Genomic DNA, 143,527 nt, shown 5'->3' on the forward strand with positions numbered 1-143,527 from the left:
ACACTAGTTGTTAGTTATTTGAGAAAATTATTTTTAACAGACTATACAAACTCTGTAGTTCAAAGAGTTCCCTGAAAAGAGGGGTATTAGCATGTAGCTAGATCCACTACAGAAGTAGATTTTAGAGACTAATGAACTGCATCCTTCTGTATCATAACACTTATTTCATTTTTTCCTTCCTTTGAACAGAAGAATATATTTTGATTTGGTGTCTGGTAATCCAAGCCAGGTTATTTAAAACAATACTCACTTGGAATGTGCAGAGTGTAAAATGCTATTTTTAGAGTAGTTACTTTTATACAGTATTGCAAATAGAGATCTTTAGTTTCCCATGTGTAGTACAGTTGGTAAACAGTCTTTAGCCTTTGCACTTCTTTTCCCAGGTAAGTGGCAAATAACTAGTAGTCACTGACATATAGGGCAACAAATGGATAAAGGAAGCATGGATTCTGAGATCTATAATTTTTAATAATTTTTAAACTAGCTACAAAATGTCAATCACTTCACAAACTGACAGGAGACATAAGGAATTTCATAGTACATGCTGTAAATGATATTTATCTCACAGTTTATCTAGAGTTCATTCATTTAGGTTTTTTTATTATTTTTGAATAAATCAGCTACTAAACATCTCAGCGATTTGGTGTGCATAGCTCTAGGTAAGCAACAAAGAACTGTACCGAGAACAAACCACATGGGGATAGCGACTAGTAAGAGAGCCTTATAAAAATTACATTTCTTTGCACCATTTCATATGGTAGTTGTTTCCTCCAAAAGATAGTCTTCAAAAGCAGCAGACAAATCCAATATATTACACTTATTTCTTTTTGTCTTTGACATATTTTCAGCCAAGCTTTTATTTTGCTGGCAATGGCTAAATGGTGAGTGCCAAATCCCTCTTTTTTTCTTTAATAATTAAAAAAAAAAAAGATAATGATTAATAACTATATATATATCAACAAGAAAAAAGTGGCACAACTGCAAACTTGCTGGTATAACATAGTCCCAAAAGAGTCCGAATACTGAGCATGCTTTTGTTGTCATTGTTGGTGTGCTACTGCCATGGGAAAATTCTTGTTTAAGTAGGAGTCTAAAAGTCTATTTATTCCTCATGCATAAATGCATAAATCACATCACTTTTTAGTGCAATGCTTGTTATAGTAATATAATTCCACATTGTCTAATCATGAAATCATAACAACAGATAATGGCAATGACGAACTGAAGACAGCAGGTTTAAGTGCTTAAACATTATGATACCCAAAGACAGGAGCATGGCAGTAGCTCTGTGGAATGTCACAGTTTTACAAGAACAATACTGTATATTTAAAGGTTAACAGCACGTTTAGCATTCCAACAGTGTTGTCATTCAGCAAACATCATTAAAAAAATGAGAAGGAAAAAAGGAAAGGACTCCAGAACATAAACAAGGAAAGGAAAAATCCCAAAAAAGGTCATAGTGAGCTATAGCCATCAAATCAGCACTATGTACAACCTTTGGAAAGAAAGATATCTAGAAAAAAATAATTACAAGTATCATTTTTGGAAAGCTGACAAGGTACACAGGACAACATTTACAATGGGGCTGATATGTGCATGTGTGCAAACCTAGTAGGTAAATACCATGATAAAAGCATGAAGGTACTGCCCTGTTGGACAGCGTTAAAAGGAAATACACTTCACTGCATTTAACCACTGCCCAGCATCTTTGTTGCACGCTGGTTGGCTTCATCAATCCTGGTTTTGTTGGAATCAGCCTAGGGAAACACAAAGAGAAGAAACAGATGAGTACAAGGCAGAAAGAGAGCATCTACGGTGCTTTGTGGACACTTCTCTAGTTTTGAGTAGGTCAGGGAAAAAGAAGCTTCAAAATAAATACTGGAGAGCTGTTTTATATGGTGGTACTAGGGACCTAAAAAGAATTTACAAATTTGCTAGTTTTGTGACTCTTCAAGTAGCCTTCCAGGAGAGCTTTTATATTTGTATTCTGCTTCACTGAACTGTTGTAAATGCTGTGCCAGACCTGCAGCTGATGATACTGAGGCAAAGCTTCAGCGCTCTCTAAGACTGAGTAGATGTGGATTCTGTTCTAATTTAGATCACAAGGCATGCATTCAAAACTAAACTTTTGGTCAACGTAGAGAGTCACTGGAGCAGGGAAGCCAGATAATCTGATCTAAGGAGTGCTGATAAAGAGAAATTTGTTTGATGATACATCAGTCTGGATCTCTTTGCTCTACACATGAAAGGAAGGGAATGATGACATTATTCCTTTTTCTCAACAAAGTTTGCCAGTGTAGTTGCAAGGCAAAGTAACTGCTCTCACAGGGCAGCAGCATAAACAAATTAAGCAAAGACGGGGATTCAACTGTTATTTGAAGCAATCAAACTGGTATTTAGTCCAGTGTAGGCTAGGCTGAACCATTAACTTCACCGTCTTCCATGGGGTAACAGTTGTCATAACTATAAAATTCCATTAATAAAACAGTGGCACTTGAGAGGTTTAGTTCTCTTTGAGTTGCAAGACACTTTGACCATGATTTTCTGTAGCTCTGCAGAAGTTAGTTTTGGAGACTAAATACATTGTTTTAGCTGACAAAAGTTGTCAAAGCTCCATTCAAGCCCATGTTGCTATATCATCTTAATGCTAGCAGAGAAACTGGATATAAAATGTTTTAAATCAGACCTGTAGGAAAGATGTGTTACTGCTTTAAAAGTATGAACTTAAATAGCAAACTCTTTTCTGTGGTTTGATGGCTGCATTTCTTTAGCTTTGATGATTGTTCCCACATCTCTGGAGTGATCTAAAATGTGTAGATTTATTTTAAATCTCCAATTTGTAAAGACAGAATGGTGAAGAAACTTTTCTGCATACATTTAAAAATTCTTTTAAAATGCTTTTACTGATATGCAGTAAATCCTTTTGAATATCTTGGACTTTTCTCCATAATTGTTTTGGCAAACACTATGTAGATGTGTATTTTTAGTAGAGTAGCATGTGCCATATCCTCAACAAGTGTAAATCAGCATAGTCACACATTATAAGCCATACTTCTTTATTTTAGCCATAAGTCTGACCTTGTCTGCCACAGTAGAGTTTTGTGTGCTTTTGCCAAAAGACTACCTAAAATGTCAGTTAACATTTCTGGAAGCAGTTATGTTTGTCATGAAATACACAAATACTGAGTGAAACATAATGTTCCTAAATGGGAATACTCAGGTCTAACTGCGGTGGATGATGTTGCATCCAAGTCAGTGAGAGTCTTTGTGCAGACCTTCCAACCTCCATGAAGGCAAGAATGCTTAGAGCACTTAGAATCATAGAATCACAGAATGGTAGGGGTTGCAAGGGACCTTTAGAGATCATCTAGTCTAACTCCCCTGCAGAAGCAGGTTCACCTAGACCAGGTCACTTCCTGCTTCCCTCCCAGACTCCTATTTAAAGTTTATTTTAGGGCCAAGGTCTTCTGGTAATGATGTCTGGGCTATTTGACCTACTCACTGCATCATTGTTTTTGCCGTTGACTTTCTGATCTGAGGGATGGATAAAATATTATATTCGTTACTATTCTGATTAATGTGAATAGATTAATGTGAATAGACCAGATTACATCTCTATATAGTGAGATTGCTCTGATTTGGTTGTATGCATCCAGTTTAATATAGCTGCTTTAGGAGTATTTAGGTTAGCTTTGTAGTGCATCCTAGATTTTGCAAAGTGTATGAGCCACAGGTCTTTCTAATGATTCTTATTTATCAAAAAACACAGGGATCTATTTGGTCAGCAAAAGAGAACACCTCCAGTGATGCTGTATGCCCACTGCCAACTAGGGACAATGGCCTATTGGCAAAATGGATGTATATGCATTTGTGGTTTCAATATTATTCAGGTAACCATAATTTCTGTCTGTCTTATAGAGGGTTTTCCTAATAGATTCTGTTTCTTTTTCTAGTATCTCATTACTGTGTGTCCTCACTCTGAGAAATTTGATGGATTTTCACTAACACTGAAAACGGTCTTGTTTTTGTGCTACTTTTGTGACAACTCCTCTGTGCACAATGCAAGTCCATCTTTCAGAAATGTGTCACTATTCTTCAGCCAAGGGCTCTGCCTGATGAGGCCTGCCTGTGAGGCTGAATTTAATGAATCACTGTACTAGTTTCATCTTCCAGTGTTGTTTTCTATTGTTAGATGAAATGCCTAACTCCATAAGAAGACTGCAGGGATGTGGAAGGCCAGCCCCTCAGCCATCTGCTCTCAGCATGCACTTCCTAGAGATTTGGCCCACGTGCTCCATGTGCACAAAAGGCATGGTCAATATTTTCAAAGTCCAGACCTGAGCTGATAGAGCAGTGACCTGTTAGGCTTGCTGTAGTTTGCCATAGTATCCTGCAGGCACAGATAGGCTGCAGCCAATTTCCATCCCCTGGTCGTGTCTCTTGACACTATGTCATGAGCAGTGTAGCGGGTAACATGAAATTGTGCATAGCCTAACACCTGCTCTGAGAAAACAATGTCTTATTTAAAAGTAGTTATGAGATGGGCAGTATAATCTTCCAGTCCCTTCATGCAATGTAGATAGATGTGTTACTTTCTACTGCTTTTCATATGAATAAGAGCAGTAAATCCTTCTCCAGTGTGCTTCTAGTTTTCCCAGAATGGCATCACAGTAATACTATGCATTTTCCAATACAGACAAACTAACAGATGCAGCTTCATAAAACCAAACCTTAACCAACACAAAGTCACATGCTCTACTGTGTACAAAGTCACATGTTCTGCCTGTCTGTCAGCAATGAACTTCCCACCTTTAAGACAATGTGTACTTCACCCAGTTTTCTCTGAAACCAAAGTCAAATAAAGGAAGTTATTGGAGTGGATCCCTCACTTCAGTATGTTCTTTAGTTTTCTCACTAGGCTCTTATGTGGTTAATAAACATGAAAAATAGGCATGAGCATCCTGCTCATGTGAGAAGACTTGCACGTGTGAAAAGGCTCAAGTGTACAAGCTTAAGGTCAGCATTAGCTCTAAGCAGCACGTGTAAGTCTTTGGGTTAGATCCTCAGGTTGTGTAAATCTCAGCTTAAGTAAAGTGTTGTATTGATTTTACACCAGATGAAGATCTAGCCTCTTATGTCACTTCAGCCTGACTATGCCTGTGCCTGGAGTTCTGCCAGTATGAATGCAGATGGCTTGTAGATCTTGGGATCTGAGGATGGCAGTTCCCAACTGGGTTTGGAGCGTACTGCTATCTGCTTCATAAATCTGTGATGCAGGTCTGGCACTGAAACGGTGCTCTCTGTCTCTTTATAATAGTAATGCTGGGTCTCAGTTATTTTGATACATATATACACACATCTACCCTGAGAGAGCTTGCAGATCTCCATCCTAATGTGGATATTAGCAGGCAGTATGAGAAGACTGGCTGCACTGTTACCATACAGCAAAGGCTTGCTTAATAAATCCTCATCCTCTTTTTTGGGCCTGGTCCTCCAAACAGGTGATCTCATTCTCAATTGCTTATGGAATTTCCAAGGGAACAAAAGTCCAGGAAAGCTTAAAACTTGCCAGGTTGTGCCAAGGCCTTTATGCCCAAGCTCTACAGTTCTGCACATTTCAGGCACTTCTTTCCCAAAGCCGCTGCTGAAGGAGACTTGAATTGTGCTAAGGGGTCTCCTTGCCAATTGTCTGGTAAACCCAGTAGTGTGGGATCAGCCAGACCTGCACTGAAGGTAGCTGAAGATGACCACCAGTGAGCTCTTCTGTAGCCCAGTGATTTGGAGGGAGAAGAGAGGAATTCCAGCTGCCCCAAGCTGAAGAAGAACTGCAGTGTATACAGCCTGGTCTTGCAAAAGAGAAAACATAGCCTCTTTTGGGCTCCTTTTAGAAATACTATGTCTTACCTTCTCCATGATCCTGTCAATCTGGCGATTCTGTGTGTCGATCTCATTGCCCATGTCCAAGGCCATGTGACGTAAGTTGCCAATGATGCCACTGACCTGCTCAAGGTTCTCATCCATTTCATTTTCCCGGGCATCGTTTGTTACCCTGGAAGTAAGAAACCAGTTCTTTGAAGCAGAGACGAAGGATATTCCCTGTGAAAATGATTCACCCGAAACCTCCCCTGCATCCTCCTTCGCTTGTCACCCGAGGAGCATGCTGTTGTGTTCAGCTTTGAAGAAAAGGGGTTGCTAAGTAGCTAGCCTGGAAAACATTACATGCTTATGTCTCAGTTGTTGAGATTCTCTGGTTTTACCGCTGCTCCATTTATACAGTTTGTGTCCACTGCTCCTCGAAGTGCTGCTTTCTGAGCTTGTCTGTCTCACGTACTGCACCTCTCTGCTAGTGATGATCCTTCTCAAAGAGTGAAAGAGTTCTACATGTGGACCTGTGTGTGCTTAAAGTACTGAGGAAATGCTGGAGAGTGGTGGAATTGCAGCTGCACCAGCTCCCCTCCTTGAGCTGCACATAGCTAATGGATACTGTCGAGTCCTAATACACTTGAGGCTGACTGAAATATTAGAGAAGAGCTGCTTCAGCTGTGAAAATCCTGAACTAACATCCTATTTAATTAAAAGAAATTTTAGTACATGATAAAAGCAGCTTCTCTCAGATTTACTAGCTTTAGTAAATATCCTTTGTCTCTCATTCTTAGCACCGTCTTTTCAGCTGCTTGGTTTTCAGAAGAAAATAAATTGTGCTTGAGCCAAGAGCCAGTTCAACTTTGCAGTGACTGGAAAGGCATGTGGTGACTAACACTGGGAAAAGCAAGGTCCATGGATGCCACTCAGAAAATCACTCCTTTGAGCTTGTTGTGCAGTTTGTGTTCATGGAGGATGCTACAGGCTATTTGCTGAAGGATTATGGTATAGCATAACTTCCTTTGCAGCTATTCTGTTGTCATGCCCCAGCCTTCATTGTGGTGGGGCTGCCATCCAGAAATAAATAAAACCCAGAAAGTGAATGGCAGACCCAGCAAACTTAAATGGCAACTCCATCCCACGCTCCAGATTGCATGACAGCATTGTTTCTATTGCACTGATTTCCCTTTATCACAGCAGCCAAAAAAATAAGTGGATAATAGTTTTTGGAAAGATAATTACTTATTAATCCAGTGTTCCTAATCTTCAGAGATCAAAGCTTTGCCTACTGGTGTGTCTTTATCCATTCAGCTGATAGCACTGTCATATAAATACACACTCTTTAATCAGTATGTACTTATTGCTGGATCCCTGTGTATTGCTGAAAGTTCGCAGTTTGGTTGCCATTATATAGCTGTGTGTTTCAAACTGGTTTTCATCTGAGTGCAAAGGGATTGTCACTAAAGCATCAATGTTTCTTTATAGCTATGGCTTTTCAGTAGCTGAGGAATGGAACATCATTCTCTGTTCAGTACAGCTTTCTGGATAGTCACAAGCAAGTACCTGTACCTCTAGTTAAAAGTGTGCCTCAAGTTCTGCACTTGACTTGGTGCTTTGGCAGGGAGCCTGAGGCTCTTTTCTTTTTGAAAAGAAAGGAAGAGGTGCTGGATGCTTTGGTACATCTTCTGGCAAGGATGGATAATGAGCACTACATATCTCGAGACATAATAAACTAGCATTTATTTGACACTTCATTTCTGAGGCATTTGACAGCTGTAATTGATGAGACCCATAGTAAGGCCTCCAGGAAAAGCACATTGTTCTTGCCAGGGAGCTGGAGTGCAGAGGACAGTACTGACTGTTCGTGACACTCTGCAGCCTCACATTGCTGCTGTGAAGTAAATAAATAGATACACTTTTGATTTTATTATTGCCCAAATCTGGATAGTGTCAAGGAGGAAGTTTTAGGGCCAGGTTTTCAAGCATCTTCTGTTTCTCAGATCCTTTCTTCCAGGATTTCTCACAAATTAACCATTGTTTGCACTAGTTCAGGCAAACACACACAGGGATGCCAGGGGAAGTCAGTGAATGTGGTAAGCGTTTAGTATGTTTTCATCGCTGTGAACCTGAATCTGAGCACTCACCATTTAATAGAAAACATTGACTCCATTGCATTACCCAGCACCACTGAAGGAGTTAATGAGCATCACAGAACTCATAACCATATGGAAGAAATCTAAATATATCAGTGACAAGGAGAATAGAGAGAAAACAGATAAAAAGGCTCACCTGCGGATAAAGCCACCACTGATGGCCATCTGCTCCCGTTCATCTACGACACGTGCTGGCTGGCTGGCTACAACACCATCCTGATTATTGCCCCAGGCTTTTTTGTAAGCATCACTTGATTTAAGCCTATGCAAAAAAGATTATGAGTAACAAAGCATCAAGTGGACAAGAACAAATGCAAAACTCTTTACTTCTCCAAGCTAAAAGCTGAATCAAGCAAATGAGTTTTCAGATAGAGGGTCATTGATTTTATACCGATATATCATAACCCTGAATAAAAGGAGGGTTTGGGGTTTTGCTTTTCTTTTTCTTTACTGCCACAACTGTGATGGTCAGAGGTTTTATTTCCAACAGGGTGAATTGCAATTGTCAAGTCTACAACACTGCACACAAGTTTTTGGATGTTGACTTAGTTTCCAGAAAAAAAGAAAAAGAAAAAAAAAAAGGAAAAAAAAAGAAGAAAAAAAGAAGAGAAGAAATACAGATAAGTAGAAAACATTGTTTCATTTCAGTGACACGTATGTTTTGACATCAAACACAGAGAACGTACTGGCAGACAAACATAAAAACAGAACTACCAAGTATAGTGTGTACATCACATCACAGCAACACACCCTCTTAGAGAAAAACAGATTTGTCTGGATTTTAACATTTTACCATGCAGAAGAATGGACTTCTGTTGATATTTTTTACAATGTATGTGGCATAATAGGCATTTAAAGCCACTACTCGTTCCCAAGGTGATTTGGGGATGATTTTAGCATAAAATGTATAGGGTTCATTCGATTTTTCAAATAATATATCGGTACTTGAAAATAGTAATCATACATCGACAGTTGATGTACAAACCTTTGTCCACAGAGACAAAAAGTAAAATAGGCAGAAGTGAAATGAGTGCAGGAGAAAAGATACGAGCAATCTAGCATCAGAAAGGGAAATTTTTCTACATTTTTCTTCATGCACCAGCTACAGGCATGAATAAGAAGTGAAGCATTCTCACTAAGCACATTTGCTCCAATAGTTCATCATACTTGTGATGCATCAGCAGTAACAGCCTTCACAATAAGCCAGACACAGGCAAAAATGGATCATCACTTCCATCAGGAGCTTTAAACCACAGGACTTGGAAATAGCCTAGCAACTTGTAGTATTTGTTGTTTATGACAGTTATATTAGCTTTCAGAGAGCCATTTTTGACTGAGCTGCCATGGATAGAAAATTAAAATCCAGGCATACCTTCAGTGGCAGATTAGCATGTGCAGCATGTTTAGGGTTGCTGTCATTTGGATCATCAGATGTGACTGAATGCTTTAACTGGAGAGTGTGAGTATTTTGGGTCTCTAGATATAAGTTCTTGATGTTATTCCAGAAATGGAGCAGTTTCCAACAAGACTGTTGGGAACTCAAATCTCCGTAGCTTCCTTGTTCTTTGGTCAGCTCCAATCAGTCATATAAACAGCCCCGTGGCTTGGATTTTGGGGCAGAAACTGAATGTGCTTCTGGGGGATTTGGGAAAGGACACAACAAACCCATCTCTGGTGTCATGTTCTCTCCATGCCTCCTGAAGCAGCTCAGCTTCTGTTGATCTGAAGATGTGTTGCATGCTCCAGTATAGAATTAAAATGTGGAGAAAAAGAGGATCTTCCCTGTTCACCTCTTCTGTTGCATTTTTCCTATTGAAGTTTCTAAAGACTTAAAAGGATGATGATTGCCTTGTTTGTTCTTAGTTCTCTGAAACTATACATCAGCTTTTGTGTTACTAGAAATGAGTGAAAGTAGATCTCTTGCTGCACGTACATTTAGAGGTTTTTGCCAGTTCTTTAGACCTGTGTAAATTTGAGAGGGAGATGGTCTCTGTCTTTGAGATGAATGATTTTATATATCCACAACTTTATCTCTGTTTCTTTGTAGACCTGCCATTATGGTCAACAGGTGGAGTCTGGGTTGGCTCATGGTCAGTAGCAATTGTCCTTTTTCAATATGGTCTGATCAAAGTTTCATGCCATGTGCATTTTGAGTCTCCTAAGAATGTAGGAGAAAGCCTTACATTTTGGTAAGGCTCACAGAGCTGTGTTTAGTCTGTATATCAGAATATAGTTATGTGTGAAATTGTTAATATTTTAAAAATATCTGCCATTAATCTTCCATCAGCCAGAAGAGCACTGGGGACTCATGGTGATACTGATGCCCAGAACTGTATTCTCTCCCTCCTACATTCCACTTCTCAGAATATCATCCTGTTTGCACCAGTTGAGTACTGGCATAGCGATTCAAAGAACAGACTTGAAAAGCATTGTTGATCCACCCTGTTCCTGAACACACTGACTGGTGAACAATTCTAGTTTATGAAATCTGGTTGCAGACTGCAAAGGTCAGAATACTGCCTTAAAGCAGAGAAGAGACGCCTTTGTGAACATCCCTCACATCAAATACATACAGTATCTTTCTGCTCTGGAATCAATTGATTTCATGTTACTGTTTTGAAGTGGTAAATGTTTTAGACACGTGCCAAGTTCTACTCCCATCCATGCCACAGGTCTGGCTTTCAGTTCTGAGCAGCCTTTCCTGCAGTACAGAATATTAAAGCTGCTCTAAAAAAATATGATTCCTGAAAAATACACTGGAATTTTTAATACTTCAAGGGTGAACTTTTGGTGTAGGCATTATGCCAGATTTCTCCAGGAGGAGCATGCCAGGACAGTGTTCCTCTTTAGGTTCCAAGAGCTTTTAGAATGGGGGAGACATAAAATCTCTGCTGCATACTCTTGTACTTACAGCTCTTCTGCACTTGGTCCTCGGCAGAAGGGCTAAAGCCTTTATCAGCGCTGACAGCAAGTGTAGGCAGTCCTACTGAAAAGGCTCTATGTGTGTGTAGCTCTTTCCATTCCTCCTTACCTCTCTCCCATTGTGCACACCAAGGCAATAGTACTTATATTCTGGGCAAAATGTTTATTCCAGCAGAATATTCGTGACTTGGTACACGGGAGCACAATTGATCTGTTTAAAGCTGAGGCAATATCTGCATTGTGTCCCAAGGGAATTCACTTCAAAATAAATGCTGACTGATAAGGCAGAAACCTAGTCCTATCATTCTGATTTCTGGCAAAATACCCTCTGAACTCCATGACAGCTCTTTCTTTTGGTCTTAATAATCATGATAGGATCAGACCCAGTCTGTGAACAGGGTACCACACAGAAAAGGAGCATGATACTACAAAGCCACTGCATTCTGTTTGTTTCCTGCACAATCTCTGGCCGACCATTTGTGAATGTTTCCACTGTGACCTGGTTGTGTGCCTACTTACTGCATGCTGGTTTTGCCATTCCTTAAGGACTTCTGGTTGGTCCACTTTGTCCCAAAGTTCCTACACCCACATAACCGCACATCACATTTTCATTTGGCATTTAAAACAAGCTTTGCATTACTCGGAGGATGGTTTCGTTCAAGTGTGATGGCATGCAAGCAAATTCGACGCATTTCAACATTTCTGCTTAGTGTACATGCTACCCAGTGAGAGAAATTTGGCACGTTCAGGTTTTCTCAAATTTGTTGCCTGTGGCAGGATGAAAACCATTGCAAGTTAGGTTCCAATTGTGAAACATCACGTCTCTTTGAAAGGTTTCATCGTGGGCTATTTCTGTTGAACAATAAAAAAAGGTGTGATTTTCACCCATAATTTACAGTAATGTTAATTTTGACTGCTTCTGCATTTTCTTTCAGCTGTTTTGTTTGTTAGATTTCTTTATGATAATGTGTTTCAAAATTTAGGTTCTGTAGGAATAAGGTAGCCCCAGTGTTTTTGTTCTCTGGAAAATGGAACCAGTACACTCAGTACACTTTGTGTAAAATGTTGAAACTTTTGCCATTAAAAGGTGTCAACAGTGAAGCTTTCACTGCAGTATGCCTGATTTTAATGCATCTACAATAATTCCCAGTCAGTTGTCTAAGCTATGAGATGAATGCATTTGAACCAGAGTCGTTCTTTCTGCATGCCACATGCTCATCCTGTCCAAGTGCCTAGCAAGGATGAGCTTCACAAGGCCTTTGGGATCAGCCTTAAGTGCTCAAAGAGATGAGGCAGGCAGCACCTACTTGTTACATGGACAGACACAAAGACCACAGAATTTTCCTAGGTCCGTCAAATTCTTTTCTGCTTCTTTCATGTCCTTATTGATTTGGTCCATTCCCTCTTCGATGCGTTCCAGTTGTTCTGATTAAACACAAGTATTTTATCCCCACAGAATGAAGCAGATGGAAAAGGACAAAGAAAAAAAAGACAAAAACTTCAGACATTCACTGTGACAAAAAACTGGACACCACATAGCAGAGCCGGTACCCAGTACCTACTTGTTACAAGGACATATGAAAAGGCCACAGCATTTCCCTAAATCTTTTAAATTTTTCTCGGCCTCCTTCATGTCTTGGTTGATATGGTTCATGCCTTCTTCAACACGATCGAGTTGTTCTGGTCAGGACAAAGGGATGACAGTGTGGAATGAATTGTATTTTTTGTTGCCGTTTGCTTTTGTCTTCAACAGAACATGAAAAATGACCATGTAGAACTGAATTAATAATGACATTACAATGCATTAATCTGAGCTGATGCATTGTTGAAAGGACATATGCCTCACTGGATGCTGAAGATGTGTTTTACTTGTAGGGGAAGACTAAAACAAAGGAGGAATTTGTTTGAAATATATTAATTTAAACAAGATGTAATGATGTGGAAAGGAAGGGTTATAAAGTTTAAGGTCCAGAAACATAATACAATACATCCACTTACTAAGACACCAATGACATCCAAGAGGAAGAAAGACAGTGTTATTATTTTGCATTTATGTATGTTAATACAAGAGAATAGATGTTCTTCCATGGAAAATACTTCAGTTATGCTAACAAATACCTTGGTATTAGGTGATTTGGGGCAGCATAATTGTTTTGATTAATGAGTAGAAGAGCTGGCAGTAATGGCACCAGAGGTAGAACGAGATCTTAAAGAGCCATGTCCAAGTACTCCTTTTTCCAGAGTTTGAGGAAGCTGAGACCTGCCACTTGGGTTGGCATTGGATATTTATCTCTAAGATGAGTATGGCTTCAAGGGCTGGTTTTCTTTATGATATGGATGCTGCAAATCAGGAGTAACCCTGTTGGACACGGAGCAATTGCAACCACTCCAGGAACCTATGACATTCGTTGTCTCTGTTCCCAAAGGATCTTACAAAAACAGGTATTGGGTGGAGTCTTCCATTTTCAGTGGGATTGCTTCCACTTTGCTCAGGGGCAAGTTACAAAGCACCAAGGCCAGAAAGGAGCCAAAGATACATAGACACTGTGTCTCTGCTGGCATCAAATAGAATTTGGCTTATTTCTACCTAAGGCTGACAATGATATAAGGTTTTCTTAGTGAATTTGTAGCTCAGAATAATTTAATGTGTTAATTACTTCACTGTTAAAGCTGAGGAAAATGTCCTAGAATGCCATGCTGAAAAATTGTAGGAATGGATCCTCTGCTATGTACACAGATATGGATCCAGTGGGATCAGAAGTCTTATGTGGAGTCTGTGATAGCAACAGCATTTTATATGGCTGAAAAGCCTGGCCATTTGTTTCATGAAGGATAAAGCCAAACAAATGTTACATGGGATGAGAACATTACTTGGAGTTGCATTTCAGTCCATTAAAAATTGTAGCTGTACCTAAAGAGGCAAAGTAAAGCAATCCCAGTAAAATATAAATGCATCCCCATTCCCTGTATTCAATAGGGAAAAAAAACCAACACAGAATTAGACCTGAAAGGAATTGAGAGAGCACTGGTTATAAGAGGAACTTAATATCATCCCTGTTGTCAACTGAGTCCTACCCAGAAGACAAAAAACGAAAAAGGCAGGGGGATCATTTAAAAAAAAAGTCATGTGCATATTGACGTCAGTGCAAAACTCCTCTTGACTTCTTTGGGAACATGAATAAGCCTAATTTCTTACTTGCCTTTGTACTAACAGTTGAGCTTTAGATTTTCAAAGCTTTCTGGGGAAATTGGATACCCAATTCCTATTAAAATTCATTTTATTTAAGTAATTTTAATGGGAAATGGGCATCTCATCTCCAGAGTGCCCTGAAAATCCCATCTTAAATTATTCAAGCTCAACTAATTCAAATATTGAACTTGCACTCTTTGTTTAATTCTTTCATGAGGCTGGGCTTTGAGAAGGAGAGATGCCATGTCGGTATTGCCAGCTGCATCATCTTTTCAGCCGTCAGTTCTCATTCTCCTCACCTGGATGTGCCAAAGGAGTTATTGATCCCAAATCCAAGGATACATTTAGAGGATGAGATTTCCCTAGCACTGTCCTCTAAAAGGGACATGTATAACGTAAGCAAAGGATTGGGAAACTTAATAAGGAAACCTGAGAGATATACTGCAAAAATTCTGCCAGATAAACTGCTGAGCTAAGAACCAGAAATACAAGATTGGATTGTTGTAATGCACATTATAATCTTATATTTTGGTTAGGAGGCTTTAGCAGAAGCTTTGGTTCGTGTTTGTAGCCACAGATTGTCAGTCTCATCAGAAATGTGAGTATGTGGTAGAAGGTGGTATTCCTCTAAGCGCTCCTACTCCTCACGCAGAGTCCTTCCTGTTCCTGCACAGTTGGACAACTCTTGCTCTGGGAAGCAGCTGTGGTACTGTGAGCTAGCTTTTGTTCTTGTTCATGGAGCATTATGGGACTTGATAAATTTGTGTTACTGAGTCCTACCTCCTACTTGTGAGAGCTGTGTTTGCAAAGCCTGGCTGGTTTCCAGGGCTCTCAGTTAAAAGAAGTCTGTTTCCACATGTATTTTGGCACTGGGAGGGAAGAGGTGCTGACCTTTCTCCTACTGATTTCACTACCTTTATTTCTGTAACCTTGTCTGGCCAGTAGAAAATGACAGGCAAGACTGCAGAGATCAGTCCTAGATCTGGTACCACTAGTGCCTTCCAGTCTAAGCATATTTCCATGCTCGGGTACACATTTTCTGAAGCCAGATATGTAAGTAGGTCTTTTGATCTTTCTGTTTCCTACTCTGCCTGAACACTTGAGTGCTAATTCAAGAGTGTATTTGCCATGACTTAAAGACTTTAATTTAAATTATAGCTCTCTCCAGGAACCTGACTTAATTTGTCCTGCTTTAGGATTTGTGTATGATGCCTATGCTATTTCTGAATAGAAAAGGGACCCACAGTTAATTTATCTTCCTTTAAAGGAAACCTCATCAGTGTAAAAAGCCCATGTCATATTTGTAGCCCAGAAGTCTAGACAGCTGGCTGCTGGTCCTGAAACCATTTGCTAGTTGTTAATGTCGTGGGCTGGATTGTTAACCAATTTAAGTCATTGTAGTTATGCTGCCTTCATGGAGCAACACTAATTTATACCTGTCAAAGATCTCGTCCCACAGGCAAAGAAATAGATTCATGAGTCTAACCACAATTATTGAGGCATAAATATTATAGAGAAATTAACTTAATGGGGTCACTCTGGATTTGTTTTGTTATAATTGTATTAAAATCTAGCCCAGAACAAATCCCTGAGGTTAGGAAATCAGATGGCCATCAAAAGGTTAATTTAATGTCTGTTTTCATAGATTTTCTTTATTCCAGCCTTGGGTATTGTATTACAGGTCTTAGGGAAGATGATCTGCTAGTATAGACTACCATGAACCTATGCCAATTCACACCTATAAAAGATCATGTCCTTGGTTTCCCTTTAGAGAAGCATTTCAAGGTTAGGCTTTAAACATCCTTTGCTGGTTTGTTGCAGTGTTCTTGTAATACATCTAGATGTTTATATATATTATATTATATATAAGAGAATTGGAAGTAGAATACATGCCAGAGGTATGTTTCATTGAGATTTCCTTTTTTTTTAATCTGAGAATCTCTCCTAGTTTGGTTTTTTGTGTGTGTATTGATTGATATCTTTTTATTCCTGAGACTGTTACTTTTCTTCAGACATAATGGTCATATAACTTCTTCCAGATCTTATGCCAAACTAATGGCCTATCTTAGGATACCAACAAGGATATTTTTTCACTTGTATTATTGTACTTGTAAATTACTTCTGTATTAAAACCATAGGCAAATGAGGGACTATAAGCTGGTCTTGTTAGTTTTACTGTAGCATTGTGGCCTTTTGCCAATAGCTCTTTGCCAGGATCTTCCCTAACACCCTGGAAAATGCCCACTGTGTGACTCATCTGGGGAAGCATTTGGAAGAGGGGAGCTGCAACAAGGGCATCTCTGAGCTGCTCTTATGGCCTTTTGAGCAAAGAGAGCTGCAAAAGCATCTTAACACACTGTTGGATACAGGACCAGGAGAGGACAAGTGTGGTGTTGCTCCACCTTTGCACTCCCATCTGTAATTTATAAGAAATGTTCCTTGACTAGCAGCCAGGATCTGGGGCCTGTGGTCAAGTGTCAGTTAAATGCCTGTGGAGAAGGGAACTTGCTGCTTTGTCTGGAGTACTGTGCAATGAAGCACTTTCCAACACAGGCGATTTTAATTGGAGAATTAAAAAGAAAAAGGACATCTAAGAACACACTGTAATCACAGTTGTGTACAAAAGGACCGAGTTTGTAAAGGAGACAGCAGATTAATTATTTCCAGTGATACTCAGTGATCCCATTTTCCATAAAGGAGAATTGTACCAGAACACAGTACATTTCTGGGACAGCCTTTCAGAAATTCTCAGTCTTGACCTAGCTCCACTGTGAAAGGCAGTGCAGAGCACAGGTACGAATGGAAGAAAGCTAATGGGGAGTGCTTGTGAGCTCACGTGTAGCTGTGCTAAAAATAACAGTAGACAAGGCACAACCTGCTTTTCTGGGGGGTTCGTTTGTCTTTTATTCTGCACTACACTTCCAACATGGTTAACACAATTTTCCCTGTCAAACCTGAAATAGTTGATAGTTACCATTTTTTTACATAGGTGATGGAGCTCCTCTAGCAACTCTAATTTCGGCATCTCACTGCTTACAAATTTTCATGGTAGCTGATGAATAGGAGATAAGCTGGGGAAGGGGCCTGCACAAGGGTCCATAATTTTGCACTCTAATGGGAAGTAATTATAATTATCTTTTTATTATTATTATATTATTTCTTTATTATTACATTATTATTTCTTCAATGCTGTAGAAAAAGGTCAACTATAACTTACATAAAACAGTAAAAATTGCAGCTCCTGCTAAAACAGTACAAGTCAGCTCATGTGAGTACCAATCCAAAGATTCCTCTCCGTATTCCAGCTTGATCTGGAGTACAGATCTGCTGGGTAGATTGAACTGCTCCTTGTGTTCACTGGCATTTGCTGTTGCCGTGACGGTTTCTTTGTGGCTTATTAAAGTTGTGACTATCCCTGTAACTTATCTTGGATGAAAACTGGCTGTGCTGCTACCATTGTTACTGGAGAAGTTTCTCCTCTCCATTCCTTTTTGAATACAAGAACAAAATTCCTTTGTAATAGATTGCCTGAGAACAACATCACATCAAATAATGTTCTTGAAGGTTTAAATCCTTCTGCTTGCTGATACTCAACTGGGAGATTCCTTTGGAGGAGGAGAGCTGTCACTCTGGGACCCTTTCTATGTCAGGAATTTGGATTTATCTTCATATCCTTGGTTTGTGGTCAGTTTCATTTCTATAGTCTGCTTTTAACTGACATGCATCCAAATATTAACATTTTTTGACATTAGCATGTTTCAAACATATTTAATGAAGTAGAGCAATTGCCACTGCTCAATAATCATTTGCAGCATGGCATTTTTAGTGTAAAATGTAAATATTTTAGTTTAAATTGTTATGTACATGCTTATATTTATATAATTATTTAAGGGAGCTTGACTCAAGGCCAGTCTTAAAAAAATGTGAGCATTCTGGATGTACACAGGATTTGGGAGGGACTTCCTCACTGATTGAAAAAGTCTTAACAATGTGAATCATGTGGGCTTCTCAAGGGAAGGATTCTGTTGAACTCATTTATATGACAATACCTGGCTCAAAAAAACGATAACTCTTGGTATTGCAGAGAGACAACTCCTAAAGCCCACTCGGGTTCCCAGTGACTTCAAAGGGCATTGGAGAATATGGCAGTCCCATTCTCTGTGAAACAGGAGTAATGTAAGCTCTTTTGAAGCTCCACACTCCGTAGGGTCTAAGCATACTCTGTGGTCTACTGTGCAGCCAGCTGTGCTGGCTTTATTGTATATATACCTAGTACTGTAAAAGTACTTTGACTTATGATCCCAAAGACTTCTGCTTATTGATGTCAGAAAATGAGTTCTGCTTTGTGTTGTTTAGATAGAGATCAGCTCAAAGAAGTTTTCCTTGTAAGGTCTGTTTAACTTCAAAGCAAGCAATTTTGTAAGGAAACCTAGAAGCTGAGCTTCAAGCAACTGCAGAGATTAGATATTCCGCTTGCCGCCCACTGGAAAGATCCATGTCATGTATTTTGTATATTTAATACCTAATAATCTTAAGTGACTTGTGCAGTCAACTGAAAAAAAAGATCACGTGGCAGTGTTAGGAAATTATTCCCTTAATCTGATAATCTGCTGAGATAGTCTTGAGTTGCACATATTGCACTAATTACTGAGGGTTCAAAGTCATCATTAGTGCATTTTTTCCAATAATAAAGTTCTTTATCACTAAAATAAAACAAAAAATAAGTCAGGAATTATTACAGCTACATATGGCTAAAATGGACAAAACTTGATTAAACATTTAGCATAGAACTGTGGTTACAATATTCCCAGGGTTTGTAGATTGTTAGGCTGTTTTCCCTGAGAAACCTATACTGTATAGTCACAAGCTAAATTTACTGAACCACTTAAGGCACAACCAATTTAAAGAGGCTTTTAATTTGTCTGATTCTTTCCTGTAAGCATTGACAAACTGCATCTCTACATACAATATACATTTCAGGTTACACTCTCAGTAGCTGAGTTCCCTGAACTCCACAGATGTCAGTGGGTTCAGTCTCAGCTACTTCACTCACACAGACTGTCCTTCCTAGCATGACTAGGGAGTCAGTCAGAAAACTTTTGCGTGCAGGTGTTCAACAATAGTAGAACTCCAAATTAAAAAACAAAATTCAGGGTTAGCAATCTGTGGAAAAAATAACAGTTAAAGAACAGAAGCATACTTTACCAAGGCTGAACACAAGGGAAGTTCTGGCAACTACTAACAGTTCTGTTAATCTGCCTGTGAATCACATTGCAAGACACATCTGGGTATTTAAACACTTTCTTTGACAATATTTGTCGTTTATTTTAACTGTATAATTTCTTTCTGAAACAAAACACATTATTTAGACAGGTGCTGTATGTGTTTCACTAAAAGTAATTTCTGGGTTTTTTTATTCAGTGACAGTTCTTTTACTGCTGTTATTCAGGAATAAAAATATTGAAGAACAACAAAATATTCTCTGTAATATTTTTCTTGTCAAGATAAATTGATGCTCCAAAGTTTGGTTAGGTTAAATTATTCGTCCCTAAAAGGGGATGTGGGGGGGAAGCAATGAGACATATATAAAAAGCAAATAGGAGAAAACATTTTTTATTTAGATCCTGTTCTTACTTTTATTTTAGTGCCAGAGAGGCAAGGATGCTACCAATGAAAAGGGCCTATCAGGTTCTACAGTCCAGTTCCCAACAATATTGTACTGTTGCTCATAATCATTATCTGGGCTAGATGAGAAATACAGCATTACCTCTGTAGAAAACATATCCTAATAGAGTTTTGTATCATAGAATCATAGAATCATTACAGTTGGAAAAGACCTTCAGGATCATCTAATCCAACCAGTCACTTCCCACTGCCAAACCCGTCAGTAAACCATATCCCTTGGTACTTCATCTCTGCGTCTTTTGAATATCTCTAGTGATGGTGACTCCACCACCAAACTGGGCAGCCCATTCTGATGCTTCATAACCCTCTGAGTGAAAAAGTTCTTCCTAGTCTCTAATCTAAACCTCCCCTGGTGCAACTTGAACCCATTTCCTCATGTTCTGTTATTCGTTACTAGGGAGAAGAGATCAACCCCCACCTCACTACAGCTCCCATACAGATAGGGACTCTCTATCAACTCTCAGCCTCATCTTCTCTAGGCTAAACATCCCCAGCTCCAAGCCACATAGTAAATAACAAGCGTTTTTGGGGAGCTGGTTTGATACAGAGTAGCAGAAATTTATACTCTGCTAATTTAACTTCTCTTTGGAAACACCATTTTGCTGGTGCTATAGTTCTGCAGCAAATGATACTTAGTAGTTCTGCTGGGATGGGGAGAGGAGCTACATATTTCTCTGTAATATTAGTTATAAAGAGCAAAAATGTGATTTCCTGGAATGCATTAAATATATCTGTCACTGTCAGAGAGGGACTTGTCTAAGCTTGAAAGCACCTCTATGGTCAATTGTAATGAGCTGATCAAGTCATAGATGTTAAATGTTAAATTCTTGTTATTCTCACTGACATTTCCATACAAAAAGCAACTGAATTTTACACAAATCATACCTGTTGTAGCTTTTCTTGGGTCAAATTTATTGCATGCTTTTCACTTGTGGCTAAAACAAGTGAGAAAATTGCATAGCACCTGTGTAAATACTGTTGGATTTTATACTTATGGAGGCAAATCTTCTCATCATGTAGCTGGACCTTGACCCAAAGCTTTCTGGAAAAAAATGACGATTTGAATGAGTTCAGCCTGCAGCGATCTTTGACATGACTGGGAAACAGACTCAAAGAAGTACAGACTTTTATGCATTTGTTGTAGGTTCCTCTGTCAGACAGTGAAGCTAAAGGCAAAGAGGTTTTGGGGTTCTCATGCACAACCATATGTATTTTATGGCCCTTATTTTCAGGTTTGCACACAGTTAGTACAGTATTTTGCAAATGGTTATACTTCCTTACTTGAAGCAATCTGAACTTACCTCCTTGCTCATCCAACATAACCAAAGTCCTGATACCAGCATCTTTACTCTACATCCCAATAGTGGTAGCAAGGTAAGGAGAGAGAAGGAGAGAAGAGAAAGAGAGAGAGAGAGAGAAAGAGATCAGTGAGGGAATACTCATCTCTAGGTACAGGACATAGGAAGACAAAAGAAAATCAGTGAAAGGAATCACAAGGTCATAAGGAGCTGTTGACACAGTCCAAAGACCTTATCTATCTGGACACTCCATAAGGAAGCGAGTACTCTTGATTGTACCATCAGTTCTTCAGGATGCACTAGATACTACACTACTGCAGAAAACACTGTCCTGGATGTTGAGATTAAATAATCACTGTACACAAGAGCAATTAAAAAGAGAGGGTTTATCTCCCAAGTTTTCTGAAGCAGGAGAAGGGAAGAAGGGGGTGCTGACATTGCAGGTGTGTGTTCATCCCACAGTAGAAATTCTCAAGGAAAATAGATATGACACAAACATGTTTTGGAAGGAGGCAGAGTGGTTTTTACACAGACCTTGCAACACAGTGGTCAGAAAGCTTGCCTGCTTAGGAAATCCATTTTAAAGGAGGCTAATATTTAATAGGATTAAGCCGTATTTTTTGACTCAGAGATCTAACAGATATTGGTTTGAGACAGGTTTTAATTCAGCCAACAGAAACCTTTAGCATCAATGGACTTTAGATTGAACTTGAAGGTAGGATTTTCAAAACATCTACATGCTGAATGTGCCTCTGCTCCCACAGGTTAGTGGGAGTCTTACCATTGCCCTTGCTGGATCTGAGCAAACAGGGTTTGAGCAAAGCTGCGCAATTCAGAGCTCTCACCTGCCTACACCAGCAGCAGGACACCTTTCACAAGTACAATTTTTGCATGTGTTGTCATCACTCTGGGATGTGATCAGGTGTCTAGGGTATCTAGGTGCTGTGATACTAAGCTATATCACAGATCAGATTAGCTCCTTTTTAATTGCGAGGCAAAACTAGCTCTGTTCTGCTTGGAGCAGTGATAACATCTGTGAATAATTATTGGCCTGAACAGTCTCCTGTTACTTCATAACAGATGAAGTAAGTCCTTCGTGGCCTGACAGCTTGCTAGTGGAGTTACCTGGACATGTGCAGCAGTAATTTAGCTGTTTCTGTGAACACAAAGTCATCCATACCCCTGTGACACAGATAAAGTTGGTGCTGTCGATTCTGCAGAGGGCAACGGAGATGCCCATAGTTACACAGGAACGTGAGGAATAGAAACTTGGAATCCTGATGATCCCTTTTTCTCTTCAGGGCATCCTCAAGACAAATTAAGGACTTCCCATTATCCTTCTTTCCATGGCCTTTGTCACTGCCATCACTCATCACTTTTTCTGAGAGCAGTGAAGTCTCTCTGGCTGTCAGCAGTGCAGTCCATGCTTGCAAAGTGCTTGCAGACAGGCCAACAGCACACTGACAATGTTGGCTCAGCTACAAGCCTGACTCTTCTGCACTTGAGGGCTGGCTAGCTGGTGCAGCTGGTGCTCCTCTGCTTTGCCTCAAGAGGATCCTGCTTGGTTCAAAAGGGATGTGAGATGCCTCTCATCTGCCTCTCTCTGTGCTCCCATTCTCACCTTTAATGTCTACATCACTATTAGAAACTGGGGAAAAGATCAGATGTGTGCAGCCTGGTTCTTTCCCTCTTTTTTTAAAAATCCCAGTGTGAGTTGCTAGCTGAAGAGAAAAAACCTCCTGCCTCTCTCTGTGGTCTGCTGAGCCATACTGCCCTTAGGTCAGCATTTACTAGGTAACTGCTGCTGCTATCTTTCCTTTCAAGTTCATACTGAATTTACTTGAATCCCAGACAGCTTTTATTTTTGCAACCTTTAGAAACTTAGGGTCCAAGAGTCATCTTGAATTTGTGTATTTAGGTAAGAGAACTGCCTTTAATACTGTTATATTTTCTGTGGGGCAGGTGTTAGATCTGCTAAGTGGTAGATGCACAATAGCTTTTTATCATTCTCTGTGTTCTTGTAACCCAGGGATGTCTTATCCCAAAAGATCTGTAGATATTTTGAGAAACTATATCTCATGCAAACACAAGGAGGCTGAGTTATTTTGTATTTGAATAAATATAGTGCAGTCTGACATGGGACCCTTCTAAATATTGGACTCAGAAATGTGCATTTGGGGTTGTGATAGTTGTTGGCTTTTAGTGAGTCAAACATAGTCAGGCTGAGAAACGTTTGCTGCTCCTTAACCTTTTAACCTTATTTTCCTGCTGTTTTTAACATCTGAGCATACTGCCTCAGTGCAGCTAAGATGTCCGGTGACCTGAATAAGACCTATGCTGAGAGACAAACTCAGCAGTCAGACCTCATGGTTTATATTTCATATTAAATCCTTGAACAGAATGAAAAAGGTGCAATTTTCTTCTACTTACCTGACCATCAGTGCCATTTAATTTTTTCAGGCAGTACTGTATCTCTTGAGAGCAGTCTGCCACAACATTAATACTAATGTAAAAATATTAAAGGGTGTGCATTGAATACACTTGTCTCCATCTGAGGTCTAATCCAAAGCATATTGAAGCTAATAAAAAGATGCTCACTGACAATGATGAGAGGTGATTCAGACATCAAGTGACAATCTCCTCCTGTTCCAAGTTTCTATTAAGCATTAATTTTCAGCCTTTTCACACAGAAAAGCCCTTTGTAGAGCCAATAGAAAAAAAAAATCCCCAACACATTTGTGCTTTAAAACAGATCCAGATTTCCTTGAAAGTTCAGTATTTCCATTGTGACTGATCTTTCAGATAGCTCAAAACAAAACATGTCTGTAAGACAGAACTATTCTAAAAATGTGCTCATCACCCAGATATCTGAGCAGGACAGAAACACTCAGTAACTGACCCTCAGTGATGACAGAATGAGGGATCTGTGGAAACTATAAAACCTGTTCCTTTAAAGGAATATAGAGGACCAATGTGCTAAAGAAGTGCTTTGGGGTCCAAACACAGACAATGTTATCATTTTCTGCCCTAAAGTTACCACGGGAACTCCCATTGGTCTCAGTTGGGAGCAGGTGTTTTAACTGGTTGTTTAGCGAATGTGTAACAGGAGCTGATGGAAGAATATGTTTTACAATCACCGATCATAAAATCTTGATAACAGGCTCCCACAAGAGCCACAGTCACAACAGGGGCCTGGTGACTGTGCTTTGATTTGTCTGGTCCTGAGGCCCCAGGAAGGGTTACCACCAACATCCAGTGTCCACCAACATTGATGAGATCCTACGTGGGAAACCATGAATGGATAGAACTGGTGAGGTCCATCTTGCTACAAAAATGTGTGCTGGTGGTACAGTTTGCCCAGGATTAGATACCTAAGTCTGTCAGCACTTCAGTGAAGCCAGTTTTAACAGCAAAGCTGGGAAGCCTTTTGGAGGCTTTAATAAACATTATTCTCAGTCTTTTATAACAGCTATTAAAAAATTTCCTTTAATGAGGGTCTCAGGGCAAGCCAGCAACAAAATGTCCACTGAAATATGCCCAGCCCTTTGGAGGGGAAGTGCATTGCTATGTAATTTCTTATGACTGCAATGTCACTTCATTTTCCAAAGTGGGAATAAAGCTTTGAAGAGAATTGGGGTGACTTCTCAAAGGGCCCATCAGGAACACAGTGTGTTGCCTTCTATTTATGCCTGCTACAGAAAGCAGCTGATTCAACTTTGGTTTAGTCTGAGGAGTGATTTTCATAACAGCACAAAGGAATGATACCTCAGATTAGAAAATTCAAGATCTAGAACTAATTTTCTCTGCATTTCAGGAGACACCCTGAAAAACAGATATACACTCTCGGTGATCTGAAGAACACATAAACTTTCACTTCAGTGAAGAATTTTGATTTGATAATACAGATTATAGAGTTTGATTTGAATAAATTAATGCAGATAATTATGGACCAAGACAGGCTGACATTGCTTGTAGTTCCCAGAGAGGCTAAAGAGAAGTGTCAACACCCTAAAGACAAAAATGTGGTCGAAGAAGCATGTTCAGCTATCTTAATGTATTTCCTCAGCTCCTGCTCCAAGTTCACTGTCACTCTGTTAATACCTCAGTGTCCTTCCATTGCCTGATAAAAGAGCCATGTTACTTCTCAACCTGTTAGGTCACCCTGTGGTTCAGATCTTCATCTGATACAAATCTGTGGCTGCACTCTTGAATTCTGTGTGCCTAGTTTTTCATCTAGTGCAATGACCCTGACTCTAGTGCTGCCTCAATGGTTTCCACAGACAAAGAGGTCTTAGAGCAGCATCATGAGGTTATCAAACATTTATAGCTTACCATTTCAGCTTTGATATGTTAGTAAACTTGATTCTTAACTCCTCACCATATGAGGGGAGAAAATAGCCCTATCTGAATTAAAATGTATAAAACAGCCCATTGGTCTGTACATGTTACAAAGTACTTTCTTGCTGGGCTTGCTTCATCACAGGTAGAAACCATATTTTATTTTATTTCCCATCCTACAATGGCTGATTTTTTTTAAAGACCATGGTGGTTCCACTGGAAGATGGTGGGAAGCTCACAGCTTTTCCCCTTACATGTGTTATTCTGCATTTCATAAAATTGGTTAAGAGATCAAAAGCTGGAGCAAGAAAATAAGGTCAGCTATAATCTGTGTATTTTCTCTCACTTCTGCTGCCTGAGTTCACTTTTGTTTTGGCCCAAGCATTGCACAGCATTATGATAAAATACAGGTATTTATAGCACTGAGTAGTTCAAACCAGCATTGGTCAATGAGGTGACTGTGTTGCATGGATATGCTGGACACCACAGAGCAAACTGATTTTTGTTATCAGCTGTCCCAGTATGTAGCTGCTTTGGGGCAAAGTAGTGATGACTTTACAACAGCCACTCACCGCTTCTTGCTTCCCTGTTGTGTTAGGACTTAACCAATCAGCTTCTTGCAAAGCTTGGTTATAAAAATAAGCAGCAGTAACAGATCTGATTTTCCTTGCCAACATTATCTCAGAACAGCACGAGGGCTTAGTCTCCAAACTCAGTCTTCTTGGGCAAGGGGAGCATGGTCTTTTGGGGACATAATTTTTGTCCCTCAGGCTACGACCTACATTTTGTCATGAAGAATGCCTTGTACTGCTATAAGGCTTTCCTGGGTGGACTACGCTCTTCTGTTTCTAAGGTGGAGCCAAGTCAGTCTGTTTATTCTATATTATCCTAGTGTCTAACAGAGCACAGGCAACCATGACAGGAATTCATACATATGTCTACCGTAATGATGCTTAAACATGGAGGCATCTTTTTCCTGAGTAAAGAAAACCAGATTTGCTTATCAAGAGAATCAGGTAAAAAGCATGCTTTCATGAGAAAGAATATTTTCTATGTCTACTCACTAGACAGGTTCTGCTAAGCAAGGAAATCTAATTAGATTTTTTCAGTCTATTAAATCAGAGCAGAGAGTTCAATTTCAAAGACTCTCATCACCTGTCTTTTCAGTAGAAAATCTCTCAGTACCTAAATGCCGCATTCTTTTAAAAGTACCTAGGAAATGGGGTTGGAGTAACCAACTGTTTAGACCACAGAAGAATTTTAAAGGGCTTTTGTAGTCATGTTAGTGAAAATCATGTTCACTTAATTGTAGAAGAATTCCCTTGGCTACTCAATAGTAGTTTTGGAAACTTCTCCGTTTGGACAGGAAGCTATTGTAGCATCTGAGTAAAAGCCATGTCCGGAGGGATGCCGAGCTCTTCCAAGAAGCGCTAGAGTCCTATGTAAATTCATCAGTAAATTCTGCAGGCCCACTTCTCCTCCCACTTTGCTATTTGCAGTGATTTAATACTGAAATTCCAATGGCATTCGCAATATGCTGGTTCAATATGTTAGGAAGACTCAAGCAGTGTATAGGTCACACAAATACAGCTCGAGAGAGACAGGGCTGATATTTACCGATGGCTTGGGCCTGAGCAAATCATTTCCTTTTCCTGCGCCTCCCTTTCTTCCCACTCATCATCTGCCTTGTCTATTTAGATCCTGGGCATTTTGGGGCAGCACGCTCTCCTGATGCCTTTGTGGAGGTACCCATATGAGACTCTCTTCTATGACGTTGAATTGATTTCAGCAGAAGCTACACCCAGCATTCAGGCGACAAAGTAATGGTCAGAAATGGCATGTCCAGTGAATTAAGCAGCAAAAAAGGACAGACTGCTCATGATACAAGAGCATGTTTGGGCCTAGATCTGAAGTGTTTGTGGGGGAGAAGCGATGCTGACGATGCTTAATGCCTCATCGGTCTGTCTATCTGTACTCGGAAATTTAATTTTGACTCCACTGGACTCCATTGATCTCCACAGTCATGATTGATTTCAAGGCCATGAAGCCTACGGCTGGGCTTGTGCTTGTTCCTGAACGTGGAAGCTGATGTAATTTTCTTCCCATTGTCTCTGTTGGAGACTTCTCTTGTTGTCAGGAGTACGGGGACTGTCAGTACTGATGACCCTGATTAAAAATGTCACCAGCTCCAGAGCCAAGGCTCACGTGGTGTCTGAAAATAATATGTTCTGTCAGGCTGGAGAAAAGTTTTCCACCACCTGATGGCTGAAAACTCTAAACTAAATACAGTTTGGTAACTTTTCAACCCATTTGTTATAACGAGGGTGAAATGAAGCCTGAGTGAATTGTTTTTTCCCTTCTGGGAATGGCCTCTACAGGTGGGTATAAGCTGTATTAGGCAGAAGGACCAAGCCTGGATTCCTTTCCTCTGTAGAAAACCAGAGAACTTTTCCAAAGCTGTCAGTCTAAGGTATCTCATGAGTCTTGAAATCTTGATAAGTGTTTTGGAGATATGTAAAGAAGCAGCATTTAAATGCTGTGGTGACCAGTGCTCTATAAATAGCTGCAAGGTTTTATGGAGAGAGAGATATTTAGAGATAGTAGGGAAAACAGACTGAGAGCCTTTCTCAGCTTCCCCACTTGCACTGGCAAGGACACCAGAGCAGTGCCAGCACAGGGCTCCAGCTCTGCAGCAAACTCAGCCACTCGTCCTTGACTCCAGGTCACCTTCAGAGGCTGTTCCCTTGGTTTATCTCGACTAGCCTGTCACAATGGATGCTCGGGTATAGGCAAAATAGTGCCTCACAGCTGCTCTGCAGTGTGACACTTGCCAACTAGGGCACAGTGTCTTGAATGACCCTAATAAAGGGTAAGGATAAGGAGAGACATAGCAGTGCATAAAGCCATGGCCATGCCCTAGCAATGTGAGTTTAAAAACCCCACATTTCCAGTGCCAGATTCTCCATCAACTTTTGCTCACAACAGAAGGATAAATGAAATGGGAGTCTTTACCTCTTCAACAAGCTGCAGCATTCGACGGGTGCTCTCAAGGGACTGAAAAAGAACAGAGGAAAAATCACTTAGATTTGACAAAATACACTTTCCAAGACTAATGTGCAGGCTCATGCTGACAGTATGTTTTTCCTCTCTGCCTTCCCTTAAAATCAGGCCATCATCAGGGTACTGGTGATCTCTCCATCCCCAGCTCTCTGTTACAGCTCACTGATGCAGCAGTTGCCACGGCACCTCAGGGCAGCTGTGCTCCCCAAGGCCTGTGCTCCCCATCTTCACACGTTGTGGCAGTAACGCTTGGAACAGCTGGCGTTCCACTTTAAAAATAAAGTCTGTGGTTTTCAGCAAAGACTTTTTGGAGACTTAATTGGTAACTTTTAATATTTAATAGCTTTGGCAAATTGAAGGAATCCTTAGAAAATGTTAAATTGCTGCTTTCTGCTCTCAGGCCAGTCAACTTGATGCAGACTAATACCTAAACCAAACGCACAATCAATAAATGCCTTAATCTAGACTAAATATGTCATTAACTTTTACCCTGGCTCATTTCATTTCCAATTCTACTTTCAGTGTAAAGCTGACAGAAAACAGCATCAGAAATCCTCCAGTTCAGCTCCTATTTCTGGCTGTGTCTGTCACACCAAACCCAGCCCCAAGCCTCACTTCATCAGCAAGCTGGTCGGCACGCCGCTGCATTTCTTCCAACTCATTGCGCATATCAGCGTCTTCCGCCATTTTAGCTGTGGGTGTGTTTGTGGAAGCCGCAGATCAAGGATTTGTGCTCAGCCGCTTATGAGCCTGGAAGACAGTGAAAAGGAAAAGAAACAGTGTGGTTAGGCTCCCTGACTCACTGAATTATGCTTAAATGTCAGTCAAACAAAAGTGCTTTTGTTACAAGTGCCCTCATCCAAGCTCGTTCTGGATAGCAATTCCTATGTAGCGGAGGACACACAGGATTGTTCAAGGTGGCACTTGATACCTGTATTATTAATCACTCTGAAGAACAAGCATACATCCTGGTCATGTTCTTTGAGGAAAATCCCTTTTTTTTTCTTAACCTTTCGAATGCTATTCATATTGAAGCTGGAGACTCACAAGGTGTTGTTACCAGAAATGGTCTTGAGACCCATTTGTTCTTCTCTAGAATTAAAAGCCTTTACATGAAGCAGACCAAGGTCAAGCCTATGCCCCTTATGCCCTATGTTTCAGCCACGTCACGTGGAGGGCTGGACACTCAGCTAATACACCTGCAATGAAATTAAAGACAATGAAACTTCGCAGATTTGTATCAGCTAATGACTTGCCCACCATACTGTAGTTCAGACTCTGAAATAATGTGTACAGCCAGACTGGGAAAAGTTGTCTTCATGGGAGAATCCTTCATTTCAGAGGAGGTGACAGCAGGACCTAACTGCTATTTACACCTTCTCCCCAAAGCAGGTCAGATTCTGATCCTGGTTATCCTGCTCAATACAGAATGACACCACCGAGCTCATCCAAACCAGAGACCAACTTGCAGCCTATTAATCCTCATTTGGGTAGAGTTTCTTTTTTTGTTATGAATTTGAGCTAGCTCTGATTATTGAGCATGACTTGATTAAGAAAGGCGGGTCCTCCTACCATCTGTCAGGTCTTTATAACAACAACACTGGCTTATTTCTCTGCTTGATTCAAGCATGGCACATTGCAAATTACTGCTCACTGAATGTTACATTTGTTCTTTGCAGGAAAACCTAATCCCAGGTGCAGAGGAGGTGGGGAAGTTGTGGGGGACTGCAAATAAACAGCCATAACGCACATGCCATCACATTCAGTTACAGAAAGAGGACAAAAGAAGCCCTTTCAGCAAAGTTGCTCTAAGAAGGCAAAATCCCAGGGGCTATTTTCTGTCCTGTCTTTGTGATACACACAGCCTTTATGAAACAAGATAAGTCAGGGCAGAGCTTGACTCTGAAATTTTAGCAGTAATAACTCTGTTTAAATGGAAGGTATTATCTGTCAGAGATTAATCCATTCCTCACATTGACAGTGCTCTCCATCAGGATATCAGTAGTATAGGTTGAACAGGTACAATGGGTGGCAGGGATATTCGTTGGATCACACTCTGTTTGCTTAGAAATGTATAAGGAAGCAGACAGCTCCTTGCCATTTACTCTGCAGCTTCAGCAACAGATTTGCTGGTTTTCTTATCTAAGAGGGAATATGTGACCTTCATGCTTTTGCATTAGCTGTGCCCTCACTCATGGTTGCTTTTCCTCTTTGAAGCTACAGCAGGAAGAAATCCATCTCCAAGAGTCAGCCCTGCAGCTACTGGCACAGCATCCTACTTTCATCACTGAGCACATTGACACATCCTTGTCAGAGGGAGTCTGATGTTTTGTAATGGGTCACACAATGTTTAGAAGCCCAAATGTATGCTGGAGAAGAAGCCCACCTGGTTCTGCCAGCTGCATGGTCATAGCTGTGCAAAGGACCAAACCTAAGCAACTCATCTGCAGTATCATTGATGCAAACGCAGAGCTTAATTTCATGGCTAATATTCAGACTGATATCAGACACTTCAATGATGCTCACAAACAGCAGTAATAAGCTTTAGGAAAAACAGCAGACTCTCAGGTTTAGGAGGCAAAGATGAACCAGGAATCAGTCACCTCCTGAAGGGCATGTGAAAGTGTGGGGACACTCTGATGGCTGCCCCAACCTTCCTGCCCTGTTGCCACACTCGTATTGCCATTTGTGGCACATCACAGAACACATTGCTCCTGATCAGCAAATGGAGCATGCTCAGAGGAGATAAAAAGAAGTTGCTTTGGTAAAGAGCTGCTGTCTGAACTCCTGTCCCACTTGGCACAGACTGGCACTAACATTGGTCACTGCTTCACAAACTGCAGTTTTTCCCAGTTTGAGGCCAAACTCAGTATATCAATATTGCTGGCACAGCCTCTGTGTCAGAGTACCAGAATTAAGTCTGTAGACCTAGTTTCAGGATATTTAGTAAAAATATTCTCTTCTCCCTGGGTTCCTCACTACACTTGTCCTGATAGAATAGCAGCACCAAGCTATAGCAATGATCAGGCAAACTTAGACACAACTTTGGAACTGGTCTAATTGATACATACATAGAGCTGTGTGGGGCAGGAAACCACTTCTCTGTTATGTATATCTAATAGCATTTACTAGCTGTAAAGTGAGAGGTGATGGATCATCAAGAGGATGGGATGCTAATGGGCGATTTGGTTCAGTCTCTGAGCATGTCCAATGAGAGCCGAGTGATTACAGACCTGTAAAGCAAGTGAAGGTGAGATGAGTGCTTCTACTCACAATAACATATAATAACAGTCTTTTTGTCACAGAAAATTCAGTTTTCAAGTAGATTCCAGCCTCGGTTTTGATCTTTTATGTACAATTTCTGATCATGAGCCAAGCGGTGGTATTGGGTGGTGCAAGAAGGAAAGAAAGTGGTGAGACTTTATTTTCCTTTTGAGTTAGTTAGAACCATCATTTGGTTTCTTACTGACAGACACATCATTTCACATCAAACTAAAAAAATGTCAGAAAGATGTTTTGTAGCAAGTGATCAAACTTGACAGATTCATTGAGATTGTTTGGTATTTGTAAAGCACTTACAATAGATTGAGAAATAACAAGAAGCATTCCTTCAGACAAGTCATTTTACATCCAGTTTTAGTCATAAACAGAACTACCCTGCAGCATTGCTGTTTCAACTTTATTTAATAGGAAACTTTGCACAAGAGTCAGTAAAGGTTACTGATTTGCACACAGTATGATAAACTGCATGTATTTTGCAGATTGCTTGGAACAGGTTTTGAATTTTTTGCAGATTTTGCAGTTTAAAATGTGGAATAGGACAGATTAGAAATAGGATTGTCCTTGAAAAGCTTCATTTAGGAAGAAATTCCATTCCAGTATCATGAATTTCCATCAATAAATCCCACTATCAATAAAATCCTGTAGTGAGCAGATTTATGTTTTAAAGGGATACTGTGTTTATTTTTGGGTCTCTCACTACAAGAAGGACACTGAGGTGCTGGAGCATGTCCAAAGACGAGCAACAAAACTGGTTAAGAGTTTAGAGAACAAGCCTTATGAGGAATGGCTGAGAAAGCTGGGGTTATTTAGCTTAGAAAAGAGAAGGCTGAGGAGAGACATGGTCACTCTCTGCAACTAGCTGAAAGGAGGTTGTAGCAAGATGAGGGTCAGTCTCTTCTCCTGATTAACAAGTGATAGGACAAGAGGAAATTGCCTACAGGGGAGGTTTAGATTGAAGATTAGGAAAAACTTCTTCACTGAAAGGGTTGTTAGACACCGGCACAGGCTGCCCAGGGGGATGGTGGAGCTACCATCCCTGGAGATACCTGAAAGTTGCATAGATGAGGTACTGATGGTTTGGTTATGGGCATGGCAGTATGAGGTTTTAGTGGTTGGACTCAATGATATTAAAGGTCTTTTGCAACCAGAATGATTCTATTATTTTATTCCTGTACAGTACAAATTAAGTTTTCCCTCTATGGTATTTCCTAGGAACACTTATGTAGTCCTCTTGATGTATTAAAACATTGAAACTGAATGATTACAGGAGTGGCCAAGAAAAGGTAAACCATAAGGGTTTATGAGACCATAATAACTGTATATACAAACGCAAGCTCCAAATTTCAGAAGGACCTTAGTGTTTCCATTTCAGAAAAGGGAAAGGAAAACCTCCAGGTTCACATGCAAATGTACACAGTGGAAACAAAAGTCCATATGCTATGAAAAGCTACATCATGTACCAAAATGTGTTCTGTATCTTCTAGACAGTGCAAGTAATTTCAGGGACGTAGGTGATTTACATCAAATTCCCTGTGAGCCAGTCTTATACATTATGCCAGTGCTCATACAGAAGCACAACAGACTAAGAGTTAAAGAAAAATAGAGAGATTGGCTAATGGAAATGCATTGTTTGTTATACTTTGAGTTCTGCATCTGCTATTTTAGTAGTGCTCAGCTGCAATAAAGAATACCATAGCGAGAACATTATAGAGCCTTATGGAATTATACTGAAGCCGGAGAGAGCTGCATATATCCCCAGAGGAAGAGAGACACAATGAGTGACCTTTGAAAGCAAATATTTGCTTCACAGTGATATAAACACTTCGATGCAATAAATACAGGAAAATGAAAATGCTGCAATTTACTGTGGTGAATGCACTACAATAAAATGTTCCTTTTTAAGCACTCTTCCTGTTATTAAAGGACACATCTATTCTTCCCGTGGATATTTGTAGCCAGAGAATGACTGCATTGGCGTATTCTACTGAAAAAGTCAGAGTTGGTCAATACCACACTTTATGCTTCTTTCTTGTGGAATTGAAAGAGCATTACTGCAGTGGTGTGGCATTAGTAGAGCTGCAGAAAACCCCAAGAGAGACTTTGGGTCAAGCATCTCAGGATGGATGTTGAGCCATTGCAATCTGGATGTCGGGTTGCAGCTGTTCTCCTTTCATTTTTAATCTGGTCATTCGTGGAAGAAACACATGCTGTCAAAGAAGAAAGTGAAGTTCAGATATAGAAGAAGGGGGTCATCTTCGCTTCCTTCAGCCACAACAGGGCCAGGCACAAGGCAGTTCTGGGGCTGTGTAGAATGCCTTTTCTCTTCTGCACCTCCCCAACAGCTACCACTGCCCAGAGGAGAGCTATCTAGAGCTCAACTGCTCAGCATTTTGGCCATGTCTTTCACCACCTTCATCAGCGTTCCCTAGATGGACTTTTTGGTGCTGGCTTATAAGAAATACACTGTCATTAACCCCAAAGCTCAGTCTAGACCAGAAACTGCCTATTAACACGATTAGGGAATGAAATTACATCAGAAGTGCAGACCTGCTGCAAAAGAACCTATGTGTGTTGTTGACACCAGCACGTTCCCCCTGAAATTATATTGAAGATGTAGTGTTTGAAGGCAGATCCCAACAGAAAGCCAAGAAAAGTATATGTGTGCTGCCCACATTGGTGAGACAAACAACATCTGATGAGAAATTCTTTATGGGAGTTGGGAGCCTGGTTGTTACAGATTGTGAGCTCACAGCACTGGCCCTCACAAACTGCAGCCAGTGGCTCAGACACCTCATCTCTCTTCTGCTGCTGTCCCACAACCTGTTGCTTGCAAGTCTTCAGGCTCAGCTCCAAAGCCCAAGCTGAAGAAGTACAGTTATAGATGATATTTTCTTGCTATTCAGTGAAGAATAATGCAATGCCTCCCAGTGAGAGCTTGTCAGGGAATGACTTTGGAAAAGACAGGCACTGAGATCTTACAAATCTGAACTCAGGAGAAGCAGGCAATTCTTAGTTTGTCACTACCTTCCTACATTATCTTAGACAACTTATTTTGCTCTCAGGCCTTGCTTGCATTGCCTGAAAATAAGTCTCTAGGGCTATGTGAGATGCTGTAGGTGTTTGGTTTCCTGCTGCTGGCTGTATCTGTCAGCATCATGCAGATGTCCTGGTAACCCTCCGATGGGCCTGCTTATCTGAGGTTAACAACTGAATCTGTCTCTCATCTACACAGCACAAATAAAGTTCTTCTTTTCCTTCCTGTCTTGTCCTTTCCCTCCCTCCCCACCCAGGTGTTGCAGGTGTTCAGGACATGGACTGGCACTCGCTTTGGGGATCTGTGGGTTGCAGGACAGCAGGGGCTTTTGGATACAGGCTATTGAGCACGATGTCATAGTCTCACATATCTCTGTGTCAGAACTCAAACCTAACTGGAATGAAGCCTCCAGTGAGAGGCCAAAATGATGACGATGAAGTATAATTAGACAAAATTCTGTTTGGAAAAAGAATTTGAAAGCAATTTTTTCTATGGGCTTGTGCTGCTATAATGACAAAAAGCTCAATAAAGCTATTACTTAGTGTGAATGCAATTACCCAACATAAATGAGCTACCAGGGAATTACTTCTTATAAATGTGGGCACCTCTACCCCTGGCAAACCCCTGATCATTAGTGAGTAAGCAAGCACTATTGTGTATTGTGTATACACAGTTGCAGTGCAGTAGGCAAGTTGTGTTGACACAACCGCTCTGTGCCTCCGGTTTCTGCAAATAGGGAGGTTATGAGCAATACATCCCACGCTTCCCCCTAGAGGCTGCAGCCAGGGGCAGTGGCAGGTGGGAAAAAGTTGCCATTGAGATCTCAGAGAGTATCAGGCAGTTATTAAAGAAATGCCTGGAGCCACCCCATCCCAATACAAAGCAAGTCCTTGTTGTCCTGTTGGTTGTCAGACAATGCTGCTGTTTTATGTGGCTCCAACATGTGCATGTGGCTTTATCAGGCTCCTGTGCTGGAAAAACACCCAGCACACAGCAGCCATTTTGTAACAATTTCACTTCAGAGCAATAGCAACTTGACTTTCTATCCATTTTGCTGCTGACAAAAGTGCTTTAGAAAAGAAACCTTTCAATGGGCTATCTCTTTGCAGTTGTTTCTGCAGCCATGTACCCACAGGTTTTTCCTTTTTTTCAAACCAACATTTCCTTTCCAATGACAACACAAAAACATTGCAGGCAAAAAGCTTTGTTTTGTCCATCTGAGAGAGCAACCAGCCAGAGTAGTGAAGGATGAAGAAAGAAGTACCCTTACCAGGAGTGGGCTGGTAAGGAGCGAGCTGACGATGGCACAGAGGGCACTGAGCAGAGACCTGGACTGAACAGGCTGCTGTGAGTCTAATCCCCTGTTATTATAGATAGCTGCCTCATACAGCTGCATTTATAATTTAGCAAGCCATGTCCTATGATTCCCTAAGTTTATTGTATTCCCACTAGTTCTGAGTCCAGACTCATTTCTCCAGTACCCAGAAAATATTTTACTTCTTGCCCAAAATAATTTACAGCCATAAGATAGGAGCTTTTTGCCGTGTCCATCTTGTCCTGTAGATTAAAAAGTTTCCTTTGCTGCTCTCTCCATCTTTCTCTCTGAGGTCCATTAACAACAGTCACAGCCTTTCTCAGCATTTCTTATGACATGAAAGAGCAGAATTTGTTAGTCCATTCTTGGTAAGTGAACTGTTTGCTGCTCTGATCATCATCAGCAGCAACTGTTTTTCTAATTCCAGTTTGAAGTAGTCTTCTTTGGAAAAGTGTGGCTGGCATTTTATAGATTATTTTAAATTAGGATATAGTCTTTGCTCAAAGGGCTTAGTGCTTTCCCATTCCTGCAGGAGATACCTGCTCCAAAATATCCTACAACCTCACTTGCCATTTGCATAGCTGGATTTTGGTGGCTCAGGACAAGAAATCCAGGTATTAGTAGAGAGGATTAAAGAAAATGTCTTGACTCGTGACAAAGCTATTTACATTCTATAGCCAGAGTCTGGGAGAAAAACAAAAGCCACCTGCTTATCTGTAGGATGAGATTTCCAACACTGTCACAATTTTCAGTCAACACTCTGTATTCATTCAGGTCTTCCTCAAAATATTCATTCACCATCATTGGAACAGTGACAAGCAGCCAGTCTCTCTGCTGTTTCCAACCTGGGTTTCTTTATGCTGTTCCTAAGCCACTAAATCTGATTAATGACCAATTTTAGAAGCTAGAGGTGAAATTCATGCCCCATTTCAGGTTGGAGGAAGTTTCATTACTGCCATTACTGGGGTCAAGCTTGCAGGTGGGGCTACCAGCCAGCAGCGTACAGGTAGATGCCAGCAGCGTGTGCAGGGTGAACAGCAAAACACGAGTGGGTGAGTTTGTGTACAAACATAGAACAAGAGTGCTTGGCATCTTAAATGCTTTTGTGCCAGATTTTCCTGGGGCCCTGCCTGCCTCATGCTGTTTTTCTTAGATGAATAGATGACTAGCTAGATAGAATATTAATATAGGGGTAAATATGAATGTAAATATTTAAAAAATGGAATTATTGTGAGACATTTATTGAAGGATTCAGGAGAGGGAAAGGAACAAGAAAACTGTGTGGCAGATTTTCCTAGAGAACATAAAGGGCATTCCCATCAGGCTGCATGAGGTCTGTTGTGTTTGATATTCCTAGGTTTGTCAAAAGAAACTGTTCCCTCTGCACAGTCTTCTCAAGAGTGCACAGATGCTGAGCATCCCAAACCAAAATGATCTTTTAGGATGGAGTCCAGAGTCAAACTTGGGCAATGATGGGGAAACCAGTGTAAGGGAAAGGCAGGCCCAGATTTCCTGGGAAGCCAAAAGCACCAAAGGTGTTCAGCATCCATCTGCACCAAAGCCTTATTGCTCCTTTTCCTCACTGTTTTAAGAGTTGCTTGTGGACCAGGAATGCCAAGTGCTGCAGTTTTGCAGGTGGTATGAGGCATCTTCTTTCAGTAGGCTCCAGGACGGGAGTCAGTTGTAGCCTGGGAAGTCAGTGGGCAGTGAGCAGCAGCCTGTTCATTCACATCTCTCACACAGGGATTGGATCAACCTGACCCAGCCTTATAAAGGCACTGTGATACAGAACCGTGTCTGTCTGTGCCTATTAACTACCCCCTGGTGCTGCACTTAGTGTCAGGAGTGCTTTAGCTACATAATAGGTAATGTGGCATGAGCAAATTACAGTAACTCAGTCTTGTCTGCTCATTCTTTTGCTCTTAAGTCCTGCCATTGGGGATGTCTTACACATTAGTGGGGTGGCAGCCAACTGGCTGCTGTTGGTTTCTGTTCATGGGTGAAGGGTCTCCCTCTCTACCTTCATAAATCAGGAGGAGCAGAGCCGTTGGCAACAAAGAAAGTGAGCTGAGCTTCTGCAGGAGGGCATTAAACATGAATAGTTGTTCAAAATGCTTCACTGCATATTGCTTCAACCTTTTCTAAGTCTTCTCTGCCTTTGCAAAGTCAGTGCAAAATGCCACCATGTCAGAACGGGTTACACACACTTACATTAAACGCAGATCAAATCAATGACAGAAAATGCAAGAGATCATCCTCAAATTTGTTATAATGATCCAAGAAAGCAGACAGATAACTGAAGAAAGACTATTTTAGGCTAAATGGATGACAAAAAGGAAATCCACAAATTGGAGAAAGATCTTTTTTTTTAGACTAAGTGAATGATAGAAAGGAAGTCCATGAATATTACAGGAAGAAAAGAGCACATTTGTGTTGGCCTCTGTCACAAAGTAGAGCTAATTCCTGCTGCATTTTGTGGCAGTCTGCAAGTCAGGGGGAAATTTTGTGGTATATTTAATTTGAAAGTGATTTTTTAATTAATTGAATGAAACAATGGGTAACTCAGTCATTAAAACAGCCAAAGTGTTTCATTTGCATGTTAAAAATTAGTGCTATCTCTTCTTTACTAGTCCTTATGCTTTTAGGATTGGATGAGACAAGCTGTGAGTATAACTAGTGCTTTTCAAGCATAGTATGGAATGGCTGATGATTTTGGTAGATGGGAAAATACAGTAAAAGGTTTTGTGACAAAAGAACAACAACTCAGTATTTTATTTTAAAAGATTGGCAAAGACATAGTGAACACCATCAACAGCAATGTTGTCGTAGCTTTAGTTTCAAAGCAATACACAGGAATAAGGTGTTCTCCTGATGGTGTTTTAGTTAGGGGCCATCAGCAGATTCAGGCAGATGTTTCATTTCTTTCTGTGTGATATGTATTTGCAAGATTTCTTTGCAGTCCAGGACTGACGCATAACCCTGCCCCTAAGCTGCATCACACCAGGAAGGACTTGCTTTTCCTATGCTGAGCAGGATTTGTTGAATTGAGTGTTGCAAAGGCCTCATTCCTTCTCTCCTCAGCCTTTGGTCCTGGTTGTATGCTCTTTTTACCCTCAGAGCACACCGACACCTAGTAAGTGCAGTATTGCTTTGTCAGTGGAGCACAGGCACACTTGCCTGCTGGGCCAAAGGGCTGTGGCTTCACTCTGGCTTTTGGGGGTAGATTTCAGTGGCTTTTCCGTGCATTTGTGTGGGCACCGAGGCAAACGTGTGATGGCAAAGGACACCTTCTAGCAAGAGTTGGTAATGTAGATTCTGGCTTAGGCAGCTCTGACCTTTAACAGAAGTGAGTGAAAGACAATTAATGCAGCTATTGCTACAGACAGCATTTTAATAGGGGACTAAAATTCTATACACTGCGGTCGTGAGAGTATTAGGAATGTAAATAGACAGCTTTCCCCTCTTGACATGTATTTGTAGTAAACAAAGCAGTTCATTAGGTTTATAATGTTCATCCTTTCCCTTCTGTCTGATGTTAAAAGTGTGGCCATGTTTGAAGCAAAGGATTGATATATTTTTAGCAGAAATCTTCTTTAACTAAATCGCCGGAGTCAAATCAGCAGCTGACAACAATATAAGCATTATGAAACTGGACTAATGTTGTTACTGTAGGACAGGACGAAGAAACAGAATAAAAGTGATTGTTTTCAGCTATGAGTGCCAGCAAAAAGAGATATGAAAGAGAAGATCCCATTGTCTTTGAGAGACTTGGTTATCGCTGATCATATGTGTTCGTTTCAAATTAAAGAGCCATACCTCTAAAGAAACTGTTTCATCTATGCATCAACCTGTCTGTCCATCCTACAGTTCATTATATCCTACAGCATTTGAAGCAGGTAGCAAGGGGAAGGGAGCTTGCCAACTAGAGGTTTTTCCCTTTGTGCATGTGGCATTTGTGGTAAGGGCACTGTCATGTGGAAGTGCAACACTGTAAGTAAAATAGAAAAGGCACAAGAGATTATAGGCCTGAGTCAAAGCTGTGTTGCTGCTCTCCAAAATGTGTCTGATAGGAGTTCAGGAGATCATCTGATCTTCCCACTACTGCCAATGTGTTTTCTCTAGGGCAACAGATCTTTAATAATGGCCAAAGAAAAAAAATAAACACCATAAGGCTGACCTTTCCAAGGGTGCTCTGAGATACACTGGAGGATGTTTTGTGTTTTCCAGACTAGTGATAGGCTCTTGACTTAGGGCTCGCTTGGTGCCACATCCAGGGCTGCCCAGCCCTACTCTAGGCTTCTCTCTCCCTTGCTTTATGCTGTTGTCTCCATGGAGAACTTAGACTGTGGAAGCATGAATTAAAGCTGAAGAAAGTCCATGAGCTTTGAAAAACTTACTTCCTTTCAAGAAAGAAAAAGAAATAGCTACAGATACAAATAGCTACATTATAAAAAGAAAGGACCCTGCTTAGTTTTACCTGCCCTTGTTCTCCATTTGTATATAGGTGATAGGCAGATAGACATGGGCGTATGTAAAATGCAACTGGCACAATATAAGGACAGCAGAGTGTTTTTTTAAATGCAGTTTATATGACAAGGCCTGGGGACTCAATTTTAAACCAAAAAACCTTTCATGGATATAAATTTCGTTATTTCAGGTCTCATTTGTAGAGTCACAGTGACAAAAAAATTCTGATGCTCTTAAACAGCTCGTCTCCCTGAAGTGAAGCTGGACCCTTGACCAGCCCAGACCACTCTCCAACCCTGCAATACTGCAGATGACCTTCAAACAAGTGAGAGGATCTGACTGCTCCCTTCACTGGGCACAACCAGGAGTTTAAATGGGCAGATCCTAGCATCATATCCAGTTCATTACTGGTGAATATTTATATCAAAACAAATAAATTTGGAACGACTCTTTAAGATGTATATTTACAATGCACTTACATTTGTACAAGTCAAATACTGAAAGCATCTGACATTTCTAGGCTAAGTAACAAATTACATTAGCCACAGGAATGCATAATAACACCCCAGGGATATGCAAAACTTAATTCACTCATTTTCAAAGGCCACTGCTGCTTTCTGATTCACACCTACAAATAATTTCTGGCTGCTACTCGTTTCCCAGGAATCAGTAATATAAATTCGAAGAGGCCAAGGGCACACATGCTCACTGGCTTTCCCTGGTACAGGGTATAAGAACTCCTCATTATTTACTACAGGCTCACAGGGCTGATTTAGAAACCTCTCTTTCTTCTGAAGTCCCTTTCATCCTTCACAGGCTGATGAAAAAAAACCCCAGCACGCTCCTTCAGTGAAGATTACCCAGACTTGCAGGCGAGGATTTAGCTGTACTAATACAAGAGCACAACTTCTATTCTTTTTTTTCTCCTTTCTTTTTTTGTTGACCAATCAATTCAACAACAGGCTCCATAGTGCCTCAAGGGCATCGCTTTCAACCACGTGATCAGCAGATTAACAGAGAGGCTGCAAAATCCTTTCCGCTCAAACTGTTTTAACGGAGGATAAAAATCTTTTCTCTCTGCGTGGGGATTTTTATTTAGCTAGTCCTTTTTATTCAGTTTGCACATGTTTGTGAAGGAATTAAGGCCTGCAAAGGCACGTAAGATGATCTGGCTTGGTTTCTAACCTCTTCCTTTCAATTTTTGTTTGTGAGTGGAAAGTTTTCCAGCTCCTTGTGGGAATGTTGCCCCTTCCCTGAGTCTTACAGTTGCGTTGTTATTGGTTGAATCTCATCAACCCACAGGTGATGGCCCTGAAAGGTCAGAACTTCAGATATGTTGTTGCGAAACCTTCCCCATTTTCTCTGCTGCAGTTTGTGTTCTCATTAAGGGAGATGGATATAATGAAATAGGCTGTGATGCAGTCTGTAGGGAAAACGTTCAGGAAAAACATGAGCTGGATGGGTCCTGTGGGGTTACATGAGATTTACAGAGCTCTGCTCAACAACAGAACTTGAGATTAAATTTGATCACGTAAATAAAATAAATGACAATTGACTGATTCTTGGCCTCAGCAGCCTGGCTACTGGGAAGCTGATATGCTACCTATTTGCAACATAGAGGCAGGTGGGGATTCCTATTCAAACTCTTGCTACCTAATGCACAAACCTCTGAGATACACAGATACAACTATTGCCGATGGCAAGAGGGTACATTCTCTGTTGTAGGTCAGGATTGTTTTTACTGCAGAAAACAGGACTTGAAAAACTCCTGAAAGAAAACCAGATAACCAGACTGCCTTATATTGATGTAAGGCACAAAAATAGACCTGGAGCTACATAAATTGAGGATCACACGTGAAGGTCTACACATAACATGGCCAAGAGCTTTCTTTGGCTACAGCATGCACTGAAACAAAACAAACCCACTTGCTCAGCTGCTGAGCGATGAACCACAGCAGTGAGCTGGGACCAGTGCAGTTCATATACTACCAAAAGAAATGGCAAGAATAAACTCTGTTTCAAAAATAATTAATAGCTGACATTTGAAAGCAATCACAGTCTGGTCATGAAAAAGTCGTAGAATTCAGCAGATAGAGGATTCCCTCAGAATTGTGCTTGGATATTACCAGTCTCACTCTCAGTATCCTGCAGCTCTGGATTTCAAGCTGGAGAGCAGAGTGTGTGCCTCACAGCTGAGGGCAGAGGGATTTTGCTTCTGCTCCAAAATCCCTAAACCTTTTTCTGCCATCACTGGGACCTGCTTGGGGTGACTCTGGTCCTTTAAGACCAGAGGCTTTATAAAGAATCATGCCAGAAGGAAGTGGATGAATAGTGCTAGCCAATCTGATTCTCCTAAACATGAAACTGGTAGTTTATGTCAGAAAAAGAGGATTTGCCTTCCAACCTTTGCCTTCATAAGACTGTCATTTATTTGAGCACATCTCAATTCATTCACCTGCGCATAAATCCAGAGAAATTCTGAGTTTCAGCTGAGACAATCTGCTTTTCTAGTCCTCTGCATCAGAGCACAGCTTGTCCCAAGGACAAGTGACTGTCAGCAGTGCTGCCTCCAGAGCATCGCAGAGATGACTCACCCAGACTCAGCTCCCAGCAGACTGGGAGCAAGAGACACTGTTGCTTACAAAGCTGCAGCATGACAAGGACCATGGAGCAAAGCCCATGATGAGACCAGGCTGGAGGTATACAACCTGTAATGCCGGCCTAGCACAGTCAGTGACACACAGGAAATGTCTAAGTAAGAGGGACAGCAGCAGACATCCTCCCAAAAAGCATCTTCAGCTGTGCTAGGTATCTCCTGGTGATGTCCCCAAACAGAGTGTTAGGAGCTGGTACGATGTGAAACCTGTGCAATCAATCAGATGTTGTAAAATGAGGAATCTCTACCCCACAAAGTGCTTTTACACTTTTAAGTGGCCAAATGGTCAGTGTTCAGGAATAGGCATCTCAAGCAGATGGTGCAACCAGCAATATTGCTGGAGCTGTTTCAGGAAACAGTAAATGTGTCTCTTCTCTGAGACCTTCCAGTAGAGAGACATCTTTTTCAGGTTTTAGTGAAAATGCTGTGGTCTTTCATTAGCAGCCAAAATCCCTTTATTTTTTTCATCTGCTTTTATTTTGTAGAGCTCTCCCTTCACTTTTGTCTCCACTGCAAATGTACATTTGAAGATTCTTAGAGATGAGAATATTTTGAAGACAAGAACAATACTTGGTAATGAAGTAATTCATTAGTAAACTAAGTTCCAACCAGCAATATTGACATGCTTTACTATGTATTATAAATACTACTCCTGTAAGTAAACAAAGCAGGATGGGGCATGAACTTCATTTGAATGTAATCCAATTTAAATCTAAAGCAATCATTGTTGTCTTGTGTATTTGATGTAATCTAAACTCCTGGATGAAGAACCAACAAGACTTCATTCTTGACCTAAGAATAATGTGGGAACAATCCTGTGTCTGAAACAGAATTTGTTTCTGTAAGCAACGTTGCCTAGTTCAGGTATTTCAGACTGAACTGTTATAATGGGGTTGACACTTATTTCTCAGTAAGTTAATGAAAAAATGGAGATGACTTTTTCCTTCATGAAATCCCAGTGACACATACAGCAGAAAGTCTGGTGTAAGAGATTTTGTAGGGCAGCTACTGCCTTTTGCCCTTAACCCAAAGGTAAACTGAAGACCACAGATTCAAATGAAGTTACCCTTTTAAGCTTTGAAAATGCATCCTGAAGAGCATATCTCAAAGACATTCAGCCTGAACCCATCTGATAGACTGAAAGCCCCTTGTTCAAGCAAATGAAAAGAAAAGGCCATTGTTGAGTAAAAAAAATAGTATTTATGTCATTTAAATCAGTTAATGGCTTAAGAGAGCCTTGTAACTGTATTTCAGCCCTTGGAAGCATAGAGCCCTGGGACTGACAGACAAACTCAGGGTTAGCCCAAATGCAAGATGGAATGGGCAAGCACATCCACAGTCACAGCCCTCAGGCTCTCTGGTCTTCTCCTTTATGTGGTGAAATACCAGCCACTAGTGAAAAGAACTGTACTTCCAGGTCACCTTGAGCTAAAAAGAATAGCGGCAAGAGATTTATTTAAGGAATTTGTGGGAGGAGCACACTCTATTTTTAAAGAAAAACAATCCATTCTGGTGGTTTATTACACTTTGGACCTGGAGGGCTTCCAGAGAAAAAGGAGTCTCCACCTCCTCAGAAGGATGTATTGCAAACCTATCCTGAGCCTGAGTGTTTTGTGCAGCACCTGCTTGTCTGCACTGGGCTGTCCTGCTTCAGCACAGCCCCATCAGCAGTGAGATTCCTCTCTGTCTTTCCTACCGCTTGGAAATCCTTCTTTCCCAGGTTGTCACCTCCTTGCCCTCAGCAACATCCCCTGGTTCCTGCAAACCAGAGGGCACTGCAGTCTCTGTGGTAAGAGACTGTGCTGCAAGGGCTGCTTCCAAAGTTGTGGTGAAGAAGCTGAGAAGGAAGTTTTCTGGATGTTAAATTTCAGCAGGAATAAAGCAGGGAGGACATACTGCAGTATCCATTTTAATATTTGATGCAACAAAGCCCTCTGCCTCAGGGATTTGCTGTCAGCTGCTGCAGTATGCACAGTCTGCTGCAGGATTGGGTGCTGGAGCCCTGAGGGAGCCTTATGTCCCTGTATGTCCCTGGTGCAGAGGGTGTAGCAGGCAATGGGCAAGGAGAGAAGTCAGGCTCTGCAGCCTTCATCCCCCTGGGGCCAACTGAGCCATGCAGCTGTTAGTGGGGTTTTGTGCTCTGCACTGCTGTTTTTTCAAACCTCAGGTGAAGTGAGGCAAAACAACAAGCTGACAAATTATTTATTTCCTTTCCTTTTCCCTACATTCCCTGCTCCTCACCATGAGGCTGCCTTAAATCCAGGTTAAGTAATACAGAATAGCAATGTCACAAAACCCACTAATTACTTCCTCAGGTTTCATTAGACAGTGAGGGTAATCACTTGAAACCTCAGACAGGCCCTGGATGAACATGAACCATCAATGCCCAGTAGACAGCTGGCAGCAATCTGTGAAGCAAACTTACTTTCAATCTGAGTTTGAGGCCACCCAGAAATACGGGTCCTAATTTGAATCTGTGTCCTGGCACGTGGAAATAGCTGTAGCTGTGGCTGAAACTGGCAAATGTGGAAAATTAATTTTAGATTAATTCTGTGTTTAAGAAAAAAACTCCAACTTGTGAGGAAGGGCTCCACACACCTCTTTTTCTTCACTGCTTTAAAGCACTGAACTGCATTGGGCTTCATGAACTAAATTATAACTGGATTCATTGAGGGAAGGGTTTAAAATCTTGCCTCTTCTGAGGACCTTTGCCTAAGAGCCTGGAACAAGTCACTCTTTTTAATGAAGCAGTGTAAAGATCCTTCTTCCTGTCAGGCTAAAGTGAGAAAGAAAGTCCTGTGTAACTTTTTTTGAGGAGTTCATCTCACTTCTACTGAAGCAATAAAGTCTTCTTTGTGAACCAGTCATAGCAAATTTTAGCTCACAAAGCTAATGTCACAGTAGCTCATATTGACTATTGTGTCTAACTATAGGTATTTATTCATAATGAGAAATCAATATTTGTTCATATTTAATACGCAATCTTTGAAAGCAGAGATTTTCCCTGCTTATCAATATCAAGTAATGTCTCCCTTTGGCAAAAAAACCCCTCTCTACTACTGAAATATGGCACTTCCTATGCTGCATCACAATATGAGTGCACTCAGTCACCCTCCTCCACTACAACCTGTGCCATTTTCTTCTGAAAAATGTATAAAATTCCCTGAGATGGAAAACAATAAATAGACTATCTCATTGGTCCTCAATTAAAAGTTGATTAATGTCAGGAGTGATCATCCACTAGGGAATTTCTCCCAGTTATTTCAAGCGTTAGAATCAGGTTAGTGAAGCTTTTCATAATGTAGGAATCCTAGTTCTTCTGCTTCAAACCTTCTTTGACTTAAAACATGAAAATGAATCTAAAAATCTACCCCAAAGCTTAGTGAGGCTATTGTATTTTCAAGACATTTCTATAGGCCTTAAGCTAAGCACTAATACAAGCTCACAAATAATACAGGCACAGCAAATAGTATGTTTTATGGCACAGATATGGAGAACAGGATAGGAGCTACATATCTTCACCTTGTTGTGTCTCCGTGCAACTGTAAAATTCACATGAAAGCTTGTTCCTAGAATTAATAAACACATTAAACTGCAGTGCTGAGAGCATTAGGTCAGGAACAAATGAGTGCCATTGAAGCTTGACTAGGGGAGGCATGTGCCGTGTTTGGGCTGCTGAGTAGGCTGCTGAGTAGACTCCTCTGTTCCACTGCTGATTAACACTTGCCCTTGGTTAACAGATGCAGTGCTGGTAAGATATGAAGATGGCCTGTCAAAGCAGTCTGCCTCCCAAGTCAGCACATGATATTGGTAACAGAGCCTTTAAGGGCCTCAGCCCAAGAAATTACCAAATCCAGAAAAAAAATCCCAAACCAGTGCCATGTAGATTTATCTGCATTTAAGAGGAAAAGCAATGAGTAAAGTGTAATTTTCCCTTCCCCCTACCTTGCAGTAGAGGTTTTGACTACCAGGATTTACTGCCTTAGATTTTCTGGACATAAAGATTGTAACCACTGAGGAGCAGTATCAGCCACACACTGAAGGTCTGTGGGCAAACCCACCCAAACTTGTGGCATGAGCAGTTGCTCACAGAGATCTAGGAATGAAAGTGGGTATCTGTCCTCTGACCCTCAGTAGCTATCCACTCCCAGGGTAAGGGCAATCTCTGAACAGGATCAATTCAAAACCTAGACAGGAGACCACAAAACACAAGCCTTTCAGGTAGCCACAAAGTCACCTCCCAGGAAGTGCCTCGGCAGTCTTCTCTGACTGGTAAGTAGCTTCAGACCCTTTGTGGCCCCCTCCAGGGCCACTAAGGAATAGCCCATAGGAACACCCCAAGGCTTAAAAGCAGAAGAGGCACAGAGCTTGTGGAAAGCCAGGGAAAGGAGAACTCGTATGTTAAGCTTTTCCAGCTGTTGTGGTGGGTGATTTCATCCCATGAGAGCCTAAGACTTGAGCAGGTGCTCAGAAGGCACCATAAGGGACCAATTACAGGCATATACTGGGATAGAAGTACAGAATTCAGTAGGACAGCAGTATTAAAATATTATTTCTCCAGCTATTTGGTTTTTTTTATAAAAGATACCTCTTTTTGAGGCATGGCACAGCATTTCCCGTTCCAGACAATACAAATTTCAAGGCCAAACATTTTATGCATAATGCTGTTTACAGAAGAGACAGGAACCTGCATAAGAGTCTGCCAACCACAGCTTCCATATTATCCCAGACATCTGATGCTTCGTCTCCAGAAATTGCTCAGCCATGGAAAGCCCAGTCACTCTTCATCTGCTTCATCTCACCCAAAGATGAGATGTAAACATTTCCCACTTTCACTGCATTCCTGTCCCAAAGTTATGAAAGTCTCGAAAAGCTGTTTTAACATTTCCAAAGCACAAGCAAAAAAACCCCTTTATCCCCTTCTCTCTCCAGTTGTGATTTGAATATCAGTATTTCTTGGCTCTGCAGTCTATAATCAGTCTAAATGTGTTAGGGGGTTTTGGACTAAACAACGGTACCAGTGTCATTCATCAGTACAGACTCTTTGGCAGGAGTTGAACTAGGCTCACGCCAGACACAGAAATAGACACAAGTAAGCAAAGAAAGAGAAAAAACTTGCTATTTTATTATAAATTGGCAATGTACTGATTTTATAAAGTAATCAAATAATGATGAAAAAGCTTACCAAGAAAATGAAAACTCTTCTTACATAAATATAAGCTTTGCAGAAAATGAAACAAAGATCCATTTTCACTGCCTAGGGATCTGAGTACCTTATCACACATTCTGTAGCCATCCTTAGTTAAGCAGCTACTAAAATAAGTGCAATAGGTTATGTTACTTCTGGAGGGAAGTACTCTTTGGTATTGGAATAGACACAAGATGGATAACATTTCTTATTTAAAATACTGAATTGCCACCAGTATTTCACATTCTGGGCTTTCGGATTTACCATATAATTGAAACATCCTCATGTGAGAAATACTAAGTAGTTTAAGCAGTATGGAGACAATTATACAGAGTGAGGTGGTTGAATTCTGAAATAAATTAAGTTCAATAGCATTGATGAAATAGTGATTTTATATTCTTTGCTGGTCTGAATTATTAAGCAAGCAATTTCTCTCTCGGTGACCCTTAGTTAGCACCTACACCAGGATATCATTCAACAAGACACAACAACAGCATAGGTGAATAAACTTTACTGGCAGTTTACTCTAAAATCTAATTCATCACCAACAAAAATAATTGTATCTACTAGAATTCATATTTACATTTTCACATATGTGAAACTGGCAGTACTGCTTTTCATAGTGACAATAAATAGTTGCAACTCCCTTCTTTAAGTTGTCTTTTTTATTGAGCACTAGAGAACCTCCTCCTTCAACAACTTACTTCATTAGTTTGTTGTTAATCTCTATAAAGTTAATTCTTCACATGGTTTTACAATGTGCTTTCCATAAACATGGTACTTGTTCTTTGCTATTTTTCTGAGTTCAAGAACTTCAAGAAAAGTCAGAGATATTTTCAGTAATGGACAACTAAGCTGTCATCTGACCTAGAAATGGAACTTCTTGAATCACAAGTACAAGTGAATGACTTAATTTCCTGTGACATCTGCAGTTACATCTGGACATTTCCCTTTGGTCCATCTGTATTTGGCAGTCCTGCAGTGTATCTAATTCGCTCAAAGAATGCCAGATTGCTGCTGACCCTTCCAAGTCCACATGCATAGGTCTTGTCTCTCTTTGAAGAGAGACAGGTCCTGGCAGTTCTGTTAAGAAATTTTAAATAATGGATCACGTGTGGCTGTCTCAGCTCAAAATAATCCATTCCTGGCTTCAGATGGATGCTTTTTCCATCTCTTGCATCTTGTTTGCTATGTCCCACGTCAGACTGACCACTGGGCCATGACTTTCTGAAAATGAGACTGTCACCCAGGCAACAAAACCTTTTTACATTTCACTGGTTCAAAGCCAGTTTCATGGCTCTTCTCCATAATGCAACATATGGCAGCACAGAAAGGGATTTCCTGAAATTCAGGCTGAATGTTCTTGTTCCAGTATTCCCAGCAACTTGCTTGGAATTTTCCATGTAAGTGTGTGATACCTTATTAGCCTTCCTGCAATTGCTTTTTCGTTCCTTTATTTTAAACATGCAAGACCTGAAGAGCCTGTCACCTTCCTCTAGGAGGTCTTTTAACAATGTTAAAGCATCTGTGAGGCAAGTTAGAATCCAGAAAAGCTAAATCACTGTCCTAGATATTCTTTGCTCAATATGATTCTCTGTGGGCTGCATTTCTTGTGACTGTTGCTATCTCCACAGAGGTGAACATGATAGCTCAGCTGAAGAGCTGTGACCAACTTATATCCAGCTGCAATTCTGCATTTTTAACAGCATCCTCCCAGTGCCTCAAAACAATATTATTTCCCATGCTTCTGCTAAGATTCCTATCAAAAACTGTTGTGGATAAAATTACTGAAACAAATGCTTGCCAAAACATCGTAAGAATATTCATAGACAGCAAATTCTGGTTTTGAAGCAGAAGCTTTTCATTCTTTCCACATCTGTGGCCTGTGCATGCTAAGTAAGGGAGCAGAAAGCCCTCTGTACAAAATGGAAGGAATGCAGCACAGGTTGAGCTCCAAATGTGTGCAAGGAACAGTCTGAAGGTCTGGAAATTATTTTCTGAGAAAAGATTAATCAAATTATTTCAGATGAAGAAGGAGGCAAGAAAAATCAAAATTTGTTATGAGCATTCTCAAAACACAGAAAAATTACTTTCTTTTTTTTACTGTGTAATTGATTTGCTGCAAATTGTTCTCTTGCTTCTTCAACTGAGTCATACCTTGAGAGTATCTCAGTCATGTGATTACTGAGGTGCTGATGAGCCACTTTTCACAGTCTTGGACTTAAAGAACTAATTGAGTAGAGGTGAGTCCAGTCTCCTTTAAATGTATGATGATTCATAGCAAAATTCCTGTTATTCTGAGCTGATGAAGGGTTTGACAGAATAGGCTATATTCCTGCCTTGTATGGACCACTGTACATTTGTGTGCATGTAACTTTCTGCCTAGTTTCTCAATCAGTACATTAAATTGTTATTAACTTTGAGATTTAGGTAGGGATTTTACTGTTGATTCTTTCTGGCATGACCCCCAAGTGCAACCCCTGTTTTCTTATGTGAAGAATGGTGTTCAGTGCTTCCCGAGCTTCTGTCCTGCACTGTGCACTCCAGTTGCACGCTGCACTTCCTGTGGAAAGGAGGAGCAGCTCCATAGCTTGTCTTCTGAGTAATGCAACTATGCATTTTTAAAGTGTTTGCACTTAAGATGTTTGCTTTTTGAATAGGCTCCTTTGTTACTGTGTCCAGAGATTTAGAAAAATGCTTAATTACTGCCAAAAAGACCTTCCTCTTCCTCTTCAAGTGTTTTTAAATCAGTTGTGTTAGGATCTCCACATGGTGCTGATCAGGTTTGCTCTTCTGCTTGCAACGGTACTGTACTGATTTACCCCAGCTAAGCATCTGAGACTAAATAGTCAGTTGAAATTGAAAGCATCCTGTCACTAAAACAACTTCCTTTTGTTGTATCTGTTGTTCTGTTTCTTTCATCTCTGTAGGTTGTCTAATTACTGATATGGTATGTTGGTAGGAGAAGGGCTATCTCTGGCTGGTAGGACCTGCCCATGTCAGGTTATTAGCCATCTCTGGAGGTCTTCAAAACCTGTCTGGTCGTGTTCCTGTGCAACCTGATCTAGGAGGACTTGCTTTGGCAGGGGAGCTGGACTAGATGACCTCCAAAAGTCCCTTCTAACCCCTACCATTCTATGATTCTATGATCCTATTGCTAATAGCCTGTACAAATGTTTCTGTCACATACCTGTAGGACTTTGTGTGTCAGGACACTCCTAGTTCAAGTGCTGGTCTTGCAAAAATGGTCTTGGTTTTTCAGGGTGTCCCATTTTTGCTGAGAACCTGGTATCTGAACATTTTTCTGTATTTTTCTTCTCTTTTTTTTTTTTCCCCTTGCCCTATATATAATTAGCAAAAAGCAGTTTTGTGCTTTCTCTTTACCCACTCACTGAAAGTGAGGATGAGATAGGAAGAAACACTCTTCCTACCCAAGTTAAATATAACTAAAATATTTTGAGGAATACCTATATTAAAGAACTGATTTCTTAGTGTAAGAACTGACATTTTTCTATAATAACATCCTTAAACCTGGATTTTTTCTGACGAAGCTCTCCATTGCTCTGGTAGCTGACCCAGTTAGTGCTGTCCCAGCTCAACAGGCCTGCAGTTAGTTGACCCTGACTGGACACCAGGTGCCTACTAAAGCTGCTCTATAACTCATCTTCTCAGCTAGACAAGGGAGAGAAAATATAACAAAAGGCTTGTGGATCAAGATAAGGACGGGGAGAGAACACCACCAATTACTGAAATGGGGAAAACAGACTTAACTTGGGGAAATTAGTTTAATTTATTACCAATCAAATTAGAGTCAGATCATGAGAAATAAAAACTTAAGTCTTAAAACACCTTCCCCTTAGCCTTCACTTCTTCCCAGGCTTAACTTCACTCCTGAATTCTCTACCTCCTCTCCCTGAGCAGTACAGGGGGACAGGGAATGCAGGTTGTGGTCAGTTCATCACAAGTTGTTTCTGCTGCTCCTTCCTCCTCAGGAAGAGCAGCACCTCCTCTCACATCCTTACCTGCTGTAGTGTGGAGACAGTCCTCCCACAGGAGACAGTTCTTCACAAACTTCTCCAGTGTGAGGCCTTCCCACGGGCTACAATTCTTCACACACTGTTCCAGCATGAGTCCCTTCCATTGTGTGCAGCCCCTCACTGACAGACAGCTCCAGTGTGGATTCCATACAGGGTCACAAGTCTGGCCAGCACTCCTGCTCCACTGTGGGCTCCTGTCTTTCTGTGGGTACACAGGTCCTGCCAGGAGCCTGCTCTAACACAGGCCTCCCATAGGATCACAGCCTCCTTCGGGCATCCAGGTCCTCCCTGGGCTGCAGGTGGTCAGCCTGCCTCACCACATTCTTCACCATGGGCTGCAGAGGAATCTCTGCCCAGGTCCCTGGAACACCTCCTCCACCTCCTTCATCACAGACCTTGGTGTCTGCAGAGTTGTTCCTCTCACGTATTCTCTCTCCTCTCTCTGGATGTAGTTGTGCAGGTGTTTTTATCTCTCCTTCTTAAGTATATTGTCCCAGAGATGCTGTCACCATCACTGATGGGCTTGACCTTGGCCAGCAGTGGCTTCATCTTGCAGCCATCTGGCATTGCCTGTATCAAACATTCTAGCAGCTTCTCACAGAAGCAACTCCTATAGCCTCCCCACTACCAAAGCCTTCAAATGCAAACCCATTGCACAACCACGTTCAATTGAATGCTTACACGAGCTTCCCTGGCATGGCAGCTGCATGCCAGCCCAGGACACAAAGTTCTGTGATACTTTTCTGTAGGTTGTGCCTCTGGACAGCTTGTCCTGAGCAAAGCAGTAAACTATGAGACACGATCTTCAAAATGACTCTGACTTTTTACTTTTCTCTTCCTCACTCTGGCCTATAAAACCATTCATCTGAGCAACTGCTTAGAAGCACGAGTGCCGTGTTGACAAATCTCACCTTGCTGTAGGATCTCGTCCCTTCTAGTGGTACCTTTTTTATAGTCTGCCACATTCGTTCTGTATGAATCTGTGAGGCAGTAATTTAACTCCCCATCTTTTCTGTTTCTAACACACTTGAAAAGAAGTGCCTCTTCTAGTCTTTCTGGCTATAAGAAAAGAGTCTGGGCTCTACCTTGTGATATCACAAACACTGGTTTGCTTTTATTTGCAATGTAAAGTGCTGCAAAGCAAGAGTGTGTCTCAAATACCAGTGACTAGATAGCAGTCATTTATGTTTTGCTCAGCTATTTGTCTCTGAACCAGTAACTATAGGGAATAGTTCTCACAAATACTGACATTCTGTTGTCTTGGTATCTGTATATGCATCTCTAAGACTTCATTGTGGCTAAAGACTGGCTGATTCTTAATTTCCTCCTTTTCTAGCACTGGTGGTAGTTCATAATTTCCCCTTTTTCTATTAACTTGCTGCAACCCTTAAGACCAGCGTAGCCTGAATACATGAACAACATGTATTATCTGCACAACAAAATGTTGTGATGTGTCTGTACTGCCCTTAGGTATCATGCCAAGTTGCAGACCTGCATGCAAATGCCACCCTTCTGCTTCTGTCCCTAGAGTCTGCTCTTCCTCTGCCTAGCAGCAAGACAAAGGAAAAAGTGGAGGACATCCTGCAGTCAGGTCTTTTCCCTTCCCATCTTTGCCTTCAGCTGGCAGTGCAGGGAGCCTGACTCAAGAATCAGTCAGTCCTGGAGTTATGAAGCAGCTAATGTGGCTTTTCTTTGTCACTGGCCTGGCTTTCTTGACAAGAGAGCTGGAGCCAGAAAGATTGGCACTTGAAGACAAATAGCCATCAGAAAACTTGAAGGTAAAGGCAAACACTAGAGTATGAATTTGGGGCATGCTGTCTGCCAGTCAGAAATTCTCTTTCTCAGTCTAAAGCAGTGGCTTGCAAAGCTGTCCTTTAGAGTCTGTGCCCACCAGCCACTACAGGTTTTCTTAGGGAAAGAAGCAGAAGTGAGGCTAATCCAAATGCTTTATGAGATTAGGAGTAAGGGTGCCCCTCTGCACCCCCTCTGTGTTTTAAAATACAGATTGAAAAGAAGGTTGTGTTTGTTAAAGGGATGCAGACACGGACACCAGAAGCAAGACTATTTTATAACCTAACACTTCAGGGCACTTTCAATGTTCTTCTAGCAAAACTTGAGTATTGAAGTTTATGTTTTAAATCTAGGTAATCTTCATTGGCAGGCTGAGAGGGAAAGACCAGCATGGAAGAGAACTAATCAGAAAGTCTATCCTGTCTTTTAACTTTCCTTGTTGTGCCTGGCTTCTGTCTTTTTGTGTGTTTGTTTGTTGGGTTGTGTTTGGTTTGTTTTTCACTGATTTATTTTCTTATCTTTTTTATTCTCTTGCCCTCTTCTTCAGCCTTATTGGTACCGTGGATCATTGTTCAGTTAAGACACAAATAACTCTTCCAAGTCCAGGGTTTGGCCTACCATGTTTGACAATAGTGGAAAGCCTGGTTAAATTTTGAAAGGGTCTCTGACTTTATGTGGGAAGTAGATTGTTTTGAGAAATCAGTTCTAGCTGCAGGTATGAATGGAAGAGCTCTTTGTCTGGAGAATAGATGAGTGTACAATACATTTCTCAGAAATGTCACCACAAATAAAGGCTAGACCACAACAAAAAAAAGTAAAGAAACTGAAATCTGTAAACAGCTCTGGAGTGTCATATTCTGTGCTTGGAGGTCTAATCTCCAGCACAATGGAGTTTGTCCTGGCCATTGGATCACTGTCTTACCTCTTCACCTGCCAAGCTGGGGAATCTTTTAAAAGCTTTGTGCATAATCCCCTAAATGCAAGGAAAGTCTTCCTGGGGGCAGGGAAGGAACAGAAATATAATGGCATCCTGATTGGGAAAGAATGGAGCTTTCAAGTATTTGGTTTCACTGTTCAATTAAAAATCAGATATTGTCATATTCTTCACCATGGGCAATTTTTTGACTCAACTGCTGGAGAAGCAGTCAATAGAAGTCCTACAGCCTTTGGGGTGTTCTGGTATGTAGGGCGTTCAGCTTGCTGATGGGTAACTTCTTTTGGCCTCTCACTCAATGAACCAAGGAGAGGGAAGCACAGGAGTCCTTTTAGCTGACAGTACTGATGTAGCCAGGAGCTAAAAGGTAGCTCTTCATCTCCACTGTACTGCACTGTGTCTTCCTACTCTTTTCCTATTTGGTGCTTTTTGTTCTGAGTGGCCTGTTGCTTGTAATGCCTTCTCTGTCCATACCAGCATAATGAGACCCCTGTCCTGAGTGGGGCTGAAAGGAGTCTTTCCTTCCATTTCTCACTCTTGAGACAGTGGCTTCCCTCAGAGTGTTTGGGGAATATGAGGAGAGCAGAAAGCTGAGGCTGGGTAAGATAAGGTGTGACTGGGAGGAGACCTCAAACTCCAAGAAACAAAAAGGCAGCACAGTTACTGAGGCCTCCAGAGGATGAGAGATGCTGTTAGGTTCTTGTGTCACATGCTACCATCTATCAGACTGCTGAAAACTGTAACACTGAGCGCCCTGGGTACTAATCTGGGAATTTGGGGCACTATGGTAGCTAACACATTTTTTGGTGATGTCTGCAGCTCTCGTGTTTTGTCAGCCTGCTAAAAGTGTACACCAGCTCTTGTTTCTCAAGCTTAGAAAAAGATCTTCAGAGCCTGAAAGTTGCTCCACAAGCAGCTATTTTCTGCTATTTAAAACAATTAATTAAGAAAAATGGAACTAGTTGATGCAATGATTTAAAAATGGCTTGCTGATACTGAAAATTGGAGGCCTGCAGATGGCCCTACTGTTGTATTACAGAAGTGCTCTAGAGCATTTTCAATTATACTTAGTGCATTCCTGGTGCCTGGAGGGTTTTTTCCACTGTCTCTTTCTTGACGTGCTCATCTCTAAAATGAACTAAACTGACAGGCCTCCACCACAGCAAAGAGCCATACAGGTCTTTTTTTTTCCTCCTCTCTTTTATTTTTTTATTATTTAAATAAAAACCTCTTAGGAAAATCAGACCTGAAGAGACTTAATGCCTAAACCAAGTCTAGTCTCTCATGAACACCAACAGCTACATCACACAATCCCCTTCATGAATTGATCAGGTGCCATCTTAAAACCCTTTGCTGCTGTTGGCCTTCCTGTCTCTTACTCCTTTTGTTGATATAATAAAAGACATATCCTTTCAGGAAATGCACAGTTGGGTACTGTATCCCAAGAATATGTCCTTTAATGACAAAAAAACCCTGTAGAACGTACTTCAAAAAATGTAGGCAACCAATACATGTCTCCATACAGCTGAGCAAATAAAACAAATGCTTCTCTGGGGAAAGGGCTGTTTAAAGTCATCCATTAATTCCAATTTAATTGGGCTTGCATACCTTAGTTTGTTTCTTGAGGGCTTTTCACAAACATGAGTGTCACTTAGGTGAATGCTCACCAGAAAAGCAAATGTTTGGCTGAAGTACTCAAATATTCACAAAATGTATCCAGGTTGTATAATCAGCTGTCATGTCTCCAGTTTGGAGCTGGTGCTGTTGAAGAGAGAGAAGGGCTCAGTCCCACTCTCCCCCTGCAGCTTAATGCAGCTCCAGTAAAATGCACAGCTCTGGCAAACTCCCTGTCTTGCGTTGTGCTTGTCCACGAGAGCATGATCAAATGCATGAATGTTTCATCTACCTTCTGGTCTGAGGTGAATGTAATATTAATAATCTGGGTTTCTACAGCACCTTCCAGGCAAGTCTTTTACAAACCTGAAGGGAAGATCATGTGTAATACCCCCATGAATGCTAAGTAAATGCTAATGACCTATGTTGGGAGGAGGTTGCATTTTAGGGGTATCAATTTTAGGTCACCATCCCAGGCAGTAGAGACTGCTGTGCCCAAATACACATAGAAATCTCTTTCCAAAGGTAGAGGATACTTATCCCACATCTGAAGCTGAGGAATGCAAACTAGAAGTTGTTTAACTCTCAGGTTTTCCTTCTGTGGATGGAGGTAATTGAGGCACTTGACAAAGGTTACTTTTATTTAGTGTGTGATACTTGCACTTGAATCCAGATATTCCAGGTGCAGCCCCTGTGCTTTATTCATTAAGCCAAAATATTTGAAGCTAAAGTGACTGTTACTGAGCATCTCTAGTCCAATAAATTGCAATAGCTTTCTGACTGTTTTCTGTAAGAACAAATTATTCCTAAGAGAGGGCTGTGCCTAATAAATAGGGAATAGAATTTTCTCTGCTCACAGTGTCAGTTACACACAAGGACAGTGCTGTTCAGCGCAGGCAGCCGTGAGCTGGGAGAGGCGTGTGTCCGTGTGCACACACGTGATGCAGAGCCACACCAGGCAGGAGCAGCGCTGGGCTGAATCAAACAGCAACTCCCTGATGCCTGCAGAAACGCAGGCTTGTCTAAATGCTTTTGAGGTAAATGCTGAGGTGTCTGAGGATGTGAATGAGGACCAGACTGAACCAAAAAATACTACCATGGAGGGGAGAAAGAAAACTTTAATTTGCATCCAAAGCATAGTGAAGCTAATTTTAGTACCTTTTCTTTTAGAAGATGCTTAAATATGCATGGAAGACTTCTGTTCCTGTTTAAAAAATAAATCAGTGAATCTAACACTATTTTGACAGATCAGCTCTTCTGAAGAAGTCTACTTTTGTTTTGTGACATTTTTAGAGTATCTGGAGGAAATATATTTACCTCTGTAGGGCAGATCAGTGAACTGGCATCTGCACAGTTCCACCGTGAGCTATAATTTCCAGGAGAGAAGGAACCAAAGGAACGATTGGCACATCTTTCAAATAACTGCTTTAGACAAAAGAAAAACTAAATTACTTCTTCTGGTACAACTGTATGGCAACACAGCAATAGAATTCTTCTCCTTCACGTGGAAAGTAATTATAACAAATAAATACATCGCAGCCAACACCACAGCTGTGATGTGATTGGAGCTTTCAGCCCACTCCACACTAGTCTTTTAGTCCCTTCAACAGCCTAGTGACTGTGAAAGCCTTTGGAGATTTGCTGCCCATGACTTTTAGTAAGGGTCTGGTACTGTCAAAATGTGGTGAATGGAAGTGAGCAATGTAAAATCACAAACATGCCCTACCAAGCATTCTGTGGTGCCATTGTTTGTACACTTCCCTGTCAATTGGTAGGTAGCAAATCTTGCATTAATTTCAGAAATCACCTACATGAAGCATCCTTTTGAAATGTCTAGGAGAGCAATTCTAGTTGTTTAGCACTGACCTAGGCTGTGATAACTATCATTTTGCCCACAGATTCTACCCAGAAGCTCTGTCACAATAACTTTTACATATTAAAAGCTCAAGAAAAACTACAATGATAGTATAACACAAATAGCACACACATATAGCACACACAAATATGCCTCTGGGAAAAACTCAGCTTCATTCCTGGGTTTTACACCATGGAAAAAGTTCTGCTAGTGTTTTGTACCAGCAGAGTGCAGCAGAACCCAGCCTAAAATACAGCCATAACGTGCAGTATTCCTCCTCCACTGCCTCATGAGTGCTTACTGTTACTGTTCCCCAGGCAGACTGTGTGAACCTTAGCTGTGAGAATCTGCCACAATGAAAGCAGGCTGGCAAATAATAGGGGGAGGGGGGGGGATGGCATTTCAAGTTAATTTTGTTTATAGAAAAACCTGCTCCTTCTGCAAGTGTACCTATTTCTGTTTTAAAACATGATCCCAGCATGTGAGCTTATCAGCCTGTAGTGTGGCCCAGCACTCAGTTATGCTCATGTGGCCCAACAATAAGTTAAATCTCATTTAGAAAGAAAAATAGAGTATTGCTAGCTCTTAAAAAAAACCCCATTTTATTTTAAGTAGCCAGACAGGAGACAGATTGGTCAGCATTCACTTTCAGCTTGCAAAGGCCAGAACAGCCATGATTAATTACTGAGTATTTCCTTCTTCGCCTCTCTGTGTTATATTAAATTCAGCTTTTTCCAATGAGTAAGATTCCAAAGGGAAGGGAAGGGAAGGGAAGGGAAGGGAAGGGAAGGGAAGGGAAGGGGAAAAGAGCTATAATGCAATGAATGAATTCTCTTTGCAATTACAGATAGTAGTATATTTCAGTATGCACATAAACTGCTAAATGTCCTTTTCGTTACAAGTCCCACAAAATCATGTGGAGGGTATCCTCTTGCACTGCAGGCTGATCAATACAAACACATTGCTGGGAGTGGAGAGCTTTCCATACCCTCCACTTATTTCTATCAGCACTGCCTGGTGAGGTTATTCTGAGCCTCCTGCAAAGTCTACCTCACCAGCAGAAGTATTTTCCATGATTTCAGCTGTCTTTGAATTGGAGTCATTAGAATAATCAAAATCAGAAGTCCAAGCTCACCTCCCTTCACATCAGGGTCCTTATGCTTTGCCCAAGTTTGTGCTTCTTTTCTTACAGTGCTCTTTAACAGCAGTCAAAAGAGGATTGTAGATGAGCACAAAGATGAGGTAAGTGATGAGGATATAGGAAGTGAACACAATGAAAGGAGTAAAGGCAAAGCCAAATTTCCTTCTAAAATAACGGGACAAGTGGTTTGAACGCTTCCTCTAGGCCATTCACATCCATTTTAGAGTCTCACAACATCAACCATGGGGCCATCATAAAGCAGTAAAAAAACCACTTTGGAGCCTATGAAGTTGGCTTGTCTTTGTGCTTGCTGTAAAGTCTTAGAAAACTCAGTGAGATGTGGGACAGCATATTGAAAACTATGATCTGATGAGAGGCAGCTTTTGCTGGTGGGAGTGTGTATCTAAGTGTTTGTGAAGGGAGTAACAAGGGGTGACAGACAGTAACTAGGAATATAATATGTGTATTTTGGAGAAATGCTTGTTGCATTATGATGCAGCAAGCTAAATCTGCAAGGTCAGTAGGGAAGAGAGCCAGAGTTCATTGAAGTTAAGGGCCAAGATCTCATGTAGGGCTCAAAACGAATGAGCTAAAAAGAAACTCTTATTTGACAACTGATGGGCTCAACAAACTATATCCAGCAAGTAGATATGTGAGCCCTGGTGCCTGTTCCAAAGTCCAGTTTCCCAGAGGTAATTGTGATCTGCCTGAGATCAGCATCCTGCTACAGTTCTCCAGCAACGCATTATTCCTCTCTCTGTTCAACACTCTAAAACACTTGAACAAGTCTATTGTTACAGATTGCCTGGCACTTGTCCAGCCTGAAGGTGACTGCATTGGTAGTGGTGGATGAAATCTCACAGATGGAAAAATGCATTCTTCCCAATGAGGGCTGGAAAGTCAGTCTACATTTGTTGTATTTTACCTAGCTTATAACCCGAGAAATATCTGAAAGGATTGTGTGTGTGTATCAATATGTACAGATTAAACTACTGTGCTTATATTACTGTTATAACAGAGAATCAGGAAAAAATACCAGAAAAAGAGGAGCTGAGTAACAAGCCAAGGCAGAGGTCGATCAGTTTCTTTTCTTCCTAGACTTTCTTACATTCCTGACAGAAGAAATCATTAACAAAGTGAGCCCTACACTGTCCTGTATACTTTTGATCTTTCCCTGAGGGTTGCTACATACACAGATGCTGTAGCCTCGTGAGACATAGGCATATTGTTTATACTGACAGGAAAGTATTTTCTTTCTTTACCTTGCTTAGTTAAAGTAGTGCAAGCATTAGGTAGGTACCATGCTTTATTTGCTTTTGCACTTTAATCATGCTATTTGTTGCCATACCTAAAGCATACAGGGACAAATGAGAAAGCTTTCCATTGACCTGAAAAGCAGGTCCCACCTCCAGTGGGACATCTGCAAATGGGAGCCGTGTCACATTAGATGTATTTTGAGGGTTCGGTACTGACTGGATTCTGCTGTTCTGTCTTTCACTGCCACCATGAGCTCAGGAGACAGAGCCTGGTCCTGAGCGTTCTTGGAAATGCCACTTTAATTTTCTAGTTGACTGTAGAAAGTTGAGCTGTATTTATTCAGAGTTGCTATTTAGCTGCATTTTGTTTCGTAACACACTGAGTTTCAGCAACTGCTCTTGACTTCAGAGGCAGCCTCAAGCTCTTGCTATTGCAAATAGAGCCTGCTTGCATCTTCAGTTTGGTCACCTCTGTTGTCTTTTTGGCACTCATCCTAGGTATCAAAGTCTTCAGTGGTCACCTCTTGGCTGACCTCTTCTGTGCTACACAGAAACAACGGAAAAGCGCTGCTGCTTTTTCCTAGATTGGCGTCTTTGCCCATGATGCAGGGAAATGGGGGTCCCAGGAGGGAGTCACTTCCCCAGCTGTAGCCCACTGAAGACTTATCTTGCCCCATCCCTTCTCTTGCTTATCCGCAGGGATGACTGCCCCATACCATCCTCCTGTTATGGTCTATGCCCAGAGCTAGGATGAGGTGGGAGGTATGGGACAGGCATGTCTGTGCGGATGCTGCAGCCAGGGCTGACAGCATCCAGGTATGGGCTGTGGAGGTGCTCTGCCACCCCCGGACTGCGCCACAGACCAGCCCCCCCTTCCCCCCTCCCTTTTCAGCTGAGAATGAAACCAGCAGCAATTATTCAAGCCAAGCACGTAAATCTGGCAGATCCCGCGGCCCTGGTTTGACGCAGCTGCGTAGCACAGTGTCTCGACACGCAGTCCGATCCCCCTCTTCTCCCCTTGCTCATTTGCCCTGCAGGAAGCAGCGAAGTTACCAACTTCGCCAGCAACGAGCCGCACCGAGGGGGCTGGGAAGATCGACGTGCCGGGGAGCGAAAAGGACGATGTGTGCCTTCACCCCCCGTTCCCTGCCCCAGCCTGGCCGTGACGAGGCCGTCCGGGCGATGCGTTACATAAGGGCAGCGGGCTCCGCACCGCTCCGCAGCGCGGCCGCGGAGAGCGGGAGGCGGGGGATGGGGAGGCGTGGAGGCGGACGGGACAGAGCTCAGCCCTCCTCGTCTCGAGCAGCCCCCAGCCCCGGAGCTCCCGGTGTGCTGTGCCCGAGACGCCGGAGGGGTCGGATCGCGGAAGCCTTGAGGGGCCGCCGCTAATCCCTACGGGCAGTGCCCGGTCCCAGAGGGACCCCGAGGCTGGGCGTTACGTAACCCCCCGTTTCCCTCGAACAAATTCCATCACTCTCCGTCCGCGAAAGAGCAGGGAGAGAGGCCAAAGTGCGACTAATTTCGGGAACTAAAACAATTTGGTTTGGGTTTTTTTTTTTTTACTTTAAATATAGATATATATATACACACATTTCCCATTTCGCTGTCGGAGCTCTCGGCGGGGGCCCCCTTACAACCAGAACTGTTTCTGCCTGCGGTCCTGTCCTGCAAGGAGCGAGCATTGCCGCTTTCCAATCGGGAAAGGCGCTTCCCGTACGCCATGGCAGCGTCTGGCCGGGGAGGACAGCCCGGGGGAGGCGCGGAGCCGCAGGGCGCTGCAGCACGGCCGCCTCCGCGGCGCGGCCAGCCCTGCGCGCTGCCGCCGGGAGCGTGCCGCGCCGCCATCCGCGGCCGCGCAGGAGCGGGGAGTGGGGAGCGGGGAGCGGGAGGGCTGCCCCGCGGCTGAGCCCCTCTGCGCCTTGTCTGTCCGCGGCGCTGAAACGCCGAGCGCTGCCCGCGGCGCAGAGCGCTCCGGCCGCTGTCCGCGGTGCTGACAACACCCCCCCTCCGCCTTCTCTCCGCGGTGCTGAAGGGCCGCCGCAGCCCGGCGCGGTGCGGCGCGGGAAGGACGCTGCAGTGCCCCGGGCGGTGCAGCCCAGTCCGGCCGAGCAAGGCAGAGCGTCCGCACACCCATCTTCCCGCTCTGGCGGGAATGGCGCTGGTTCCCCTTCTCCTCCGACCTCCCCCGGGTTTCCCTACTCCTCCGGCCTTCTGCTACCCCCAAGCGAGCCTGGCACGGCGAAGGGGCAGAGCCCAAATCTCTCCCCTGGCTGCAGCCGACGATGAGGCTGGCGGCGAAATTACACGTCTCTTCCTGCCTTCCTCCATCCATGTAGCAGCCCGGAGGATGGAGAGTACAAGCAGAGCGGGTCTCTCTTTAAATATATCCCTTTTTTCATTTGTTTTTCATTAACGCGCCCCTCTCCCTTACACAGCCAGTCCCCTCGGTGGTCTCCCACCCTTACCTGAGTTTCTGGAGCGCTACGCCGGGCCGCAGCTGCAGGGTCGGTGGGTCGGTGCTGCAGCTGGGAGGCAAGGACAGCTGCTGCTGACCTCTCCGGGTCTCCTTCTTCAATGGACCGGGAGCCGTGCCCTCATCAAAGATGGCCGTCCGCTCCTACGTCAGCAGCTTTTAATAGCCCTCCCCGGCGCGGGGGGGGAGGGGGGAGGCGGGAGCGGGAGGGGGGCAGAGCGGGCCGAGCGGGCTTGAGTCATCGCCGCCGCACCGCTCCGCGCATCGCGCACCGCCGCTGGGGCGGCCCCGCCGCCGCTCCGCACCCGCCCTTCCGCGGCCTCCCTGGGCTCGGAGCGGGGCGGTGCGGGGCGTAGCGCCGGCGGGCCGGGGCTGGGGGCTGAGCGCGGCTGCGGGTGAAGCGCCTGGGGAGGGGGGAAGGGGGCCTCCTGCAGCAGCGATTTCCTCCGCCAAAGGGGTGGTCCGAAGAGGGTATCCCTCTGAAGTCCCCGGTACTCCATATATGGCCAATCTACGTGGGCTTCTATTTTTATGTGTGAGTTCTTCCTTCTCTCCCTCTTTTTATTTCTCAGAACATCCTGCCAGGGGTCTGGGTGTGTTAATCTGATTATTCTCCCTCTCCTCCCCCCACCAAGAAAGAGCAGCCAAACACAAGGAAATCCATGGTTAAGAGCATGTGTTGTAACGGATCATTTGAGGGACAGGTTCAAAATAAGAGAGAGAAATTAAAAACAAACAAATGCCTGGGCACATACAGGCATATACACAGCAGAGTGAGCACATCCCACTGCTGCTGAGGAGGGAAACGGTAACTGTGTTCCAGGAAAGAGCCTGGTGTATTTATCATGGGTTAATTAAAATACACATTCAGAGAGTACCTAGTTTGGAGCAAATGGAGCTGTCTCCAGTGTGATTTCTAATAGGAAGGAAACCTTTCATTTCGTACAAAACATCGTGTTTTTGTAAAAATTCTCTCCTAATGGAGATTTTAATGAAGGATGGAGATTGCATCTAAAGTGCGACACTCTCTTTCATAACCTCAGTCATCCCTTCCTTTTCATTCCACAAGCCTTTGTGCATTCATTTATGGAATCATCCAGACCTACAGACAAGCAGCACTGGCTCCCTTTTCCCCATCTGAGCCTCTCTTGTGAGCAGTAACTGCACAGTGGCTGTGTTTAACTCTGACACCCCATGTACAGGCTCTTCTAAACAGCCTGCGGATGACACAGAGTCAAAACATCAGTCCCACGTTATTGATAATTCTGTCCTCGTCATATTTTTTCTTTCTCCTTTTGCCATGGCAAGGAGAACCGGAAGAGAGGGAAGGCTCTGCAGCTGTATTTTGGAACGCATTCATCTTCTGTTATGGTTGTATGGGGGTGGGGGAGGGAAGGGGAGGGGAGGGAGGGAAAGCGCGGGGGAGAAGGAAAGAGAACTGCGGGTGATTCCTCCTCCCCTGCTCTGTAGTTCCCCACAGAAAAACGTGACTGTAGATCGTGCTTTGCAATTCTCACCCTCTCCTACAAAAATATGTCCTTCAGTCTCATTTGAAAAGAAGCAATCAAAAGTTTGCCAAATATACGACACAGGAATTCTCAGGCAAGAGGGGCTCCCTGCTGCATTAGAGTATCTGATGAGCTGTGCACATGAAAACTGCAGGGAAGGAGCGGACCTGTCAGGTATAAGGGCTGTAAACACAGAGTAACAGTATGTTACAGAGAGTAATACTCTGCAGACACCTCCCCCCTCCTCCTTCCCCCCCACCCCATGCCTAGGTAAGGTTTCTAGAGCAGCAGCCTGATTAGGAAATAGATTTAACGTTATAAATGGCAGTTTTGGAAAGCAAACCTTTTCTGGCTAGATCATGTTAATAGTATCCAGCCCTTCAGTTAGGTATGCGCTGCAGATGGCAAGAGGAATCCCAGAGTGAGCCTTGGTCTGAAATCCAGGCTGTCCGTGCACACGCGTTGTGCTTCGCAAGTTCCTAGCACACACAGAAAGTTAAATGCTCAGTCAGACAGCTTGTCTGATAGATGGTTTAGAAATGAAGTATGATTTTCAAGAGAGCAATAGTAGGACTTATTAATAATTCACATTAACGGTAGATAAGGGAAGCGAAAGAGAAATTATAAACTGTTGTTTTCACTAAGCCACCGGCACTGCAAAATGCTGGCTGGGTTTGGATTCAGCCCAGTAACGCCTTTGAGAAGAATTTCAGTCCATTGGATACCAGCAGGGTTGAATTTGGCTTCTCCTATCAAAAGCCTGGGAGGAAAATGCAGCAAAGGCAAAGTAAAATGCAGCGTAACTTTGGGAAAGAAGGATAAAGGATGGCAAAAGGGGGAGGGGGAGGAAGTGGGAGGAGGGTGAAAGGTAGCTTTCCAGTGAGAAAACTGGGTTCAATTTAAGATTCATTTCCAAGCTCTGCTGCAGCAGAAATCATGTATTTTAATAAAACAACAAATGCTGCCCATTAAGCTTAGTAGGAACAACTACCCTTCCTACAGTTATTCTTATGAACGAGGGAAGAAATGCATTCTGTGTTGTTTGGGAATGTGGATGCCTGTGTGGATGCCTGGATGCTGGGGATGGCGGGGGGAGGGCAGCCTTTTGCACCGCAGCACTAACATTTCTGTCACACTAAGTGCTACTAAGCAATTTTAGCTGATTCTCTGTCATCTTCGGAGGATGCTTTTTTTCCCCCTAAAGCACACGATGAGTTTATTGACTCTATCCAATAGTATTTAAACACTCATTTCACACTGTGTACAGGAGAGCTGTGAGAAGTGAAGCCTAAAAATGAAGTAGGAGGAGAGAGATAACCGGAATTTGGTCTAAGAATGATTCAGCTCTCTCCTAATTATCCAGGCAAATATTCAGCAAGCTGAGCAATCAGTACCTGTGGGCACAGCCCATGAATAATGAGACAGGGAACATGCTCTCCTATATGTGAGTGGTGTGATGCAGGTTCCCACGTTACCGACCAGGAGCCGGCGAAGCGCAGAGCAGGCAGAGTGTGCGGCAGGTTAGCAGGGAGGAAACGACAGCCCTCGTTTTGTCCATGATTCAAAGTCTGATTGCGGGCAGTGGAAGCTCTCTGACTGCTCACAGAATCACCTTCACAACACACACACCAGCATGCTGCAAAGCTGGGCTGGGAGGCAGCTAAGCGAGTGAAACGTCAGAATGCTGAGTGGTGCCACCAGCTCCTGGATCTTAATTTCCAGGCTCTCCTGGAGCTCGTAACCGCCTCAGCTCCCTCCACCTTCGTCAGACCTTCCCTCTTTCTTTCGTTTTTTTTTTTGTCAGAGAGGGAAATACCTTGTTTATCCAAGTGCTGTTCATTTATGCCTCAAGTATGTGGCTGGGAAATAAATTGAACTAGGGCAGAGAGAGCATAAAAGGGAGTGGAAAAATGTACCTGCTTTGGCAGTGAGCGTTTCACAGCCTCCCTGACTTCTGCATTTTCCCAAGCTTAGATGCCAAGGCATGCCCTCATCTGTTAAGGGCTGCGTGGTCAGAACAATTTGAGGATTGGGCCCTTTATGCCAAACTCCTAATTATTTTGTGTCATTCACTGCTGTTTATGTAACTACTGAATTATGACCATCAGAAGCACTTGCATCTATGTGCCTCAGGCGGCTTCTGATTAAATTTGAAGGAATAACTAGGCCTAAGCTTCATTTTCTTCCCCTGCATTTTCAGGATCTCTAGATACACAGTTAGGCTGTGGGCTTTTTTAAGGACCTGTCTGTGATAGGGTGCTCCAGTTCAAGCCAAGACAGGATTCCTCTGAGGCTTATGTTCAAAATTAGAGAGATTTAAAATACAATTTTACATAAACCCTCAGAGATGGGTCCACACCGTTTTCCTGATTAGTCTCTTAGATATTCAGAGATAGATCCCCAAAGATGTTTTGGTACCCAGTTCCCAGCTAGCTACTTAAAGGTCAACTAGGACTTAAATATTCAGTGAATCTGCATCTTCGGTGCTGACCCCACCTCTCCCTTGCCTTGGTTGGTGCCTTTCTACAGCTAAACAGTCAGGTTTGACTGCGTCATTTCTAGCAATGTTGGACTTTAACCTCTATTATCTGATGTGTAAAGGAGAAGTCACATTGTAATCGGATCTCTAGGGATTATGATCTGACGTGGAGGTGTGGCTGGTCTGAGGTCTCCAGGAGCCATGCCAGTGGGAGTTTTAGGCCAAGCTCAGCTGCCAGGAGCAGAAGCACAAGGAGGGAGGGAAGGAGAAATAGGACTATGTGCTCTATATTTTATGGAGGAAAGAATATAGACACAGAAGTATCTGTATACCTGAGCCTGAGACAGCAAGTAAGGGTCAAACTCCGTTCTTCATTGAAAACAATCTCTGCTTTAATAAAATAAACCATCATGAGATTTGAAATCTCCTCTTGCACATGTGACCTTAACCAGGGAACCGTTTCAAAAACTCATCTAAAAGCAGAATTGAAGAAAAGACTGAAGTCCCTTGAAGCAGGATGGAGGCTAAATTGAGAAGTGTGAACATGAACCCATGGAGTAAAACAACTTCTGACTCTTGTGCAAACCTAAAGGCACTAGGCATTTCTGTTTGATCTGCAAATACCTAGTGCTCCTTCAGCTGCATTACAGGGCACTGCTGGCACTGACTGGGTAAAGCCTGTTTGGCTAAAGCTGTCACCAGCTAGGAGTTATGTTCAAGCCTGGGAAAGAAGGGAGATGCCAGGCCTTTGGAGCCCAGCTCAGACTGCCTGAGACCATGGGCTGCAGAACCAGACTCTCAAAACTCAGCCAGCTTTGCTTTGACCAAGCAGGTGGCTGGAGCAGGGCCTCCCAAGCTCCTGCCAGCCACAGGAGTCAGCACCTCATGCACACACAGTGCCCCACAAGGCAGTGTCACAGGCATTTTCTGCATGTAGGTAGAAACAACAACAACAAAGACGTGATATCATAGTTTGAAAAATGTAGCTTCAAATTTTCCCTTTTAAGTCTTATTTAAAGTGCCATTGCTGTTACATTTTACAGTGTACCAAGAAAAATCAACAGTTGTTTGGTGCTGCAGTCTCTGCTTCAGTCTCTTTTGCCTAACTTTTCAGTGAACATGAAAACACAGTAGCACACACCAATACATTGGCACCCAATGTAATATATTTGCAGTATTGTATTTGCAATGTAGTATATTTTGGCTATATACTCCATTACATGAGCACAAATGACTGTGCTGGTTTAATTCATGCTTAGAATGAGGTTCTGATTTTGGGGGATATTGCCTGCTTACAGGAAACATAGGCTAGTTAAAACTTCAAGCAGACTTTGAAAACTGAGGTGCAATTCTCTATTTGGAGGCTTTGAAATCAGTGGAGCTGTGATGAGTTCAACAAGCTGGCCTGTGATTTTTACTAATCCACTTGGAGGTGAGGGCATGGCTTGTCCTTCCTTCATGGTTATAATTGCTACCCACGTGTACATGTATTTATTTCACCATTTTTGAATGTGTGAAGTAGTGCAGGTGTACTAACTGCATTTGAGTCCTGCCTGATTTATACCAAGTGAGGTAAATATGAGTTAAAGAAGTAGAAACCCTTGTGAATCCCGAAGCAAAAGGCAAAAAAGGAAAGCAAATCAGGACACTCCTCCTCCTCCCAGAGACTGGTTTCTGTCTAGAAGGTAGACAGCTCTTGGGCTCCCTTTTGGAGTTACTAGGTACAAGGTTGTCACAGCAAACAATGAAAGCCACAGCAGGTGAAGATATCCTGAAGATAGCCTGAAACAGTATGAAAGCTAGAGCTGCCATGTCAGATCGTGCCATCAGGTCAAGTGATTTCCTCTGATATTAGCACATGCGATGTCACTTGTTGGCTCTTTTACAAGGAGAAAGATCAGCCATTTCCTAGGGGAGATGTGTTTCCTACCCCTCACCTGTGAGGCAGCCTAAGCTAGTGCAAACTGGCTGAGTGCTTTTGACCTTCATTTTTAGCAACTGTCCCTGATTTACTCCTTCCTGACCAGGATGGCTTCTGCTGCTCCACCTCTCCCTTCCACAGGTAAAAGGGCACAGTGGGGAATGCCCATCTCTTGCTGTGGAGTTTCCCCTGCACAAACTTTGGCCTGGAGGAATGAGTTTGTAGCACAAAGAAGTGCTGTGAGCGCTGAGTTTGTTCCTCTCCCTTGCTATTTCCTTTCCTTAGAGTGTGTGGGAAGGTGTTGACTGTTAGTAGGTCTAGTTCCTGCTCTTCTTCAAATTGGGTCATAACAATTTACCCTCCTACCTTCTGTAAGGTTGGGGTTTTTTTTCCTTCTCTCTCCCCTTTGATATTATCCTTCTGCAACTCTCCTTCTCCTCCCTTTCTTCCCCTTCCCCCTGTTTCCTCCTTGCACTAAACAGGAGGAAAGTGGGTCACTTCGTAATTGCTCTTCTCTATTTCACAGAAACCCAGAGGCATAAAACAGAACAAACACATAAGTGTCACCGATTCAGGGGAGCTTTAAAGATGTTTTCCTCTTGGCTGTCTCCTGGGCTTGCTTCACCTCCTCTTTTCCCTTTGCTTCCAAACCCCTGATGTAACAACTAGTGTTGCTGTCTCATTGTGTAGTTAGAATTCAAGTTGAGGCTAAGTGACTTGGGATGCTGAAAGTAAGGTTGTTGGATGGCTTTTTTCTCCTGTTTATATTTTTTGGTTCAATGGAATGACAAAATTTGCAAAGGGAGTGGCTTGTACTTAGATATGGAAAGGTGAGAGTGACTGAGTGTTGATGCATTAGTTTGCAATAATCTCAGACACCCATAGAAATGATTCAGAAAAAGAAGTAAAAGCTTCTCCACTTACTAAGTCTTTATCTGGGATCTGTTTGCTACATGGCAGTACCTCAGATCATCCTCAGTTAGACTAAACAACAAGAGATGTGCAGTCCAGCCAAGTACACAAGCATGTGTCTTTCTAAGGTAGGCATGGTCCCAGGGATTCACTTGCCCCCGAGACCTTGCTGTGCCAGGGCTTTCTCAGCCATTTCAGTGAAATGAAATCTCTGCTGCTTTCAGTGAAAAACTTTGTGTTGAGCTGAGTCCCTCTCTGAGGAGAGAGTTGGAGTCTGACTCCAGGTGTGGTGTGTTTCTTGGAGATGCAAAGTTTACAGATCCTAGGACTGTGCTGCTCTCCATTAACAGTTGGTCCAGATTGATTAGCTCTCTTATATATGTCAGTCAGGCTGATGTTCCTTATATGGATCAAAAGTGTCTAGTGCCCATCAGAACAACCTAACTGTACATACTCTTGCTTCAGTTCTCACTGTCCTGTGCAAGAAAGAGTTCTTTTTCCTTGGCATATGTTCTTGCTATTTGCTCTGCAGAGTGGTGGAAGAGACTAAGCTGTAGAAGAAGGGCAGGGACCCGGGTTTTGCCCTTGGCCTGGCTGTTGAACAACTGTTCCATTCTGGAACAAGTCACTTCCACCTTGAAAATTAGTGCTCTGGGCTGAGGTACAAAAGTGTCAGCCTCCCCATGAGCACTGGCTGGCACAGTCTTTGATGGTGTTTTACAGAACATGCTGCACTGAAGCAGCTGCATATTTTTCTCCCCCTATATAAATTTGGGCTGAGTCCATCTCAGCCTCTGTTCCCTTTGCTCCCCTCCCTTCCCCTGCCAAGGCTGTAAATCTTACATCCTTGCCTGTTGTTTACTATGCATCTGCCCAGTGCTCAGCCCCATGGGACTTGGTGCTGCCTCTGTACTTCACCTCTCCAAGGAGAGCCTGGAAAGCCAGCAGGGCAGCTGCCTGGAGAGGAGGTTTCTGGTTGTTAGATGAAGAGAAGATACACACTTTCTGTTCCTTCTGGAGACTAATTTCTGTCACTAAGGGCTCTTGGGAAAGCCTGATGTGTCTGCTTAATCTCTGCCCAATAGATAGGGAACCTACTCAAGGAGGAATAGCAAGTGCTCCTCTGGGCCATGGTACCAACTTTCCATCATATAGATGCACATCTAGTATAATTCAGGTGACTCAAGGAGGCCAGGTTTACTCTGTGCAATAGAAGGACTGAGTTTTAAGATAGATCAGCCAGATATATAGCCTAAGATGTTAACTCCTGTGCTCCTCAGCTTCCTACATAGCAGTAGGTTTAAAATTACTTCTTATGGTATTCCTCAGCCTGGTTGAGGCAAAAAGGAATCTTATGCATCATCAGTCTGACAGGAAGACTGTCTCTGTGGATTTATGGGTCAGTATCTTAATATATCTCTTAAATGAGAGTGAAAACTGTCCTGGTAACTTTAAGAGTTATTTCCTTTTCCCTTCCTCTCTCCAAGTGTTCTGCAAATAATTGATTTTTTTTTTTGCTTTTAATAGAGAAACTTGCTGAAAATTGCAAGAGAAGCTAATCTGTCAAGTCCTCCCTAGCCTCTGAATGTGGAATAGTTTTATGTTGAATGTGGAATAATAAGCATTCAAAATATTCTGAGGAACCAGAGCTCAGCTGAGGAAAACTCTACATCTCTCAACCTAATTCTTGGCCCTGATGTTTTAAGGAGTGGTCTTTCACCTGCCTGTTTCTAAAATATGCACAGTACAGACTCCTTTTGAGTAATTAGTAAGCCTTGGTCTCACATGAGCTAGATGAATGACATGAAACAGAACATGAGGATGGCAGCATACTGCTTCATTGATATTTTTCATGCAAGTACCACACACTTGAGTGTGATAGCACTTGACAACCTGCACTACTGTGAGGCCCAGTCCTGGCTTGGCAGGAGGTGTTAAGAGTCAGGCTTGGCTGTGTCAGCATGCTGGGCAGAAAGCTTTCACATTGCCTGATTGAGATATGCTCTTGCAGTGTAAGAAAACAAGAAGAAAGGGCTGGAGAGGGTGAAGGTCTGATCCAAAATGTAAAGAAGTTTTCCTGTGGAATTCAGTGCAGGTCTTGTGGACAGCTTTGGATGATGATACAGATTTCTGTCAGATCACTTGACGACAGTGTCTTAGCAATTGTTTCCTAAGCAGAAAAAGTCCTCATTACTTGCAGACTGAGCAGCCACCTACAAGTCACACTCTAGTTCTCACACTTGACAAAAAAAAAAGAGACCCTTTATTAAAAAGATTCTCTTGGAGTCTGCACAGACCACAGATGAACACCCCTACATGAACTTGATATCTACTGTGGGACCCCTATTAAGACCATTGTAGCCCTTATAAGGCTTAGGTGCCTTCTCAGCTCCTATCAGTGCCCACAGCAGCCTCTCTTGCTGTTGACCTCGGAGCAAGTCTGTGGCATTTCTGTCGTTGACATGTCAAAAAAGCTTTTGAAAGTGGCCTTCCTCATTTCCCAGCACCTTTCCAAAGCAAAGGGATGGAATTAAAAGGTGACTAGAGAAATCACAGTGTATTCTAGTTATGTATTTGCCTTGTTACTTTAGGTTTTCTGCTACAGCTGAAGCAATGGTTCCTAAGTCATGGTTCATGAGTAATATGTTCCTCAATAGCAGGATGATCCAGATAATAGGAAGATCAAAACAGGGCATTGCCTGTGGCACTTCTTGCTGTTATGAGCTCAAGGGATGCTGTGGGATGGGAACTGCTCTGCTAGGAGCTAGGCTGTTACTTTGACTCTGCAGCTGAGTAGAGGAGATGGGAGACTCCTCATGTGCCTCCCTGCAGGCAGGGTGAGTCTTGGTGGAAGAAAAATGTGCAAATAAATAGAGCTGATATCTGCCCTGTGATAGCTTGCTTAGCAAAGAGACTGTGGCCCTCTGCTCCCGGTTACCTGGAAAGTGAGAGGGATGGTGTTGGCCTTGGAGCACCTCCAAGGCACAATGAGATGCAGAGCAGCTTCTTCACCTCACCTGACCCAATCGAGATTTATGGTTTGCTATTTGACTTCTACATCTGGAGGATGAAGGTTAAGACTTTGCAGTATGTCTGTTGACCAGTTACTTTTTCTACTCCTGAAGCAAGGCTGAAAATGAAGGATTTAATGTATAGGCTGACTCTTAGCTGTTGGGTGATAGACTGCCTCTCTGCTGCCGTCTGTGACTTGTCTGCACAGTGTAGTAGGCTGGGGGTGAGATTTGGGAGATTTGGTGTGCAGGGGAGCATTTAAGAAAAGGAAGGAAGAGATGAAGACTAGAGGATGAAAAAGAGCCCTGAGCAACCAACTGTGAGTTGAAGCTGTGAGGTCTGTCTGATTGTAAAAGGACAGCTAATGAGCCAAATTGTTTTGGTCTTTGTAATGGCACAGTGGTTGGGCATGGGGAGTGTTTGCTCATGGGCTTAACTCTGGGGTGCTAATGCTACCTTCACTTCTCAGTACTGCCTTCAGGGCATTATGGGACTGTCACTCAGTACCTGACATGCTTCACTGTCTTGTCCTTACCCCAGACTTTGTAAGCACTTACCCTCAAGGGATCCAAAGCAGTCACCAGAGTGGTTTGTGGGAGTGATCTATTCTTGTGGGGTTTTCAATCACACAGCGCTCATGCAAACAAGATTACAATGTGATGATGTTTATATTTGACTCTTGTTTGTAATAGTTAAAGCAGGAGGAGAAGCTTATGCCTGTCCTCAAAGCAAGTAAGACATTCAGCTGAGCAGTGCCCAAAGTAATGCCCCTACTTATTTGCAGGAAGAGTCTGGACATGAAAACAGCCTCGTCGCAGCTTGTCTTTCTCCCTTCTTGTGGCAGGATGCTCCTGCCTCTCCAGCCATGTCCTAATGTGGTGCTGAGCCCCTGGGGCCAGTAGGACTGTGGCTGTTGCGATGCAGCAGAGATGAGCTGCTCTTGTTTCCTGTGGGCTGTGAGCCTTCATTGAGTATGAAAGGTCTGCAGGGAAGGCCCAGACAGAGTAGTTAAACTCTTATTTGGTTTCTGAGTGTCCCCTTGTTCCTGTGAGTCACCTGGCACGTGGCCCTGGTGCTGCTACGTGCGTTGCCTTCTGTCTCAGCACCGGAGTCGCTCTGCAGAACGTACCCTTCAGCCGATCTGAGATCTTCTGCACAAAAAACCCAGCAGGTTTGCAGAATCGATCATGCTACAGCAGAAATAGCTTTGTGCTAGAGCCAAGGTCCTTTCAAGGCAGGAATCATTCATTTGGGAGATTTTAGCAGCACCGGGCTTATTAGTAATCTCAGCTATTTGAATTCATTGGGAGTCCAGCCCCAAATACACAGTACTCAAAGAAATTAAAGATGATCCCTTTGGAGCACACTCTGTTTGCTTTCTAGCTTTCAGCTATTTAAAAGCTGTGCTTCCAGCACTTACACCTCCAGCCACAGCGGGTAGAAAATGGACCAAAGCTTGCAACAGTACAGAGCTTGCCAGAGTAGGAGCTGCCCTACTGGTGTTGGGGGAGCTGGATCATATGCTAGGTTATTAGCCTGAATAGCTGTGCCTCCTCTCAGGAATTTTTCATGGCTTCTTCAGTTCTTTCCCCTGTTACACACAGAACTGTGCTTCTGCTAGGAGCCAGGACGTGACCCTGCATGGTTAGAGAAGCATTGTGCTCTTATGTTGACACAGAGGGGATCCAAAAAGTCCAACTGTAACAATTTATTGCATAGATCCTCATTCCTTGCAAAGTCTTATTCATACTAAAAGCCGAGGAAACTTTTGGATGTGAGCAAAGGTATTGGAATTTGAGTCTTTATATTGATCTTCTTGCTGATATTGATTGGTGCTGTTGGGGTGGGTGAGGGGGTCAAGGCTCTGAGCAATTTGCTGGTTTTATCTTCAAAACAAACAGAAAACAGCAGAGCATATGCTGAAGGGAGAAGCAGCCTGTGCTTATTAATTTCTGGCATGACATTTCCTTGTAGAAAAGGCGATACCTCTAGCTTACCTGTATGAAGAATTAGCACTGGCACCGTTTTCTTCCTGCGTAGAGCCTGGGACTGCTGCCATCCTATGCACCAGTCCCACTGCTTATTTGGCAATAAGCTGGCAAAGCCTTGCCTGGTACTGGATATGAATCCACAGTGGGGAGGAATTCTCCCACACACTGCCAGAGAACAGATTTATTGCCACGAGGTGCTGAATTCACCTAAGTATCGTCTCATGTTCTATTTTAATTGCTCAGCTCAACCACCTAGTAATAAATCAGTAGAGAATTTGCAGTGGGGATTTGGGGGGTGGAGAATGGCAGAGATTTTATTGATATTATTGCAAAAGGTCTTTTCTCTGTTTTCTGGGTAAATGAATTCTGTCCTTTCAGTTGTATTAAAGATCTTTCAAAACCAATCTGCTAGCAACCCTCAGTGCACACTCACTGTGCAGACTGCTGCATCCCTAGCCAGCAAAACACTGCGTGCTGGCTGGGGCCCTCAGCTCTACCTGCCTGCACTAGAAATCAGAATGCAAGGGAGAACAAGAGGCTTCCAGCAGAAGGGTGGATTTTTTTGTTGCAAACCATCCTACAGAGCTAAACTGTAGTGTTGTAGCAGTACGTGCTTATGGGACAGCACCTGAAGAGTAACAGAAAAACTCTGTGTGAAGCAGTTATCCCTCAGTGCAGGAGTATTCAGCAGGTCATAATCTGAATCTTAGAGGTACAGTTCAGTTATTGAGTTTTGCAAGATGTTTTTTATTTCAACACCCTATAGAAAACCCAGATTTTTATTTCCTGGCATAGAGCACTTCCCAAGAGAGATAGCACTGGGATTTTGAGAGGGGTAGATGTGTCATAATTTTAATATAACATTGCCATTATAATTAGTTAGCATGGCAGTAGTGCCTAAAGCAAGACTAAGCACATAGACAAATATAATGACTGAGATACTCTATGCTCCAATGAGTTTGCAGTCTAAAATATGTGAGAGTGGCAAAAGGCAGTGGAAAATAGCTATTTCTGGTCTATGCTTTTCTGCTTTCAGTAGACTTTCCCAGTATTCTGAGAACTCCAAGGCTGTACAAGATAATGATTTGTATTTTTAACCCAAGAGACCTGGGAAGGATTTAAACTGACACGTTTCAGATCATAACTCAACCTCCTTCTGCGGCAGAAAGTGTTTCCTGACCTTGATTTATTTACTTTTTTGTTTGTAGAAATAGTCTTGTGACTTACCTCATTGAGGAGATGATGGGAAGATAAACCAGTTCATTGTGTCTCCTCATTACAGTTCCTACTTGGCGTATTAGGCTAGACTGCCACTAGTGTGGTACAGCATAGCTTTCCTGTGTACATACACTGTTCTGTACAGACCATATAGAGAACATTCTGGAATAGGAACACTTGGTAGAACAGTGTAGTTGTTGCATTGCTAAATGTCCACGCAAACCCAAACCAGAAACCAGGCAGCCACTGGGTTAAGATGCTCATCCAGTATCCCATAGGCTCCTAGCATCTCGTTGCAAGCTGTATGTTCTGTGTAAAATGCAACTGCATGGAAGACTAAGACTTCAAATAGCAAAAACTCCTGATGTTAGGAGAAGTTATAGTGGGCACTAGTCCATACGCCTGAGGACTCCTTTGGAAAGTGGTCAGAAACATTGGGAAACGTTCCAATGGCCACCGAAATGTCAAATATAAGGAAGCCTGAGACAGTAGCTTTAGAACCTGAACCTTTGGAGTGCCAATACTCTGCTGTGGCAAATCTGAGGGAATGTGCAGGCCTGGTCTAGGAGTCATCATCAATTTTGCTATTAAGTTTGGTGCTACAAAAGGCTGCTGATATGGATCATTGGTTTTTGTCTCTCTGTGGATATATATGCGCAAGTGAAATATCAATAGGTTATTTTAGATGAGGGAAAGGAAGGAAAGACAATATCCAAACTAGGCAAGCTTTTTTAATGTAGGAAAAGCCAATACTCATAAAAGTGTGACCTTTATTTGCAGTTCTGAAACTACCTGCAGGAACCTGGTTTGACAGGACAAAACCTGTGATTCATTAATGTAACATTTTTTCCAATCTTAAAATACTTTTCATTGTTAGATCTGGCATTTTGCACATGAAGTTACTCAGGTCAAACAATGTCACTGAAACCCTGAATTCTCCCTGCTTGTCAAGGCCAACAGAGTGCAAATTCTGATGGTTTGCTTCCTGGGGTGGTGCATCAGGTCAAAATCGGGTTCAAAACTACTTTCATTCCCTGTGGAAGCTGTGAGGAAACGGGAGGAAGGAGATCATGACATTCCTCTTCTGTTGCAACAAGCTCTGCAGGTAAATCTGTCTACCTGTGAATTACCTTTTGTCATCTGAGAAATGAAGATTAGATTTCTGTCTTGAGATCTAAAGTCCTTGCTTTTATCATGCTGCACATCTCGGCTGGAAGATGAAATTCCTGATCACTGTGTGCCAGTGAAATTCACAGTTCTGTTTTGGGGGATCTGCCTGTGTACCTCAGAGTTCCCAGTTTTGTTGTCCCAGAACTACTGGTTATGGTTCAGTAGCCACAGCAATTATTTTGTCTTTAATTTTTGAAGGGTTGAGCTAGTTTCTTTGCTTGTTCAGTTTTCATTTTGTGCAGTGAAAGGTGAGAACTCTTGAGGATATCAAAGATTTTAGGCAGGGTAAAGCAAGGTGGAGAACAAAAGTATGTCACAGAAGGTGAAGTGTTAAGTGACATTTTGGGTGGGGAGAGGTATTCATGTTTGAGAGTATCCTCTGTTTCTCTTGAGTATGAAGCTGGATATTCACCTCAACAGTCATTTTTGTACAGAAAAATAGTAGGCTGAGGGGAGAGAACAGGTGAAATGGGAACACACTCACTTTTGACTGCTTAGTCTTTGTCAGAAGTCAAACAAACAACAAATCATGATGTTATGGAATCACTTTCTGATTTAAACAGAAACTACCAAGCATGTGTGCATGGAAGGAAAGACTTAAGGGAAGGGGGTAATCCCTCAACAAGGAGAAATGGATGGTAGGTTTGCTTGGTGATATAGTGCTGTATTAAAAAGTAGGTAAAATTACTCCTCACCTATGAGGAGTGTTTTTGCCATCTGGACTACTTATTTTGAGTACAACCTGGGATTAACTTGAGCCTTCATCTTCCAAGTTTAATGAACCTTTGAGACGCAGAAGCCAGTTAGAAGAATTGGCAGAGCTGGCTCCTCAGGCCACACAATGACTGTTCTGCTTGGGCAGTATACCCCTTGCAAAGAAGAAGCTGTAGGGTAATAATCTTGGCTCACCTTGTGAGAGGCTGGAGGGAATCAGAAGGATGTATTTGTGGTGAGTTGTTACAGCTGTTCCTCTACTGTGAGATACAGTATGGTTAAAGAGCAAAATATGGCATAGCCTGGTACATGTGGGTACTGCTGTGGTCTTTGTGTTCAGAAGGATTTGATGCATGGTGTTTGATAGGGACTATAGCATATTTCCTACAGTGCTTCAGGTCAGATATGGGAGACAGCAGTGATGACTGCAAGACCAGAGGTTGCTTGGTGGCTGGTTTCTTGTTTTCAAGACTCTTCCATGAGTCAAAACCAGATAGTGTTGTTAGATTGAAAATACCAGGAAACTCAGTGCAAGGAGCATGCTGACTTCTTCATAAGATGCAAGGGTGGCCTAGTGAGCAATTGTATCACTAGTAGGTAATAAGATAAAAATTCTATGTGGAAATGAACTAAATAAAACCTTAACTTGCCCAGTTATCCTCTCTTCCCTTCCAAAGCATATCTGAAAGCCAAATCCCACCACATTGTGTTTGCTGTTCTTGGAACACATGTTCCAAGACTGGTTTGACTTTGGCTAAGGGAAGGGATTGCCTTTAGAGTAACCTGTGCTATAGCAGCATGGCCTAACCTGCATCAAAACACTGGTCAGAAGAAGTAGAACTGTATGTACAACATGGCCCTGCTGTCCTTTTCATTTTGTTCAGAAGAAGATACTTTTCAGAAGCCTGGTGAAAATAAATAAGAAAAAGGAATACTAAGATCAAGATAAACAAACTAATCTGTCCTGACATTTTCATCTAGGGATACTTGAAATATCACAAGAATCTGAAATCCACTGGGGGAAATGAGTCTGACATGACAGGGGTGTGCAGGAGTTGTTCTGAGAACTGGAGGAAGACATATTGCTAAAAATAAAGCAAAAAAACCACAAAGCATGGGAAGATGCTGCAGTAACTTAGCCCACTCTCTGTATTGCTCTTATATGGGTGTGGGGGAGATGGCAAGCAGCAGCTGGGTGCTTCAGAAAGCCTATTTTTATTAAGTCTTGCAAGTATTCAGAGGAAAAAACAACAATTCAAAAAGCTAAGGCAGTCAATATTAGGTGAAAAACCCTCAAGATATCTTCTGGTGCTCGAGCATATCTTTTTCCTCTTTCTCTTGCACTTCCTGCCCCAACAGGAAAGGACCCACATGACTCTTCCTTCAGCATCATTTTTCTGGAGTCCTCTTTGTTTTCTGGGGAAAATCCATCATGAGAGCACATATTTCTGTGACCCCTATTTTTAGCAGTTGCCCATTTGCTTCTGTTCATCTCCAAAGTGCTCTCAGTCTAGCTAACAGGTGTCTGTGTTCCCTGTGGTTCAGTAGAGCAGATCACACACATCACTTCGCTTGCAGAGTTCTAGAGAGCAGCATGGTTTGAACAAACTCATTGCCCTGTTCTGTCTCAGGACAAGAGAAGTCCTTTAATCCTTCAGAAGATGTTCTCAAGCACAGAGTATTGATAAAGAATAGTATACAGCCAGACTGGGGAAAAGATGCCCTGGGCAGCAATAGCCTGTCTCTAGAGGATTTGATGTTGAGTCCTTTGTCTTTGTCTTTTTGTTGAGTCCTCGTTCTTATCAATCCACACAGTGAGAAGAGTTCACTTTAGTATTTAGTCTCTCCCATAGACAACCACAGAGGCAGCCAAGGGCTGGTACTGAATGTTTCTGTGGTGTGAATTTCTTTGCTCAATTATCTCTAGATATTTCCTGAATGGACATCAATGACCTGGGGCAGATTGAAGTATTGTCACAAATGAAAGATCCCAGTCCCATTCCCAACTTCCTTCATCAGCGGTTCCCCTTACATTACAGCTATAGTGTCCCGTTGAACAATAATGAAGATGCTAGGATAGTTTCTCTGATGGCTTAAAAGGAACTGCACAGGTGACATTGGAGGTGGGGTCTGTTGTGCCTTCTAGGGGAAGGGACTTGGTGTATTGGCTCTTCATCTGTGGCAGAAGCAATGCTGAAAGCCCCTGTGCTGTGTAAGGTTCCAGGGCTGTGTACTTGCTTACATACAGGTTAGCTGAACTGGCCTAGTCTTCTTTGACTGAGCCAGATCTTAACTTATAGGCCAGATTATCTGGCAGATCAAAACCACTCTGCTACCAGCAGAATAATAGGATCAGATTTTGGCATCTGTCTCTTTTAGAGGACAAGACCAATAAAGCTGGAGCTAGCCTGTATCTGAGGCACCCCAAATCCCTCGGCTTGACAGGCTAGTGAGGCTGAGCTTTCCAGCTAGGCTGGAGGCTTAAACCTTCAAGTTGTGTGAAGCTATTCACGGGTCTATTTTGGTAGAGGATCTCAAAGCATTGGTATATGTATGTGAAGGTAACTGCTGTCTCCTCTTCTGAAGTTATCCAAAGTCTGAGGATCTGTGACTCTCCTAAGGAGAGCAGAGTACCAAGGGCTACTTCGTTGACCTCCTTAAGAGCGATGCAAGATGCCGTACCAAAAGGAACCTCATCCTTCTCCAAGGGATGCTTAGAGAGTGAAGCTCAGCAGTACCCCTTATTGATTACTGGGCACAGGTAAATCATGAGTGTGGCAGGTGAAAACACCAGACTACAAGTGCACTTACCTACCTGTCTTTTTTTTTTTTTCCTTTTTAATAGTTGTATTTGCCCTGTAAATGGAGTGGGAGCAGAAATAGTATTTTTTCCTTCTTTTGCACCCTTAGTCATCTCTTCCCATGTGTTACAGCAGCTGTCCTGTAGGGTGGTGAGAAAGTATGCAGGTAAATATTGATCAGTTCTTTCTTTGTAGTAATTCAGCAAAGAGACATTTCTCTACTTTTCACCTGAATTGCATCCCTCCTTTCAAGTGAATTAGTTCCTGAGGAGTATCCTTAAGAGAGAAATCCTTACATTTGGGAATGAAACAGGCCTTTAAAATAGATAGAGAATCCCTGATAAATGATCCCCAGAGTCCTATAACCATTTTGCTGTCTTCATTAGTGCCTGAACAGTAAGGGATGCTGTGTGGGGGAAGGAAAAGGAGGTGGGAGGCAGCTGGTGAGAGAAGTGATGTACCCTGCTAACAAAATAACATGTCTGAATTGATACATACAGGACTTCTGTGTTTCCTTTCAACTGTCTCATTCTGAACACCCATGTTAAAAATGTTTAAAGCTGTACTAACCAGAGACTCATGGAAAAACAAGATTAGGATCAGCAGAGGTGGTGCTGCTGTGGATGGGAAACCCACAGAGCACCAGGTTCAATACATTGCTGCCATGTGGTAGCATCATTTTGCAGCAGTCCTGGCTCAGCACGTGTGCCAGTGCTGCTTTGCCCTGTCTTTCCTTTGCTCCAGAGTGGTGTTCAGCAGCAGGCATTTGATTACTTTTTTTTTCTAGTGCTAAGGAAAATAAGTGCAGCTGGAGGAGAAGGAAGAACCAGAGGAGAAGGAAGAGCTTGCCTTAGATATCAGATATGGGGAGAGGTGTAGGATTTATGGGAGAGGCCCCAGAGGATTGCTATCTATCCTTTTCTTGTTCTCTCCAAAGTGCATCATCACTGTCTCAGTTCAATCACTTTCAATCAGTTCTCTACTGCAGCCTTGTCTTCAGGAAGGAGACATTCTCTTCCTGGTGCTTTGCTTTCTGGGGTGGACTCTTTCCCCTGGGGTGGATTATTGGCTTCCCTGAGGACGGCCTTTGCCTGCTGTTTGTTTTCTTCCCTAAATGCCTGTTTCCAAGGGGAAAAGACAGGTTATGCTACACTCTTGCCAAAGCCTTGGTGAGAGCTGTCATAGTCTTCCACAAACTAACTGCTGCTGTGGGCTGTGGACAGTGACTGCTGCTTACACTGGGTGTTTTGTGAGGCTTTCAGGAGTAGTAGGCTGTTTGCTGAAGTAGTCGACATCCATGCTTATCTCCACTGAGACCTAGCAGTTAGCTTCTTTGCACCCAGTTGTGGCAAAATTTCAAAGCTATGAAGAAAACAAATACGAAAGATGCTTATTTAATGAACTCTGGAAATGAATAATGAATACATCATTTTAAGTGGTTCTTTGGTCTACTGCAGAGTGTTATCCTGCGATATGAGAGCATGAATGAGTCTCAGGTAATATGAACCAGTACATTTGGTTGCTGAATGAACAGATCACAGGGTGAATGGAAGAGCTAATTGTTTCTTGAAGCAAACTTTTTAGACCTTTTTGTATCTAAGAAGAAAACTTGGCAAGTGTGCTGAACCTGAATTTTTAAACAGAGGTGAAAGATGGGCTTGAATTACAGTTGCTTTGAGTTGTTGTGATGCCGTTGACTTCAGCAGAGAATTTACAATAGTCACATATTGGCTCCATGGCCATTTGTTAGAACTGCAATGAGAAATGAAAGACTAAGTAAGGTTTTGCAGCAAGATTCCAATTTTCTGCAAGATCCCATAGTGACAGAAAAGTAGAATATATGAGTGACTGAAAGTGATTTGTTACACGTCTTGTGGTAAACACTCTGAGGGGGTTTTTTGCTGTGATGTCTGAGTTTAGGCTTTATTTAAACACCAAGAAAGCTGTTTGGGACCTTCACCTATTGAGAGACTGGCTCACGTTTCAAATAACTCATTCTGCATTTCTTCCTAGCCCTGAAAGATTCTTACAGATTGGTCTTCAATTCTTGCTTTAATCTCAAAAGATTTTTAGGATATAGCTATTCATTTTGGGTTTGATCTCCCTTGGAGTTCTTAGTGGATAGACTCACAATAGTGGAAGTACTTTAGGGGTAGATGACTCAAGAAGTATTTCCTTTTTAGAATGTCCTTAAAATAACTTCCTCCAAATTATGGAATCCTTCAGATTCTATAAAAATATGAATGTATGTCTAAGTATGATGTGAGTGTGAAAATGTATGAATTAAAAAAATCAGAATCCAGGAAAATGAACTTTACAGTTCCTATAGCAAAGGTGCAGCATTTTCAAGTTATCAACAAGGAGAAACTGTGTGAGCAGCCAGCAGCTCAGCCTTATCAACAGGACTATGCATTGTAAAGGCGTCTGTCTAATCTCTGACTTGCAGACTTGTCAGGGGACTGAAGGGAAAGTGATGGTGAGTGGTGGAGGTCTGGGAGCCTCAGTGCCTGTGTCAGTCTGTAAAGCCTGTTCTGCCCAACCATGGCTTGTTGCTGTGCCTGATCCCCATGATGTGGTAGCTGTGTCTCTGAAGCTTTGACAGGCAGTTTCATATAGAAAAAAAATCCCTTATTGAGTCTGTTTTCCATTTCCACTCAGTAAAGCAGGTATTGGGTAGATGGTGTGGAAGTTGGCACCTCTTGCAGGGCTCCCTGTGGCAAGTGAGTTTAAAAGTAAGCCCATGTGATGTGAAGAAAGTTTAACTTTCACTTGTTTTCACATCCGTGAACCTGTGACACGCCAGTAAACTCTTTGGTGTCATGTGGTTGTTACCATCATGTGTGACACACAAATGTGGTCAATACCCTTCCTTTCACATCAAGATTTGCATCTTCTTTAAAGATCAAGACAGTTTTCCTTAAATCACTCTGATTACTCTTGTACTGCTTTTCACCCAGCTTAAAAATGAAGGGTTAAATTTGTGTGTTGTTCCATGTAAAGACAGAGGAATTAAATTTTTATAACATGTCAGACTGCTATTTCAAATTGGGAGCTGGGTCCCTAAATATCTTTCAAAATCTAGAGCTGTGCACCAGATGGAGAATCAGCATTTAAAGTGTAAATTTACAAAGGGAGAGGAGCATCTTAGTGAAATTATTTCCTTCAGCAAGTAGCTGCACAGCATGAAGGAGGAAAGCAGAGCCAGTATCTTGCACAGGGAAATCATGCTTTTACTCTCCCTCCCCTCATGTCTCATTTCTAGTCCTTTTCTTTGCTATAGATGCATTCAGCCCACATGGTGCTGTGCACAGAGCGTACCAAACTAGATCCCAGTTTTCTTCTTGTTGGCATCATGCAGCAGATCAGAGCACACACTTTATTGTATCCCACGAAAGGCTGAACCCTTATGTCCTTAAGTGATTTTAATGTAGGTATAAATATAATAAATACAATGAATAAGAATTATAAGCCTGCAGAATTAGTCGAGGATAATGTCAGAGGCTTTTAAAAGCAGACTGTTAATATGATACTTCAGACTCCTCTAGCTGAATGTTGAGCCATGTTATCTATGCACTTGAGGTTATGTGCAAATATAGGGGTGGCAGTTGGGGTCAAGAGCCTGGGAAACGGACAGGAAAACCCCATCAGCTGCTGGTGTCTGAGTAGCAAAAATTGGTACCCGGTAAGGAAAATCTAATCCCCGTTCATCTTTCAAGACAGTAGTGACACTGCAAATTCTGGGTAATGAGTTAGGAATTATAGCCTAGAGCAAATCTCCAGAGTTTCCTCCTGCTGGGTGTCAGGGACATATGCAACGTGCAAACAGGTTTGCAGCATCTAGGACTGAAGGGAAAGTTTTTAGACAGGTGGAGCTCATCAGTTTTCAAAACGCTGTAGTTTCTGCATAGAGATCAAACAACTGCCATATGGTGCTGTTTTTCCTATAGCACCAACATATTTAACTCTGCCAGGGAAGTCTGGGGAACAGATTCTCAGTGGCCATGTAAGATATGGTTAAAATTGGAGGAAAACTACCAAAGTGCAGAACAGTTCTGGAGAAAGGAGGTTGAACAGCCAATGCAGCAGCGAGTGATGCAATGGGTTGCTTAGGGAAGGAGGTACTACTGAATTTGACTCTGAGTTTTAGTTTGTGAAAGCTTGACAGCTGCAAAGACAAAGGCATAAAACCCCCTCAAAGCTAACTGCAAAACTCTTTATATAACTCGATACCTCCACCAAGCTCTGAATCAGCATTATTTCAATTCAAAATCAATAAATAATTGCATGCTGCTGCTCTGATTCTCAGCTGTAAGACCAAATATCACTGAGCTGAAATAACAGCACATCTAGCTGAGAGCAAAATTTGGCTCAGAACCCTTTCACTTCTGCTACACCCACTTTTCATTTCAATGTTCAAAGTTGCTGGAAAACATGTTTTTGAAAATCAGCTATTAACCACAAACTGTAGTAATTTCTCTAGTGGCAACAGGTGCATAGTGCATCTGCACTCTAGTTAACTTCTTGAGGCAGGTAACTTAAATTTGTCTTGTTATTGTCTATCAGGTCTTGTTAACGCTGATCTTGTTCCAGTGCTGACTCAGTTGATGAGCATAATTTTGTGATGTAGGCAGCCCTAATTCGTGATCTTCTGGGGTTTCACAAGGTATCCAGAACCTTCCTCGAAAGCTGTTTTGCAAGTGACTAAGTCATGAAAGATCTTTAGGCTTAAGGCTGTTCTGTAAATGCAAAGTAGCATCTCTTATTTGGGCATTGCAAATGCAGTTTTAATTTGGGCTTTATCAATACTTCATTAATAAAGTGACCCACCCAGGAGCCATTTGTTACTCATCTCTCCAAAGCAGCTTACTGTGTCACATTTCTAGCATTAAAGACCACCTGAACAGTATTTATTGCTTTATCTCCCTTCCTCCTTACAGGCTTTCCGCTCCAGCAGCTTGTATTGTAGTTGTACTATACTTCAAGTGACTTGAAAGCATCCGTAATGCTGCATCCCTGGCACTGTAAGCAAATAAACTATTTTTGTGCAGCAATCTGTAAGCTGTGCTTCAAGAAACATTTCCTCATCTGCTGACAGACGCTCCGCGAGGATTGAGCAAAGAGGGCACTGGCAGAATGAGGATACTTGCCTCATCTTCCTTGATGCATTAAATTCAAAGCAACTGGAGGAGGAGTCTAGTGGCAATAGGTTTTCCCTGTTATAGTCCTACTGCTGTATTGAGCCAAGATTGTATTTGAGGTGTTTGGGAAGAAATGAGCCACAAAGAAGCGAGTGCACGAGGAATAGGAGGCAGTGGCCTTGCAGGGTGGCAGTTACCCGTGGCAGACCTGTGCCAACACAACCTGCTGAAGCGTGTGAAATGTAGTGTCAAGGGACAGCATCCTGAAAAATCACTTGGTGATACAGACTCCAGAAACCTTGCTTGGTTTTCAGCGAGTCCTGTTCTAAATTTTCTCATTTAACAGGTTAGGAGATAATTTTGCTGTAATTTAGTCAAGCTTTGACCTGAAGATTAAGTGTCTTCCTCTCTGCCTCTTGTGTCATCTCTGGTAATCAGCGTGGTGTATGGAGATGTTCGCTGACATGCTGATGCAAATGCAGTCAGCTGAGGATTGGCAGCACCAGGCTCACCTCCCTAGAGTGACTTGGCACCTAGTTTAACTGCACAGAGGATGTTTGACACCTACAAGATGTAACCAAGGGCAGAGGGAACTTTCACATAGCTGTATTGTCTTGTCCTTACGTCTGTCATTCCTGGGAGAAATTCTCTCCTTCCTGGAAAATCATGAAATCAGGAAAGTTGCTTTTCCCTTTGCTTTTGTTTCCAAGCAGTCTCCTGTAACTCTCTTGAGATTTCAAGCTGGGTTTGTTGAAGTCTTATATTCTTTCCCTCCCCCTCCAGTATTTCACAGGAACTTTCTCTTTTTTTCTGCCTTCTGCTAAAGAACCAATCCCTTTCCCCAGCACCATTGGAGCTGCAGTTGGAGCTCTTTGTACAAGGTGCTTTCAGAGACTGGAGGATTGGATCAGACCTTTTGATGCTTGTCCCCCATACACCGCTTTCAAGGCTTCAAGGCTCACCTGCTTTTTAGCAAGCCAGAGTTGACACCAGCTTACTTCAGCGTTAATGGATGCTTTCCCCCTACTTCTTAGTCTTTGTGAAAGAGCTGTTGGCAAGCGTTCCTGACTGCAGCTGCTAAATCTCTCTCTGTATGGAGATACAGAAGTTGCCTTTAGTGAGTCCCTGAAGTCTATTGCTGCAGTGTCAGAAGCTTAGTTCATCACAGAAATGGAGCAAAGTCTGCAGAAGGCAAGTTGGCTGAAGTGATGTTAGAGGTGGCTTTGCTGGGACCAGGGGGGAGTAGATCTCAGCACCACCTTGCAGCATAATTTCTGGGCTGCAGTTTGAGGTCCAATGTCCCAGTTAGCCCCAGTTACTGTACAAGAACAGAGGTGCTATTATCTAGGATAAAACTACCCTGCATCATATAAAAAACCCAGCAACACTCACTCAGGTGAGGAAAAGCCAAACAGTTTAGGCTGAGAGCTTTTAATACTCATGTTACACTGCTCACTGCAGATTCCTAGAACTGCAGCCTAGGAAGGAGCCTAGAGGTGGGGGAGAGCCACTCTCTCTCTCAGAGTGATCTGGCCTGGAGTGGAATTAACCTCTTTGTTCAGTGCAGAGGAAGATAATTCACAGGAGGCCAAGCTTGACCTACATTTGATCCTGGCAACGTGCAAGTTCTGCTTCCTTCATGTTTTCTTGTGGTGACCTTTTGTTCCTAGGAGGTAGGTAGGAACTCATTGAAGGCATTGTTGTACATTTGGTGCAGCAAAACTTTAGTTCCAACAGGAAAGGATAATTTGAAGATTCTTATTTGCAGGACATTCCAAAGTTGAATTAAAAAAAGGAAACTTATTCTCTTAAAGTCATCAAATATCATAGGAAGAAATCTCTTTAGGTTGTGACATGATGGACAGGATGATTACCATTGATATTTCATATGTGCCATGTGCTTCAGAATAGGATGTTTTGCCAAAATCTCTCTCACCACCAATCAAATCTCAGTGAGTGGGAAAGAAACGAGGTCTGCTTCAAAACTGTCAGGGCAAGGGAAGGCCAGGGTGCTGGTGTTTGACATGTCAGATGGTATGGCTAATAAAATGGCAGATAGTTTCCCATTATTTTGATCACTGCATGTGAGAGAGCAGAGAACAGAAACTGGTTATTCAGAGGACAAGAGGAGAGTCAGAGTAGCATGTGGTAGTCCAAGGCAAAGCCATGCCAATGCATTTTTTCACCTCTTTGCTTCTATTTTTGAGATGAACAAAGGCATAGATGATGCAGGACAGGAGGAAAGCTGGGGTTGCACAAGACACCTGCCCTGAAACAAAATACCTGTATTTATCAAATAGGGAACTGAGGCTTAAGGAAACTGGGAGAGCTATTCACAAGCCCATACCAGTGACTGGATCCCCTGTACCTTCTCCACCCTTTCCTTAGCTGCTACTCACCCTCGGGCTGCTTTGAGTCTTCAGTTGATGGAAATAAGGGTTGGAAAAGACCCTTATTTAAGGGGATATCACTGCAGAACTAGTGGTGCTGAGTTAGATTTACTCCCAACAGTTGTACATAGCTTTTGCATAGCTCACATGAGAGGAATCACTGGTGTGACTAGCAGGCAATATTAGGGCTTTTCAGGGATGTGATCCACCAAGTAGGGACTAGGCCTCTTGATGCTCATCTTCTGTGAGTCACCATGAGAGAAGGGCACACCATGTTACCGTGTCAAAGGATGTGTTTTGGTTTTCCATTCTCAATGAAGAAGGAAATGGAGAAGGTGCAGGTGGAGGGGCAGTAAGTGATTCTTCTTAGCAACTTGCCCACTGCAAAATCAGCTGCCTTGGTGATGGCACAGTGGATGTGCACTAGCTGGTGCAGCATGGTGTTTGCAAACGTTATCCCTCGCAGCTGATGCACGGCAGAGGGAAGCAAAAATATTGTGTGCAACCCCCAAAATGTCTGCAGGCAGCAACATCTTCAGAAGATTCCATCTATGGCAAGGCACAGCCATAAAGCTGAGCTGCCTTATTTTACCCTGCTGGCTCCCAACACAGGTAAAATGCTAGCCAGTCACAAATTATTTTCATGAAGGCAGTCAATGTCTTTTGCCAGGGTTTTGTCAGCCAGGCCTTTTTCCTTTCTGCTATGTGGTCCACCCATCTGAGCAGCAGTAAATACCTCAGGGGCAGAGCAGCTTGACCTTATCAGTGGATCTGTTCCTTTTATTTGAAGGATGCTAAGGTTACCAAGTCAAAAGTAGGAGGTGGAAAATAGTGTTTGCTGGAGCAAAACGTCAGCAGCTCCTGCTGCATTGCTCCTACTGCACAGTAAAACGAAGCAAGAATTTGTTGTAATGTGGAGGGCTGAGTTAATGTTACCTGTGCAGCCTTGCTTCTGGCACATCCCAGCTTCTGAGAGAACTTCCAAGCTCCTGTGTCTTCTCTGTGTGCTTCTTTGGTTAGTTTTACTTGTTTTTATAGACTACTGGAGCAGTAAACTATTGAATATCTGCACGTGAAGGCAGAGTCTTTACCAATGGGTTTAGTGGCTGCAAGGTCACTTTTTTTGCCAGCCTCTGATACCCTCTAGGATCTAAAGTAATCCTGCTGGGACTAGCTGTGTCCTTTCCTTTTCCCTCTTGCTGCTTATCCCATCCCAGGCTTTCAATCCTGATGGTTGGAGGAAGGTGACCCCTGAAAGTATTCCCTTCATTTATGCTCCAGCCCTGATGAGTTTACTTTTCTTTCCATAATACTTTATGCTTCTTTTCTTGGATCTTGCACAGTGTCTTTCCTGTGTCCAACTCCTGCTGGATCAAGAGCAGTCAACACAATTTATTTGTTGTGGAATGTAACTTAGCAGATTTTTCTCCTTTAACATGAAGAGGCTGAATCTAACACAGACAGCAGTGCCACTAAACTTTGCACTGTAAACCCTCCCAAGCAGTGATTCCCTTTGTCCCTGGCTAGTGGCTGGTACATGATCAGAGATTTATCAACTTGAGCAGATATTTATGAACCTCTATCATCAAAACAGCTTGCAGAGTAGTTGAGTTTGCTGTCAAATGTTGTCATGACCCCTCGATGACAATCATCCAGTGTGGAATATCAAGTTATGGCTGCAAAGGAAAAGCGAGTCAGAGCATCCATTGATATCAGTCTCTGCAATGCCACTGAAGGCAGTACAGCTACACCATTTCACACCACACATGGTGTGTGCCAGTCTTTAGCTGGCATCTATAGCTCTAATAGAGACATATGCTTTGCTAAATTCAGAAGGAATATTTTTGTGCTTTAGTAGAAGCATACTAACAATTCTGGCTTATTTTAAGGATGTGTCTTAAAAGCATTAGAAGGGGCATAAAATAATAATATATGTAATTTACCACTGTGGAGGCTGTCAAGTGTTGTCATGCTACTGGCATTGTATTTAATACACAGGCTGCCAAGAGGCATCACTAATAGAATTTGCATTAATACACACAGCTTCTTTAAAAATTAATTAGCCAAAGTAGAGCATTATGCACCGAGACTCTCAAACGGGAGAGAAACACTAAAGCACTAGTGAAATAAGCATTCCCAGAGCCTCTTGGAAAGCTGAAGGTGGCTAGAAATATTGCCCTAGCCATTCCCTCTCCTACACACTGCATCATGATGGGGGTGCAGACACAAAGTGACAGCATGAAGCATTGCTGTGGAAAATTCTGAAGGAAGTCGTAGATTTGGACTGAGCCCGGAGGCTGTTGTGGTGCAGCTGTAAACTGGAAAAGCTGCAAAGAAATGCAACAAACCTGTTAAGCCATTAAAAGAAAAAAAATGTAGCAATTCACAGTGTTTTTCTAGAGGCTGGGAGACACCAGGACACTGCATCTTATGCAACACATGTAAGTGTGGGGCAGGTGTTTGTGCGTGAGCACGCACCAAAGACAAATAGGCTGCAAAGGATTTGTGTAGGTCACAGTGTCCAATGGCAGCAGTGAGGTGTTGTGGAGCTTAGTGAGGAAATGTGTGATAACCCTTACCCCAGAGTCAGTCCCCTCACTTTGGTATCCTTTCATCAGCCTGCAAATGCAATGACAGACTGACTTGGGATGGTGAGTTAATGAATTGGCAGCAGACACACACCTTCAGTGTCCAGCACCTTCTGTTTCCTCGTGTTTTGAAACTGGCTGGAGTTGCATTTGGCTGCTCTCAGTGGATGGGAATAAGCAAACCTCTACTGGTCACACATACCAGACCTTTTGTCAGAAGCTGAGCTAAGTTAGTGGCATTTGTGCCAACATTTTGGCAGGTTGTGGCCTACTCATTTGTACTTTAGCCCTGTTGGGTTGTTACAAGCCTGAGCTGAGGTGTGGCCATAAGGCACCCAACCTCATTGCCCATGGGCATGTTTTATATCAGATGAGCGAAGGGAAACGGGCCCAGTGGTGCAGTGTCACACCTGGGCTGGGCAGAGCACTGCTAGCCATGAGTTTCACTCATTGCTGGACTCTTTCCAGCTTCACAGCTTTCCTACCAAGAACTTCCCTCAGCTGTAGGTATTTTCCTCCTTTCTACCTGTAAATGAATGCTCTCTCTCCAACTATCTGTTAAAATGATCAATAATTCCCCTCCTCATGTGCTGTACCTTGAAGATACAAGCAGTGATCCTGTCCCTTTTGAGAAAGGCAGTGCTGTTGTTTCCATTGCAGCCACATACGTCTCCTTGTCCAATTTCAGGGTTCATAACTCAGCAGTGGGAGCTCTGGGCTGGAACTTGGAAAGTGGAGTTTCAGACTGGGAGCAATTAAAAAAACCCCAGACACAGTTATTAGCTGTTAATACTTATGGAAGAGCAAGGGAGATGAACTTTTTTAGCTGCAGTCTAACTGCTTCTGGTAAGTTAGTTTCTGTAAGTCAAATGAGTTTCAAGCAGTGCAATCTTTTTGCTTTTGCTGCAGCTGCTGTCCCCTCAGCATCTCCATCTGCACGATGTACATGTGCAGCCTGGGAAAGGGAGCTTGCTTTGAGGCACTGCAGCAGTCTTGGTGGGCAGCCAGCTCTAGGTCAAAATACTGTAGGTTAAAGTATAACTGGAGACCGTAGAAGATGATGCTTTTTAGGACAAATCCTACAGTTTCTCTGAATCCAGCCCTGGTCAATGTTGTAGGCTCTTCTGCTCTGCGTGGATGGAGAGGAATGCTGGCCATAGACTCCAAGAGAGTAGGTTGGTTTGTTCTCTGTGTGGATGGAGAGGAATTCCAGGCACAGACCCCAGGAGAGATGGGTTTTTTTGCCTTAAAGGAAGTTGTTGCTGTGAGATCTGACGTATTTAATGAGCACATGTTTTTCTGATTCATCACTTCAGGTCTGTGTTTATTCATACACTGGTCTGGGTTACTTTCCCTCTCCACTCCCCAGGAAATCATGTTATTAGTGATAAATACTCAAACTGCCTGTAGCATCTGAGTATTCACTGTGCAGAGCGAGCTCAGGAGACATGAGTGTCCCCTCGGGAGGGCTGAGGGGGTGGCTGGCAATGAGAAAACACCTACACTCAGTTCTGCAGCAAAATGAGACACAAATCAAATGCTTTCTCATCAAGTAGGGAAACTCAAAGGGAGCCTTTGCTCACCAGATGTGCTGAGTAGCAGAAGGGGAAAGTGGGGCGAGGGGCTGAGGATGTCAAGGGATCCATTGGTTTCCATCCAGTGTGGGATGAACTGGTAGCTGGCACATGATTAGAAGCCATAAAAAATGAGGGATATTGGAGCTGTGTTGAGCTGGACTCCAGCTCTCACAGGCTTGAAAGCACTGGAGTGGGTCAGAGGAGTGAAATGAGTCAAGAAGCTCTAAATCCAGGAAGATTGTTCTTTTACATCAGAATGAAAATAGATATGTTTCTTTCCTTTCTCTGCCTGCACTGGTGGAAATGCTGCTCTGGTGACTGCCCTTGGGACCTGCCCTCACTGTGCTATGAGACATTGGGGAGGGCAGGATGCTTTATCCATGAGAGAGGGATTAGACTCTTGGGATAAGGTCAAACATCCCCGTTTGCCCAGTGCTATTCACTGAGATAAGCAGTTATGGAAAGGGTACCGCGTGTGAAGCAGCTGCTCTGTGCTAACACTGAGGATATTTATCTTGTGGATGCCTCACCATCTTTGATTTCCCCAGAAACAACATGAATCCCATAAGGCATTTCTTTTTCTTGCCTTCCTCCTAAAACATGATTATCTGAAGGGATTCTGAATCATGTAGTTTAGGAGAAGCTTCCCAGGGAAAGCAGCTTGCAGAGCCAGACATGCCAGCTTCTGTCTGCAGCATGCTGCACCCAGAGACTGAGTCAGGAGCACACTGGGAAATACTCATCTGAGACCGTGGAGAGTGCTTGAAGCTCCACGGTAGTCTATAGGGATTTCAGCCATCAGAGGGTCTGAAGAAGCAGCAGAACGTGGTAGCAGAGGACTGGGGTAGCAAGTGAGTAGCAAGTAGAACGTGGTAGCAAGTGAGACTCAAATCCTTGCCCTCCCCTCTGTTTCCAGCAGCATCAGTTTTCAGCCTCAGATTTTTCCCGCTGCCAAGTGCTACATTCAGCTAAGCCATGGGACAGACCTGTCATCCTGGCAGCAAGGGAAGTGTGAATCCAAAGTAGACCTCACTCTGTCTGCAGCAAAGCTGCTCCTGTTCCTGAGGAAATCTGTGCCGGGGCGGCAAGGCCCCTCGCCTCAGGGCTGCTGCAGGACGTGATGAGGGGGAGACAGAGAGGTTTGATAGGGCAGGCGTGTACCCCTGAATGACAACCTGCTCTTTGGTTGTATTAAGGACAAAATGAAGGTTGAATATTTCTATTTTCATTGTTTTCTTTTCTTTTTTTCCCCACATTTATTAAAACTCTGCTGCTTCTCATCCAGGCAGCTGGGGGCTGCATGAGCCTGGCTGGCCCAGGCCCTTCAGTCCTTAGGAGATAGCAGCGGGCTTTGCAGCTAGGGCTTAAATCCATATGCTAGCTGAAACCCCAATAACCCTTCCCTTTGATTCAGTGTCTCTGTGGAGTGTTCTTCAATGTAACTTTGGTACTGTAAATACTAGAGATATTTACCTTCTGTTTCAGGGGAGTGAGGGCTTTGCTATTCCAGCATGATATTTATTTCCTTAGCTTGCTTTAGCCTTTGTTGGCTGCGCGTTGTTGGACAGGGGGGAAGGGGAACGGGAGCAGATCTCTACTTGTTTTCTCTGAGGAACATAAGGTGTCACTGGCACAAGCAGATGGCTTTGGAGGAGACCGTCTCCAAGGAGTGCTGCTGACATTGGATGTGGCAGAAGTCACAGTGCAGAAATATTAGCAGCAAAATCACATTGCAGATGTTATCCTCAACTCGCCATCAATTTCCTCCCTCCAGAAGGGCCTCTCTGATTAATGCCTGTAGCGTAAGAGAGAGAGATGGAACCACGTGGATCTCATAAGCAGAGGATTTGTCACATACAAACACTGCCATTGAGGCATACACTGACTCAGAGGCTTCTGTGGCTGTTTGCAGAGTGGTAGTCCACAGCTCTCTTGGGCCAGCACAGCGTGGGAAGTGCTTCAAGACAGCCCCGGGACTGTCCTGTCTGAGGGCAGGGCCAGAGGAAAGGCCTCTCTGTAGGTATCTTAAAAAGCCTTTTAATGTCTTTTGTTGTTGTTGGTTTTTTACAAAATACAGTCATCAGGTTTTTTCTGTTTTCTATAGCAACACATGTTCAGAGCTCACCAAACAATATCTGGATCTCTGAACATGAAAGACAAGGTTTTAATGGAAACCCAGCTATCTATCATCGCCTTCCCTTCCTAGTTTCCCATTAGAAATGCAGAATACTTGGAACAGAAACTGAAAATACCACTCAATTTTTAATTATGGTTGAAAAGGCCATTTATTTGGAAGGGTTAGTTTTCAGTATTATTTCGAAACAGACAGCCAAAGCAAAGCACAGCACAAAATTTTGGGTTGGCCTGCCCACACATATCACCATGCTGAGCTTCTATTAGCCCTGACCACCACATAGCCAGTCTCTCGTGTGGCCACAGAAGGTGGGTGCAGGTTCAGTGCCACACTGCAGCTTGTGATGAAGACATCTCTGGATGTCACCATCTTTCTCATCCTGATCTGCACCCTGAAAATTTCCCTGTAGACACATGGCTGAAGCAAGAAGGGCTCCTGGGCAAGGCTGAGGTGTTGCACAGACACTGAGTGATTTACTGGCTCTTGCAGGGCGCCAGTGGCAGTGCCAGAAAGAATCAGATCTCCCCTGTTCCTTAAATTTAGACTTGTCAGCCCCCATCTCTCTCTGCAGCTTTGTGAAGCTAACAGGATCCAAGGTAGTTACAAAACAATGTCAAAGGTGTTAAAATGATTACCATAAAAATACATCTGTTTTCTGCAGTAATGCCTTGAAATGATGCAGAGCTCTTGGAAACCAGAAGGGTGGCACCAGGCTGCCAGAGCTGTCTGGTTCAGAATGGGGGGAGAAGTCTGCTGAAATGGTAGGATTTGCTTTCCTTTTAAAATCATTGTTGTAGGCAGTTAGCAAAAGCAATTCTATTTCCCATGTGATGCAGATCTCAATCTAGCTTCTCAATCCCTCTAACCTGATTAAGGCCTTAAGAATTTCAATGATTGAAAAATGAGGGGTTTTTTTCATATAAATATCTTAATGTGCCCTGTGCAGTGAATGAAAGCAGGTGCCTAAGTCTTATCTTGAGAAATTCAAATAGCTTAGCCTGTAAGGATCATTCAACCCTACCAAAGGCTTCAACCTACGTATGCATGTAAATATAGTTTACATATAAATAAAGCTTACATCCATATATGTAAGTACAGTTTATGTATGTGGGAGCTTAGCCAATCTTGAGAAGGGATTTTCTTTTTACCTTCTCGGGGGGTGTGGCTGGGCAAACAGAACCTGATGTAACCCAGGCAGTTCAGAGAGGTCTGTGATCTTTGTCCTCCTTTGGATCACACCTTCACTGAAGGGAGGTGAAGCTCAGAGCATAGGGATGGTGATTGCAGAGATGCATCTTCATCTGTGATAACCTTTGCTTTGTAATGCATACCAGAAGACGTGTTAGTAGCGAGGATATAGACATCCAGGACTGATAAATGCATGTGATGTGTTTTCCATTGGAAGGGAGTGTTGCAATTTCCATCTAAATTTATTGTGCTTTTGGGGCTTGCCAAGTCCTTATGTGCAGTTTGCCATAGTCTTTCTCAATGCCACAGAGAAAAGGGAGATGTCCACACCAGCTTCTCTCCTGCACTGTGCTGGCCACAGGGGTCATTTGACCTCTCAGAGCTGTGTTTCCTCTCATGTTGGGGATAGAGTGGAGATAGATTTTGGCAATGTTACCCAATGAGAGCAAGAGGGGCCAAGTGTGGCCAGCTTGGAGTCTCATGATGGAGCTGGCCTGGCCCTGGGGACCGTGGACCTTGGGGAGCCACTACCCACACCAAGGAATGGGGAGTATTGAGCTTCCTTGGCAACAGGACACCAGGATCATTCTCTCCTCCTGTACTGGTTTCTTTACTAGCCCTTCAGGTACAGCCTCAAAGTTTGGCTGAGCTATGTGGTGCATCCAGCATGTCTGCAGAGCACAATCAAACCCAGAGCAGGAGAGTGGAACTGCCTGGGCAAAATGGATATAGCACCAGCAATGATTGGGTGGGTTTGTTGCTCTCCATGCTTCCCCTTCCCCGCCTCCCAACACTTTGCAGTTTTAAAGGTCACAGCACCAGAAATACAGCATCATGGTGATTGTTAAACTTGCTTTCTTGCATGCACCAACAGCCCCTGCAAAATAATGTGTTAACAGAATATATTTAGAAGCAGATGGTGAAGCAGAAAGCGAGCACTGGAGAGTGGCTGAATGCTGCAACCAGAGCACTGTGGCAAGGCTCTGCAAAGCTGGAGGAGAGCAGCAGGGCTGTCCTGCACTCGGGACAGGCATGTGGACAGGGTATGGGGGTGTCTCTACACAGGGAGGGAAAGGAGGGAGACAAGGGGGTAACAGCTCTGCTAGGATTGTGTCTGCAGGGTCTCTTGTGCTGCGTGTCTCCTCCATACCTGCCTTCACCTCCCCAGCAGGCCATTGGCCCACCCAGGCAGCGCCCCCTGAAACCAGGCCAGCGGAATTCGGCTGCTTTGGGTTGGTTGGTGTTGACACAACCTCTAGATCCATCCTACTGGCCTGATGTGAAGGTGCAAACAGACACTCCTGTCACAATGTATGAACCGGGCAACACCAGTCAATCACATATCTGGTTTGTTTAAAGAGTTGGAGTTATTGGTATGCTTTCAGCTGGCATTTTGGCCCCACAATGCAAATTGTAATCCTGCCAACGAGACAAATCTTTTTGTGTGCCCTGGTGCATTCAAAAGTGCAGGTTTCCTTGAGACATTCCTGGTTGCAACTGCAAGATAATCAGTGATCGCTTTGGGAAAGTCACAAGATTCTGCCTGATTTGTCTTTTCCCATGGAAAAATACTAGGCTGTATGATCTTGGTGTGTGGTGGTAGCAATGGAGGAGCTATCGACAGAAATAGAGAATACTCCTGAGGGCTGCTTGCTAGCTGGCAGCTGAAAACTTGTCTGCTGAGCTCCCTTTTGGGTAACCAGAGGAGACTGGCTGTTAGCAAAGGGAATTCAAAACCATACTCCAGAACGGCACTGAGCGTTCTTCTTCCAGTGTGGAAACACCAACTGGCTGCCTGATTTAGCGAAAAGAGGCCCAAATAAGAAGACAGCCATGGGGAGGAAGAGGCAGGTGCAAGAGGGGGAAGCATACAGCACTGGGAGTGATGTAGTGGAAACACCACTGAAAGAGTGGGAGGAAAGCAGAACAGTGCCTGTCCTGGAGAGGGAATGAGAAGCCAGCACAAGGTGCAGCTCAGGAAGGGGACAGGGATGGTTGCAGCAGAGCGGTGAAACAAGGCAAGCCCAGTGGGTTTCAGCTTTTGTGATGAGGCAGGAGGGCAGGAGGGGTAGAGCAATGCCAAAGGAAGGATAAAAGCAATAAGCAGAAACTGAGAAAGTCTGTCCTCTGGCAAAAAACTATAGTAGGAGTAAGCCACTGTGCCTTTACCATCCAGCCACACTGGGAAATGCAGAAAGAGATCCCCTTGGATGTAATTTAACAACATTCTGGTTGGCCTGAAATCCTGATTATTCACAAGCATCTTGAAAGGCTGGGGCTGAGTGTGGAGGGTTGGTTTTGTTAAGCCTCTCTCACTTCTTGTACTGCCTTCACATCTGTGATATTTATGGGTAAAAATAATTCAGTACAAATATAGTTGTGTCTGTCTTTAAGAAATCAAAGTTGTTGTGATGCCTGGAGCTGTGACAGAGTGTGTTAGAGAAGTGCAGACAGAAAGCTGCTGTAGGGAGGCAAAGAAGTCTGGAGTTAAATAAAGAAACCAGCCTCAGCATCAGCCTTGCACACAGCCCCTCTCTGCTGGGCTGGCAGTAAATCAGCACGTGCTCCCAACAGCCCCTTCTGATATACTAATTAGTGCAGCCCCTTAACACGGGATGCAGAGACTCATGTTCCAGCGGCGATAAGCTGAGCCTTTCAGTTTGCTTCAAGGCAGGCTGCCTCGTCCTGAGCTTTCAGCCACTGTTGCAATAAGGGATGGAAGTGGATGGTGGAAAACTGGAGAAGCTGTGATCTCTTGTTGGAGGGATGGGAGGCTGTAAAGGAGCTCTCCTCACGCTGGCAAAGCAGAACAAGCCAAAATGTGGAGACAGCAGAGCAGCAGCAGTGAGCTCTCCAGAGAGCTCCTGCAACAGCCTGCTGCTGCTTTTGAAATCTGGTCAATAAACATTAGATGAAATGGATGTTTCTTCATCAATGTGTTTATCTGAACTTCAGTTGCACTGGGCACTAGCCGGGAGCCATCAAATGTTTTGTGCTGGTTTATTAAAGAGGAACTTTAATTACCTTATTAAGAATTGACTATTCTCTCCCAGTACGTGAAAATCAAAATCTGTCAGTGCAGTCCAATGATGATTTCTGGCATCCTGAAGAGCAAAGGGCCCAGCCCTGCTGCTCAGATACCACAGTGTACACAAACTGCTGTCACAGCCAGGGCTTTTTCATGCCTCCTGCCGCGACGTCTCCTGTCTGCAAACATCATCTGTCCAGCAGCACTTTGTGAATGGGATTTGGAGTAAAACAAATGTGCTTGAATGAAGCCCCAGCTTTGGAGTCTGGGAGTGGAGTGCTGAGCTCCTGTTTGAGATTTGATTTGTGTTTAAAAGTAACCATAGGGTAGGATGATGTGTTTGGGCTTGCTGGTGCTGCTGGCACTAGGAAATGGAGGACCCTGCAGCATTGTCTCCCAGCCTGACCAGTTTACTTCAGATATGGGGGATCAAGGAGGTGAAGCACAGGCAGTGCTGACCCTGAACTTGTACTGCTTCATGCCAGACAATGAACTGGCAGCTTGGCTGCTTGAAGGAAGACTTGATTTTGTGACTGTGGCCAAATGACAACTGCATAAACAAAAAGCAGCAATGCTGCTGAGCGATTGGATGTTTAATCTGAGCTTCCTGAGACCTTTCTTTTCAGTGACTCAGGCTCTTGTCCTTGACATGCTCAGAAACATGCACACACAAAGGATATTCAGGCAATCTGCTTGTGGCAATTTTGCTTTTTTAGTATTATTAGTTGGTATTAATTCCACTAAGCCAAATGATGTGGATTTTACAGAAGGGGAAAATTGCTTGCTGCTCTCCAATTAACGCAACCTAATAAAGTCTTGGAGTCAAGAAGGTGTAATTACCAGCTATTAACCTACCTCCTCACCTAAAACCAAACACCAGAACCTGAACAAGATGCCACTCTTTTCCCTGCAGCCCAGGCAATTAAAACAACTCCTCCTTAGGGCTCCAAAACTTATATCAGCTCAGAGAAACCCTTCAGTGTACAGCTCATGAGCCCTTCCTTGGGGACCACTGAGCACAGAAGGCGGCAGAGCTCAGGGGAGGGTGTTGAACTGTCTGCAGGTCACACAGGCAACAGGGCTGATGAGGAATAGCCTGCTTTAGGGGTTACTTCCACTTCTTACTTTTCAACAGAGCTCACTGGAGAAGGATATTTCATCCTAAGTCTTACACGAGTCAAATATGGCACGGTGGGTGTGGGTTTTTCTGTCTTATGAGGAAAGGCTGCCAGACCTGGGGCTGTTTAGCCTGGACAAGAGAAGATTGAGGGGGATCTTATCAACACTTCTAAATAGCTAAAGGGCAGGTGTCAAGAGGATGGGGCCACTCTTTTTTCTGTGGTGACCAGTGAGAAGACGGGGTATAACAGGCACAAGCTGGAACACAGGAAGTTTCACTGCAACAGGAAGAGAAACTTCTTTGCTGTTCAGGTGAGGGAGCCCTGGCACATTCGGCTCAGAGAGGGTGTGGAGTCTCCTTCTCTTGAGGTTTTCAAACCCACCTGGGCGTGTTCCTGTGCAACCTGGTCGAGTGGGTTGGACTGGATGATCTCTAGAGGACCTTTCCAACCCCTACCGTTCTGTGATTATTGCACTGGACCAAGGGGGTAGTACAAAAAGAAAGAAACAAGTTTATATTAGAGATCTGACTTAAGACTGTAAATCCTGTGATCATGGCTGCTTCTCTTTTCCCTGTGCAGCTCAGAGCACTGGGGTCCTTCTCCAGAAACATAATGTCCAGAAGCCACTGAAGGGCCAGTGTTAGTTAACCAGTAATAGCGGCAGGAGCCACGGAGTCTGTGAAGCAAAATCAATGGAGCAGGATCTAAAAGCTCTACTGAAGTCCTCAATAATCATAAATCTTGTTACCAACAGCTCTCAAGCTGCCTTACAGTGGAAACAATGCCCTCGCTTTGCAGAGGCGGAAATTCAGGCCTCGAGGAATGAAGTGATCAAGTGATCATTCCTAGAGATGCAGGAGAGAAAAAAAGGGTCTGGACTTCTGCGTGGTGGTGTTATCTACAGGGCTCCATTGCCTCTCTCCCGTGACCAAGCCATTCAGCAAGGGCAATTCTCAGCTCTCTGGCCAGTGCTTTAGGGCAGCGTTTCCCTCTGGGCCCTGCTGAGCAGCGCTGGGATGTGGAGGCCGGCCAGGATGATGCTGAGCAGCACCAGAGGTTCCATGCAGGGCTCATGATCTGCCTTTCCAGCAAGGAGCCTGCCTAATGGGGTTTGTCTCCTCTGAGCTGGTCTCTGTGCATGCAGAAGCAGGGCAGTCTGTGTATGGTTTAAAGATCCATTTTGCAGCAGGAGGTGGAAACAGCAGAGCTCAGGGGAAAATGACACCCGTTGTACACATGCAGCAGACTGACTCCATCCCTGTTTGCTTGTCACAGTATTTATCTCAATAAAAAAGGCATCTTTTGCCTTAACTTATTTTAAATGCACATTAGGCAGGGATGAGAGGATCTGCTCTTCTCCCAGAGTCCCAGACTGACTGCAAGAGGCAGTCTCTTCCCTGGGCTGCTGCTGCCTGATCTAAACGTGGGGTTGGGGGTTGTGAGCAGCTTGGTTTGATCAGGCCTAAGTTTCCCTGAATGACTTCTGCTGCAGGGAGCAAATTTCAAACCTGAGCCTTTAACCCTCATCTTACCCCCCCCCCCCCCCCTTTTTTTTCTCCCCTTTTGTCAATACTGAACTGTGTAAGTTGATGAAACCAGTGTTTGCGTGATGTGAGGTGATGAGGACTCATCGACTCCACCTAAGTTATCATGGTGTGGCTAAACAAGAAATCCTTCCCCGAGTGACCTACCTTATGGCTTTAGAAGAGCAAACCGCTATACTGATGTTTTCACTAGGATGGGGAGCTTTTGCAGCAAAAAACAAGCTTTGGCCGATTCCAAAGGCTTTCCTCTCTGCCTTGGCTTTGCAGCAGCAGAGGGCAGCAGAGATTGGAAGAAAGCATTGCTGTGAGAATCCTGCAGCAGCGGCCAGGAAGGGGAAGAGAAACTTGTATGTGCGAGGTGGTGGCAGAGCTCGGTTTGTGTCCCCCTGGTCCCTCGGCAGCCGCCAAGCGCCGGTGAGGGCTGACCGAGGCTCACCCCTGCACTGCTGATGCCCTTGGATGCAATGTCAGCGTATTCCTGTGCTCTGGCCTGCGCTGTGCAGCAGGATCTCACTCCTGTCAGCTGGCTGCCAGAAGGAAAATATAGTTGCTAAGTATTTGCGAGGAAAATGAAAAGCAGTTCAGAATGACATTTGAGCCCCGGGTCTTGCTCTGGACTGTGAAGGAAACAGAGTATGCAAAACGTTTGGTCCTTTCTGCCCAGCCAAGGCAAAAGCCTCATGGAGAGACCTTTTCCACAGCTGCTGTGCCCCCAGCCCACAGGAGCACTTCCCTCACACCAGCAGACCTGTCCTTCAGCCCTTGCTCTCTCCTCATGCCTTCTCCTCCATGACTAAAGCCCAAAGGCTATAAAACCAGCAAAGTGGGAGCATGAGGCCACTCATGCACCAGGTTCCTGCCAAACCCTGGCCCTGTGCTCTCCTGCCCACCCAGGGATCAACACTGGCAGCACACACTTGACCGAGGTGGTGCTGGGAGGCTTTATGTTGCCTCCTTAGACTGATCTTGGGCAAATTTGCAATTGAGGGACAAGTTTTCACAGCAGGGTTAAACACACAGCAACAGGGAGTGCCAAAGGCACGTCACCATCATCTCATTTCTTGGCCTGTAGGAGAGTGTTACCTCCTGGGGGCATGGCCCAGCAAAGCAGCCTGATCTGACCAGAAACCAAAGGGAAGGGGCTGGGTAGAGGCTGCCCCTGGCTCTGCCCTTTTAGCTGCCTGCTGCCACAAACATGGGGCATTGCCTCAGAAAGTCACTCAGCTTTACAGACGAGGAAGGCTTCTTGCTGAGCCATGGCTCTCCAAAACAGGATTCTTAGGCATCTCATTATCTGTGTTGTATTGCTATTAGTAAAAGTGATTATTAAAACTGCAGTGGAAAGCCCTAAACATTTGCTTTTCTTTAGAGTGAACCCCTCACTGAAGCAAAGCTGTCTGCTGAGGACTTGCAGGTATATATTTGAAGAATTAAAGAGTCTAAAGTCTCCTCTGGGCTGCTGACTGCTTTGGCATGGTGTCTTGCCTGTTCAGATGTGCCCTTCACTTGTGCTTTATTTTTTTGGCTTCATTATTTGCTTCCAGGAACATTTCTGACTGCTGTCAATACACCAGGCAGAAAACCCAGTGGAAGTACTGCTGTCTCAGCTCCTGTAGCCTAAGCCTTTTTACATTATAAGGCCTTTTTTTACTACAAAAGGAAGGAGTGGAGTGTTTCTTGCCTTGCTCTGCTGCACTTGTGTATACCAGGGAAGCATCCTTCCTCCTTCTCCCACTGGATGCCTTCACACTGGTCCTGATTAGACAAGAACATACTTTATATGGGGAGGGAATGGGCAGCCAATCCAACGTGAAGGAAAGTCAAGTGATTAGATGTGGTGCTGATGGTCCAAATCCTTACCTGCCTCTTTAATGCAAGATTCTCAGGTATGTGGTACCAAGCTAGGCCTCAAGGTGCAGAGCTCAGATAAATGACCTGCTCTGCTAGACAGAGAGGCACATGGGGGTGAATGATGCTTACTGGCATCTTAGAAAGATCTGGGGCAGGTTTTAAAATCTAGGAGTCTAGGTAGGATCTTGCTAGCACCAGGGCCAAAACAACAGAGCTCATCAGCATGGCATTACACATAAACCTTCTTCTGCCCTGGCTCAGTAAGGCTTGGAGTGATCTGACCTCCCCCAAGCACCCCAGACTGCTGCAGGCACTCCCTGTAAACAGGCAGTACTTAACATTCAGCTTTGCAGCTGAGGCGTTTGATGGGGATGGGTCAGAGATGGCATGAGCAATTGTTTGTTTTCCCTGACTGGATAAGCATGCAAATAGAGTCAAGTAAACAGAAAACAGAACTGTCGGAAGCCCACGGATGTTTTGTTATTTATTCTAGTGAAAACTATTAATGGCAGTTCTGGAAAGTCCATGAGAACACAGACATCAGGATGGAGTTTCTTTTCTTTTTTATTTACAGCCCTACCTAGAGCTTGAAGAAAAATGGTCACTTTTGATTATAAACTTCATCAAAATTTTATTGAAGAGGAAAATATTTCAACGTTTTTCAGTGTTCCTCCAGCAGATCTTTTTGTGAATGCTCAAGGCTCACTTTACAGTTGGTTTCTCTAAGCAAAGCAACATGCCTCTCTGAAATCCATTTTTGCTGAATATCTTTTCTATTCAGGAAAAGTTCCCTGCCCCAGTTGTTCAGGGGAAGCCCACTGCACACAGTCAGGAGCCTGGCCTCAGCACATCCATTGGAAACAAGATGCAAATCACTGTTTCAAGGGATGGTGCCTTTCAGTACACAGAAAGAGGTTTCACTGTCGGAGGGTGGATATTCCTTGTTTACTGGGGAATTCAAATCTGTTCACCCAGGTAGGCTTCAAGAGTCACACAGTGACTACAAGAAACCATTGAACTATCAGGCTGGTAAGGGAAAACCCAGCTGTGCACAGAATCACAGGATGGTAGGGGTTGGAAGGGACCTTTAGGGACCATCTAGTCCAACTCCTCTGTAGAAGCAGGTCACCTAAATCAGGTCACACAGGAATGGGTCCAGATGTGGATTAACAGCCAGTGAAGGCAGCTGGGAGAGGGAGGACCCTGCCCCTTCATAAATGCCATCCCCAGGTCTGGGCTGGCAGGAAATGGTGAGGGAAGCAAAGGGATAAACAGCTCCAGTAAAGTGAGAGGGGAGTGTTGCCAGCAAGAATCAGCTATTGTGAAGGGGAACTAAAAGGCACAAGAGGATGTGAAAGTCATGAAACGATTCTTTAGATGTTTCTTTTCAGTAATGGTTATATTTGATATCCCTTTTTTTTTCCTGTTTAGTAGATGGCAGGTCACTCTGGCCCATCAGATAAGAACTGCTGGTAGACATTCATAATTAATAGGTGATTTGAAGCTACTTTTGGCTTACAAATGTTTCTGGTTGTTCCTCTGTAATGGTTGCACATCTCGACAAGCAATTCCCTATGATATGTTTGGCTTCTGTTGTCATCTTTAGCCACTGAGTAGGAGCTGGATTGTATCCAAGGAGCAGGTTCTTATTTTTATAGTCTGCTCTTTGTCTTCCTACAGCTCTCCCATCTTTTTGGGATACTTGGACATAGTTTCTCTTGTAAGCAGCATGTCATAGTCTGGACAGATGTAGCAGCTCCATGGCCTTTGATTTCCCTCCAAGCCCTGTGCTACGGGAGAAGAGCTGTTGGGTTGCACAAGCACTGTTGGTAATAAGAGAGGACTCACCTTCCCCCCCATCCCCCCTTTCATTAAGATCATACTTGGCAACACTCTGTGGTGTTATTTTACCTTTTTTTTTTTCCTTTTGGGGATCTCCAAGGCTCCTAATGACAATGTGCCATAAGTAATCCAAGGAGTTGGAGCCCATGCTTGGGGATGAGGAAATTCTTCCGTCAGCCCTTTGAAGGCAATTGAATTCCTCTTGCTGGACCTCTTCCCTGATTATTTATTACAAATGAGATGCTCCTTGGAGCTATCTCAAGGGATCTGTAGCACTAGTAAGGCTAAATTAAATTTCCTGGGATTCAATCTCAGCCAATTGATAAGCTGGGCTATTCAGGAGCCATTCAAAGGCCTTGAGCTTTAGCTGTACTTATTACTTCTATTGCACTTAGAGCAGCTCAAGAATTCCACCTTGTGTTGTCTGTTTTGCATTAGCATAAGAGCACAGATTGCTGTGACTAGAACAATATTTGTGTTGCAGCTTGCCTTCCAAAAAACCCATTTGTGAATGGCAAATGCATTAAAAATAGGGAGGAAAAAAATATGTCCCTATTTCTCAGTCATAAATATGTATTTCATGAACCATATGGCAAATTGGGGAAAAAGATACATGTACTGCATGAGGAAGCCTGTAAAATAATCTGAGGATAGAGATAAGTGGACTTCTTGTCAAATGGATCTTATTTGATAGTTGTTGCATCAAAGTGATGATTTGTTGTACTGTTTGCTTAGCATAACTCTGATCATGCCTTCCTCCTAGATCAACAGTGAGAGCAGAAGCAGGCTGGGGAAACTCTAGAGTGTCTTGGAGAAGTCTCAGAGACACAGGAGCTGCATGAAGGGACACATCATGCATGTTTGCATTCTGGGTAGAAATGTGTGGGTTGCTGGGGTGGGGAGTGTGGATGAAATGAGGAGTTAGGGGGGTGTGGATCCAGCTGACTCCATATATGAGAAGGGAGCACAATGGTGAGGTGTTTTTTCTTATCTTTTAAAGGAGAAAAATAAATCTATTGAAGCTAGGCCTGAAGCAGTTGATCATTCATTGAAGTCTTGTCCAGTAAATACATCTTGCTGCACGGCTCCTATTCCTGTCCTGGAGTACTTGGTGAATTTAGAGTCTGTTGTTCAGCACTGGGGTGTCCTGTGTAATGAGGAGCCTTAAACAAACACCTCTGAAGTTAAGGAAGTTTTGAGCACATCATTGTGTGCCAGTGGTATCTACAACAGTAATACCCAGCCTGAACTCATTTCATGGGTTTTGCAAGTGAACTTTGAATAGCACATCTTGGAAATGAGGGAATGACGAATGTAATTGCTTGTACTTTGCATTGGACTAGTGCATGCAGATACTTCTGGATGCCAACAGCAGCTAACCCCAGGCACTCACATGGGTTTGAAACAATATTTGAAGGCTTCATAAGTGTCTTGAACTTTAAAAGCAAATCACAAAGGGTGAGTAAGGTTAAACTGCAGCCTGATTGTAAACCAAAGCTAGTAAACAAGTCTACTCTTGGGTTGTGTAGCCTTGGGATGTGCAGATGTGCAGAGTTCATCTTTCCTGTATTGCTGCCCTCTGTTCACTTTGTTTTTTCTGCCTTGCTTTCTCCCTTGTGATTTCCTTTTTTACTTGTGCTACCTGTCTTAGGAGGCTTAAGTCAGCCACAACCCATTTGAACTCCCACTTGCAAATTTCCTGGTTCTGGGTACATTTCCTGGCGTAAACTCATTCAACCTTCTAGAAGGCTCTCTGTGGGGAAAGCAGTGGTTTGCTCTCTGGTACTGAGATCTCTGTTTGTCTCTCTCTCTGTCTCTCTTACTTGGTAGTTATTTTCCAGTTTGTAAATAAACACACAAATAGCACTGCCTTTCTCATTAAAATAGAGAGGAACTGCTGGGGAGGCTCTGGCATACAACAGTGACATCATTTATCACTTGATAGCCTCAACAGAGAGAACTGAGGCTTACTCAGTTGGTAAGATCTTAATCCTGAGACAGACTTTGAAAGCTGACTTCACAACTACATGGGATTGGGCACCTAATCTTGTGCTCTGGGTGGTGATGCTTTGTCTGCCCTCTTATGTTGTTCTGCACTGTGCTCCTGCAGAAGGGCAGTGCCAGGCTGAGGACTGGAGGAGACATGGGGTGGTAGCCTGACACAAGTCTTAACATCTTTGAGCAGCATGCTCTGGAGAAGAGGAGGGATGTATAGAGAAGCCAGCAAGCCAAAGGAGCACAAATATTTCTAGTCAGCCATCATGTTATATATAGCTAGGGCATAACCTTCTCCCTTTCTGTGGGACATGTGAGGACAGATTCTGCAGCCCATTCTGTGTGGAATGAAAAAGCATGTGAATGATGCTCATAAGGATTTGCTATGGGAAGAGAAAATGGCCATGTCTCCATGCTCTCTTCCAAAAAGCATTTTCAGAGGTTACTTGCCAACAAGCCTAATTCTACAACATGATCCAAATGCAGAGCATGGCCCCTTCTGCTGGCCACATTACCTTGTTCCTTTTGCATTCAATCTCTTGTCAGTTTGATTATGGTTACCCTAAAGAACACAGCCAGCAGCAAATGGTCCAGACCTGTAACATGGCAGTAGTTACCCTAGGGAGGAATGTTTCTGTGGTACTTAAAGTTCATGGGAATCCTGCTTCTTGCCTGCACTGCCTTCTATGGTTAACTTTTGTTATTTACAGTAACTGCAGCCAGTAGAAGTTTTATGCTGACAAAGATGCTGATATTAGTAATTCCAAGACAGCTGATATTTGAAATGGTATCTCACTTGTCTGTAAAGTCTTTCTTTAGACTGAACCATTAAAATGTTAGACAATGTGTGATATCAGGATACTTTCTCAATGTAAGCAACTTGTCATAAACTACTCATGCACAACCACATTCATACAAGCAACACGTTCAGTAGTGGCATTTAAGAATAGTATCTCACTCGGCATCTTGCTTTGCATTTGTTTTGGTTATTAACTAAATACCACATTTCCATTTGTGTGTGCAGCTGGAGTTAAGAAGGGATTGCTCCATGCAGTGTCATGCAGGTAGTGGTGGTGACTGTATGGGCTTTCCCCAGCAGCCTTCCACTCTGCTCCCTTCATACCTAGGCAAATCCACACATGGAAATGCTGTGTCACACACATCAGCAAGGTCAAAACATGGTTCTTACTACAAGAAATGATGAAGCAAAAGGAGAGAACCTACTCTGAAACCCAGATTGTGGAGTTCAAACTTTGCACTTAAGAATATGTTTGAAGACACATTGTGAAAAGCAGCTGTACTCTGGAGCCAGATGGCTCTTGGAGTCTCACGGGATTAAAATAAACTTGAAGATTGGGTCCTGTCAAACCAGACCAGATTTACTTTCCAGTCCAGGGTCACTGTCTCCCTTAAGGGACACCACACTGGACAACTGGGGGGTGAAGCACATTGATAGAAAACTTTATCCTATGACAACAATATAAATAGCTGAGGTCCTACACCTCATGAGGGGTTTTTATCCCTTATGTGTTAGCTAACTAGACTCTTTTCCCAATCCATGTGAATACTTTTTGTATGTTTCCAAGGATAATTGGGCTAGAGGGTTCCACAGGCTATTTATGCATTGTTAAGTATTTAATGTGTGCTGCTTGCTCTTTTTTCTGTAGCCTGAATGTTCCTATATCCTGCAAAAGGGTACATAGGAGGCTTCAGTTCTCCACACTAACTGTTGCTTTAGATACATTCTGTGGCATTCTCTCCTTCTTATTTCCCCTTTAAGATAAACACTTCCAGTATTTCCAGCCTCTGTTTACCCAAAGCTTATCTTTTACTGCCTTTTAAAGCTTTTGATTGGGCATACTTTTGCAGGCTACTATTTTGCAGACCTTACAGAATTCAAGAGGTGCCAGATCCCTCAGCACAACCAATGTTAGGACCCAGCCTGGTCCTAACATGATTCTTCCTACCTTTAATACCTTTCTAGTAGAACAGGTAACACATATCTTCCAGGAAGGTGTTTTATCATGGAGTGAAAAACTGACTCATAAAGCTCTATGCTTGAAAAGACAAAGGATGTGTGTGTTCATTCCATGAACAAGCTGAGCCAGCTCCAAGACTTAGAATCATATGAGGATAAACCTTTTTCCAGACTAAGTCCTTAAAAAAATAAATCAAGATTGTGTGGAAGCAACATCATCTACAGAGGAAAAACTTGCAACAAGTTGTTTTTCAGTCAGAACAGATCTACTGAGCACTGCATGATTACTTCCTTACAGTGGAGTGGTCTGTTAGATCTCTGTCCCCTCAAGATAGATGCTGAAGTGGCTTCTTCCAGCTGGTGTGCTTACTCCATAACTTTTCTTTTAAAGGGGGTTGTGAAGCTTTCTGAGTGGCCACCAAGAGTAAAGCGTTCAAGGGCCAATTCTTGCTTTCTTACTATCTCCTCTGTTGCAGCTTCAGGAGCCCATATCTATAACAAAAAGGTATTTGTAGTTAAATTGAATAGTGTTAGTCAGACAGAGACATGTTCTAGCACTCCTTTCATTGTGAGATATAGCAGAAACCCAGTGTGATCTCCCAGCAGAAGGTACTACAATTTGTGTAGGTATATGCAGAGCATCTTCCTGTCATTTCCAACCTGCCACATGCTGTGGGCTCAGACTGGGGTCAATGTGGTAAAGAAGATCTAAAGCTGATTGTTTAGAATGACTGACTCAGGCCCAAGTTCCTCAGACTAGCAAATACTAATTAGCTGTAGTGTCACTGGCAATGCAGCCGTATTCCCCTGAGAGCATTGCAGACACTAGCACCAAATGGGGATAGGGAAGTGGTAAACTCCAAACCAACAGTCTCAGGGATGGTATCCCCTTCAAGGAGAAAGAAAAACATTAAAAAAAAGAAATCACTTCTTTGTGATCATCCTTTTCTGTTTCTTGGTTGTTTGTGAATGAGTATTAACAAGTCCCTTTTGCAAAACTTGTATCTCCAGGATTGTAACTCCAGGAAGTAAATATTTAGTGTACTGTGACCCGTTTAGTTCAGTAACTGTCACTGACATAAAGAATTGTGCCATAACTAACAAAAGGCAAGTTAGAAGTTGGTGCTGGTCCCATGCCCAAAGACTCCTATCCTTTCAGTGTAGGAATGTAAAAATCCAAACCATTAAGGTAGTTGCATTTGTATTTTACTGTGGCTCCACTTTAATCCTATTTTAAAACTCTTCAGTGTGCTATTTTGTGGCAATCTCTCTGGCCTGTGTCACAATCTATAAACCTAGTTGAAATTTGAAGTCATTTCATCAGATTGTTCTGGGTTTTGGCCTACAGCAAAGTCTGCCTTTAATGTAAAACTGTATCATAGCAAAATGTGAGCATACTTTTCTGGGGTTGAATGTGATGTCCTCTTTTTTGGTAGCACCACTGGTTATCTGAGACTTTAGGTAAACAACACTGTCCTTAGGGGAATGCGTTGTCTCTTCTTCAACTGGTGGAGATACATGAGAGGTCTGAAAGAGAAGCAGTTATCAGTTACACAAATATACTGCATTTGGATGCACGTCCTGTATCTTCCAATACTCCTGCTTTTTACTGTGGGTGTATCTTCCTTAATCTGTTCAGAACCTGGTTTTCTTAAATCTGATTTTTTTTACATAACCAAAAATCATGAGGGGAAGCCTTTTAAGTCTCCCCCTTGGACACTAAAACACTAACTGCTTTTTAAGACTTGAAACAATCAGCTACTACCACCAGCAATCCCATTCTGTATCAGGTGTTGAATAAATAAGCACCTGAGGTTGTCATCCTTCTGCCTATGAAATTCCTTTGCTATCCCCAACTTTCAAAACACTGTTGAAAGAGGGAACCAACATTTGGCTACGTATTTGGGACACATTTCCTACACCCTCCAGGGCAGGGCTGCTGAAGGACACTTCCAGCAAGGAGGACACAACTGCATTTTCTCTCTAGCATCCTGGGTGTAACTAACAAGTACCACTGGTAAATTAGGAAGATCTTTATCCCCAAGATGAGAACCAGGCTGTGGTCACAGAGGCTGGTGTCAGCTTGGGTACTCAGGCTCTGTGGGGTGCAGGCAAAGCATTGTAAGTGCAGCCAAACATAGATGTGGGATCTGAGAAGCAGCACTTGAGTCAACAATAGAAGAGGAAGGATATAAGACAAGATGGGAAATGAGAAGTCAGCAAGCCTGATATGAGTTTGTTTAGTAGAATAATAAGACCTTTCTACTATTTTGAAGGATCTTGACTTATCCTGTGAAGAAACAGGTTCTCCCTACAAGAAACAATAGTTAAAGGTTGTTCAGTATTTACCCAGAGCCAAATGATCAGAAACTTCAAGGAGGAGGGGGAAAAGAAGAGGAAATATTTTCCTGTGTCCCATCAGTGATATGGGACATAATTCTTCAGGGCAACTGGGGGAGACATGAAGTTCATATAATTAACAAGCCAAAACTAAAAACAGTGAACAAGTACTGGCTTCTGGAAATACTCTCACAGAACTGCCTTAGAGTTTGAGAGACATACATTGCAAATAAATGAAAGAAGCACTCTACTACTTATTAACAAACCAACTCTTTGTTACATTCTCTCATACCTCTTCTTTCACAGCTTGTACTTCTACAGGCAGCAGGGTAGAAGCTGACTTTGGCTTCACAATTTTTTCTTTCTCTGCTTCTTTGTTTTCTGGCAAATTTTCCAATGTATTTCGGAGCAGGTCAATTATTCTAGAATCTGCAAATACTTCAGCAATATCAAGGGCATTCTTTCCTGTAGTTAAAAAACAAATACCTGTATAAGTCCTGAAAATGAACCTTGGCACTTGTTACTGCAACTGGATAATGACACTACAGTCAACTGAATTTAATTAGGCCTCTGTTTTATTGCCCATTCAGTGTGCCAGTAGGGTGCCTGACATCAGTGTGAGGGCTGGCAGTCAGCAGGACTGCTTGCAGAAATAAGGACTTGCAGGAATGAGCCTTGAACCCAAATATTGCAGGAATTCTTGGAGTGGTTGCTTTGCTCTTAATGTCCTGACATTTGCAGTTTAATATACTGGTCCTGCAGGTTGTCATTTAGATTTGAGAGCATTTAGCACTAGGAGATGGCTAGCATGACACAAGGTTAGGAATGTAGACCAAGTTATTGTTGGTATCTACCTCTTCCAGTGCTTGTTCTGTGGCTTGTAAGGAGTCAAGGGAAAGCCCCGTGGTTTAAATGGGGCTGAACAACTTCAGTGCTTAATAAGGAAGAAATGTCCTGGATCTTAGGAGATGAGGCACGGTGGTTGTAAAGTAGTTAGGAGACTAAACTGCCCTGTGAACTGGAACTTCACAATATGGCAGTAGAAATGGAGAAGGCACATGCCTTTCCTTCTGCAAGTAGGGTTTCACCTAGAAGGCATTTTGGGACGGAAAGTCTCATTATATAGCAGTATTTATTGCTATTTTAAAGTGCTTAAAATATGACAAATGCTAACTGTTCAAATTACTCTGAAAATATAGGAAGTAGTACTGAATGAGGGATCTGCAGTGAGGGGGTAAAGCTTCACTATCAGTTTGGATTTGGATTTTTCTCAAAGTAATATTTAAATGTTAAGCAACAAGAAATATTTGTAACCAATGCAGCCTGAGCATAAAAACAAGTGATTTAAACAGGTGGCAGAGTACACACTGGTCACAACTGAAATCTAATTTTCCATCAAATAATATTAATAACCAGCTAGATTTTTTCATTAAAACCACTTATAACTCTGTATATATCCTGTGAGGAGCAGTAACCTCCTTAGTCATGTAACTAATCAGTTTATTTTCTAGATTCACAAAACCCAGGTGACTCCATGCTTAGAAAACTAATTGAACCTAACTCTACCTTCATCCTGATAGCTCTCATTAATTCAAAACACTTCTCAAAATGTTCCAGGAACACATATACACCTAAGGAAGCAGCCCTTTTGGGGAGAGACTGATTGTTACCGTTGGTGTTTGTCAGCTGGATGTCAGCACCTGCCTCCATTAAAAAATAGACTATATCCAATCTGCAGATCTCAATGGCTCTCATCAGTGGGGTTGCATTGCCCATTGCAGGGGCATCCACTGCTGCTCCAGCCCTCACAATCAGTTTGGCAATCTCTAGGTGTCCGTTATAGCAGGCATGGTGGAGAGGCGTCCACAGGAAATTGTCTGTTGCGTTTACATCAGCCCTACAAAAGAGTAAGAGGAGTGGCGGCAGATGAAGGGAATTACTAGGTACAGTAACATACACAGCTCCAAGAACAAGTGATGTGAACTGCCCTCTGCAATGGCATCTTCCATAGGAATAAATATCTTCCTGTTGGTTTGGCTACTCTGAACCCATTTTAGTGTCTGATCTATAGCTTGTCATGGAATACTAATTTTAAGAGTGCGGTGACCATATTCCCCTCTAAGCCAACAGAGTGTCCTCTATGTGGAGGTCTTCACAAGTACAGACCACTTTCTAACAACTTCAACAGATTTCTCTTTTCATGTGTTTCCCCTGTGATGTGTGGTAGAGTGGCTCTTACCACCAAACTCTACAAATCCACATTAAAATCCCTTTGCCGATACCTTTGATGATGTTGAAGTGATCTAATACCTAGATCACTCGTCCCTGACCACTGGTGTATCAGAAGGATGAGTACTGGGTGTATGTCCATTATAGGATTTCCTCGATGACTTCAGGCAAGTCACTTGAGGCAGGTTTCCTCCCAGTGGTTTATCTGATTTTGAGCAGCTCAGTTTTGAGGATGCACTGTTTGAGATGTGAGTACGAACTAGTGGTGGTTCCAATAGGCTGGATTTGTAGGTGCTTTGTACCTGAGCAAAATGGCAACAGTCCAGACACACCAAAAAATTCAGACTTAGGAAACTGGCTTCTTGCATGTTTCTTTTCCCCTGTTACTGTCTTCTAACTCTAGGATGGTATGGAGCTAACTTAAATATGGTAAAGTTAGCCATAGTGTCACATCCAAATGTTTACTGGACACTTCTTGCTTTTGAAAGCCTTTCCAAAAGAGCAATTTAAAAGGAAGAAAATCTCTGAAATGATCTTACCCCTTTTCCAGAAGATACTGCACGACATCCACGTTCCCACTTGCACACGCAGCCATCAACGGTGTTTTGTAATATTTATCTTTTATGTCTACTTGCACTCCTTCATCAAATGCTTTCTGCAGCGACAGGATGTCTCCTGCTCTGACAAGGTAGTTAATGTTCACGTAGACTTTCCTTGGCTCATCTATGTACCAGGCCCGGTCGTCGTGCAGGGGGTGGGCGGATGGGTGGTGTCGGCCGGCAGGGTAACTGTCGGCGGTGTGCGGAACAGCCTCAATCATGTACGTGGGGAGGCCGTTGTCCCTGCGTGGGCACGCGCTCTTCGGGACAACACAGATGGGCACGGGGACAGCAATGCCTCTCCTGCCTCTTCTTTTTTTCCCTTTCTTCCCCTTCTTCCCTTTGGGTGCAAAGGATGCTATAAGGCAGTTCTTCTGCAAGTATTTAGAGCCTTTAAGAAATTCTTCTATGTTGATTCCCTCGGGGTCAGATCCTTCGTGCAGTTCGGCAATAGTTTGTATTTGCTCAATGTCCACAAAGGCACACTGCTTCTGAATAACAGAGATAAAATCATCTTTAGCCACTGTCCCATCTCCTTGGTCAACAGCCTCAAACGCCTCACAGAGGGCAGCCTGATGCTCTAAGGACCAGTCGTACAGCCTCAGTGCCCAGCGGGGGTTGTCCTCCTTGGCCTCAGGCTTGGCTTGTCTTCTGAAGGTGTTCTCAATCTTACGTAATTCTGCTGCTGCTGCTTTAAAACCTCCTTCCCTGGCAATGGTTCTTGGGGTCTTTGTTAACAAGTTTTTCCATGTGGGATCACAGCCTAAAAATGTGGACACAATGTCACTGATAATGTAGGTCAGCTGTGCGTCTGTGTTTATTACCCAAAGGGACATTCATTGGGCAACCTCTGTTGTTCTTCTCTGTCCACTCATGAATCATAGAATCACAGAATCATAGAATGTTAGGGGTTGGAAGGGAACCTTTAGAGATCATCTAGTCCAACCCCCCTGCAGGAGCAGGGTCACCTAGATCAGGTCACATAGGAACATGTCCAGGTGGGTCTTGAAGACCTCCAAGGAAGGAGTCTTCACGACCCCTCTGGGCAGCCTGTGCCAGGGCTCCCTCACCTGAACAGGGAAATAGCTTTTTCTTATGTTTAAGTGGAACTTTTTGTGTTCCAGCTTCATCCCATCACCCCTTGTCCTGTTGCTGGCTACTATAGAAAAGAGGGATGTCCCAACCTCCTGACACCCACCCTGTAGATATTTATAAATGTTAATAAGATCTCCCCTCAGTCTCCTCTTCTCCAGACTAAACAGCCCCAGTTCCCACAGCCCTTTCTCATATGAAAGATGTTCCAGTCCCTTGATCATCTTGGTGGCCCTGCACTGGACTCTCTCCAGCACTTCCCTGTCCCTCTTGAGCTGAGGAGCCCAGAACTGAATATGTATAGAAAAGCAGAAGTTCATTGGAAAGTTTACGTTGCAAGTGATGAGCAAGGATAAGAAGAAACAAACTAAGATGAAAATCTTGTGTGATATTCTATACTCCAACGTTGCAGCTGCACAGTGCACCACTAGCCAAATGTTTGAATCACAGGAATAGAAAGTAGGATTCTGCACAGTCTTCTGGAATCAAAGCTTGAAGTGCTGTGATCATCTGATTCAGTTAGAAAATGATGCCAACTGCTTTGGAGTATGTTTCAGTACCCATTGGCATGACATTTTCCCTATGACTACACAGAAATGTCTTCAGTGATCAGCAAACCAAAAATTGATTTGCTATTGGAAGCTTCTACATCTAAAACCAACTACAAACCAGAACCACTGAATACAGTCCTATTCTAAGTTACACAGAAACTCATGATGTTTCTGCTGCTTTCTTTGAGAAATGTTTACCTCAGCCACTTGAGTGGGAATAAGTTGTAATAGCCTACGTTAGGCACTTGTTAATGAGGACTTTATTTGCCGCTCTGGAGTTGAATCCTTCAGAGAAGCCCCAGTGAAGTATTTTCTTTGGTTCTGAAATAGAACATACATGATAGTTGCAAAGTAACTTGTTTTTAATGTACCTCTTTGTCCTATAAACTTGCAGCAATATGCATATCCTCCTTCTGCAGCATAATGAAGTGGTGTGTTACCATTCATAGCAATCAGGCCCAAGTCTCCATTATAAGCTGAAATAATCCTCAGAATCTAGAGAAACAAAGATAGTACCACGAAAACTCTTTTCTGTTCCTTAAGATAGGAAAGTGTGAGAATGATTTACAAATAAATGCAGTACCATATAGTCCCAGTTTCATAGTGATGTTCTCTCCTATGCCCAGCTGATGGATGTGCACACAACATTCATGTTTTCTATAGTACTGTGCTTACTGAACTGAATACATAAGAACCTTCCTCAGGTGTAGACACCAAGGACAATCCTTACTCTGCCAGCTCGCTGCAGACCACCCTCTTAACATAACTCTGACATGTCATACACATACAAAATCATGCAGGTTTGGTTATTTTGAAGATGCATCTGTTTGCATCTGCCTTTCTTACAAGGGTAACGGTCAATGGAAGTTACACAGCTCTGACATGCTACATGTTGAGAGAAACAAGCTGTCCAGTGGAGCTCTTCACACCAGTCAGCTACACTGGCTCACACACTCGGGGGTATCTTGGCAAAAAAGGGTCTGCAATTGTGACAGAGATTCTATCACTACTAGATTCTCTTTAATACTTAAAAGAAGCTGTTCTTGACAGTTGATTATTATGCTTTGATCAGCTGAGACACCGGACTCAAAATGAAAACAAAAACTCCTCTAATAACAACAAAAAACCCCCCAGGTTGGGCTTTGTAGCCATGCTTTATACCAAGAAGGAGGATACCTCAAAAAAGCCACCTTGGGCTGCAAAATGTGCAGCGCTGTGTCTTTCAAGGTCAAACAGGTTAACATCAACTCCTCTCTCCAGCAGACCCCGCACCAGCTCGAGGGCGCCTTCTCTGGTGGCTTCCATTAAGGCTGTGCGACCTGTAGCCTGCAAGGTAATGAGAAAGCAATGCAAGAGTAAGAAAGAACGTGTTGCCTGCATTAATTCAGGTTGGAATTTCTTATTCAGATCTGATTGTTGAAAGGTGACATAAAACTGAAGGTCTCCCTTTAGGTATTACCAAAACAAGGAGACAAGTTTACCAGTTGCAAAGATACCTGTAGGTAAATTTGAAGAATCCAGTCATAATGCTGCTAAAATATGTGCAGTCAAACCCCAGCAACTCAACAAGAATAACTTGAGCCTCTTGAGTAGTCCCAGTGAAAATAATTTCCTTAGTTAAGGAATCCTTTATTCTGTGTGTAAGCTCTCAGGCACCTTCAGGAAGTTTAATACAAAATATCACCTCTGTCATGTAAGAGCAGAAGGAGTTATTGCTGGAGGAGTGCTACAGGAAAGGCAGAGCAACTGGGGAATTTCACTTCTGTTCTATGAGAAAAGATCATACTCTAATACCTTCAGGTTATCTCTCTTTCTAGATAACAGAGTACATTTGTGATGAGCAGTACCTATGTTCTTTATAATAGCTGACTTCAGTAGATCTGATGAGCTCCCCCAGAACAGAGCACATCTTGGATCAGGGATCACCTGCTATTAACATGTTGGCCCACAGTAACACTTAGAATATCTGACTTGCCACTCTACAGAGAGGCAAAGGGAGCAGTGAGCTGTGGATCTCTTTCACTGAACCATACTTTCCTTGCCAGTATCTTTCTCTGGGCCCAGCAAACCATTCCCCTTTTGTGACCAGGTGTGTGTCCATGATATAACAACCTCCCCGCCTCTCCTCCAGGTTTCTCCTTCTGCTGCTACACTGAGTGCATGAGAGCATGGGATAAAGATGTCCAAACATCAGGTTTGCAAGCTAGGAAGGATACTGCAAAACTAGGACCAAAGCAAAAGCCATTGGTAGCTTTAAAGGAAAGCTTGGGCTCCTTGACTTGATTGCAGAAAAAGTTTCATTCCTTTAGGTCTTTGTTAAATTAAGGAAGCAAATAAAAGACTGAGAAATACTAAGGAGAGAAGAGTTTCTTAGGCCTCATTCCTGCCTTGATTTCCTCTCAGGTTTTACATGCTGGACTCACCTTTTAGTGAATATTAACTCTGAAAACCTTAGGGCATGTGAGGCAAAGTACAAAAGCACTGCTCCACTGAAGCACAGGGAACTGTAGCTCCTAAGAACTGTCTCCATTACATTTTCATTTTACAAAATATTTGCACTCTAATCTACAAAAATCTAAATCAGGATTCGTGGTTTAGGCAGAAGACTTAAATCCCTGCTCCTGCAAAAAAGAGTGATCCAGAAGAAAGGAATAGTCATGGCCACAGAGTGAAGTGCTTGTCATTGCTATATTGTTTTAATATGAGAATTTAAGGTTATATCCTCTATTTGCCTGGTAACTGTTCTATACTCATCTTATATATGTTCTTAGTTACAGAAATATTCATACTGGGTTTCTTGCATTGGGATTTGCTCCTCTTTCCAAGAAATTCAGACATAGTTCTTTAATGTCATGAGCTTGCTCACAGGCTTGTAGAAATACAGGCTTCCCATCAGTAGTACAGTTGTTAACATCTGCACCATAATCCAAGGCAATCTGTGTGCAGTGGTAGTGTCGTCTCGTAGGTAAAATGCAGTAAAACAAAACACCTGCAAAGAAAACCAGCAGGAATTAAGGTGCAATACTAAATTGTCATAAAGGTTACTTAGGCTGTAAGATTCACAGCTGAATGGACAAACTCCTTCAATAAAGACCCAGTAACTCCTCTTGAGGTATATACATGCAAAAAAGATGTGTCATTTAGGGCCCCTGAACTTGAGGAGCACAACAGAATTTAATACCTGACAGGTCATGGCAGGAACACGATTCTCAGACACAAGTTATCTTTCAGCAGTGTACTGGAGGAACCTGTGATTTAAAGCCCTAGACTCTTGAGGCAGAATTACTTTCATTTTCACCAAAGCTCCTCTAGCCAATAGCTTCTGTTGAGCTGTGAGGATTACCCTTAGCCACGGTTCCTCTACAGGTTGGACACAGCATACATAGCAAGTGTGTATATCTGGTTTATAAGGTTCCCTTTTACTTACCTTTCCCTTCATTATCCACAGCAGCCATGTTGGCTTTAGCTTTTGCTAATAAATCCAAAACCAACTCATGGCCTAACTCGGCTGCTTTCATTGCTGGAGTACGTCCCATTTTGTCCTGGATATCTGGATGAGCTCCCTGTTCCAGCAGGAAGCTGCACAAGTCGGTGTCATTTTTCATGCAGGCCAAATGAAGGGCACTATATCCTTCCATAGGCTCTGTGAAATTGATGAGATTGGGGAATCCATTCTGGACCAGCTTTTCTATTTGTTTCTTGTCTTTCTGGTGAACACACTGAAGAAGTTTGTAGATCTGTAAGTTTAGAAGTCTTTTATCTACTGGTAACATCCTGCAATAAGGAAAAAAGGCTTCTTTCAAGAAAGTGATTTCTGCATGGGGAGAGAAGAACACTTGTAAACTCAAAGATAAGATTATAATTGCATGCTAGTAAGAGTAGGAATCCAGCTATGTTCAAGGCATGAAAATAACCTCTTTTAACTTGACAGAGAAATAAGCTTGGAATGAATTTATCTCAGTGTATCCAGAGACTGTATAAACATATGTAGCACCTTGCAAAACTGTTCTTTCTCTTCAAACTGTTCTGAAGAAGTCTTATTCAAGGTAAAAATTAAGTTAAGACATTGTAAGGTAACTGCCTTCTATTCAAGGAACTGTTATAATCTACAGTTAGAAGCCTAAGGGGAAGCTGATCATCTGGCATTTTAGCTGATCGTCCGGCATTTTCAAAGGGAAAAGAAAAAAGTCACAACGTTCTCTGCACTTGCTGAAACATAAAGCTGATAGTAGCATCTCCTCATCAGTACCTGAGCACTTTCTCCTTTTTTTGGTAGAATTTCTTGCTGGGCTACGTAGATAAAAGAGTAAACTACAATTAATAGATTCATAGAATCATTTTGGTTGGAAAAGACCTTTAAGATCAAATCCTACCACTAACCTCACACTGCCAAGACCACCACTAAGCTATGTCCCACAGCACCTCACCTATGCATCTTTTAAATAGGGATGGTGACTCCACCACCTCCCTGGGCAGCCTGTGTCAGTGTCTAACAACCCTCTTGGTGAAAAAGTTCTTCCTAATTTCCAACCTAAACCTCCCCCGGTGTGACTTGAGGCCATTTCTTGTCCTCTTGACACTCGTTAATGGGGAGAAGACTCCAACCCTCACCTCACTACATCCTCCTTTTAGGTAGTTCTAGAGAGTGATCCTGTCTCTTCTCAGCCTCCTCTAGGTTAAACACCCCCAGCTCCCTCAGCCATTCCCTATCAGACTTGTGCTCCAGACCCTTCACCAGCTTCATTGCCTGTCTCTGGACACGCTCCAGCACCTCAGTGTCAGACATACACAGTCACATATTGCTCCAGACCCTTCACCAGCTTCATTGCCTGTCTCTGGACACGCTCCAGCACCTCAGTGTCAGACATACACAGTCACATATACCAATATGCAGATGCCAAAATACTTATATATATGCATATGTACATGATTTTGCTCCTAGGGCAATATATATCACACTCCATTACAATTTTAGCCTCGATTCAGCCCGATCAGTTTTTCCTGATGCTTATCATGATAGTCTTCTAATACTTCACACCCAGTAACAAAAGCATTTCTGTGAACATAAGTGAAATTATTTTCATCACAATGGTGAATCACCCAGTTACCTCAATTCCACAACCAGGCAGATCCTACCAGGTTTAAAGTCTTTGCTTCAAAGCTTTAAGAACTAACAATTTGCACGGAAACAACCATAACACTTTAAACTGTGACAGCTAATATTTCTTTGCAGTATTTCCTGAAAGTGACTGGATTGAGTTTTATTGGAGGGTTTTAGAGTAATAGACAGGTGGTACCCAGAGCCAAGTAGTTACTAGCAAGTGAAACAGGTTTCTATAATAAAAATATAACGACAGCCTGCTGCAAATTTTCATTAAGTAAATACTACCAACCATGCATATTTCATAGAGTTTTTATCACTTAACCTGTAAGAGATCTTTTAATAGAAAGTGAGCTATTGTTAACGTGGTTTCGAGACAGTCATGCTCTGGGGAGGACTTTATAAAGCTATAATCATAAATCTCAAGCTTGTAACATCTCCTAAGCTACAACATTGTCTGTTGACAAACATCAACAGCATTGCTGCCTTCATTCTGCCAGCTTGTATTATCGGGGTGGTTTTTTTTGAGCATGAACTCATTTCTAATTCACATTAAACCTCTTCCTGGTGCACTTAGTATTAAGAAAATATTTTCAGTAAGATTCTTGCTTTCTCACAAAGCTTTCCAAGCTGTGACTAAGGTACACTGATAGAGACAGAAGGTCTTGCAGGCAATGCTCATACTCCTTGACTCCCTCAAAGCCTTGTGCCTGACTCCTTTTATAAAGTTTTGAACATTTTCCAGTTTGAACATTTCAAGCTGGAAACATCCCTTTAATTATCACTATTCACAAACCAGTAAACGAAATTTCCATGTGTTTTATCTTTAGTGAGAGAAAATAGCTCAGCACTTTGGAAGTTTAATCTGTTTGCATGCTGGCCATAGAGATAAGCAGAAGCCCTATATGGCAGTTTGAAATAAACCAACATGGTAACAATGCCACACTACATTTACAGCTTTATACATATAATTACACTGGAATTTTGTCTGTGACTAATGTTTAAGAGGAGCGATGCTGCAAAATCCTCCTAAAACTGACTTCCAGTATAACCAACAGCTTTTAATGCAGTTGTCTCATGGAGCCCTTCTTAGGGGAAAATCTCAAGAAGTGCTTTGCCTTGGGCTGAGGCACAGCTTGGTGCTGAGGAATAGTCACTTCCCTGGTGCTTCCTGACTGCTCTTCTTTTAACTAACCAGCTTTTAATCTCCCCTTGAGATCTTTGCCCCGATACAGCCCTCTGGGAAACTGGGCCCAGTCCTGAACCAGGACAGTCTGGAGGTTATGGCTGAATTAGATCAAAACACACACATTCTTTTGTCTTCACCTTGCCTTGCAACTTCTAGTCACTCTAGTGTTCACCCAGACTGAAGTGTAACAGAGCCCCAGTGGCAAGCAGCAGGCAGCCCTTGGGGCCAGCAGCACCTGGCAGGCCTGTCGGTGAGCAACACCTGCAGGCACCGGGGCTGAGAAGAAGTTTCTCCTCAGGAAGGAGAGGTCAGTTTCCCTGCAAGCCTCTGGACTGCTGGGGAGGTGGTGCCAAGGTGGTGCGGCACCCAGGAGCAAGGAACGGGGTGAGCAGCCAGTCCCACAGAGCCTGAGGTGCTGAGGGCCCTGGGGAAGCCAGGTAAGAGATAAATCTGGTGCTGAGAGGAATAGGTGGCCTATAGAGGAGCCTGGCTTTAATGGGAGAGAAAGTGCCAGAAAGGGAATACACTGGAGAGCTGGTGTTGCCTTACTCGTACTTATATGGTAAGGACTTGCTTGCCCGATTATGCAGAAAGACAAGCGGAGGACACTTGTAGTTTCCTCTTGTCTGCGGGCTGCCGGGCGTTGATGTCTAGTGTGCAGTAGTGCCGCTTGTGCAGAGCCTGCTGTTTGCGTTCCGAGCCCCTCAGCAGCAGCTGAGGAGGCGGCCTGCCGCTGCCCACCCTCGGCGCCGACCGCCCCCCGGGGCCCGCCGTGTCGCGGCCCCGGCGCTCCCCTCAGCGGGGACTCACCTCGAGAACCACGGACCCCGAGAGCCCGGCGGCGGCTGCGGCCGGCCCCGCGTCCCCGCCTCAGCGCCGCGCCGCGCCGCCGGCCGGCCCCGCGCCCGCCATGGCCGCCCGCCGCCTCCCTGGCAACGGGGCGCCGCCGCCCGCCTCGCCGGGCAACGGAGGCGGCGGCCGCGGCCGCCCTCAGCGCCCCGCGGGGGAAGGTACGGAGCAGGGCCCTACCGCTCCGAACGGCGCACGGCCGCGCCGCTGCTGGGAGGGGCGGCGGGGAGGGACGGAGCGGCCGCCCGGCTTGGTATAGCGATCCCCTGAGTGGGTGCAGCGGCCTGGGCCGCCGTGGGGGTCGTTGGGCTGTGTCGGCAACGCTGGCACATCCCCGGCTTGCCTCTTGCCTTCGTGGGGGAAAAGTACCCACTGTCCTCATCTGTGGTGCCACGGGGGAGAAGGATGCCCCAGCCTTTGACTTTTTCTTACTGTTGACTTACTTTTGTTGACAAACCTTTCCCTCCTGCAGAAAGCTGTCCGCTGTAATCGTTTCACCTCTAAACTTCACTAGAATCACAGCCCACAGAAATGGAATAACACAATCTGTGTGTAAGCCAACGTTATAGCTGTCCCCAGAGGGTTGGTGTAGTGCTGTAATATACGTAAGGCATCTTAGACTTGAAACGTAACTGCTTATAGACCTGATTGGAAGAAGCAAACTAATTATTAACAGCAAAAAACACATTAGCCCCAACAAATTAGGGGAAAATGCTCAAAATTGTTTAAGCTAGTTGAAATGTGTCATTCTAAAAGGGAAACACCACTAACACTGGTATTCTTTTCTCTGTATTTCTTTTCTGCCCATTTCCTTTAGTGTCTAATTTCAGAGTGCTGCAAACCAGCTGGCCTTTGGTGCTCCTGTTGGGCTCAGTAATCAGGGATGGGCTAATGGCATAGTCCAGCTGCTGCAGCAAAACTGTCTTGTACCTAAGACTGACTGCTGAGTTATATGCAAAACACTTCTAGCATTACCAAGTTCAACAACAGAGTTGTTTCCTGATCTGAAATCTCTTCTTGCAGGGAAGCAGTGGCACACAGCTGGGTGCATGTCTGACAGCATGGAACAGCGAGTGACGCAAGGCACTGGACTGTGTGGTGAGTCACAACAATAGAAAATGTCATTTTAGAGTAAAGCATTTCATGATTTCCTTTGCAAGGAGCGCCGTTTGTACAGTAGCTATTCCATGCTAGCGCTTGGTAGTGCGAATTGGCTGGCTTGTTAGTCTTGCACTAATGGTGTGTCTCGGTGGATTGCTTTCCTCTTTGGAAAATACATCATCCCGGCCCTTCTCCACTTCCTTCCTGGTCCCACTAAATAGATGCTGCAGTCATGGCATAGCTGAAGATGTTTCCTTGCCTGTTCTGTGTAAGGTGTTTGGCTTTTGCCACGATCAAGGAGACACATGTGTTGACTGAAGGCCCAGATGAATTCTCCTTGTTTCACTTTGTAGAGTAGCACACATTAAAAGCTAGCACCTGTATTTTGAAACACAGTTCAATATGAAAACAACTGAAGATCTTGTCTGAAATGCCTGCGTGACTTCACTGCTGTTTGACCCCAGGTGTGGATGTGTGTACAAGTAGGGGGAATATCTAGGTTTTTGTGCTTGATTTGTTTTCTCACAGGGATCGTCTTTCCCTGAGGTTTTTAAGAGTGATAATGATGACTCCTGATTCAAAAAACAAAATATCCTTTTCCAACAGCTGAACATCACACTGGATGTTTGAGAGCAATGTGGCTTCATGAGCAGAGCATCTATCTCTGCCTTGCTGGCTGCTACTCTGGTGTTAGGGTACTGCAACATCTCCAAAATAAACAGGGTTGAAATGCTATTATAGGAACTCACAGTACTCCTTGACTTTAGGGAGAAATAAAGCTCTCCAGAGAAAGTTATTCCAAGGTCTGAAGCCTCAAGCTGTTGGGCTCTTGCTGACAGCTTAGTTTTGGAGGAGTGCCAAGCTAATGCATAAATACAAGTGTGATGGCAGTGGTAAAAATGTAACTGGCTGTACTAAGGGAAGAGAGGTATAAACTGCCCAGAGCTTTGAACATACCCTGGAGCCTTGTAGCTGGAGATTACAGCTCCCACAGACAAACCTGAGAAACACACCACAGTACAAACTGGGCCATAGTTCTGGCCTGCACATACCTGAGTCTTCGTTTGGGGGCAGTGCTGTCCTGAAGTTTGATGTAGTATAAATTAGGGTGGCCTTGAGACTGCTCTATCCTGGGTGCTGTAAGCGTGCACCCTCTCCTCCCCACATAGGGACATCTCTAGCAAGTCACAGTCAGGAGGGACAAATCCAGAGGGGCTCCACAAGCTTCATGAGTACCTGGATGAATGCAGTCAGTGTAGCTCAAAGCAGATAGGGTTTGCCCACCATATCAATGTCTGATAATGAGTAGTAAATAATTTTTTAACCAAGCCTGTTCCAAACAGCATTTATTCCTGAGGAGCATGTGTGGTTTTTCCTTGTTTTACACACTCTTAAACATTAAGCTCAAGTACTCCTACAACATATGTGCTTCATCATGATAAGTAAAGCCCCCAGTAAGGATATGTTCACTCTACAGCTCCAAAGTGATTTAATTGCACATGAAAAGATTTCTCTACTGAACAACTGCTTCAAAGTATTTGAAATACAAAGTCTGTGATGTTTGCTTTGGTGATAGTAGAAGGTGCCAGACGGACAGCACTACACAGTCCCTGCATGGAAAAAGTGAAACAATATAGCTGTCATCCTCAGTACCACTTGCTGTCTGTGTATTGTGCTGGTTTTTATCTGTTGATGTAGAAGTACAGGGATGCTAGAAATGCTCCAGAGCTGACCTCTGGAAGGAGCCTGTGCACCACAAGGACTCTCATTCCAGTTGACACTAGAGTCCTGCTGACATCAGGGAGAGCTGGGCTAGATGATAGCCTGACTTCAGCTGGAATGTGTGCTTGGTTTTCACTCAAGCCTCTTACAGTGCATGTAATTATTACTGGTATTCATCTCTCTGGATTCTGGTGTTACTGCAAAAAATGTGCTGTGTGGGGCGTTCCACCCAAAATCTCCTTGTTCAGGTTTGCCAGCTTGGGAGAATAACACAAACTTAGACATTTGTCTGATTCTGAAGGTCGTCTAGACTGTTTGAGCTGGCTGTTACACAGAGGGAGCATGAGGTCAAATCAGGGTGTTAATATTGCCAGGTGTCAGTAAAACTCTCTGCCTGGCCCATCCATAATGCTGCAGTGGGAACCAAGCGCTGCTGCAGCTGCTTGGAGGAGTGTGTGTGTCGCTGGTGGTGATGCCCACAGCAATGCTGAGAGTGAGTGCAGAGGTGCAGCTCTGCTGCCTGCTGGAACAGCTTGTAGCCTGGGCCAGGGAGTTGCCATGGGGGCATCTCTAAAACTCTCTCCTCTCAAGTTAGGGCAATAGTCTCCTGGCGAGAACAATGAACTTCTGGAGGCAATCTTTATTTCATGTGGCAGCACAACCTCTTCAAAACTGTTTTGGTAGGTAATACCCAGCTACTTCTTGTTATATGTATATTTCTGCTCTGTTTCTTTTTTTGATGACACTGTGTGAAGCTGTTGATATCACTCAGAGCAATGTGCAACTTCCTAAATAGATTTAGCTTAACTTTTTTGCTCTTCTTTATACTCCTCCTGTAATTTCCTACTTTCAAAAACAATGCTCATTCTTTCTGCCAATTAATATGCACTGATAGGAATAAACTCTTTCATAGAAGAGAAGATCCATGAAATAATTGATGTGTTCAGTAAGAAAGCCCCACAAGGGCTGGAATTTACCTCTTGATCAAGGCTCTGTGAAACCTATGTGCATGTTCATACAGCTAGTAGAGTGCTCCATAACCTGTGGTGGTATCATGTCTGCTTACATACTTTGTTAGATCCCTGATACCATGTCTCTGGAGAAGAGACTTGAGAGGAAAGCTGCATCTCTTTTGTGGTGGTTGTTTTCAAGGCAAAAAAAAAAAGCATTTTTCCCCCCAAACTGTTAGCAAGGCTTATAAAAGATGAGTAGTGACAAAAGCTAATGTGTTCTGCCAAGAACTTCTCTGTTCAATCAATCTGAGATGAATGCTAGATAGAAAAACAATCCCAGGAAAGTGTCAGCAGCAGGATGGCTGGGTATTAGGAGAGGAGTATTTCAGATTTAAGAGTATGTTGATAGAATGTTGGGGTTTTTCTAATCTCTTTCATTTTTGTCACCTGAGTTTTTCCTAAAGTGGTACATGCTGCTTGTTTGTGATGCTGTAAATAACAGGCTTCCTGTCTGCATCTGCACTTTAACTTGACTTGAGGTAAAGATGATGTCAGGGTTACTGAGTAAGGAGGAGGCACTCCTCACCCAACAATGTGGCAAAGTAACAAAAGCGATGGTGAGGCAATTGTGGTGGGTCCAGCAATTGTGTGCTCCTCAGGTGCTGTGTGGGCTGGGATCCCAAGAGCTGGATTAGCTTTCCAGTGACCATAGGTGGGCAGGACATCAGCTGAAGAGCCAACAGCTCTGAGAGCCCTCGGAGTTTATCACTGACTTGGTTAGCTGCTCACTAGAAGCTTCTGTTACTAGTCCCACAGCTTCTGTACCCTATGAAACCTGAGGAGGAGGGAATGCTGCACCTCTTCCATCGTCGTTTCCTGTGAAGATCTCTTTCCTGTTAAGCCCAGGGATTCCAATATCATTCCTGCTACTGTTTTGGGTGGTTTTTTTTAAAGTTGGCTTGTGTAACAGTTTCTCTGAGCCCATATAACTCAGTGGGAGGATTCCAGATGACTTTCAGTGGGAGTGCATCAGGCCTGTTAGTAACTCGAGCTCTGACTCTCTCTTTATTAGTTCTTTATATGCAAATTGTAATATTAAAAAGCTGAGGGGGAAGATGAAAGATATTTTGATGGTTATTTTTCAGTTAGCTTCCATGCTGCCAGTTAGACAGCAATGAAAATACAAACTGCCGTGCTTTGTCCCTTCTGTTCTCATCCAGCCTCTCGCTGTATCCCACGTGAGATACTACACACTGCAAGTTCTTAAAGACCAAGGAATAAATGTTCTGGAATGTTGCTCATCTGATGTTACATGAGGCTACTGAAATATCAGTCCCATGCTTCCCCACCTACCCAGTAAATAAAGGAGGAATATTCAGTTGGAAGTATTTCATGGGAGGCAGCTCTTCTGGTTGTGTTGGCTCTCAGCAACAACTTAGTGCTGTAGCTTGTAGAAATGCAGATAGAAGGGAGACCATGTAATGGAAAGCAAGGTTGTCTCTGAGGCAGAGACAAGCACATGTTTGCTGGGCCCGATGGATAAACATCTGGGTTTCAAAGCTGCTTGTTGAGTTCAGTGCTACTTACTGTAAGGAAGGGTAATCTGCACAAAGAACAGCTAAGGGCGTGAAAGCAACTCTTCCAAAGCAACGGAAGGCTCCTGAAATCCCTGAGGTCAAGCAGGGGGAATTCCTAGACAAGAAATCAATTGGTTCAGCTGGAATAAGCCTTGTTCCTATTCCCTTGCTTGACCTTGCTCAGTTGTGGTTAAATGAGGAGAGTGGATGATCGTCATCTGATAATCTTGCTGTTGATGGGCAACAGGTGGGAGGCCTGGTTTGTCCTCTTACCACTGCCAGCTCCAGGAATGGGCCCAGCATTTGGGAAGGGAAAGAAAGATGTTGCACAGTCTGAAAAAGGTATAGTAACTTGGCTGTTCTACTGCTGAGTGCCTCGGGAGGGGACCTGCAATAGTCAGTCTGTTTGCTCATTTCGCCTGTGTTTCTGACTCAGGCTGCCCAGTTACCCACCACAAGAGAAGGTAACTTTTGTCCATAATTAATTAAATATTTCCAAGGTATAGGATGCAATGTCTCGTTCAGACCAAAAACTAGGTCAACTTAGAGCAGAGTCTATGGTTTATGGGAGAGGCTAACGCTCCACGTCCTGCCTTGTGTATGCCAGTGGCAGCACTGTTGATCTCAGCTCTTCTGGGATAGTTTGGCCCCAGAGTTCTTGGATTTTGTGCCATGCCACAACCAAGCAACATTTAAAACTGCAAGTATAAACCAGGAATCTTTTCCACAACAGTTAGTAAACTGCTAATGAAGCCACTGGGCTCAATTATCCTCATAGATACGTGTTACTAAAGTTTTTCTGTCCATGTTAAGAGATTTTTTTTTGTCAGATGTTATTCCCTACAGTAGCAGCAAAAACAGTGCTCCAGGCTGAATATGTTCTTTCTAAACTACAGGTTGCTACTGCATAGTGATGTCTGTCACCTTGATGTTTAGCTCTTTGACTACCCTTTAGGTTAACCCACTGATTAATACAGACATTAGATAAAACAGTTTATTTAGGATTAGTAACATATTCCATTTACAAATGAGTATTTCATTTTCCATAGTCTAAAATGGCTTTTTAAACCGATTTATCCAGAATACCTGAAAAAGGGCTGAATTGTAGTTAGTCAAGACACTGTTTCCATATTCCAACCTTATTGTTTGACTCTTCCTAACTTGCTACAGCCATTTATTTCCATTCAAAGTACTGCAAAGTCTATTGCTCATTTCTAACTCTTCCATTAACCTCTTCTCATCACCCCTAATAAAGTACTACTCAGGTTCCTACAATTAAGGTCGGTCAAATAAAGTTTTCCTCTCTGCTGTAACGATTTCAAGTGTGCAGTTGGCCTGTGGGATATGTTCCATTTAGTCTCTGTGGTGTCTCCTAATGTGGCAGCCCGGTGTTTCTGGGGGCATTACACTGAGCCCTGGCTTTCAGAGTTTAAAAAGCCTGCCCAGCTTGAGTCACTCAACAGTCCTGACATAGGCTATGCAAGTTTCACTTTACTCAGTGCATAAGACAAAACAGAATCCATCACAACGGTTGGGAATAAAGCACACACAAACACCAGTGCCTTCTCCTTCAGCTTCGCTACCATGTAACGTGCCTTGGGAGCAGGAGATGTTAAAGCATCTACCATAACATCTACAACCTCATTGCCATTGGTGCTTCCTTCGCTGAGGATGCTGTTGAAAAAATTTGCTCTCTCTTGAACATACTCCTTATTATAGGCTGCTTTTTCCTCTTCACTGAGTTCATTCCAGATCTCCTCGGCACTGACTGGTGGCTGGATTTTTGTAGAGCGTGCATAATTTCCTGGCTGAATAATAGAGACCTAAAAGCAAGATGTGAAACTTACCAAGATGCAATCAGTCATTCTGAATTCAATCAAATACAGGAGTCAGTAAAACAGATCAAAAGCCTTCTGCAGACAGATTTCTTCCAGAAAATGCTGCTGTGTTGAAATGTTAACCTTGCAAACTTGACTGAAATCAAATCTATTCCCGTGAAACGTGTTCAGATTGCAGAGGTGCTTTATTCTGTCTTCTCATGTTAATGTTCTCGTTTTGACTACTTGGCATACCTTCACAGAATGCAGGAGTGCATCTTTGATTTTTATAGAATGCTTAATGGTATAAATGTTTTGACAATACTGAGACAAAGCATTTCAATATGACTTTGATGTCTCCAAAGTGGAATACTCTGAATTTTTCACTCAGTGGCAAATCTTGCAATTGGTAATTTTTTGCCCCAATTTGGAACAAAAGGAAGATGTCAAAATCAGAAAGCCCTGGGGAAATAAGTGCTGTTTTCCCCAAGCAGGTGTAATTAAAAGGAAAATAGATGTTGTCAGCCAGGAATCCCGGTCTAACTCTCGCTGAAGTCACTAGCAAATTTCTGTAGATCTCTCTTCACAGAGATTTAAATTGAAAGCACACAAATCCTTTGCTGCTCCACCAGTTTTCTTTGTGTGTGGTGTTGCTGCTGTTGTGCAAACTCAGGCTGCTGGGGAATTTCAGAGCAGGCTGAGCACTCACTGTGCCCTTCCTTAGTTAACAGTAGGCTTGTTACAACCATTTGTAGATATGCAACATTAACAACTCCATGGCACTAAACTGACGTGATTTCTAAAGGCTCAACACGAGGTGCTGGGCTGCCTAAGGAACTCAGGGATCTGGCAAGCATTCTCTGGAAGATCTGTGGTAATGTAAAACCTTAATGTCACCAATCTGCCACCCAGCCCATCTACCAGAGGCTACCACTTGCCTGTTGGCACTGGCTGCACTGCTCGGCCTGCGGAGCAGAGGGGTTGAGGCAGGAAGGGATGTGGGTAAGCTCCAGCAGAGAGACAGCACGCATCTTGTGCTGCCTCAGGTGGGTTTGTCACAGGACATCTTCTGGAGCCCTCCCTTTGGGTGCTGTCTTCAAAAGTGTTTAGTATTAGCCAAACTAATGCCAATGGTAAACTTCCTGCATTAATTTTACAGAAAGGAAGTTTGGAAACTTTGTGCTTTGGAGTTTTTTTGGAGTTGGCTAGGAGAGATGATGCTTTTTCCCCCCTTCTTTGATTTTCTGCAGCCTTCTTTCTAAAAGAGCACACATACTTTGTTTCCTGTGGGCAGCCAGCTTGCCTGGCTAGAGTTCAGTGGGACAGAGCCATAGCTCCATCTGTTCCTTGCGATCTCTGAGCGACTTTCTCTTGAAAGGACAAAGGGAATGACGGAGCAGGGGAGCAGAGCACAGCACAGGGAAGAGGGACCATGTACTCTGCAGGGCAGATTCTGAGGCAGAGGCCAGCCAATGAGAAACAGAAAAATAACTGTCATAGATATTCTGGAACTGTTTGTCAGCCTGGCTCACTGTAACGTGAACAGTAGTGGGAACAGTAGAAATCCCAAAATGACCAGAGTAGCTAACCTGTTCAACTAAGCTCTTCCATGCATTTGAGATTATCCTCAGCTAATCAGTTCCAATCCTCATCGTGCTGTGTGGTATTAGGATGTGTAAAATCATTTGTATTTTATAGCACTTTATATTTATCCGAGAGGGGTAGTTAACAGATGTATAGCTGTAATTTCTTCCAACACAAAAGGAACAGTGATGTAAATCTGTGTCCATGAAGAGTACACCAATGAAAGTCCTCTAGGGAAGACTTCTAGTCTTTGAGAAGAGTGTTTTAGCAGTGGAGTGTCTCCAAGAAAAAAAGCCTAGTGAAGCTACTTAGTGATCTGAGCTTCAGGTTTGACTATCAGTGTTGCTTAGACAGGGCACTAAGAGCACTCTTAGAGCCTCTTAGCTTAAGACAATAAAAACATAACTACTCAGCACAATACTATCTCTTGTACTGTAGCTATTCCCACAAAAAGAGAAAGCTTTTAAGCACTGATACTGTGAGAGAAAGAGCCACTCAGGTAGGTGCCAAGCCTTCCTTCTTGCTGCACAGCACTCAACATCTGGGCTCTTTGTACCTGCAGCCACCCCAGAAAACGTTCCAGTGACTCGTTACTGTTAGGAGCTCTTCACAGAGCATGGCACTGCTCACATGGCCTTGTCTCAGAAAGTCTCTCCACTGTAGAGCATACAGAGAAAGGGTGGAGGCTGCAGCACTGGCACAGAGAGAAGATGTGCCAACCCACAGCTGCTCAGGACTGTAAACATCACCCAGACATGTTGTTCTCAGTGACTTCCACCTGACTGATCAGCCACAGAGAAACCACCTCATAGGAAGCTGCACCCATGGATTCAGCTCTGATCTTTATCTTTGTCATTTGGACGCATGGAGCTTACTTTGCACAAGATTAGATAATGTTTTGCATGTTCTTGTTCCCTTGGCCAGAACTTCCACCCCCACACTGTTGTCTGGTGTTCTTTCTGCAAGTTGCTTGTTTCTTTCTGCATAGAGAGATGCATTTCAGATCTGTAGGAAGTTTCAGGAGTGAAACAAGTTCCCTCTTTCTCATATGAAAATGAAAGTTAGCAATAGCAGGGAGTTTCACACCACAGTTACCCATTATGTCACTTACCTGGACACCAAACTTCTTCATTTCCAGTCTTAGAGCATCACTGAATTTTTCAATGGCTGCCTTGGTCATAGAATAAATGCCATTTCCCAGAGTAAAATAAGCAATAATGCTGGACATGAAAACAATACGTCCTGGAAAGAAAGCAGTGCAAATAACATAACTTCACTCTCAGTCTTTAACATACACTTGATTTACCCAAGTCTTCTGGACTGCTAATAAGATGGTAGTTAGCATGATGCTGTTTTAGTGCCAAAGCCAGGCTGTGTAAGTGTGTAGTCCCAGCACAGAAGTGCACTCAGCTCTCTTAAGCAGAGTTTCACACAAAAATCACCTTTCCATCTAGTGACAGATGCTGGACTAGTCAAAGCATTATGCATTCCCAACATGCAGGATGAAAGAGATGGAAACAAAGCAGTCCCTTAAAAACTTTAGACTGAAAAATGGCAATAAAAGGCTGTGCTAGTAACAGGAGAAGGACTGCAGAGGAGAGGGGCAGATGAATTTCCCTGTGATGGCTATATGACTATTAATTCCATTTTTTCTGTGCTAATGATGTCTCTGCACTGAGACCTGGCTTACAGCTGTGCACATAAAATCAAAGACTCTGAAGGGCTGGAAGGGACCTCGAAAGATCATCCAATCTAACCCTCCTGCCAGAGCAGGACCATCTAGAGTAGGTCACACAGGAACTCATCCAGGTGGGGTTTGAATGGAATAATAATCAGACTGTACAGTGATAAGCTTCACCAGAGAAAGGTGACTGGACAAAATGTGTGCAGCCTTCCACTGCCTTGCTCTAATTTCCCTTATCTGTGCTGCTTCTATCCCTTTATATGTCTTGGCTGAGTGCTGACATGTCTTAAAAAGCAGAGATTTCTGGTTTGAGGCACTGGGATGTGGTTCATTTCTATTGTTTACTTGTACACTTCCATCACATAGTCAATACCATAAAGTAAGAAATGTGTGAATGTGGATATATAAACACCAGAGGTGAGAGAGAAAATACCAATACAGGGAACAGAGTTGCACTCCTACTGCTGCCCCAGATGCAGATAACATCTGTGCCCCAGATCTGACCAAATGGTGTAGGCTTGTGGGGTATCAAAAGGGCATCACAGGAATGTAGTGAAATCTGTCATTCTGAATTGGGTTCCCTGCCTTCCTAGCACACAGCATCTGGAGTAAATCTTAAATGCCATAACAGAACAACTCCCAGCTTGCTGACCAAGATGCTACCTTGGCTGCCCTGGCCATCTGGAAAAAGTATGGGGAAATACTGTTTCTGTCAGGGTAGGATGCTTCATTCTAGTCTGGAGGGCAATACCTGCCTTTGCAGGTATTAATTATCTTGAACCTTTTCTTGGAATGAGTGCTCATCCTAAAATGGCAGTCAGCTCCCTCCCTCAGAACATAGCTACTGTGTGGTGGGATGGTAGGATGACCTCTGACTCATTCATTCAGTAGCTAAGTGACTCAGTGCAGGCATCCAGGATGTGGCATTTAACTTTGACTAAGGTAACTGAAAACCAGCTTTCCCAGGGAGAACATTCTAACATCCATAATTCAGGCTTTTCATTTGGACAGGTCACTTGCTGCCCACAAAAACATCAGCTTTATCTGTCCTGGTTATTCCTGCAAGGAAAGAGACGGGAAACCTAGGATTCTTCCTAGAATTGGCCTGGCCTCACTCTCCTACATAGATGGGCCTTGAAGAAGGAGTGTGGGCAAGGCAGCATTGACAGCCAGGAGTGAGATGCAGAGTGCTCCTTTGAGATAAAGTACTATGTATGTGCAGTCATCCAGACCCAAATCTTGTAAAAGATTAAGCATGTGCTTAATATCATGCACACAATTAGTCCTTTTCACTTCCAAGTAACCCCTTTGCAATTCATGAAGTGAGACAAATGCCTCTGGTGGGACAGCATCAGAGCTTTAGCAGTAAGTAGGACGTCACAGGAAACCAAGAAGTAATGGCCATATAACACACTTCTGGGTGTATGCAATAGCACCTTCTTTCACAGAAACACATCCAAGCTTGCAGTATTTAAAGGCTGCTTTTTCTTGAGTCTGAATATCATCACCCAAAGGCAACCAAGCAGAAAGAAGCAGAGTAGACAAAAAGGGGATGCTTTTATCTTAGCAACATCTTGTGTAGAAGTGTCATCTGGGGCTTCCAGATGAAACCTGGCCCTTCCTGTGCTCAATGATGTATGCACATAGAACAGATCTTCACCTTAAAGCGCTTACAACTCAAATAGACAAGCTAATAAGCAAAAAGGGAGGAAGGAAAAGGGTATCTTTGTTTCCCAAAGACAGATAGGGACAAGTAGGGAACAAACTGCAAAGCAGTAGAGACATGCTGTACAGGGCTGTTTGAACTGCTGCTTCTCAGAAGAAGGGATAAAGCCCATGCATGGGGAAGTCATAGAATCACAGAATGGTAGGACTGGAAGGGACCTTTAGAGATCATCTAGTCCACCTCCTCTGCAGAAGCAGGTCCATGCAAATGCATTTATCCCACAGCAGACCCATGGGTCTCTGTACAGTTGTTTCACATACTTGAAGCTTCTTGCAGAAGGTCATAGAGAGGATCCTGCTAAACCTGGAACTAGAAGCTGGATGTCTGCAGTTCACCTCTGTTCACCATCCTTCCTCTCGTGGTTGCCAAAAAGTAAAACAGTAAAGGCTAAATAATAAGCAGGAGTTCATCAGACCTTTGTGTGTTCTGGTTGTCAGTGCTTACAAAGTCTTGCCTGGGCTTAATAAGCTGCTGCAAGCATTTTTTTCTCTCTTGTTTGAGTCAGAACACGGAGATAATTCAGTATTTGTAAATACTGCTCTTTTTTTCCTGTGTATTTTAAAGACAGAACCTTTAAAGGTAGTTTTTCCCCTTACTTCACCCTCTTCAGGATCAAGTTGCTCTTTCAGGCCACACAGGAGGCAGCTGTCATTTCAATTCAATGAGAAACAATTAAGGCTTCTTTTATAGACGCTACATTACCCTAATTATACTAAGCTAATTATTCTACAACTCTAAATAACAGTGGATTAGCATTACCCTTGTATTTCCTTAGAAGGGGAAGAAATGCCAGGGTTGTCCTGATGCTCCCAAGGAGATTCACATCTGCAAATTTCTCATATTTCTCCATCGACAGCCACCCTGTTTCACCAAAGGTTGATATTCCTGCGTTGTTGACCAGCCCCCAGAAACCTACAGGAGAGAAACATCCCAACAAGCATCTTTCACTGCAAAACCATCATCAAGTGACAAAACAACACCAGTACTCTGGATGCTTGGAGACAACTTTATTTTAGTTGTATTACCTTTTTGTCTTTTCTGCTTCTAAGAGCAGGCACGTTGTGTTTAATGAAGGGATGTAATCGTGGCCATTAGCTGGACTATGTAAGTCTCAGTGCTACTTAATAATCACTTTGGAGTCATCTTAGGTTATGAATAACATGCTCTGGGAGGCTATGCCTTACTGCCAATGCAGTGTACCATGATAACTCAGTTACTTTCATCCCACTGTGTGCAATGAACAACTTTGTGAAAGTGATATTAAGCAATCTAAAGGCTAAGGGGTAACATTTTCAAAGCATCTGACTAATTCAGGAGCCTAAGTCTTGGCTCTTTTTCCAGGATTTGAGCTTCAATTCCTTCTGAAAACAAGCCACAGTCAGGAACAGGGGTGCAGCATTGGGTAAAGTAACTAAGTAAGGTCAGTGGCTACAGTAGTTGTGTTTATTTTGCATTCTGGGACACTTCCCTTCCCCACATAACCCCAGGGAAGCCAGGCTGTTGGAAAGGCTTTTCTGTTGTAGAGCACTCACAGGTTGTAGCTGGCATGCTGGCTAAATGCTGATTAAGCCATGCTGACTTGTTCTCGCCTTCAGAGCACGTAGCTGTAGATGGATAGTGAAGCTGTGATTGAAAACATTGCTGTTTCTGTCCTCAGATCCTGTCTGGGAGTATTTCTAGAGTGACCAGCAATGTAACTAAGAAGCAGACAGGGCAGCATGACTTGTACTGAAACAGCTGCGTTTCCAGCCTAGTTCTGCCAGCCGTGACAACTTCACTGATGCTTTTTTGTGGGTTGCTTTGTTTGTTTTTTTTCCTTTCTTGTACATGCCTGAGGCAAATGATTGTTTAGTCATGCCTTCTGCAGGATCTCAAAGCCTAGGTTTCTGGTGAGGCAGAGTGGGTAACAGTGCTTCTTCGTTTCTCTGGACAAAGAGTCTGAGGTAGGTGGGTGATGCCAACCCAGCTGTAGCCTCCCGTGCCCATGATGGCAAAGATATTGTCAGGGAACCTTTGGTTACCCTGGTGAAGGTGCTGCAGGAACCCTTTGGCTGAACTCTTTTTCTTTCTGATCTTCTCTGACAAAGTTAATGCAATCATTTTGTGGTATCTTTGTCCTTCCAAGAACTGCTAATCCAGCATTTCATTAGTGGCAATAATTAAAGCTGAAAATGATTTTGTAAAGCAGACTCCTCTAAGCCTTCCTATCATATATATGTTACTTGTTTTACATCACAAAATTGGTGTTTAAACAGAGCTCTTTCAGTGATGTCTCATTTGCAGGGCAAAATCAGGAGTTTACCACACAGAACTTGGGTAACTTTGCCCTCCAAAGAGAAGAAATCATTATTTAGCAGTGTGTCACCCAGCAGTCCTTGACATTGGACCTCTCTTGTAACTTTAGATACAGACTGACTGCTCTCCTTGTCACACAGCGCTTTCCTGTGTACTCACCTTCCTTCCACTGCCCCAAATGTCAGCAGAGGAAATGGACCCAAAATATGGCCACAGGAATTGGATAGCCTAGAGTTCCTTCTTCCCCCTGCTATTGCCCTGTCATTTCAAGCCTTTCCATCGTTCTGTGGCTTTCTTACTCCTTAAAATGGAATTAGCCCCATGGGCCTGACCTCCTGGTAAAATGCTTTAAGACCAATGGATTAGGGAGTCATCTGTAAAAGCTAATTATCAATATTTTTGTACTTGCACATGATCTGATCTGCAGATGGAATGAGTAGCTGCTCAACCCATCTGTTTCTGCTTAAGGCTGCAGATCTCTGTGCTCGGGTTTATTTCTACATAATCTTAACACAACAAAAACTAAAGCCTGGCATCACTGTAAAAGCTGTTCCCTGATCTTCTTCAGATCTCTGGCTATATCTTTTAATCTTCATCCTCAGGATCCATTTTCCCAACACAGAAATCGGTGAAAAATCTCTTTGACATCGTTCTGCTTTCCAGTTTATTTATTCCCTGCCTGCTGCAGCACAGTCTAACATCCCTCTTCCTAAACCATGCTTGAACTAAGTTCCGTTTTGACAGTCTAAGTATTTTTTCCCTCCCAGATCAAACATGCCAGAGCACAGTATTCTTCCATGACTTCCCTTGCCACAAGCACCTGCTGAGTGGGGCTTCTTGTACTGGCTTGCCTCAGAACCAGGAACATCTTATGCTTTCCCATGCAGGGAACTGAGTCAGTGGAAGAGTGTGACTCTCGTGTCCCAGTGGAGCCCACAACTAGGGGCTTAGGTTTGTCATTGGGACTCTAGGCAAAAAATACAGGCTTTACAGTGTAGAACTGCAGCTTCTTTAGCTTGGGGCTAGGTTTGAAGCAACTCAAATCTACTGAAGAACAAGATTCAGGAGGGACTTGAGCTCTCTGAGCCTTAGTTCAGTGCCAGCTTGTCATCTGGGGAGCCCTCCATTGCAGATTATACACTCTTCAGGGCAGAGACTCTCTTTTTATCTCATATCTAAAACAAGAGTACATGACGCAGACCAGGATCAACAGGCTTAACAGAAGCAGAAACAAGAGCATTCTGGAAGTTTGAAAGGAGGAGAGTAGTGTATAGAGACATAATGCCTGTGAGAAATCATCTGTTTTGATCACCTAATGAAAATATTTAAGATAAAGGACAAAACTTTGGCATATCAGTCAGATTAAGATAACTTGGAGGACACTACATCTGCCAAAAAGCCATACTGGATTGAGGTTTAACTTGGCATCCATAGCCTTTGCACAGTTGCCATTAAACCTGGGGATTGCTGAAGTGGTTTCCTTGTGACTGTTTTTGGAATGATCTGAGAGTGGTGGTGTGACTTGAATTTAGATGTGCAATACGCTGATGTGACGCACTTCAAATGTTTGGTACCTGAGTGAAACTGATTCTAGTAAAACACGGCCAAAAAAGGCAGAGTCAAATAGTAAAAATGGCTAATGGAACTGGGGGGAAAAATCAGTAAAAACTGCAAAAGAAGGTGGCTACACCATTCCCAGAGACAGATGCCTCTTCTCAGTTTCTACAGGGAGCTGATGAACAGAATTATCCTGTTCTGAGGGAGGGAGAGACAGTCAGAGATGGAACTTACAAGCCCAACTGTACTCCTAAGCCAGAAACAGCACACAGAATACTGCCAGGGACTACGTTAAAGGTGGATGTTTTCACAGCTTTTAAGTGAGATAATCTATGATCTACTAGAACCTTTCAGCACAACCCACTGGATTGCTACATCAATCTGAATTGTTTGTGAAAAACCCAAAGCAGGTCTTTAATCTGTCCACTGCTTATTTCAAACAGCCTCCTGGACTCGCCATCTGCTCTTTTTTGTGTCCTCATGACAAATGCCTGACACAGATTTGATTTTCAGTTCGGTCAGTCCTGCTGCAGGCTCAGGATGCAGCTCTCTGGGATCCACCAAGGAAAAGGTCCTAAGGTCTCCCTGGGGAGAGTTCCTTAACTTGGTGGGCCGTGGAGGCACGTGCTCTGCTGCCAACACTTTGGGAACCTTTGGGTAGCGCGTGAGATGTTCCATGCAGTCACTTACTTGAGTTCTCATCTTCTAGATACTTCAGAACATAAATGCAATTACAAGTGGTTCAGAAATCTCTTTCCTGATAAAGAATTGAATTTGAAACAATCTTTGACCCAAATGTCGAAAAATAACCCTTCCTAAAAAAAAAAGGTTAATATGAAAGCTGATCTTGAGCTGGATTGTTCAGTTAAAACTGGTCTAAGAGAATTAAAATGCCAAAGAAAACGTCTATTTTCAGAGGTGCCAAGAAGGAACACTCCTACTGAAGTCTTTTGCTTAAAGACTCTCCATAAGTAGAGTACCCTCACAGTTTCTTTACATTTCAGATCAAAATATTTATGCTCCTATATGTTACAAATTACAAAGAAGACTTGTGGCGTTTATTCCATTAACATCAGATGTTAAAATAACTGCTTCACTCCTTTTTACTTAACACATTTAGGAGGAAGATTGCATGATAATTGGGAGTTTTCCCAAATAGCATATGTGCTGTCTGGATCTAGAAAATTGGGTTTTTTCCTTTCTGCCTTGCCTAAAAAAGCTGCAGCAGAAGAGCTGACCAACAATGGGAAGGTTTCCTTCCTCGGAGGTCTTCAAGACCCGCCTGGACACATTCCTGTGTGACCTGATCTAGGTGAACCTGCTTCTGCAGGGGGGTTAGACTAGATGATCTCTAAAGGTCCCTTCCAACCCTACCATTCTGTGATTCTATAAAATGTGTGCTCATTCTGGGCCTGACCAGCCCTGTGTTTATGGATGTCACGGAGTAACTGGCAGCCCAGGGAAATCACTGTTGCACATCTTGTCTGCACGCTGCATTTCAACCCCAGCTGTGCCCCAGTGTCTTTCCAGGCCCCTCCAGCAAGCCCTGATGTCTCTAGCATGACTTGCCTTTACCTGAAGGCATGTCCACATGCCTGTGAGCAGCAAGGACAGCCAGCAAGTTAGTGAACTGTGAGTGTTGAGTCTACATGACAGCATGAAGAGGACCGCTGTATAAGCTGCCAGAATTACAGGATAAATTATCTGTAACCCAGGTGACCCAGTCCCCATAAGGGCTTTTGTGAGTCATCTGTGTTGTCTCTGCTACTTGGGAAAGAGCTTGTGAGGGGAAGGCTCGGCCCCTTAATCAGATAAGGTCAAGATCAACCATAAATACATGTACTTAATAAGAGTTATCTAGGCTTTTTCTTAATTCATTTCTTGTTTCATCCCCTTCCCAATGTGTTAATGAACCAGGGAGGCAGAGGGCCTTGCATTGCATTGTGATTTCACATGCTTCATTCTCTGCTGATATTCCCCATGTGAGCAAGAACTGTTTTCAGTAATGCTGAGGGAATCTTACTTCTGAGCCCGGGTCAGGCTGCTGTACGCCAAGCATATCGCTCACTGAGCGACTCAGCCTACATGGGAACCTGCACCCTGTCATGTGTGCTGAGGGGATAACCCAGCATTTAAGTTGTCTGCAATTATTCTGCAAGCTAAAGTCTATCCATTCCTATGTGTATGCTCCCTGTAGGGTATATAATTGACAGCTTTCATTTGGAGAGGGACTAGCTTGACAAATCCCAAGTTGTACTGAGCAGCAGTGGGTTGAACATGGCACAGCACCGCCCCCTCTCCATTTCTTTTATTTATTCCCCCTTTCACAAGTCATGCCCAGAAGTACATCACCTTCCCAATGTGTGCACAGTTGTTCTCTGCTTTCCCTGCGGTTTCCTCGTCAGATACCTGGGGAGGGATCCCGGGGATCCCACTCTTGGGGATTTTTCTCTTCTGGTAGAAGGGTGATGCTCACCTGTGGTAAATGGAAGAATGCACCGCTGGCTGCTTCTTTGGATAGACCCCCGTTTGTGTACCGCTTAGCCAAGCCCCAACGCATGTTTTTATATAAAACAGTGATGTTATTACTGGGAGCTGTAACTGCGAGTGGCTCCCGCAGTGACCGCGCTCTAGGTGGCAGCCCAGCTGTGCCCGTCTCGGGTGGCTCCCTGCCAGCAGCCCCTCCGCGCCCAGGGCGAGCCGAGGGGCTGCTTTCGTGGCTCGGTGTCCGCCGGTCCGGCCGTCCCCGCCCGCCCCTCACCCCGCCGAGCCGGCGGCCGGGGAGAGGAGGCGGCCGCCCGCGGGTGTCCGGCAGCCGAGCGCGGGGCTCGCCCCGCCGCCGGTCCCCAGGGCCGCCCGGCGCGTCCCGCCCCCTCACCTCGCTCGGGCAGGTGGCTGAGCACCAGCTCCTTGGCCGCCAGCACGTCGCGGGCGCGGGTGACGTCGAGCCGCAGGACGCGCAGGCGGCCGTCGCCGGCCTCCCGCTGCAGCCGCCGCGCCCCCTCGCCGCCGGGGCAGAGGCAGCCGGCGAAGACGGTGAAGCCGAGGCGGTGGAGGCGGAGCGCCAGCAGATGCCCGAAGCCGCTGTCGCAGCCGGTGATGAGCACAGCCCGGCCGCCCGGTTCCAGCCGCGCCCCGCGCCGCCGCGGCCGCGCTAGCAGCAGGAGGGAGAGGAGGAGGAGGAGGAGAGGTGCCGCTGCCCACATGCTGCCGGCGCCGCGCCGTGTGGGAGGAAGGAAGGCGGCGGCGAGCGCCCGGCCCCCCGCCCGTCATCCCCTCCCCCGGCAGCGGCGGCCCGCAGGCACCGCCCCCGCCAGCGGAGGTGCGGAGCGGGGCTCGGCGGCGGGCCGGCCCCACCGGCTCCCCTCTCGCTCTTTCCACAGCGGAAAGAATAGCGCGGGCTGTAAGCGTCGTGCCGTGGCCTCTCAGCCGATCTCCGCGGTCAGAGGGGAGCTGGGTTGTGCCAAAACGCGGTGCTGGAGTTCCCATGAGCGGTTCGAGCTCTGCGCTGAGCTGGGCTTCACGCAGTGCGCTCACTGCAGGCTCAGCCGTAGGGCATGAAATGAAAGCAGCATGGGCGTTTCTAGGTCCGTGAGATGGGGATTTGTAACGCTGCTGCATTGTTGTGTTACAGTTGTCGAATGTCATGTTATGGTATTAAATTGATGTGGGCTTTTTACGGCCCATGTCTGTGTTTGCTGTGTCATATCAAGGGTGCCACCAGGCACTTCTCAGTGGATGGAAATGTCAGTTTCTTGCAGGCTAAAACGACAGTTTTACACTGCTGTGCAAAAGTCCCTGAGAGGTAAGGTTACAGGTGAAATGTGATTAGGTGGTCTTTTCTCTGCCCTTTCTTTCATCGGAGAAACTCCCCAAGCAGCTGTTGGAAGGGATGGTATGTCATAGCAGC

General features: G+C 43.5%; 3 protein-coding genes across 3 annotated transcripts; all 3 read right to left on the reverse strand.

Annotated features, from left to right (window-relative positions):
- Positions 1-1,353: 1,353 nt before the first annotated feature.
- Positions 1,354-63,627, reverse strand: SNAP25 (synaptosome associated protein 25). The gene is made up of 8 exons (XM_061990482.1): positions 63,544-63,627; positions 29,124-29,258; positions 28,461-28,502; positions 21,114-21,162; positions 12,245-12,362; positions 8,152-8,277; positions 5,905-6,049; positions 1,354-1,757 (listed from the first exon to the last, which is right to left on the reverse strand). The coding sequence occupies exons 2-8, from the start codon at positions 29,193-29,195 to the stop codon at positions 1,689-1,691; spliced, it is 621 nt and encodes a 206-aa protein (XP_061846466.1). The 5' UTR covers positions 29,196-29,258; positions 63,544-63,627; the 3' UTR covers positions 1,354-1,688.
- A 46,390-nt stretch (positions 63,628-110,017) lies between these two features.
- ANKEF1 (ankyrin repeat and EF-hand domain containing 1) lies at positions 110,018-123,635 on the reverse strand. Its single transcript, XM_061990481.1, has 10 exons — positions 123,563-123,635; positions 119,890-120,236; positions 119,252-119,451; positions 117,639-117,788; positions 116,834-116,957; positions 114,760-115,582; positions 113,662-113,888; positions 112,284-112,456; positions 111,050-111,178; positions 110,018-110,143 (listed from the first exon to the last, which is right to left on the reverse strand). Exons 2-10 carry the CDS (start codon positions 120,233-120,235, stop codon positions 110,018-110,020), a joined length of 2,298 nt encoding a protein of 765 aa, XP_061846465.1. The 5' UTR covers position 120,236; positions 123,563-123,635.
- A 6,401-nt stretch (positions 123,636-130,036) lies between these two features.
- Positions 130,037-142,823, reverse strand: LOC104549743 (D-beta-hydroxybutyrate dehydrogenase, mitochondrial). Its single transcript, XM_061990626.1, has 4 exons — positions 142,496-142,823; positions 136,525-136,677; positions 133,467-133,597; positions 130,037-130,777 (listed from the first exon to the last, which is right to left on the reverse strand). Exons 1-4 carry the CDS (start codon positions 142,821-142,823, stop codon positions 130,430-130,432), a joined length of 960 nt encoding a protein of 319 aa, XP_061846610.1. The 3' UTR covers positions 130,037-130,429.
- Positions 142,824-143,527: the final 704 nt, after the last annotated feature.

Source organism: Colius striatus, chromosome 2 (genome assembly GCF_028858725.1).
Source record: "Colius striatus isolate bColStr4 chromosome 2, bColStr4.1.hap1, whole genome shotgun sequence".
Taxonomy (NCBI): Eukaryota; Metazoa; Chordata; class Aves; order Coliiformes; family Coliidae; genus Colius; species Colius striatus.

What these genes read in the sequence shown, in the direction of transcription:
- ANKEF1 (XM_061990481.1), bottom strand. Translation starts at nt 120,235, where the DNA reads ATGTTACCAGTAGATAAAAGACTTCTAAACTTACAGATCTACAAACTT. An exon ending in ATCCCAATGCAAGAAACCCA is followed by an intron (nt 117,789 to 119,251) that starts GTATGAATATTT and finishes ATTACCTTGCAG; the next exon opens with GCTACAGGTCGCACAGCCTT. An exon ending in TACAAGCTGTGAAAGAAGAG is followed by an intron (nt 111,179 to 112,283) that starts GTATGAGAGAAT and finishes CTTCTCTTTCAG; the next exon opens with ACCTCTCATGTATCTCCACC.
- SNAP25 (XM_061990482.1), bottom strand. Translation starts at nt 29,195, where the DNA reads ATGGCGGAAGACGCTGATATGCGCAATGAGTTGGAAGAAATGCAGCGG. An exon ending in CCGACCAGCTTGCTGATGAA is followed by an intron (nt 28,503 to 29,123) that starts GTGAGGCTTGGG and finishes GTTCTTTTTCAG; the next exon opens with TCCCTTGAGAGCACCCGTCG. An exon ending in TGCTGCAGCTTGTTGAAGAG is followed by an intron (nt 21,163 to 28,460) that starts GTAAAGACTCCC and finishes ATTGGGATGTAG; the next exon opens with AGTAAAGATGCTGGTATCAG.
- LOC104549743 (XM_061990626.1), bottom strand. Translation starts at nt 142,823, where the DNA reads ATGTGGGCAGCGGCACCTCTCCTCCTCCTCCTCCTCTCCCTCCTGCTG. An exon ending in CAGCCACCTGCCCGAGCGAG is followed by an intron (nt 136,678 to 142,495) that starts GTGAGGGGGCGG and finishes TCTCTCCTGTAG; the next exon opens with GTTTCTGGGGGCTGGTCAAC. An exon ending in CCTTCTAAGGAAATACAAGG is followed by an intron (nt 133,598 to 136,524) that starts GTAATGCTAATC and finishes CTTTCTTTCCAG; the next exon opens with GACGTATTGTTTTCATGTCC.